At 33.8% G+C, this 144179-nt stretch overlaps 6 protein-coding genes and 1 pseudogene across 6 annotated transcripts; 2 read left to right on the forward strand and 5 right to left on the reverse strand.

Annotated features, from left to right (window-relative positions):
* Window positions 1–12155: 12155 nt before the first annotated feature.
* On the reverse strand, window positions 12156–14125 carry LOC129291178 (ribosomal RNA-processing protein 14-C-like; annotated as a pseudogene).
* Window positions 14126–15591: 1466 nt separating this feature from the next.
* LOC129291110 (ATPase 10, plasma membrane-type-like) lies at window positions 15592–24999 on the forward strand. The gene is made up of 22 exons (XM_054928280.1): window positions 15592–15815; window positions 16299–16371; window positions 16508–16627; window positions 16816–16914; window positions 17034–17171; window positions 17669–17807; window positions 17964–18139; window positions 18866–19072; window positions 19289–19408; window positions 19705–19824; window positions 19928–20050; window positions 20306–20410; window positions 20532–20676; window positions 21317–21478; window positions 21889–22127; window positions 22349–22381; window positions 22501–22582; window positions 23155–23315; window positions 23455–23628; window positions 23952–24134; window positions 24221–24384; window positions 24655–24999. Exons 2-22 carry the CDS (start codon window positions 16306–16308, stop codon window positions 24749–24751), a joined length of 2853 nt encoding a protein of 950 aa, XP_054784255.1. The 5' UTR covers window positions 15592–15815; window positions 16299–16305; the 3' UTR covers window positions 24752–24999.
* A 640-nt stretch (window positions 25000–25639) lies between these two features.
* Window positions 25640–77771, reverse strand: LOC129290926 (uncharacterized). Its single transcript, XM_054927990.1, is given in 50 exon segments — window positions 25640–26800; window positions 26959–27028; window positions 27300–27404; window positions 27495–27605; window positions 27696–27800; window positions 28786–28932; window positions 30210–30273; window positions 30353–30709; window positions 30814–30880; window positions 30883–31138; window positions 31221–31400; window positions 31486–31536; window positions 31741–31824; window positions 31894–32007; window positions 32258–32531; window positions 34673–34789; window positions 35831–36593; window positions 36684–36867; window positions 36997–37401; window positions 37502–37573; window positions 37675–38250; window positions 38408–38563; window positions 38651–38779; window positions 39498–40714; window positions 40833–42353; window positions 48150–48411; window positions 48515–48631; window positions 48712–48897; window positions 49478–49639; window positions 49931–50033; window positions 50131–50189; window positions 51363–51464; window positions 51603–51698; window positions 52397–52544; window positions 54236–54363; window positions 69120–69317; window positions 69472–69573; window positions 69832–69895; window positions 71348–71497; window positions 71802–71881; window positions 71977–72045; window positions 73538–73745; window positions 74244–74308; window positions 74451–74519; window positions 74812–74855; window positions 75845–75938; window positions 76186–76298; window positions 76467–76544; window positions 77082–77221; window positions 77583–77771. Coding segments are annotated over 49 exon segments (10623 nt in total). The 5' UTR covers window positions 77179–77221; window positions 77583–77771; the 3' UTR covers window positions 25640–26096.
* Window positions 77772–105208: 27437 nt separating this feature from the next.
* LOC129290759 (protein STRUBBELIG-RECEPTOR FAMILY 7-like) lies at window positions 105209–113677 on the forward strand. The gene is made up of 16 exons (XM_054927716.1): window positions 105209–105744; window positions 107512–107641; window positions 107731–107802; window positions 107884–107949; window positions 108044–108115; window positions 108220–108291; window positions 108714–108785; window positions 108879–108944; window positions 109045–109107; window positions 109207–109514; window positions 110014–110297; window positions 110681–110949; window positions 111356–111488; window positions 111967–112103; window positions 112585–112741; window positions 113306–113677. Exons 1-16 carry the CDS (start codon window positions 105645–105647, stop codon window positions 113453–113455), a joined length of 2151 nt encoding a protein of 716 aa, XP_054783691.1. The 5' UTR covers window positions 105209–105644; the 3' UTR covers window positions 113456–113677.
* A 1359-nt stretch (window positions 113678–115036) lies between these two features.
* Window positions 115037–119511, reverse strand: LOC129290763 (26S proteasome regulatory subunit 7). The gene is made up of 10 exons (XM_054927719.1): window positions 119316–119511; window positions 118353–118434; window positions 117535–117626; window positions 117374–117451; window positions 117102–117163; window positions 116854–116998; window positions 116548–116766; window positions 116285–116466; window positions 115582–115757; window positions 115037–115400 (listed from the first exon to the last, which is right to left on the reverse strand). Exons 1-10 carry the CDS (start codon window positions 119400–119402, stop codon window positions 115243–115245), a joined length of 1281 nt encoding a protein of 426 aa, XP_054783694.1. The 5' UTR covers window positions 119403–119511; the 3' UTR covers window positions 115037–115242.
* Window positions 119512–121499: 1988 nt separating this feature from the next.
* LOC129290762 (O-fucosyltransferase 36-like) lies at window positions 121500–124986 on the reverse strand. Its single transcript, XM_054927718.1, has 3 exons — window positions 123445–124986; window positions 122848–123097; window positions 121500–121990 (listed from the first exon to the last, which is right to left on the reverse strand). Exons 1-3 carry the CDS (start codon window positions 124728–124730, stop codon window positions 121814–121816), a joined length of 1713 nt encoding a protein of 570 aa, XP_054783693.1. The 5' UTR covers window positions 124731–124986; the 3' UTR covers window positions 121500–121813.
* Window positions 124987–126820: 1834 nt separating this feature from the next.
* LOC129290760 (uncharacterized) lies at window positions 126821–132464 on the reverse strand. Its single transcript, XM_054927717.1, has 7 exons — window positions 132181–132464; window positions 131432–131863; window positions 131284–131336; window positions 129928–129965; window positions 129059–129377; window positions 127762–128072; window positions 126821–127500 (listed from the first exon to the last, which is right to left on the reverse strand). Exons 1-7 carry the CDS (start codon window positions 132191–132193, stop codon window positions 126927–126929), a joined length of 1740 nt encoding a protein of 579 aa, XP_054783692.1. The 5' UTR covers window positions 132194–132464; the 3' UTR covers window positions 126821–126926.
* Between the last annotated feature and the right edge of the window lie 11715 nt (window positions 132465–144179).

The raw sequence follows: 144179 nt of genomic DNA on the forward strand, positions 1-144179 counted from the left end.
GTAGGTTTGCCACTGCATGTCTCTCAATATTAACTAATTGCATTATTTCAAATAAAATGATCATTAATTGCCATTTTTACACCAATAATATTTTAAAACTGAAAAAAATTTCGTAAAAATTATAAAAAATATTAATAAATTTAAAGATCGTGAACGAACATATTACAATATTCTTTCATCTAAAAGCTGTGACATTTCACCAAAATTATATTATAACTAAAAAATTGAAAATTATTATTATGGAAATTAATTTCCCTAAATATTTTATTTTATAAATAATCAATAATACTAATTAATACTTAAGAACATTCTACCATATTTTTTCAATAAATATCAAATAAGCTTCTGAATATAATTATTTAAAAGATTAGGATAGTTCTATGAATGTAAAGATATAATAATAAAATATAAAACAAACTTGTATCTTATCGTCATCATATCATCATCAAATCACATGAATGTTGATGGCGTTGACAAGTTAAATAAGCCAAGAAGCAACAAATTGGAAGTTTAAGGGTGTGATTAGGTTTTCAACATTTAGCATTTTAGATCCAATTTTTAACATTTCAGATATTAAATATTGTTTAAGTATTTTTTATGTGAACAAAATAATATTTTGAAAGTGAATTGAAATGTGGTTAAAATGTGAATTTGGAAACTCAATTTTTTTGTGAATTTGAAAGTACAATTGGGAGTTGGTTTGTACCTATTTTTATAAATAACCACGATACTTTTATTATATTTTAATTTTTTATAATATTAAACTATATATTTTTTAATCTTATTATTTAACATATTAAATTTTATATTATTTTAAATTTTTTTATATTTTTTAAACATTTCTAATATATTACATTTTTATAACAAAAATTATCAATTATCATGAATCAATGTCCTTTTTTATTATTACATATTTAAAAACATAAATAATCATTAATCTAAATAGATTTCAGTTTACCAAACTAAGTTTTAAAAAATTATATCAAAATACAAATTTTGTTACAACAAATAATTTCACTAAACTAACTTTTACTAAATAAACTTTCAACAAATAAATTTTTGACAAATTAAAAATCAAACTCACACTAAGTTATAGTACTATAACAAAGAAAAGGGAAGGTTGAATGTCAAGAGTAAAGTAAATGATTACCTCAAAATAAATTCTTATACAAACCAAGTACGCCACCTTATTTGTGATCGGTTTAATTAAAATACATTGAGTCATCTAAATAAAATCTTATATGACATTATCTTAATTGATTTTTTTTGGTGTAATTAATTGATTTTATTCTAATGCTAGAGTGCCTATTTAATTCATTAATATCAAAATTAATTTATATTTAATACTATCTGAACATCATGTTTTTATTGAACAAATCATAAATGCACCAATTTATTTAAGAAGTTCTCTTAACTTAAGCTCGTACAATTTAATCAAGGCCATGCACCTCCATTCCATTGCGCAGTCTTGAAGATGATAATACTCCATACCCGCAAGCTTCTCTTCTACCAAAAATTAAAAAAATCACCGGGCTTTGCCCGGTGACTCAAACAAGGAAGAAGATGATCAAAGTGGCACTTCAACAGTGCGGAAACCAAAAGCCAATGCCCTCAGGTTGATGGAGCTTAACTTCAAATATTGACACCATTGACACATAAGAAGAAAGTAAGATGATACGTGTGTGTAGGAAAAATTAATCATTTATTTTTTATAATTTTAACTCGATTGCAATTTAATTTTTATAATTATTATAATTCAATCTCTAAATTTAACTTGATGCAACTTATTAAAATTATAAAGATTGAGTTGCATTAAATTAAAATTTAAAAATTGAATTACAATCAAGTCAAAATTATAAAACAAATGATTAATTTTTTAAATAATATATATTATATTGTATCAGTCATCTCCTTGAATGTACCAACAGAGGAGGATGGTGGCACATCGGCGAAGGATGTAAAGACGAGCACGTTGTTGTTTGATGAGAGAAGCGCATTTGCTGCTGAAGCCACGTCCCTTGTTGGCCTTTGAGATTGAAACCACCTTATCGGCCATCGCTGCGCTCTGGTGGGCGTACGGTCAGATTCCAAATTAATTAAAGGGATAAAACCCTAAAAAAATGAAGAAGAAGAAGAAGAAGAAGAAGAGCTCGAACGACAGAGCTCGGAGAAAATGGGAGAGTTATATATATATATATATATATATATGAATATGATCAATGACTGTGTAAGAGTGAAAGGAAAGGAAACGTGGCTGAGATTTCAATGCAACCAGGGGGAATGAATCCTGCTGCACATGAGTGCAAAAGAAATCTATCTTAATGTTAGTTTAATTTACACTCATTCCTTCCATTCAATATTATAAGGTAATGAATCAAATTACATCTCATTGATTAGTTAATTGTATTTATGTCAAATTTAAACAACAATTTCGTCGTATGTGTTGAAGTTGAACAAGTTAATGAACTACTTGAAGTCTCTCAATTTTTTTAAAGAGAATTTGAACTCTTAACTTCAACCCATATATAGTTTACTGTATTTTTATCATCTGACTTCACAATATTCATTATGAATACAAAATTATCAGTATCAACCAAATGAAACAAAGAGTAAATAAACTTATGAGCTAAGTATGTGTATCTTTTTTGTGTCAATGTAGCCCACCCATCAAGTTAACCTTTGGTTCAATTTAAAGGAAAAAGGTACCACGACTTACTTGGCTTGAATATCGTTCATTATTTTTTTTTAAAAAATCAGTTACTTAAATTCTTTTATACATCAACCTTTTTTTTATTTTATATCAAGGGAAATGAACTTTTATCATTTTTTCCAATGCATGGCTTATAGTTGAATCAAGTTTTGGTTTTCTTCAAAAAATTTTGGAGGGAGCACAGTCATTGGTCCCTATGGCTTTATTGATGTAGCTTTTTTATAATGTTTAATTTTCAGTTCTAAAAGCAATAAAATTATAGGGATTTGAGTATCAAATATCATCAAATCTTTTTAAAACTATAAGGATTAAAAATATTAAAAAAAATTATAAAGACTAAAAGCAAAACTTATTGAAATTATAAGGACTAATGATTATGTTTTTTCAAAAATTTTAAATAAACTTTAATTTACTTTTATTTAGTTGCAAGGGGCATCCGAATTAAATTAGACTTATCACTAAGAAATTGTTGGAACATTTTGTCAAAAAAAAAAAAAATTGCTAGAACAACACAAAAAACACATTAAAAACAGGTTTGTTACAATAGATCAGGATTCCTAGAAAATCAGATTAAAAAATAAAAGAAAAGACAAATCTTTATTTAAAAAGTGATAAAACACGTACTCCCTTGGTACTATAATATAGAATATTTTTTAAAAGTTTTTTTGGTTTAAAATTTAAGGTATTAAATAACTTTTATAATTAATTTTTTTAACTATATCCTTATTTCATTTATTAATTTTTTTAAAAATGATGCATTTGAACTTTTAATTGTCATTATTAAATAAATTATATATAATATTTAATTAGGATATAATTAAAAATATGTCAAATTTTTTAAAGAAATTTATGTTTCAACTAACATATTTTAAAAATAGTAAATTAGTTATCAATGCTTTCTATTGTTATCTGGAGGGAGTGTGTTATAATAGATTGGGATTGTTAGAAAGGATGATTAATTTTAAAAATTTGCTGCGACAATTAATGCGTCTCCATTAACACAATAATCCTAATTGGCAGGTGAATGAATATTGATCCCCTGATAATAATAAATGAAATAATAAAAAAAGAAAGCACATTGCTTGTGGCAGCAAAGAAACAGAAAACGAGGAAGGGAGAAGAATTATAAAAGTGGGGAGTGCCGCAGTGAGGATAATACAACAGCAAACACAATGCACGTAAATTGCAGAAACATCCAGCTTGTTCTCTAGTCCTCTGTCTTCAACCAAATCCGAGGAAGATGTTATCTCCGCGCGTCCAATCTTTTTTTTTCCTTTTTTTTTGTTTAATTTTTTTTAAAAAAAGACCCCAACGATTTAAAGGAAAAGGAATAAAACTAAGGGGTCGATTTGTCCCCATCGTCCATGTCAAGGTCCGGCTTACGCGCACCCACGAGGCGCAAACCCGACCCTAGAACCCGCCAGATCGTACACGACCCGGAAACCTTGTTGCTGGATGTCCCAAAACACACCCAAGCATCTTTATATTTTTAAAGATATTTACAGAGTATTTTTTCTTATTTTATTTATAAATTATTTTATTAAATTTTTATTATAAATTTTTTCATTTTACTTTCATTGAATGTTGGAGAAAAAAAATATATGTTAAAATATATATATATATATATATATTTAATAAAGACAAATGTGAGAAATTATTAAATTTTTATATAAAATTAATAAATTTTAATATTTTTTGATTTTGAGAAAACATATTAGAAATGCTTTATAAATAAAATCAGAGGTATATATATAATCAAATTTGGACAGTTTACTTTTTTAAAAAAAAAAACTGTTAAGGAAGAATGACAATAAAATAAAAAATTAATAATAATTAAGTCTTTAACAAAGTTTTTTGAAAAAAATATTTATAAATATTAATTCAAACAATCATAAACGTAAATTTGAATTATAAATTAAGAGTTATGTTTGTAATTTAAATGTCTTATTTCTAATTAGAATTCCTAAATTTACAATTACTTGGATCAATATTTACAGACTATTTTTTTTTAAAAAATCATTCTAACTATCATTAATTTCTTTTTTAGCATTTAATTGTCATTCTCTCAAATGAATAAAAAAATAATAAAATTTAAATGATTTATACTTGATTTGAATACGTCATTTTTTTAAGGTAATATCAATCAATTTCTGGAAGACATATAAATTTTCTACAATTATTGAGTGGAGTTAATTAAACCATATAAGTGTAAAGTTCTTATATATATATAAATATATTATACATGACTCAAACATTTACACTCAATATCTTACTTAAAAAGAATAAGTGTCAAACCACTAGAATTAGTTGGAGGTTTTTATAGATATAGTTCATATTATATAATGAAACCAAATAAACTGTTCAATATTTATTATATTTTATATTATGGTTAGTTTATTGTATTTGTTAATAATGTATCATTATATATCAATGATAAATTTTATGTAAATTTTTAAGTTTTCAATAATAAATGTCTTGTATATTAATATGGACCAATTATACTTTTAAATTTTTAAAAATTTCAGCTAGTGAACCAATTTATCCAACTAATTATTGTTGTGTAAGAATTTCCTATATATACTGGCGGATTCGTTTGGCCTCCAAGCACACCCTCTCTTACTCTTACATTATTCCATGGGGTTTGTAGCCAGGTGTATTACTTTCCCAAATTTTATGATTGATAAATCTTTTTGGACTAGAGAAATGATAATTTGATTTCGCAAAATATGATAATGATAGCGAAGTTCCAAACAATTTCTTTGGATTAAATTTTTATATGAAATTATTTTAGTGCCTTTTTATAATTTGTAAATTGTTTTAGTTATTAGTTGAATCAAATTTGCGAATACTTATATTAAATCTATAAACAATATAAAATTTGCTGGACTTTGCCGATAGAAAGTTATGATTTCTTAAATTATTTTAGTTATTTGTGAAACTAAAGCTATGGATATTTATATAAAACTTGTGAACCATATAAAATTAATTGAACCTTTTTGATTGAAAAAAATTACTAATTGAAAATTGTGATTTCTTAAATCATTTTAGTTATTGATGGAACCAAACTTATAAATATTTATACTAAACTTGTGAAACATATGAAATTAGTTGTAGAGGAGTACTAAAGTAATTTTACATAGAAATTTAATCTCAAAAAAATCTTTTAAAACCTCGCTACAATCATTATCATATTTCACGAGACTAAATTGTCATTTTTTTAGAGAGATTTATTTATCAGTTTCTTTTTATCTTTTAGTCAATGTAATGAAATCAGTGTTATCTCTTAATGTGTACCTATTTTCTTCCAACTTCATTAATTTTTTTTAATAATTACTCAACTTTTAATTAACCTTATCCCCACAATACCCTCTCATTTTCTTTTACCCAATTAGCTGGAGGATGGAATATGGACCATGCATCATGGTTTTCTGCTGCTTCCTTCACCATATATTAAGTGGAGATTCATCAGCTGGCTGGCTTCAAGCTTTTGATGGCTTCCCAAAAGTTTGGAATCTAAGCATAATATTGAGTCGGACAATCTTTTAGGATACAAAGTTTTACTTTGAATACATATACTTTATCTGGTGCAAGGATCTAGATTATCTTTTTCGTGGTTCTGCTGTGTTGGTCAAATGTAGATCGCAGACAATCTTTGATCTGAAAGATATGAATCCCATGGTCAAAAAAGAAAGAGAGAAAGAAAGATATGAATCCATTTTACATGCATTCCAATGCAAAAACATATCTGTGTAAAATATATGTAATCTTCCCAAATTGGACCGATAGCATATGCAGTTTGTATTATTTACAGACAAGGAGCTGAAGTAAAGCCTAAACAAATAAAGGAATATCGAATTCCAAATCCGAATGGATGCCGAGTGAGTAAACATTTTGTCCTTTCTTTCTTCTTCTTATTTTTTTCCCTTTTAAATGATTCATAACATTTAAAATTTGTCATCAAATCACATCAAACATTTCAATCTGTGCAGGCGCTCTTTCTTGTTGACCCATAATTTTACTAATGGAATTTGATGTGTTAGGGACAATAAAGCCCCTAAATTTTAATTTTTATGCAAACAATCCCTCTAAATTTGAAGTCATGTGTAGCCAATTTCAACATAATATGTTTTATTAATGATATAAAAATATAATTAATAATAGAAGAATTAGAATGAAAGTAAATTATGTGAGAAATTAAAAGAATGTAACTTAAAATATCTAAAATAATTGTGCAACTTATTAGATAAATCCCACTATATTCTCTCTTCTCAAGAGTAGTATTGTGCTTGCCTCTGTGCTGGAGACGCTGGGGTGAGGTGTGGAACAGCCTCATCGCCTCTTATGTGAAGAGAGGCAATGAGTTCACTCAGGCACTGGCCGCGAGCATCTTTAGAGCTTGGTTGTAATTTCCTAGAGTATTTATTCATAATGCATAAAATGATTACTATTTTTGTCTCTGTCTTTTTTCATGTGATACAATCTTTCAAAATATTTATATGGAGATTAAGTAAATTTACATTTATTATTTTATTTATGATCCGTTGTCTATGCATTATATATTTTAATATGATAGTCCCTTACTTCACTCGAGTACGCACCTTTCTAATGTATTGGGTAAAAAATGTTTTACAAGCCTTGCGCTTTAAGTGCACCTTTAACAACATTGCCCAAGGGACCTTGATAATGGGGTAGGATTTATGTTGTAAAAAATATCTGACCCCAAAAATTTAGAGGAAGTTGATTGTTAAATTATAAAAGCAAACAAGTAATCTACATATGATGGTTATATGGTTTAACAATATTGTGCGCAATAGAAACAGAGCAGCTACCTTTGCATGTGAATACTTGCATAGGCTGGCCTACACCCCCCAAAAAAAAAAAAATCATCATAGGCAAACCTATTTGTTAGTGTTCTACTAGTGCAAGAATTACATGATAGATATGTAAATTTTGAACTTTTGACTTTGTTAACTTTAATATGTTGACCTCATTAGGCCAAAATTTAAATATATCTTAGTATTATTCCAATACTTGGAGTCTTAGATCTGTCACTAAATGTTTGTCTGCCTGCATACATGGATTAAAAGTCATTTTACATGAGAGAAACTGCGAAGTTATCCATAATTAGTGATTCCCTTCATATTAACATTTTATGGGTTTTGCAATCTTGTACTCCTCTTAACTGCTTATGCATAATGCACATTGGCCGGTGCCTACTAGTAAAATACATTTCTGACAGGGTTAATGGGGATTTGCTAATTTCATTGTTAACATTAAAAAACTTGAAAGAAGGGAAAAAAGAACTTGCATTTCCTTAGTAATTTCAAGGGCACGAAAAGAGAGGAAGAATGATCTGTTACCAAAGACTCTTTCTTCCCTAATCTCTGTAGTTGACAAAATCCTGAAGTTATGAAGCTCATTGTTCCTCCCCTTTCTCAATCTTCATGGGGTAGAGTACTAAATGTGTCCAAATTCAATGATACTACCAATCCTATAAAACAAGATGGTATCAAATTGATCATTTGTAGATTGGGTTAAGTGATTCCACTTTCCAACTTCCAAGACTTTAACAGCTGTCAGTGAGTGCAACGCGCCAAAAAAAAAAAAACCTAGTAAGATTAAAACGTAGTAATTAAAAAGAAATGAATACGAGCAAAAGATGTGGACTAACATACTTTTCGTGAATGAGAAGGTTCGATTTCATAATGTAATCTCATGTGCATTCATCTCCATACATTGTATTTCCAGGAGTGTGCCACAAGCTGCTTAGGTTTTCAACTGTCACAATCTCGTACTAAAGCCCCAGTTTTCAAAAGCAACGAGAGTTTTACTTTACTGTTCTAATATAGAATTAAGCACACTTCAAGTTTCCGAAACACACGCTCTTAGATTTTTAATGACAGATCCATCAGAAAATGAGAGAACGACCTGATGAGCTCAATTACTCAGTAAGAATTTTTTAAAAAAAAAGGGCACCGATCATCTTACATTGTTAATAGCAATCAGTTTAACCATCCAGGGCACATAACTTTAATTTTAATGGCAATTGTTACATTGCTAATAGCAATCAGTTTAACCATCCAGGGCACTTTAATTGTAATGGCAATTGTTAACAGCTGACTAAATTTAATATTTTGTGCTTAAATTATTACATATATTTGGCTTTAATCCTTAATAATTCACTTCCACTTTCTGAAAGATGACCAACCCATTAATCTTCTCACTTAACAGACGGATCATCATCAATGAATTTCTCATTTCTAGTAACTAGTTTGTTCTCTAATATCTAAAGACTAAATATAGATAGAATTAACATTCTAAAAAGTAAAATTGTGGCATTTTGGATAAAAAATTCCACGATAATATTGTATTCCCAAAGGCAGTGAACCTATATACAGGTTACAGAGATAACCATACAGGAAATAAAATCAAATAAAATAAAGTATTAATTTCCATAATCCTAGTTAATCATATTCCAATATTTAAGGAGTAAATCTCTCTAATTTAAATATATTAAATACATAAAATATCAGTTTGACTATTCTCACACTTCCTCTCAAGTTGTATCATAGATACTAATCATATTCAATTTGCTCATATAACTTTCGAAAGCGGGTTTGTGTAACCCCTTAGTCAACACATTTACTACTTGAAGATTTGTAGGTAGAAAGGTTAGACATATTATTTCATCTTCTAGCTTCTCTCTGGTGAAATGTTGATCTATTTTCATACGCTTAGATCTCTCATGTTGGATGGGATACAAGGCCACACTTATGGAAGCCTTATTATCACAATATAGTTTTAATGGTAGATCAAGTTGGACATGGATTTCTTCCAATATCCTCTTTAACCATAGTTCTTCCATTATGCCTTGAGCAAGTGTCCTTAATTCAGATTCAACACTGCTTTTGGAGACAACCCTTTAGTTTCTAACTCTTCCAAGTAACAAGCTTCTCCATACAAATGAGCAATAGCTTGAAGTCGATCTCCTATTTGAGTGATGTTCACCCCAATCTACATCTGTATAAACTTCTATAGGTCTTTGTTCATGTTTTTGAAACAATAGGCCTCTTCCAGGATTACGCTTTAGGTACCTTAAAATTCTGTTTGCTACTTCCATGTGTTTTTCCTTTAGTTCACACATATACTGACTAGATACACTCACAGCAAATATTATGTCAAGTCTTATGTGTGAGAGGTGAGAGGTAGATAAGTTTTTAAACCAATCTCTGGTATCTACCTTTATCAGCTAGTTTCTCTTTTTCCTTGTCTTCCTCTTCCTCTTCCTCAACAGTATTACCTTCTTCCTCAAACACACCTTCTTCTCTCTTAGAAGCCTTCCTCTTAGGAACAATAACAGGGGTTTCAACAAGTTTACACCTTAGCATACCCATTTTTTTTTAAGAGATTAGGTACATACTTTATTTGGGATACATTAATACCCCACTTAGATCTTGCAACTTCTATACCCAAGAAATTCTTCAGATGTCTGAGGTCTTTGACCTTGAATTCTCTCCCTAAAGTAGCTTTTACTCTTGTTATCTCTTCATTATGATCACCAAAGATAATTATATCATCAATATATATAATGAGAATACACTTTTTACCTCCCTCTTCTTTAACAGATACGGTATGATTTGGTAGTTCTTGTTTGCAGCTCTGTAACTTTTTAAGACCTTCGAGAGTCTATCAACCAAGCTCGTGTAGATTGCTTCAAACCATATAACGATTTCTTTAATTTGCATACTTGGTTTCCCCTTTCTTCACTAAAGCTAGGGCAGAGTCATATAGACATCTTTTAAGTCTTTATTTAGGAAGGCATTTTTGATATTCAATTAGTGAAATGGCCATTCAAGATTGGCTGTTGTAAATAACAACACTCCAGTGGTGTTTATTTTTACCATTGGTGTGAAAGTTTCCTAATAATTAACACCATAAGTCTGTGTGAATCCTCTTGCCACCAACCAGGACTTCAACTTATCAAGATTCCTATTAGCTTTATACTTTAGGGTAAAAACCCATTTATAGCATACTAGTTTCTTATTTCTCAGCTTCTCCACAATCTCCCAAGTCTCATTCTCTTCTAGTGCTTTCATTTCCTCCAGAATAGCCTCCCTCCATCTTTTAGTTTTGAGAGCCTCATAGATGTTATTAGGAATTCTAACATCATCTACATCAGCAATAAAAGCTCGATAACTAGGAAATAAAGCTTCATATGACAGATATTTCTAAATGGGATGTTGTGTACAAGTTCCAGGTTTCTTCCTGAGGGCAATAGGCAATTCCAAGCCATCTTCTGGTTCTTCTTAAGCCTTCCCTATATTAGGGCTTTCATTAATCCTCTCATATTCTTCTCTAGGACTTTCTCCCATAGAATCTTCCATTGGTTTTGATTCTAGTATTGCCTCAAGTGTGAGAACTTTTCATACCATGCTTCATCTTCCATGTGTAGACTTTGGTCTCTTTTCCTTTGGTACCTGTGTCCTTGTCTTCCCTTAAACTTGCATTTTCTTTTATTGCTAGCATAAGAGACAAACACAGGCTCGATGGAAGTAGGGTGGTCAAGAAAGTCAATTAGAGAATATACGTGGTCAAGGGTCGACTGAAGAAATGTGAAAGAGCATCAAATTTGTGGTGTCATAGCATTGACCAACCATGAAGCCATCAAGGAGTTTTCGATCTCCCACTTCGCCACAACCTTCGAGTCTGATGCATCTAGAGCCTTGGAGTGGCCAGTGATACAACCCAACTTGCCTCATCCTTCGATAGCAAGTCTAATCGCATGTACTCATTCACGATAATTGTTGCCATTGCATTTTTCTAATATAAGAATAAAGACCTTTCGATAGAACTTAACCCTTGGGGCGCTCCGCCATAATTAATTAATGAAGTTGAAAGTTGTGGTACATGTGAGGTCGACTTTGTACTTGGGTGTGAAAGACCATTGTTGATGTGCAACTTTAGAGTGAAGGATTGGTTGCTGTCGTGCTACTTTGTTTGTGTGTGTGGGACGCGTGATTGATTCTGAAGTAGTGGAGGAATCGCCGACCAAAGATGAAGAGAGGTTGTGCGACTGCGATTTTGTATTTTAGGCGTTGATAGCATTCTCTAGGCCAAATTTGACCTGCTCTAATGCCATATGGCATTTTAGATAAGAAGTTCCATAATAATATTGTATTCCCGAAGGCAATGAGCCTATGTACAAGTTATGGAGATAACTATATAGAAAATAAAATCAAATAAAATAAAGAATTGACTCCCATAATCCTATCTAATCATATCCCAATATCTAAAGAATAAATCTCTCTAATTTAAATATATTAAATACATAAAATATCAGTTTGACTACTCTCACAAAAATGTCAAGTAATCATGTTCATCTTCTTTCCCCCCATTTTTTTTAATCTCTTTTAAAACTAAATGCTTAACAGTTTCAAAGTGAACATGCACAAAAGAACAATGAAATTGATAACTCATGTATGGAAGTTTTATGAATTCATCTGCTCTAAGTCACATGAAGCCATGAAATAGCAAGCAACAAGTTTTAAAGATCATCCATATATCAACTGGGAGTGGCGCTGAAGAAGAATAGAGCCATGAAAACGGCAAAAATCAGCAAGCTTGCCTTTCATAAAGCTATGTTGTTAACCAGAACCTTCATTAATGAAACCTTCCTTGCGACCCTCAAAACCAGGCCGCATAAGCTTTTTCTCCCTCTTGCAATTCTACGCATTTTCTTCTGATGAATCCTTTCAGCTATATTTTCGGATCTTCTTTGTTGTTTTCTCTCTGCTTTCATTTTCTCCCTGGTATCAATTCTCTCCTTCCATTTATCTGAATTTTTACGTTGTCTCTTCTTCTCTTTCTTTATGCTTTTCTCTAACAGTTTGGGATCATCGTGAACCTTAATTCCCAAGGCCCTATCCATCGCTGCTTTCCATGATTGTTTTTTTGCAATAACCTCACCCTTCTCAGGATCTCTCTTTGCTTCTTCAAGTTTTTTGACCTTTTCAAGTTCCTTGTGTATTGACATTTTTCTCTTTTTTTTCTTCCCTTGCCTTTCCTCATTATCGAGTTTGACATAACCAAACATGAGGTCTTTTGAAGCCTCTGCAGCATCCTTCTTCCCTTTTTCTGTTGACTCATGGGGTTCAGGTTTACTAGCTTCATACCCATCGTCTCTCTTACGTTTCTTATTCTGAATTCCTCCTTCACATTTCTCTCAACCCTGTTCTTTTCTCTATTAGAATTTCCACAGTTACGACTTGCCCGAAACTCCTCAATTTTGTGATGAAGTCTTTGTCGAAGTTCTTCATATGTCACTGATCGATCATCACCTTCAAGACCTGATGTTAAAGGATTCATATCCATTTGCTCGTCATCGCTCTGGTTCAATTTTTCTTTGTCCAAGCTTTGCTTAAGCAGGTCAAGTGTTGTTGCACTGGGCTTCTCTGGGTCTAAACGTTCTCTTCGAGATTTCTTAATATTTTCCCTGGTCTCTTTCTTTGCTGCAGCTTTTTCAGCCTTGCTCAGACCCTGAAACCACGGTTTCTCATCATCAATTGGTAGATAGAATTTGGCTGGTATAAGCTCAATTAGCTTGTCAAAGAAGAGTCTATGCTTCTGAATGATAGACTCCAAATCTTGAGCCGCATTGGTCACCTCCAGAGACTTCTGCGTTTTTTTCCTCATCTGCATTAAAATACAAGGATGATTGATTGTAAATGTAAAAAGAAGAATGAGTATAAATTAGAATGTCGTTCAATTTGTTCAGGTCAACATTACTGTCATATTGTGCTGAAGACAATATACAAGCATCTTGAGCGGGAGTCTAAAGGGTGCAAGTAAGCTAGACATGATGGGTAGAACTCAATGAAGTACCACTTCCTTTAGATGACTTTAAGTGTCTTTTCTAGGACCCACAAAACTTGAAAACCAGAATTCTTTGAGGCTTGAATAGATTTCTTATCCCGCCAGTGGCTTCCAATGCCTAGAGACAATTAAAAACAAAATAAAAAGTCTTTATAAGTTCTTCATCGCTTTTTAATTCTAGTCTGGAGCATTCGTTGAGGCTAATTTATTTTTATAATCAACCAAGCCATTCACGAAAAAAGGGGGAAAACTAAATATCAAAACGTAATTACAAAACACGAAAGAACACGAAATGGGAAAAAGGATGACCTAAAATCATGTCCCATAACATCAGAAACTCAAGAAGGAGAGAGGGTTGACGAGGAGGAAGGAAAGAGAGAGAACCTCACCGGCGAGAGAAAACGGACTTCGCCGTCGACAGTAAGCTTCTTCCGCCGCCGCTAACGGAGAAGCGAAAGCGCGAATGTTAAAGAGTAGGAAAGGGCTGATTCATGGCTGAAGGCAAAAGATTGGGTTGGGCCAATAATAAATGCAGAGAACAGGTCGAGCCACTTAATTGGTCTGCACGGACCTAGAGGCTAGAGCTAGACGTCGGCCAAATTTCTCCCATTTTTTTATTCGTTTATATTTATTGCGTTATACGTTTATTTGAAAATTTAAGGGGGGAAAAACACACAACTCTCCCTATCTTATGCCGTTTTCAAGTTGGAACCTCAAAGCGTTAAATTAAGGTTAGTCTAAGGTAATTGACACTAATACTCTTGCAAATGAAACCTATTTTTCCTTACCATTTACATTATTATATATTTTTCATTATAATATACAAATATTTCAATGGATAATTGTGTTTTTTTATATAAAAATAGATATTTTTTGAATTTTTTAAAAGAAGAGAATTATATTAAAAAAATTATAAAAAATAATAAAAATCATAAGAAGTCATTTTACAAGTTATACTTTTTTAATTAGATTAGATTTTTAAGGAGCTCGAAAGATAAAATAACCTTATTCATAACTTTACTTACAAATTGAATAACTTATCAATATACGTAATACAAAATTTATAACGATTTATATTATTTATAAGACAATATGAGATATCTAAGATATTTTAAATAATTCGCGCCAGAGAGGTTAATTTTTAGTGAATACTCAAACAATGATGCCAATTTTCATGCTAAAGTAAGCCTTGATTTCATCCTTTTTACAAAGGATTTAATTTAATAACCAATAAAATATGTTGATTGGTAAGGTTAAAACGATCAAAGCTATTTTACATGCAAAATACATCTACTTAACCAAAAAAAAAGAGAGAGATAATATTGCTGAAATTTTTAAGGGAGAACTAAATACAAATTCTCATAACATAATTAAATATACAAGTTTTATTTGAACATAGCAAGACTAAAATATATTTAATTATAGATATAAATTAATTGCAATGAAAAAGAATTCGTATGGACACAGCCCAAGTTTGGGATGATAAATGTCATGTGGCATGTTTGAGTGTACACGTAGAATCAACTTTTGGTCTGAAATCATAATTTTAAAAAATTTTATTTAAATACCATTAATTTTCTCGAACTTTATTGATCTTATGAAATTCCATTTAGCATAAGCTATTTTTTTTTCTTTATTTGAGAATCAATTTTAAATATTAGAGTATTTTTTAATTATTTATAATTGATCCTGAAAAATTATCAAACATATTCTATTATTAAAATCAATTTTTAAAAAATATTATTCAAATATTATCATTGGCTTTGTTAATTTTTTCTTTAATCAATTTTTGCCCATAAACACACCCTTCATTCTGGTTTATTCATCAGATGACACCGAAATTCGAGTTGGGATTGGGACCAAGAGAAAGAAAGAAATCAAGAATGTTAGTTGAAGGGCAAAAAAAGTTTGAACGGTGGCTAAAACCAACGTTCTTTCCAACCTTGCTGTTGATCATTTTTTGTCAAACTGTATTAATAAAACGTTTGAAAAGTGTGTAGCAACTCGAATAAGAAAATGCAGATATGTTGCAATCGTCGAATCTCCTGAGACTGGTAGCAAACAAACAGTCAGCTAGTACCAACCTATTTTGATATGGAACTGACAGTGTCTCTTTTTATTCACGAGCTTCTGTGTCACTGCCACTACTTTCCTAACTTGTTGAAAAGGGGCTTGAAGCTCCTGACATTTCCTGCTTCTTGTGGTCACTTGGGTATTATCACTTTCCCTCAACGTAAGTACTTGATGACTTGAATTTACACTTCATTGCCATGTGGGTCTGCACTTTCTCTTTCGTCCAATGCTTAATCTGTCCTGACTGTCAGGTCACAGACATAGCCAACCCACACGAAATGAATGATTGTAGGGCATGCCACTTGGTTTTCCATTTGTAACGTTATAGATGTCAGGGCCCAACAAGGGCAGCATGTAAGAGATTCTTAGACAGACCGGGCTTATATATTATAAGTAGATCAACATAAACATATTAGTTCATTTTTCAAAGCGACTTTATTTAAGAAAGAATATGTATGGGTGACATAGGAAATTTTAACAAATTCAACTATACTGTGATTTTGAAGCAACTCAGTAGATCACATTACATAATATATGTACGACTGAAAAAGGCATTCTTACTGTAATAACTTAGTACTGATACCTATCTGCAATTTAATCTTGATAAGTGTTTACTTGTCCCTTATCATGGATTTATCTGCAGCTGTAACATGTCTGAGGAACTGGATAAACCGTTGCTTGATCCTGAAAATTTCAATCGAGAGGGTATTGATTTGGTACGTTCTCCCTTAAATGGTGGGATTACTTACCAAAAACATGCATGTCATTGCAATTCCAAATTGATGTTTTTTAATACACATTTCAAATGTAATTTGTACTGAAGAGCAGCCGTTCCTATTGAATTTTTGTCAGGAGCGTATGCCATTAGAAGAAGTGTTTGAACTGTTAAGAACATCGCCAAGAGGTCTTTCAACTGAGGATGCTGAAGCTAGGCTGCTTATATTTGGCCCCAACAAACTTGAAGAGAAGAAAGTAAAAACACTTTCTGAATATATTTAATGGTCATAGATTCATTGTATAGGAATAGGATTTGAAGCTAGAAGAAATTGATTATATAAGAAGTTAAAACACCTTGTTCATAGATGACAATGTTGAACTCCGTGTTAATTAAATAGTGGTTTAAAGTGCTTCATCTGTTCTATATTTGAATGTTTATGCAGGAGAATAAAATACTGAAATTTCTGAGTTTTATGTGGAATCCTCTGTCATGGGTCATGGAAGCAGCAGCAATTATGGCAATTGTTCTTGCCAATGGGGGAGTGAGTAGAGAACAAAATTTATGTTCTGCAGGGATAATTTCTCTCTTGCATTTCCGTTCACAATTGTCACCAGTCACCATGTTAGCCCTCACTTCTCTCATTGGGTGTTGCATTTTTAGGGGGAAGGTCCTGATTGGCAAGACTTTGTGGGAATTTTATGCTTGCTATTAATAAACTCAACAATCAGTTTCATAGAAGAAAATAATGCCGGGAATGCCGCAGCAGCACTGATGGCTCATTTAGCTCCCAAAACAAGGGTACGTCTCTTTGTTAATGATCTCTATCTCCTTAGAAATTTTTTACACGTCATGCTTATCAGCCGAATCTATGAACAAATTCCTAGTCTTTTTGGATGTTACTTTTTCTTTGGTGATTTCATTTTTCAGTTCCAAGTTTCAGAGTTCTTAAGAAATATATGGATGTTTATTATGCATAAGTTAGAGACGTTTCATATTTATTAACTTAACACTCAATTCAATTTTTTGAGTCCTACTCCATTGAAAGTGATTGAAGTGGAACGAGTGGTAATCTTGAAAGATGTTGGAAGTGGTAGCTTTTAAGTAATTAGTTTTATTTTCCCTATCTATTCATTTATTGTGGGTGATGGGCATTCTATAGTTCTTCATGCATTCTCAAATCATGTTATAACTCTTCCTTTTAAGACTATTATATTGGTACATTTTCATTCTGAAATATCTGACATTTCCCTGTATTCTACAAAAGGAATTGTTTAGTAATTTATCAAATTATCCAGGTTCTTAGAGATGGGCAATGGCAAGAGCAAGATGCATCTATTTTAGTACCTGGAGATATAATCAGCATAAAGCTGGGAGACATCATCCCAGCTGATGCTCGTCTGCTTGAAGGAGACCCTCTAAAAATTGACCAGGCAAGTATCTCGTAAATTATGAACGAAAATTTAGGTTTTTGCTATAGTCATCTGATGGCTTCACTAGATATATTCTCGTCACATAAACCATTTTTTAACTGGTCAAAATTAGATCTTATGGTGTCTTATTTTATGATTTAATATTGTTCTATACAGTCAGCTCTCACTGGAGAATCTCTGCCTGTCACCAAGAAGACAGGTGATGAAGTCTTTTCTGGTTCAACTTGTAAGCATGGTGAGATAGAAGCAGTAGTAATTGCCACTGGAGTTCATACATTTTTTGGAAAGGCAGCGCACCTGGTTGACAGTACCGAAGTTGTTGGGCATTTTCAGAAGGTGGATTCATAAAAACTTAAGCAAATTTCTTATATCGTTCACTTGATGAGGAACAAAACCAAACTGATATGTTAATAACAAGGTATAAGCTAAGTTGATTACATGAAAGACAGTGTTTCTAAGGATCTTAATTAGCACAAAACTGTGGTGCAGTTTTAGGTGTCTTCAATTAAGTACTCTACTTAAAAACATAATAAATGGGACATTTCACAGCTTGGCACCACATGATTTGATACTTAAAAATAGTTTCTCCACATGTTATGTTTTTATTGGAGAATCTAATGGCAAAATTTTTATGAATTTTACTTAAATTTTTCCCCTTTTATCATATCACTTCAAACGTAATAATGCAAACTATGGCTACTAATCCTACTGAGTCGGGTTTCTATTTCATGTGATCTCCTAATTTGTGATAATTTTGCGGTGCAATGTAACAATCTCATCTGCAAATTCTAATATCGCTGTGAAAATTGTTGGAGTTTTCTTATATTTGAAACATGCAAACTCTACTTTCTTATCATATCTTATGATATCCCTGAGTTGCTAGAGCTGAAACATAGCTTGATGATAATGAATAAATGAAAGCTTGAGCTAATGTAATGCTGTCCAAATTAAACTTGAACTGAATCTTTCAAACTGTTGCCCATTGTAAATTTGAAATTATTTGATCAATCATTCAAATTTCAAAACCAATGTTCCCTTAGTGTTATTGATTGATTTCTGCAGGTCCTAACTGCAATTGGGAACTTCTGCATTTGCTCTATAGCTGTAGGAATGGTTCTTGAAATCATTGTGATGTTCCCAATACAGCATCGCTCATATAGGGATGGAATCAACAACCTACTTGTTCTCTTAATTGGAGGAATACCCATAGCTATGCCAACAGTGTTATCGGTTACACTTGCAATTGGCTCTCATAGACTTTCACAGCAGGTGCAGCTTTAATGGATTTTAGCTAATAACATGGTATAATTAGGGTCAAATTCATCTCCACAAACTTGTTCGTCTGCAAATGAATTAGATTAAGCTTTTGTCAAACATGACTTAAAGCTACACTAGATGTCGTATGCTTCCTTTAAAATCTATTGCACTGTAGTTGATGTTTAAGTTAGTCATGTGCTCTTTATAATCACTTATTTTGCTGTGAAGGGAGCCATCACAAAACGAATGACAGCAATTGAAGAAATGGCAGGCATGGACGTCCTATGCAGTGACAAAACTGGAACTCTTACTCTGAATCGCCTCACTGTTGATAGAAGCCTCATTGAGGTACAGTGCAATAAATTTCCTTCTCATCAATAAATTTGTTTCATAAAAAAGTTAAAAATAACTAAGCTAACATGAACTAGTTTTGCAACACATGACATATGCTTCCATCCCTCTAAATAAATCCAGAGTTAGTCTGCTCATGCAAATAGGAAAGATATAGATCCAAAGGTGTCCTAAGGTCTGTGAATTCTTATTCATAACTGTCAAATCTGGGCTATGAACTGTTGGGAGCTTTTGTCCTTTGGTTGCCTGAATCACTCATAAAGTTTCCCATGTTTGTTTTACATATAAGACAGGTCTTTGACAGAAATATGGACAGAGATAAGGTTGTTCTACTAGCAGCCAGAGCAGCTAGATTGGAGAACCAGGATGCCATTGATGCTGCCATTGTTAATATGCTGTCTGATCCAAAGGAGGTAGAGTTTAAGGATTCCCTTTATATGTTTATTCTGAACATTTACTTCCCTTATTTTTATAGCAGGTACTTATAAAAGGAACCACTACATTTTCCCCTTGTAGGCACGTGCAAACATAACTGAAGTTCATTTTCTACCTTTCAATCCAGTGGATAAACGCACTGCAATAACATATATTGATTCTGAAGGCAACTGGTATAGAGTCAGCAAAGGAGCTCCTGAACAGGTATGCAAACTTGTGAAAGATATTGACTGCACAACACTTTTATTATTGCCTGATTTTTCCCCAGTTAACTTTTCATTTAATACCATCCGTATATATGGGAAGACCTTCATTATTTAATAAGAAAAAAAATATTCACAAGAAGCATCCTGATTAACAGAAGATAAGCTTGCAATTTCATCCATACAAGTTATTAGACTGACTTCTTGACTTTTGCAAATAACGTTTACGCTCTTGTTTATACATCCTAAATATCAGATTCTAAGCATGTGCCAAGAGAGAGATGAAATTGCTGGGAAAGTGCATGCTGTCATTGACAAGTTTGCTGAAAGGGGCCTGCGATCTCTTGCTGTTGCTTATCAGGTATAGCAGCTAGCATATCCTTCTCTTTCCTGAAATTGATAACGCAATGAATCAAAAACACATCACATTTTTAATCATAATCATTGGAGTTTCACACTAGGTTTTATAAAAACTTTTCCAGGAAATTCCTGAAAAATCTAAGGCTAGTCCTGGAGGTCCTTGGACCTTCTGTGGATTGTTGCCTTTATTCGATCCTCCAAGACATGATAGTGCTGAGACTATTCGTAGAGCACTCAATCTTGGCGTCTGTGTCAAGATGATTACAGGTAAATATGAACCATATCATTTTAGAACTATACATAGTTTGGTTGTGTTTCTGGTAGAATGTATTCCATTTCGATGCCTGAAGGTGACATTTTATTTATTTTTTCTTTTATTTACATGCTTAGTATATAAGATATTAATAAGCAAGTAGAGTGAAATTTAGGACTATTCAAGGCGCATGATATTTGAGGAACTGTGACAACTTAGTTTTCTCAACATTAAGAAACCACTCATCCAGTGGATGGCTATCTTAGTGATTCAGTTTTGTTCACCTTTATTTGATAAATCATATATAGTTTAATTTTTGTTATGCACCACATCTTTCTGGCATACCTCACTGATAAGCATGATACCTGTCTGCTTTGGATTCTTCCAATTCATCAACTTAAACGTTTAAAATAATAATTGTGTCATACCTAGGCTTAGATTAGATAACTTTGCTGATCATTTGTTAGGAATTATCTACTTATTTAATTCTTCTCAAAGTCAAGTGAAAATTCTGGGGGCTCATAATGCTTCTTCCCTCTTAAACATAAGCATCTGTTAATGTTTGTGGTTAAATATGTTAAGAAATTATGTTTGGTTTTCATTCTGGATAGTAGAAGGAGTTTGGAGGTAATATTAGTCACCATGTCATTGCAGGGGATCAGTTGGCAATTGCAAAAGAAACAGGCCGAAGACTAGGTATGGGGACCAACATGTACCCTTCTTCATCATTGTTGGGTCGTGACAAAGATGAAAATGAAGCTCTCCCTGTAGATGAGCTGATTGAAAAGGCAGACGGCTTTGCTGGTGTATTTCCTGGTATTTGGATCTGATATTTATATAAAATACTAGAAAGCCACAAATATAAAAGCAAGCTTTTGAGCGAACATCTCAGAGAACATAAATGGCATAAGTGGCATTACTGGAAAATTGGCCAATGTGATTGATATTTTCTGTGTATCTAACCATGAGCAATTGGCTTAGGTTTCTACCATCTTTTGAACTTCTATAAAACTGTACAATATGATATGATCAATTGACACAACTTCAATAAATTGAACAAACAAGTGAACATATTGAGCATTCAAATGAGTGATATGACCAGAAGGCCAGTATGTTTCCCGTTACATAAGTTTGGATGAATTCCTATGTGTAACTTGTCTTGTTCATACTTGCTAGAATATGGTCAGACTTTTCACTGATTATTTTTGTCATGGCTGCATTTTCAGAACACAAGTATGAAATTGTGAAAATATTACAAGAAAAGAAGCATATAGTTGGAATGACTGGAGATGGTGTAAATGATGCTCCGGCTTTAAAGAAAGCTGATATTGGAATTGCTGTGTCAGATGCTACAGATGCCGCAAGAAGTGCCGCTGATCTAGTCTTAACTGAGCCAGGCTTAAGTGTGATTGTCAGTGCTGTGTTAACCAGCCGAGCTATATTTCAAAGAATGAAAAATTATACAGTTGAGTTTGCAAGTTACCTTTTCCCTATATGAAGAAATTTCTTTTCTGCATCAATATAATATAACCTCAAGCTAGAAACCACGCAGCTTAGAAAACCTAATTTCTTCCTGCTAACAATGATTATAAATGGAATGACTTATGACTGAAGTAAAAGTTCTTGAATTGATCTTTGTTTTTTGACGTAATGATCATATGAAACTGATAGCTTGTATAAATGCAGATATATGCAGTTTCCATAACAATAAGGATAGTGGTAAGACAAGTTCATCATCCTATTTCAATATCTTTTTCTTATGGTTTTTTTCTTTGGAACTAAATTAAAAGTGATTTTTTTAAACTTCCATGTAACTTGCAAACAAAATACTTTTGCAGCTTGGTTTTGTGCTCCTGGCATTGATTTGGGAGTATGATTTTCCACCTTTCATGGTCCTGATCATAGCAATACTGAATGATGGTGAGTGGAAGCAATAAACAGGAACATATGCACGAACTATATTTTTCTTTGATTGTCCAAAATTTCATTGCATATGCTTAGCTAATTGATTGAAGGAGCATTTATTCACCGGTTCTTTGTAACTGATAGGGTAATGTAAGGACTATTATCACCAAATTTTAAGTAGAATCAAGATGCAAGAATGTTTTCCTTGGTTTTGCAGTCTCCCCTACGCTGTTTGCTCATTATTTATATATCAAACGTCAGACTGTCACCTGTTAACAGGGTGTACTTTTTTTAATATTGTTAATCATTGTTGGTATTAAAAATGTTTGTTCTTCTAAACTTCTGGAAATAAAAAAGATAGTGAGAAGGGGGATTGGCGTGGCCTATCTCCTGGAGAGTTATTTTTTTTCTTGGTATTGTATAGGTATTTTGTATTTTGGCCTCATCAAGATTTATATGAGCTTTGTAATACACGTGCCTTTTTATCTCGGCCCCCATCATTCTTAACTCCTGACCAGTAAGAGAGACCTTTTTGTTACCAGTTCTCTATTATGAACTATGAACTATGAATTTCAACTTTCAATTAGGAACTATAATGACCATATCCAAAGACCGAGTAAAACCATCTCCAACACCAGACAGTTGGAAGTTGCCTGAGATCTTTGCAACTGGAATTGTCATTGGCACTTATCTTGCTTTGATCACTGTCCTTTTCTACTGGGCCATAGTGCAGACCACTTTCTTTGAGGTATAAAACTTTATGCTTCTTTTTCTTTCTTCTTCCTTCAACCCTCAAAAGTCAAAATCATTTGGAATGTAAGGTGAAGATATATTTAGTTTGACTGTACTCAACAAACATCCTTAAGTTGATTAATTTGTTGCTGCAGACGCACTTTCATGTAACCTCCTTATCTAGCGATAGTGAGAAGGTTTCATCTGCTGTGTATCTTCAAGTTAGCATCATCAGCCAGGCTTTAATCTTTGTTACCCGTAGTCGGGGCTGCTCTTTTCTGGAGAGACCTGGAGTTCTTTTGATGTGTGCCTTTGTAATTGCTCAGTTGGTAATGTCACTCTAAAAGCTTTTCCTCCTTTAAGGTTGTTAATCATGTTGAATTTTTTCATTCCTATATTTGCTTGACTTTCAACATTGAGTTGACATATTTCAATACCTCCAATGGAGTAGGGGAATTAATAAAACCAATCATGGGATATGTCGTAATTTTTTCATAAAACAATTTAAAGTTTTTGATTCAAAGTTGAGTCAGGAGTTTGTTCCTTCCCAGTTCCCACTCCTCTTGACATCTTGCAATAATATGATAGGAAAATCAATCAAAGTTATTGTTTTTGAATAATTGTTTTGATTTCTGCAATATGTTATGCTCAGGTAGCAACCTTAATAGCTGTCTATGCACATATCAGCTTTGCTGATATCAGGGGAATTGGATGGGGTTGGGCTGGTGTGATATGGTTATACAGTTTAGTGTTCTATATACCCTTGGACATTATCAAGTTCATGGTGCGCTATGCCTTGAGTGGAGAAGCCTGGAATCTCTTATTTGAAAGAAAGGTTATTGCAGGCTTCACCTTTTGACCCTTAGTTTTTATCTTAACTGACCAAGACTTCGCCTACATTGACTCAATCTATTTCAACAGACTGCTTTTACTTCGAAGAAAGACTATGGGATGGAAGATAGGGCTGCAAAGTGGATCCTTTCTCAGACAAGCCTACAAGGATTGAATACCATAAACTTGCGGGTCAATGCAAGGCGATCTTCTTTAATGGCAGAACAGGCCAAGCGAAGGGCTGAAATAGCCAGGTACTTTTTAACTTCGTCTATATAAAATAGGCATATTAATATTAACTTGATCATGAAGAACCATGTATGCATGACGAAGGCAGATTCATATATTTTGGCCTGTGATTTGTTCGATCTATCTAACGAGTTTTAACCAAATCTGTGTCTCTTATAGGTTGTCACTATTTTTTACATCCACAGTACCTTCCATTAGTCTTTCTAGCTGCAACAAAGTTGTGTTGATGATTCATTTATCCTTTTGAGTTTTCATAGATTCATTACATTGTGCAGGCTGGGAGAATTACATACTCTGAGGGGATATGTGGAGTCTGTGTTGAGACTCAAAAATTTAGACCACAGTGTGATCCAATCAGCTTACACAGTTTAAAGGCAGCATACAAGTCCTAATGCACTATCTTCTTCTTCCTTCTTTTTTTGGCCATCTAATGCACAATCTTCAGTAAAGGCGAGATTGGAAACTTTGCCACTTGTTAGTGAAAATTTTCCTGTTCAAAATTTTGTAGGAATGTAAAGCCAAAGAAAGATGGTATTCCAATGATGAGCTTAGATAATAATAATATTTGGAATACAAATTACAAAATGATGACAAATAGATAGACTTGATCATTCTGCATATCACTAGATGAAAAATAAATACATTAATAAATAGAAAGGGAGTTTCAATGCTTTTTTATGTAAGAAACAACGTGAGGCGACAGACGAGAAACAACGGAGAGGAGAAAGGGTATGATTTTCGTCATGATCAAAATCTATAAAGCAGAGTTAACATTTTTTTTAAAGTTTTACTAAAGTTAAACACATTTTTCCATTTTAACAATTCAAAACTCTCTTTGAAATCAACTAGTAAATTGCACATACTTTTTATATTTGTTAAGAGTACCCGAAATTTCATCAATTACATATATTAAAAATAAAAGACCTATGCAATTTAAATAGAACTTTAGAGAACTATGTTAGTCTATAATCCATTGAATTTAAAATAAGTAAACACGTTTTTTTACATATTATATAAAATAAAAAATAATGATTCACACACGACAGATTTAATAATGGGATTTCCACGATGGTTTAAGACTCAAACAATGTGCTTTATTTCAGTATAATTATGAAAACTTAAAATTTATTGTAATAATTTAAACGTGACTGTAAATGAGCTTAGAATAATTAATGAAGATTCTTTAGGATAATGTGTTGATATTGTCATAGTTTATTTTGGGAAGTATCATTGATGTGTAAGAGAGTTTCAAAATCTGTGTTGGAGTTTCAAAATCATACTCTATTTTTTCATTATGATTGTGTGTGCTATAAAAAGTAATAAAAACACCCTATCGTAAGATTGTACAACTATGGGCAGTATTTACTTTCCCTAACAAACGGGAAGTGGCGAACTATGATACACAGCATAATTACAGAGGGGCGGAACTAAAGTTCGTTCGCGCCATGAATATCGTTGATGACAAGAAATCCAAAGCCTCCTTCACGTTTGCTTCATCGGGAGAAGTTTCAAAGAAATTAGTGGGTAATGCCGGCTGAAGAAAAAAGTTCCTCTCAAATGGAAATGAAGAGACTGAAGCGCTGTTCATTTTTCTAACTCCTTTTCAAAAGCTAAGACTTGATACACTCTTGCTGTTCAAATCTATAGGGCCTCTTTTGATTGAGAAGGCAAATTTGAGCAGTATTAGAGCAATTTGAGAGGCATATACACTGCAAACTTACTTGACATTGAACTTGTGCAGGAAATGACCACTGCCCCAACCCTTCTCTTTTCCCTTTTCTATTGTTGACAACAAAATTTGAAGAAAGTTCTCTGCATCATTCTCAGATGCAAGCTCCAAGTTTGTCTGAGAAAGTGGAAGATGGCTAGAAAAGTGGTTGAATCGAGCTGCTCTTCTACCACCACCGCTACCTCTCTTGGGAGAATGGTGTTGTTGCCTCAATAAGGTATCCGGTCTACTGCCAACAATGTGTACCACGCCTTGACTGGTGTTAGCGTGGATTACACTCTCCAATCCAATCTCCGAGTTGATTATCCACTCCAAGTCAGCCGGAATGCCGCAGAATTCAGGTGTACCCAATTTTACCAAATTGGGACAGAAAACAATCAATATGAATCTTTCTGTTAAGACCACAAAATTGCCCTCCTCTTTAAGTGCTTTGCAAACTACTAATACCTCATCTTTGTACTTCAAGCCATTATCGACCTCCATGATGATGGATGTTCCAACTGCTTCTTCCCAAGAGTACGGTCTTAATGGAAGTTCAACATTTAATGGCCTTGGAATACGGACCCTAAAGCGTTGTGATCGTACTTGGTTGGGTTTACTGCGGTTTCTAATACTGAGTGCAGTTTTTCCAGTAACTTCAAGAATACTAGCTGCTGGTTTGGCAACAAGTCCTGTTACCCCTAAAGCTATCCCTGGCCCCAAGAAAAAAATAGACGTCAGAAAAGCACTTTCAGTAGTTAACCAAAACGAATATCGTATGTACAAGTACAACAACAATCGTGGTGTCAATTTAAAAAGTTGCTGCAATTTACATCAGGAAAAGTTCTTAAGATCATCCTAGCTGATTTACCAGAGAGGACACCAGGAAGACCATGTCTCTCAGCTCCTTGTATGGGTGACTGGAGAAGACCAGTGAGTCCCTGGAATCCAAGAAGGCAAGGAGAATACATTTTAGCAGATACATAGGCTGGACATACATGCATCTTTAAGATTACGATGACTACTACTACTACTACTATTTCACGTTTTCCTCATAACTGCATAAATAGAACTGTAAATGACTAATTCAAGTGCTGCACAGAAACAGTCAAAATATTGTGTGAGAATGCAATCTAAGGAGAAAGAGCACAAGATCAATAACACAGTACAGAGTATTTCTTGAAAAGCTATCAAGTAGTTTCATTCACAAACCTCTAGTAGTTCACTAATTACTCCTTTACTGCCTGAAGTGACATTTAACTGTTGTTTTTCCATTCTTGAAACAGCTTGGTCATCATATGTAAATGCAACAATACCCTGAAAAATAAAAACTGTTAGTAATGGTTAAATTTTGTTTTTTTGTTCTTATTTGGGATGAAATCATTATGACATTGAACGAAGAAACACCTTGCGAGCAGCTTTACTGAACTGAGAAGTTGCATCACTAATAGCATAGACTGTATTGCTTAAAAGACTAGTGGTGCCTTGGGCCATGCCAGTAATAAGTCCAACAGGGCTCTGGCATATGAGTCAATGATTCTAAATAATCAGTTCATTGAGGTTTTACAAGGAGGGATAAAAAAGGGCCAGCAAAATTGTGATTCTTACCTTCATAATACTCTTGGCAGGAACAGACAAGAAATCTCTAATACCAAGGCTCATGCTCCTTGCAAAGCCCATGGGATTACCAATAACACCAGCAGAACCAAACAACTTCAATTTCAGAAAGTGGAACAAGATGTCAGATATGAAAGTGACATTAAGATGCTTACACACTTAGAGGAATGCTCTGTTGTAGCAGCAGTTTCCTAGACTATTCATTCAGAAAGCCAATGTCTAGACAGAAAGTTGATAGTTTTCAACATGGAAAATGGATGATGAGGTAAGAAAAGCAGAGTTTTCAGTAACTCCTAACGGTTGATGAAAACAATAAAATTCAGATATTTTAAAGTTCAGATGAGCCCACGATATAACCATGTAAATTTATTACTCAAGTTTTATCGCACTGCTATCAGACCGGCAATGTTATATAGTAGTGAATGCTGGGCTCTAACGGGACAGCAAGAGCATAAAGTTGGAGTAGCAGAGATGAGAATGTTACAATGGATGTGCGGACATACACGTGAAGATAAAATTCGAAATGAGCACGTACGCGAAAAAGTGAGGGTGGCACCTATTGAGGAAAAAATGGTAGAAAATCGGTTGAGATAGTTTGGGCATGTACAAAGAAGACCAAGGGAGGCACCAGTGAGAAGAGTGGAACATATAACTTTGAGTCCGATTAAGAGAGGTAGAGGAAGGCCTAAGAGAACACTCTTGAAAGTTGTTGAACGCGATCTCTTAATTAATAATATTCCTAAAAGCTTGATAAATGATAGAACACAATGGCGTCTTGCAATCCATGTAGCCGACCCCACCTAGTGGGATAAAGGCTTGTTGTTGGTATTGTTGTTGTTGTAACATTTGAAAGACAACCATATAAATATGTGCAAGTTAAAATCATTTCAATACAACAGACCCAACCCTAATCAAGTTATCCAGACATGTTCAATGTTTAGAATAATGATTCAGTAAAATTAGCCAACATATTCCAACACTTTAATACCGACAACTGATGAGGGAATGATTCTTGCACTATCATTTCAGCTTTGACATGTCTTTGCGTGAATAAAGAAACATTTGAAAGGTCACTTTTTACCTTGTAAGTCTCATGAAGCAGTTGCCGAGTGTAATGCTTGATTAGAACCTCCTGAATTGACTCCAGACTAGCCATATGATGAGCTATTGTTAACTCCTTCAGATAGATTTGTGCTCCTTCAACATCAGCAAGGGCCATCAAACCCCTCTGTAAGTAATTGTGACTTAATAAGAAAATCAAGCACAGAGATGAGTTGATTCATTAGAATATGTACATATCTCTGGAAAGCTGTATATTTTATTCTATTGCTTTTTTATTGTTCAAATGGATAAGATGCCTGGATTAATTATTCGAAATTTTGGGGTCAGCAATTGGTACTCCTTCTAATTTAGGGTACTTTTTTTGGCAGTGTGCCAGAGCTTTAGGAAAGAGTCCAAAACACCAAGGACATATTTGATGTCAAGGACAGGAAAAAGCTGCATGTGATTTAATTGGCCTTAGATAGACCAGTCACCAAACTGATAGAACCTCTTAGCTTTTCTGGTACTGTATTGAAATTTTGGCCACGTCATGTCACAGCTACTGGCAGAGTGAAGAAATATTATACGACATGATCTGGATAATAGACTTATTGCCCCTGAATCTTGACCTTTTGGTTTCTTTTTCCGCCTAGTGACATTCCCCATGTATTCCTCCACCCGAAAAAAAAAAAAAAAACTGCAAGCACTTTACTGGTGATTCACTGGCGGTGAGCAAATACCACATGCAAGGATGAAGAGATCAGGTGGATGGTGATGCGGAGGTAAGGAGAAGGTTGGCGATAGTGATGCTAACCAGAACAGATGTGGAGGAGGGGATCTGGTGAGGGGAAGGCTGGAAATGAGATTTACTGGATGCCAAAAAGGGATCTGGATGGAAGAGATGATAAGGGACAAGTGGACGCTGAGCAATAAAAGCAAAGGACAACGATGGCACGGAGAAAGAGAAGACATAATGGAGAAGAAAATATGCACATTTTGGTAATTCCATTTGATTCCAACATGAATGAATGTTGATTGATCTCATTTTTGGAAGAAATGCTGACTCATTAATTTGTGATAATGGGCATTCCTTGGGAATGATGATGCTAGGCTATGAATGACAACCAAATGCAACCCACCTAGGAATAGAAACCGGATTCCCATTCTTTGGCCCATCTAGAATTGAGCCAAACATGCCCATAGGATTGCTCCTCCATGTATGTGTATATGTCCACGTAATTTCTTCGATGGAAATCATAAAAGAATACTTTCAGAGCTCTCGTGTCCTTATTAAAATAAAGTTATTATATGATATTTTTTTTTCAATATATAAAAATTTAAATTATATCTATTTCATTATTATTGATTCAATTCTGGTTGAACAATTGAACCAGTGCTTTTACCTGTTCAACAACCTATTCAAAAAATATTTTCACGAATCCTTCACATAAAATCATTACTTACATGGATAATAGATTCTTCGGACATGAGGATTCGATTTTGAAGCATCCATGGGGCACTGGAAAAACTGCATCAAGTAGGGGATAAATCAAAAACAGGAATCTACAAACTGCAATTTCGATAGAACATAATGAAGAATAGATGACCTTAATGTCAATCTGATTGGTGCCAGCTCAAGCACTTCAATGTAAATTTTCTTCTGTGTTTTGGCTAAAAGATAAATATGCTGCCATGGGGCACCGATTGGAACTATGGAAGGCAATGACACATTGCGTTTGGAGCTTCCATTAAAGACAGGAGTAATCAATGCAGGATACTGATCATCCCTTGAAATCAAATTCTCAATAGACTGAACAGACAATGAGGAATTCTTTAGCGAATCCCCATCACAGAGATCAGAAGATGACATGTTTAGATACTGAAGCCTAGAAGAAACTTGTGTTAAGAACTCAAATAAGCTTAATATGACCTCTTGCTCAAGTTCCAGACGAAAGTCTGCAATGCTGCGAGCATTGAATATAATATTAAGAGTTAGATGAATATAAACACAAAGCAATGCAAGCAACTATATAAACTCAAGATGCACACAATTAAGAATAACAAGTACCTCAATTTTATGAATTCAAATGTAACGAATGAAATGTCTTTCTTTCTCCATTTTGATATTGCTAGGAAAACACAGGATCACAGGAGCTGTTGAAGCAATTCATTTGATTTATTTTTTCCACTCGTCTTGCAACATCATCCTTAGATTTCATATTGTCAGCCTCATAGGGTTTGTATTCTCTATCAAAGGACAGCATAACGGGATATGGAGTAGACCGCAATTGATTATCAACTTGTAAAAATGAGATCTCAAAGGAAAGAATCTGCCGATCCAAGCTTTGAAGCAGATAGGTTTTTAAGTCCTTCATACAGACAAAAAGCAACTCCTACAACAATGATAACTGTTTAAAAAAGGTTGAGGAGACCAAGAGTCAAGAAATATGTAAAAAAGATAAGTAGTTCAAATACCTGTGAATAACAATTAATCAAAGAGATACCAATATGTGGAATAACAATTGATATTTTCTCGCTGTACTCTGCAGGCCTGTCAAGATTATGATCACGCAACTTTTTCCCCACAGAGTGTGAGAGACTTGGCTTCTTTACGTTACTAGGAACATGGCAGTTTGAATCAAGAACACTAAGGACCTGCAGGAAATAAAAGTTAACAGAGGATAAGAATTGAGATTTTGGCATGTCATGTACAGATGGAACGAAGGCATTATGGATTCACCTTCGTTGCACCCTCCGCATGGACTGATAAAAAGAATGTCCTCTCCGGCTTCTGAAACCATCATCAGTGCAAACAATCATTAGTATCATGAAAGCTCAACTTACGTTCAAAGATTTAGCAATGATTAAATCAACAGATAATAAACCATTACTGAATTTTGGGAAAAAAAAATCATTCATAATTATTTCAATATTTACTAATGAAATGCATGTATAACTACGTCAAGCAAAGGCATGGTTGGAAGCTTAGGTTTACTTCTGCGGTGGGTGGCAGGTAGACAGGCATATATTCTTTCACATCGTCAAGGGCATATGATCCCAAAACTCGCTCTCCAGGCACCTTTAATGACAGCAAACCTTGTCAGGAGAAGTCATTGAAATTCAATTTTTAAATACAAAAATGGTTTACCTCCAAAATAAGACGATGAGGATAGCAGGGTTCATCCCAGGCATAAAGGCAAGACGTATAGGAGTGAACAACTGTCTCAAACATTTCACATCTCTGCTGATATATTCTCAATCTCTACAAAGCAGCAAGAACACGGAAGAAATTTCAATGAACATCGAACCTAAAAAAAGATATCAACTACAATCATACTGACATGAAAAGATAGAAAAAGCAGAGCACAGATATTGACTGACACAACAATTAATTGTTTGTAATCATATTATAGTATAGTAAATCAAGTCAAAGAGGAATGCTTAAAGGACGGCCCAACTTTATTTGGGTTACAAAAAGTTCTGCGTTGTAGCTAAAACAACAAGGGACAAACCTCCTTTGAGAAATTATCAATTCTGTATGGCATATAGCAAGTGTCATCATTTGACAAGAGGATCAGTACAGTCCCTGAGTTTCCTTTGATGCTTCCAACAATTTTTTCATCACCCATGGATATATCAGCATTTTGCACTTCAGCTCGAACCATATGTATGGTTCCCGAAACAAAATTCCTCATTTTTAATTGAGTATCACCTAGGTGATCTGGTAAGAAACTTCCAGACCACTCCCATCCAGGTTCATCATAAGATATTGAAACAAGCAGGTCCCTGTGCACATTAGAATTGTTACAAATGAAGTAAAGGAACAAGAAGGAAAAGGTACCTTGCAAAAATTAGTATTACAGCAATAGAGAATAACTGGGAGGATTCAACTAGTATAGGCATCCCATATTTCAAAATATAAAAATAGACTTTTAGAGAATATAATTTTCATCAATTCAATTACTACGTGATGAAAACATACTATATTTATCATACAAGCAAAACCTTGGTTAATTTATCATAAAAGTAGTTGGGGTCAACTACATGACATGCACGACGCCATCGTACTTTATTATTAACTAAGCTTTTAAGAACATTATTAATTAAGAGGTCTTACTCAACAATTACCATAAGTGTTTTCTTAGGTCGTCCTCTATCTCTTTTTATAGGGCTCAAGATTATCCGTTCTACTCTCCTCACTGATGCCTACCATTGCCTTCTCTGTACGAGTCCAAACCATTAAATTTTTGTACAATGAAACCTTGAATAAAATTGTATAGAATACATTGCTCTCCCACAACTTCATGATGAACAAGTGCCTTGCTGATCATGCATGCCAAATTTTAAATAAATTGCTCCACATTAGCAAGCTTGATTTAAATACCAGAAGGTTTATTTTGAACATCACAATGAACACACAACTCTTTTTCATATTTCTGTTTTCTTTGCATTAGACAAATAACAGGGTAAAAGAGCACAATTAAGTAGGGTATGGAAGGGAATTAGGAACGATTCTGGTGTAGGACAAGGAAGGAAGAGGTAAAGGGGATGATAACAAGTTGAAGATATAGAGAGAAAGAAGGGAGAAAAGAAAGAAGAGGGAGAAGCAGACAGATAGGGGATGAGAGCTGATGAAAAGTATCTAGTTTCAGTAGTAATAATTCATTAAAAGGTCCACAGTGAAAATAACCCTAGGCTATGTATTGAGCCCTAAATACAACAACAACTAACATAATATAAACTCAACTTGAAATAAAAATAAAAGAAAACCTCGCTTAAACTCCAAGTAAAATAAAGCATAAAAGAGGAAACAGCTTAAGAATGCCTGATACAAGACGAATAAAGTTGTAAGAATAATTTATTAATATATCAAATAAAGGTTTCCTAATTTCTCTTCTTGTCTCCTTCCATGAAAGAACTCTCCAATGGAGAGTAGCATTGCTGATACGACTCCAATAAAGCAAGATGAAAGAAAGGAACACCTCTAATTAGCATCTAAATAAGGGAAACCTTTTTAACAAACAAGACAATGGTGAAGCGAGTCATAAGGCGAACAAAAAATTTGATTAATCATAACCACAACAGCAGGTGGCACAACAGACTTCAACAAGTGGGATCTAAGTAGAGAAACTTCTCCTTAGTGATCCAAGTAGAATCCAAATCTTGAGAAACTTTCCAACAAGGTAATAATAGAGGGTGACATGAGGAGAGAGCAGGACATGCTCTTCCATAGCCACAACCCTAATACAAGAACAATAACAAACCTTATCCTACTAGGTGGAATCGGTTATATGGATCACATTTTGCTAAGTTATTCTATCAAAAATCATTCTTTAGATTATCCAAATTCCTAATACCCAATAAATTATATATTTACATTAATTGCAAAAGAAAAATCTCCTATTACCAACCCTAATTCACAGATAATGATTACATAAATTAATCCATAATTGATATTAACTGAATCACGTGAAAGGTATACTAATGGTGTGCATTAATCATACTGTACATAAACCTTACAAAGTACATGTCATTAATATATAGTTGAACGAAGATGCCCTGTTAGCCCTCTTAGATGTGACGATGGTATAATTTACTTCAATGCTAGACAGACGTCAACCAATCCTCATGTATATATATCCATATATTTGTAGCTATTTTATTATAACGAATGAATATGGAATAATTAAGCAGCTTAGACTGTACATGCTTCAAATTCAGCATCTCAAGGTGAATAACTGAAAGGGAAATTCACAATAAATTACATACAGAAATTAAAAATACCAGAATTCACAAGATGACTAATCATTTAGGAGAAGCACTACGTTACATATGTTCCATTCAGCAAATGCAAAACCAAGTATTTAATTTTTCCCCAGTAACTGGTCATGTCCAAGATAAACACGACACAAATTAAATAAAGTTACCTGGTTGTATCTGTCCAGTGAAGATGAGCATGTTCTCCTGTGCCCAAATGAAATACGATGTCAGTACCCTTTTGCTTATAACGTACATCCTTGCTGCATGCATTGCTGATAACATATCTGCAGAATTAGACCCTACTAATCAGACACTATGACACGTCACGATGAAATCAACTATGTGAAGAAACAGATCATCATAAAAGCTTTTTAGGAGGCCCAAGGAAGATTTTTATCTGCAATGCTCCATCATGTTAAAGATTTTAACACATGGGTTTTCTGATGTGACCGTGAGATATGGTCAGACTTATAAGAGGAGATCAAGGGGGCAGTTGGGTGTAGAAAGGAAATACCCATTGGGTTAGGATTAATATCCTGAGGGTCCAGAAAAGAAGGATTATGCCATGATGTTTTGGTAGGGTGGCTTAGATTTAGTCTCGATATTGAAGTCACCTTTTTGCTTGCTTTATTTGGCTGTATTATTTTTGTTGGCACTCAAGGATGTTTTAGAGAAGTTAGGCAGAAGTGAGGAGAGTGCTGGTCTCTCGAACACCAGTGAGAGACCTTTTCTTGTTGCTGTGTTCTTCCATTTAGTTTGTAATTTCAGTTGTTGGGAATAGGGTTTTGGCTAGAATCAGTGAGTTTCTCTTGTAACACTGATTCAGTTCATATGCATTAATATCAAAAACCTCAGAATTTCCCTCATTTATTTCTCTTTACATTGAAAGCTTGGTTCTATTAGTTACTTTAGAGCAGAGCTCTAACATTTTCCTATGCAGAAGATAATTCAAAATTTGTCAGAGTGTGATTGCTCAACCAGCTGGTCAAGTCTGGTTCTCAAACCACTAGCAAACTCTTGACAACTTAAAGATCTAATATCACTCCAAAAATTAAGTAATCACAAAAGCTAAAATTAATTCGAGGAAGCCAATAAAAGGATTTATTGGTAGTAATATATGGAATTACTGATGCGTGCACGTGCATATTGCTAGATTCAGAGAGTATATTGTCAATAACTTAGTCTGAGGGAGCTTAGTGCGTAATCTTTCTAGATCCTGGCCCACAAATAGTTGAGCTCATTGCATAGAAATTTCTTCAGAAAGATATACAAACGCATCAGAGCTCTTTCTTCCCCCCAAGTAAGCATGAAGACAAAAATGTTACCTTGGCTGGAATGTAATTGCATTTATCCTTCCGGTATATGATTCAGCAACTGAGGTAGATGTCATTGCTAGAATGAATGCAGAATTTGCAAATGACTGAGGAACAAGGATATTACTTGAACCACTTGGCGGTGAAAGAGAAAAAGGGCTTGACCATAATGAATATGGCGACTTTTCCATAACATGTGCAGGCCAACATCTAGCAACTTTAACCAGAACGTCATTTATAGAGGAAACTGGGTTTGGTGAATAAATGCATGGCCCAACCTTTTCATGACCATGATGACCAGAACCTGATGTTTTTGAAGTTGACTGAACCTTTGAGCTTAGTCCACTCTTTGAGCTGCTTACACAAGAATTTTGGAATTTTGAATTATTTATACTTGTTTTCTTCCCTTCATTTTCCTGGCAATTTTGAGGGAAAAGGGGGTTGCTTAGGAAACTCCTCAAAGGACTAACTCTCTCTCGAGTCGAGATAATACGATTCCCCAAAGAACTCCTTGGGCGAGGAGGAATATCAGCATCTGAATCATTGCTGGAACATAAGAGAGAAAAACCATCTCTTTTCCCCACAAGGGTTTCATTTTCACTAGGATCATAATAGGAAGGGACAAAAATTCCCTGTTCCTTAATTTCAGAAGTGGCTTCTGTTATGCACAGAGGGAAACCCGTGCAGTTATACAAAAGGAAGGGAACAAATATGATAACTTCCCGACTACCTGAATGTGCATCCATTGCCTTCTCCACAGTCACATACAAAGGGCCTACAAGTAATGATAAATATATCGGTTATACAACACTCTCAGAATTCAATTGAAACTACCACAAAAAAAAAGTGAAAGAATGTTGATTACCACGTAGATTACTTGATTCAAAGGTCAGTGTTTCAGATAATGAAAATTTGTTTTCGCTAAATTTAGCAGTCATGCAGAAAGTTTCCAACCGAGGAAATTTAAAATATGAAGGCTTGAATCCATCAATGCAGATTTCCAGTCCAAGATCATGTGAAGGATCAATGTGATAAACAGTAGTTTCTCCCTTGAAAAGAAAACATGATGTAAAATAATTAGAGGCTGTTGCTCTAGTATCAAAAAAATGTGAACGGAACTATAAATGCTGTATTGAGCATTCATAACAAACAGATAAAGCAAGAGGTCTATCACAAACCTCTGAAACTGCTATTGTATGATTTACCCCGCCACTATCAGTTGTCAAAACAATATCTTTAGGAATGTAGTTGTTCACTATCAAAGGAACATTTAAGACTACGTGATGAACAAAACGATTGTTCGCCTCATCCACAGGGACGTTCCTTTTCATCCAGCCAGATGACATCAAGGTGATGCTTGTGACTGATAGGCAACAACGAAATGCAGAACTACTAGGATTAGTTGGATAGCAAAGAAAGGACTTGAAGCTTCCCATTTTGTTATCTAATGAGAGAAGCTTTGAGAGGTTATGAGCTTCACTCCACAGGTAAGAGGTTCCAACTGGTCGCCACCTTAGAGAGCCAGCCTCTGCCAGATGTAATGGCAAAGGTAACTGTTGGCCAGGATATACAGGATCTAATATCTGAAATGGTGAAACCATGCATCACAGAAGTAATATCATTTGTGAAAATGTCCCGTGCCTAATGACCAAAATTTTGGAATACGAGGATAAGCTTATGTACCTTTGGTGACAACCCAAGAGGAATATCAAATCGTAGTTCCAAAGGTGTTGAAGTTGCATTTGAAAGTATAACCTGAATGTTCAAACTTAGATCATAATAAGGAAAGAAAGGGATGTATAAAGCAAAATGAAACTCAACAGCAACATAAAGAAAGACGCATCTTTGGTACATACAGTAGAGTATAGTCGTATTAACTTGCTATAGTGCAGTACTGAAACATCAAAGACAACAGGAACAACAAAGCAAGAAGCTGCATCAGTTTGACTGTCCTTGTCATTTTCATTGCAAGCCTCGGAGAAATTAACCTCAAAGCATGTAAGTCCTACTAAATCCATTGACATTGGGGCAGATGGCAGAGATGTTCCATCAAGCTGTATAGTAATATAATGATGAGAAAATCCACTTGACCTTTGTTCATTTAGACTATCCGAAGAACAAGAAGGCTTGTAACGAGCAAGTCGTTCTTCAGTATTTTCATCCATGTATATTGGAATCACAGAGCCTGGTTCTACACATATTCTGTTTTTCTCGTCCAAGTCATCAAGCTGATCAGGGTTGACAGGGTTGCTATATACATGACAGAACAGGGGCACAGAAGTCAAGTTTTGAAGAACATAAGGAGCAGCACACTTTCTAGCATGCATATATTCAGCTGAAGGTAGATGCCTCATTTTGTTGCTTTCAGATGGATCTTTGGACCCCATCAGATGCCAGGCATCCATAAGCATCTCAGTGATTCTAGAAATACACTGAAAAGAATGAAATTGGGGCATCAAAACAAATCAGATTACTAACATGTCAAGGACCACTTCAGTTTCATCTCAAAAGTTCAAGCTGTTCAACGAAAACCTATGAGCAGTTCTCATATTATCTTAGGTATAACCCAGAAAACGGAAAATGATATACCTCAATTAAGGGTTCTGAAATATTAATGTTAAGCTCAGCTGCTGAGTCAAGAATGATATCAGTTGTTATGGAGCTATTCAGCATGACACTCATTTCTTGTTTCCTAAATAAAGACAACCGAAATTGCCAAGGCTCAATAAAAGGCTCCCAAGAGACCTGAAGTTTTTGAAGCAGACAATATGGTTATCAGAAAATTATTCATATTAAACAAGGAACTCATGACAGTAATTTTACAACTTGCACCTTTTCAATGTTATTGTAATTAACTTGAAAATCACAAGTGACTGAGCATTCCATATCTTTTTCAGTAATGTTGACAAACAAGAGGATGTTCCTCAGTAGAATATCCAACTGGGGCCCACTGCAACTCCACTACAGAAAATGAAAAAGATTATATGATATAAAAACTGAAAATGCAAAGTAAGAATTTATGAAATTTGATGGAAGTACATATTTAAGTTAAGTAAAAATTCAGAGACAATCAAATCAAAACCATGTCAAATAAATGACCCAAGAATGCAGTATAAAGGAACTTTTTTCTTTGGCCAAAGGAAAAAAAAAATTACATCAAGAAGCAGGGAAGAGTGCAAGAAGTTGGGGGATAAGACATCCTCAATCAAAGAAAATAAGTCCAATATGAAAAATGAACAGCCTATGAAATGCCCTAAAAGAGATTATGCACAGCACACTAATAGGAATCCATGAATATCTTTCCCACAATTTTAAGGAAAACAAATGTCATTGAAGATACAGCCATTCCTCTTCAATAAGTCATTTTTTGTCCCTTGCATTGCCACTCACTAGACTGTATCCATCCACTTAGAGAAATGCAATTAATTTATGGTGTTAGATTCATCCTGTCATTATGGTTTTCTGTTCTTACTTTCTTCCTCTACTTCTCTTACCGTCAATCTTTCCTCTTGAGACAATCTTTTTTAGTCTAAAATAATAGCCTCCATAAATATTTAAGACAGAAAGGAGAACTTAGAATGAAATACCATTGGAAAAAAGGAATAAGAGACAAACAAACAAAAATTAGTAGAAAGAAAAATATGCTTCTAAGATTTACACAGCAAAGACAGCCACATACCCTTCCATCAGTTAGTAGAAGAGAGACCTTCCTCAACTGGAATTTAAAATCAACGTCAAACAATGAAAGTTGAGAAGACCCTTCCTCAGGAATATTGAATTTTATAGCACCCCAGAAATAGAAAACAGGATGTGAAAGCCACACATTTGAGTGATCACACAGAATCTCCAGTTTTAATAGCCTGGTGTCTGTCTGATTGGTATGGCGTACAGCCTCCAGGTAAACCTGAACCATCTCAAAAAGAGGCCAAGATATACGCTTTCTGTTCTCAGCTATCTTCATTATGCCACTGAATTTATCCACATTGGACTTTAACTGGACAACTGTGCTATTGATTAATAATTCAAACCGACTCATGCAGAAAGAGACAGAAAGAAGTTTCAAGTTTGTTTCTTCATCTGTTTCAAAAGATACACAAGAGGATGTCAGCTTGAGATCTTCACAAAACTGAAGATCAAGAGAAGATTCTTCAGTAACTGATATAGGAATGTGAAACGTCACTCCAACCATGTCTGATTTCAGAGTCAGAAAAACAGTATCCTTCATCTTTTCTGATGCAAAATGCGCCAAGGTGCTTTCAGAATGATGGAAACCAAAAGGATCTCTAACTGCTGTGTCATTTATAGAAGAAACAGCATTGTGTGGAAAACAACTCAACGATGCATCCAAGGGCACAGTTTTTGCAAAATGTTGCCAAAAATGATAGAGAAAGTTAACAATCTTAGTCCACCCAGGAAAATGTAGCCAGATACTAAGTGATGGAAGACAAACACAGAGTTCATTGTCACCCTCAATTGATTTAGAGAAAGTGATGTGAAGCACTAACGTAGATGAGCAAGTGGATGTGCATTTTGCCAACACCTGTGCATCTTGAAGAGAATGTAACACTAGCGAAGAGAAACCCAAGTCTAGCCTCACTAGAGAATCATTCATGAACGAGGCAGAGCAATTAAATTGCATATCAGTTTTGGATATCAACTCCACAGAATCTTCCTTTGTATAATAAAAGTTTATCAACATTGATTGAACACAACAGTTCATTTCTGTATATATAATGGATGAGGCCATAGGAGGAACTGCTCTGATCTCCTTTGAACTTCTCTTTGAATTGATAAACTGCAAAACATCTGATTTGAAATGATTGGATTGGTCACCAACTGAGGACAAATCATCAATGACATCTACCAAGGCTGCCAATCCCCCAAAGATGTAGCTATCTGTTAGCCCAGAGAGAGAGAGAGAGAGAGACAGAGACAGAGACAGAGAGTGAGTGAATCAGTATACAAAGATAGTGTGACAATATTCAAAATAGGGGAATGAGAATAAGAGTTCTACCTTCAGCAATAATTTGACAGCTTCTTATGCTTGTCATGAAGCATGTCACTGGATAAGAGTTTTGACAGTTGGATTCATTTCCAATTGAAATTCTGACCCAAACATCAGCACTGATGGGTGCGATTAAAGTGGCATCCACACATGCAGTATTTTGTTTGATTGTTGATGAACCTAATTTGTCATCCCTAAATAGTAGAAATGATAGGAACAAGTCTCTACCAAACATATTCAAACAGTGATTTTTCTGGGCAAGCTTATCATTTGGAACCATATAGTCCAGAGGAATACCCTTTATTTCATTATCTGAACAAGAATTATCAATAAAACTACAGTAAAGCTGTGGTATCTCAACCTTAAGAAATTGATGCTCCTTATTCTCCACAGGCAAAATGAGAGTAGAGTCCAAGATTTCAAACTTATAAGTAATGCTTTTGTCATTTTCTACATCTATATAACTCTGCTCTTTGTTGAGGAGCTGATCAGTTGAACGGCCACCCCAATCAGACAATGAGAAGTACCCAATAATGATGGATAAATATTCTGCCGGTAACATGCAAGAGACATGCTGAATACTGACACTTACTTCAAGCTTAGTTGTTGAAGGAATATTTTGACCATTTCTGACACGGACATTTAAAATAGGAGACAGTTTTGCTGAAGAGGGGCCCCATAGATAATCATGAAAATTTTTTGTCCACCAAGGGGAGGTAAGAACCAAACCTCCAGAGGAGCACAATATATCCATACTGTCTCCACAAAAGAATAGAGAAGACTTACATGTAGGCAACATAATCGTTCCAACTATGCATGATGAATCATGAAAATTTGCTGTCAGTCCACATAGATTCAACTCAAGAGAAAAAGGTATGTGGCAAAATTTGGACCTTCTCATGTTGATTTTTGGACTTCTGATTTTTTGATCCCTCAATATGAAATATTTTCTCCAGTCAGAGGCGGCATATAGTAGCACATTCTCTAAATTACCTAGAGAACCAGAATTGCAAATAGTAACAAATGGAAAGCGATCCAATGGAATGCATGCTGATTCAGAGGATCCAGGTTCAACATAATTTGAGAAGCCAAACTTTTGTAACCCAAAGCTTGCTATTGCTTTTGAAAGGTCAATATCATTTCCAGCAGACAAATTCTCAGAAGTGGTACCATATGCAGTCAATCTATCAAAAAATCTGACAAGCAATCCAACTACATGTGGATAGCAGTGGATACCAGCATTATTAACGTAAATAGTACACTTTTGACCAACTTTATTAGTTCTAGGAGATTCATAATGAATGACTAAACATGCATCAGCCAACATGGGTACACCAGAACATTGATCAGATTCATCGCATGTTTCAGAAACAGAAACTTCACTTGCAAGGCTGGGAGAAGAAAATTTCCCAGTTGAAAGCAATACAAAGCTATTCTCTTCATCTTGCAGTTTATAAGTAGAGATTCCAAAAGACTGCATACGGACAAAAACCTCCTCAAATTCCATAGAAGCATACCTGCAAATGATACAATAAGATAAAAACGGTTTTCTGTGAATATTTTGCATTCTTCATAAAACAAAACAAGAATAGAAAGAAAATAATGGGCAGAAAAATCTATAAACACGTGCTTCAGACAAAACAAAGATGACCTGAAAGTGAAATGAGGTATGCAAGCACTCAAACTTTGTGGTAGCTTGATGGTTAAAAAGTCCAACTGTTAGTATACACTATAAGGTTGAATTAATCAGCTTAGGCCAGCCCAGAAGCATTATAGAAGTGTTAAGTGTAGTCCAGAGTATCTAGTAGAACTCAGAACTATAAATAGTCATGGACAATACATCCAAGAACTAAAGAAAGCATTATTCTAGAAATACATTGACTCTGACACGTAACACCAACTTAGTGACAACATTCCACCTTGCTTTCATTAAAAAAATAAAAAATAAAAAATATTGATGGATCTAAAGATTTATTATATTATTGGAGGCAACATGGAAAGTAGAAAAAAAAAATTATACTCACAATCTACCAAGCATTTTACGTCACATCTCAAGGTTCCAATGACAATATTCCACCTTGATAGAACAGACAAGGATGCTGAAGACATATGAGAAGAGAAAGAGGAGGAAAGATAGTCAACAGGGGGACTACATTATCATTTGATGAGGTTGCCAGAGGAAAGAAAAAGGGAATAGAGTGCTGTAACTAACCATCACATGGGATGTGAGGGAGAATAGCTGGAGGAGAAAGAGATTGTAGTTGGGACGGTTTATCAAGGGGTCTGAAAGGAGGCATTAAATAATGAAGAATGAACTTTCAATGGAGAGTCTTTGGCCACTCAAAAGCCAGAGGTGTCATTCCTTTTTTCCTTGCATGGCCGCATCTACTTTTCATTCTATAAACCCCTTAATCCGTCTATTTAAATCTCTTTCAGAGTGTACTAGTCCTTAACTTACTCCAAAGAGATTAAACATTTAATTACTAGCCAAAACTCACCTCTAAGTCAGATCACTCAAAAAATATATGACTTCTTTTTTTTTGGATAAAAAACTATGAAAGTACTCTTCAGTCTTCAAGACTAGAGAAATACATGAAGGTCAAAAGGCCAAAATATCCTTAGCTTTCAATGCCTTTTACAGGAAAAATTGAGTCTCATAGAAAAGATGCCCAAAATATGGTAAAAACTGTGGAGATATTGTATTTATTGTAAACATTCTTATCTGATTATTAGGAGTTAATAGAATTTATTAGAATTATTAGCCATTTATTCGCTTGTCTCCTACCTTTGTGTATACATAGTCTCCTGTATCCTACTATTATGATCAATGGAAAATCATATTTATCCTCTCAAAAATTCCACATGGTATCAGAGCACATTAGATCAAAACCCTAGCTGATTTTTTGTTATGTCGCATAGCATAGTTTCAGACTGGTAGCTGACGGACAAAACCCTAATGGAGGACGAGAGGCTATTGGATCTCACCACCGGCTAAGGAAGGACCAAAGACCTCTGATTGGCGCAACCTCGAAGTTTGGTGTCAACTGACGGCGCGTGGCGGTCACACGTGCCACTCATCCATTCAGCGTCAAAGGGAGAGTCCGAACGCGTGGCAGCATGTGGAGAGTTCTTTCGACGACGACGACCTATTCCAACAACAATGGACTATTTCCAACCTAGTCTCAGCATTTTCCGGCTATAGGTCTTCCAAGCCTTCACCCTGTTCGTTGTATGTGTGTACTATCATAACAAAATAGACCTAAAAAACACATACCTAGAAATTCCTAAGGGAAATGGGCTTCTAATCTTAGAAGTAGTATGTCTCGGTCTTCTTGATCTGATTCGTACCCGTTTTCTCATAAGCTTTCGACAATGGATGATAAAGCTTGCAAAATTGCCATCAAAAGTTGTTGAATCTGATGCAGTATGTGTCAGTCAGATTTCACAATCAGTCTTTGTAATCTTGGCACAAAACGGTAATTTTCTTCAAGCCTTAAAAACGTCGAGGGCTGAAACATTGTGGATTGTTGACTCTGGAGCATCAGATCACATGACTGATAACCACCAATTATTTTCCTCATATACTCCATGTGCTGGAAATTTGAAAGTCAAAATTGCATATGGGTTTTTTGCTCCTATTGCGGGGAAAGAGTATTCGTATCTCTGAATCTATCACCCTAGAATCTGTTCTTCATGTACCAAAATTAGCATGCAATTTGCTGTCTATTAGCCAACTAACAAAACAATCTAAATGTTGTGCTAATTTTTTTCCAACCCATTATGTCTTTCAGGATTTATCATTAGATATGACGATTGGACATGCTAAAGAGTGTGAGGAACTCCTACTTCCTTGAGAATGCTAGAGTGAGTCATCATCAAGCCACTAATGTATGTAACTCTATATCGACCTCTAAAGATACAAATATTCTGTTATGGCACAAGAGGATGAGGCATCCTAATTTCCATTATTTATTTCGCTTGTTCCCAAACCTTTGCCCTACCAACCATAATGTCAAATGGGAAGTGTGTGAACTGGCAAAGTACCAACGAACATCATTTCCTAGAACATCGTATACACTCACCAAACCATTTGTTACCATACATAGCCATCTATAAGGTCTATCCCGTATCCCAAACCGCACCAAATCAAAATGGTTAATTACCTTCATCGATGATTATACTCGTGTTTGTTGGATGTATCTCCTAAAAGACAAGTCTGAGACTGCATCCATATTTATCAATTTCTTTACCATGATAAAAACCCAATTCAACACAAATATCCAAGTTCTACATACCGACAATGGTACTAAATATTTTAACCAGGTCTTGAGTACCTTCCTTTACAAGCATGGCATTATCCATCGAAGCACTTATGCCCATACACCCCAACAAAACGGAATTGCAAAAAGGAAAAACAGACATATTCTTGAAGTGGCTAGGGCTCTCATGTTCACCCATAATGTCCCAAAGTTTTATTAAGGGCATGCCATCTTAACTGCAACCTATCTCATCAATCAAATGCCCAGTTGCATTTTGTCTTTTGGTACTCCTCTTCAAAAATTGCAAAGTGTTTTCTCCACATCTCATATTGAAACCAACATCCCTTTTCGTGTCTTTGGGTGTACAGCCTTTGTTCACATCTATCAATCTAATAAACTTGGACCTCATGCTACAAAATGCATATTCCTTAGTTATTCCACTACTCAAAAGGGATACAAATGTTTTAATCCTATTTCCAAACACATGTTTATAAGCCTTGATGTTACTTTTCATGAAGATATGCCCTTTTACCCCAATTCTTCAATTCAAGGGGAGAGTATAAGTGAATCTCAAACTTGGGAACAAGAGATTAACAAAGAACAATTGCTTCCTTATTTTTTGTCCATACCAGCAAAGTCATTACCACCTCAATTACTAGAACCATCACTCTCATCCGAACCCTTACCACCATCACCATCTCTTGTGCCAGTCACAAAAGATGATTCAACATTTGGGGGAGAAATAGAGAGGCAAAAAGACAAAGAGTTGTTGGTTTATTCTCAAAAGCATAAATCCAAGGAAGGAGAGCAACTTATATCTAAAGCACCAAAGGAGTTAGAACCAGTGGTAGCTCCTAAATCACCTCAGCAAAGTCTTGAATAGGTGAGTGATCAATCTGATCTTGATTTACCTATTGCTCTTAGAAAACAACCTCGCTCTTATGCTTTACACCCAATACAGAAGCACATATCCAACAAGCCTCTTTCTCCAAGTTATCATGCTTTTGTCACTAATTTAGATAAAGTTGTAGTTCCCAACAATATCAAAGAGGCATTGGAAATACCAGAATGGAGAAATGCAGTTATGGAGGAAATGAAAGCCCTAAAGAAGAATGGAACATGGGAGATTGTTCAGAGGCCAAGTAGCAAGAAGCTTGTAAGCTGCAAGTAAATTTTCACCCCAAAGTACAAGGCCGATGGTACTCTTCACAAGTTAAAAGCACGCTTGGTAGCAAGAGGGTTTGCCCAGACGTACAGTATTGACTACAAAGAGACTTTTGCACCAGTGGCAAAATTAAACACTGTTAGAGTTCTCTTATCCGTGGCAGCTAATCTAGAATGGCCACTTCATCAGCTTAACATCAAAAATGCTTTCCTAAATAGAGAACTAAAAGAAGAAGTTTACATGACTCTACCACCAGGATTTGATAGAAGCAGAGCTGATCAAGTATGCAGGTTGAAGAAACCTCTATATGGCCTAAAGCAGTCTCTTAGGGCATGGATTGACAGATTCTCAAAAGTTCTCAAGCGAGAAGGCTATAAGCAGGGATTGTCAGACCATACAATGTTTGTTAAAGTTAAGGGAGGTAAGAGGTGTATCTTTATTGTATATGTTGATCACATTATTCTTACCGGAGATTATCTTGAGTAAATCACAAGAGTAAAGGTTGTTCTGGGCAAAGAATTCGAGGTAAAAGACCTTGGTGCCTTGAAATACTTCCTTGGGATGGAAGTTGTGAGGTCAAGGAAAGGTATTTATATATCTCAGAGGAAGTATATACTTGATCTTCTAAAGGAAACAGGTATGTTAGGTTGTAGGCCAGCTAAAACCCCTATTGTGGTTCTGAAGAAAAAGAAGCCTAAGAAGAATAAGGAAGAGTCAAAAGAAGAAGATGATTCTCATGATGAAGTTGAAGAAAACAATAAGAATGAAGAGGCCACTAATAAAAAAAAGATATTAGAGGCTTGTTGGGAAGTTGATTTACCTTTCCCATGCAAGACCGGATATTGCTTTTGCAATAAGTATGGCTAGCCAATACATGTCTAAACCAAAGAAGCATATGGAAGCAGTCTACAGGATCTTGAGATATTTAAAGGGTACTCCTGATAGAGGGTTATTCTTCCATAAACAAGAACAGAGAACCATAGAGGTCTACACAAATGCAGATTGGGGAGGAACTCATCCTGATAGGAGATCAACTTCTAGTTATTGTTCCTTTGTTTGGGGGAACATGGTTACCTGGAAGAGTCGAAAGCAAAGGGTTGTTTCTAAGAGCAATGCTGAGTCTGACTTAAGAGCCTTGGCTCAAGGAATAATAGAAGAGTTATGGTTGAAACGAATCCTAGAAGAGATACATGACGAAGTGGACTCACCATTAATACTTAATTCATTGTGACAATAAGGCAACTATAAGCATAGCTTTAAATCCTGTTTAACATGAAAAATCAAAACATGTGGAAGTGGATAGACATTTCATCAAACAAAAAGTGGAAGATGGAATCATATGTTTGATTTATTTACCTACAAACCTTCAAGCTACAAATATTCTAACTAAGGGATTACATAAGCCCACATTTGAAAGTTGCATAAGCAAGTTGGACATGATTAATATCTATGATCCAACTTGAAGGGCGAGTGTAGAGATATTGTATTTATCGTAAATATTCTTATTTGATTATTAGGAGTTAATAGGATATATTAGAATTATTAGTATTTATTAGCTATTTATTCACTTGTTTCCTAGCTTTGTGTATATATAGTCTCCTGTATCCTACTATTATGATCAATGGAAAATCATATTTCTCCTCTCAAAAATCCCACACAAACACATAATATGAGAAACATAAGAATTGTATATAAAAGAGTAAAACCAGAATCACGCATCAAAAGCTTTTACACATCAGGTTTCAAACTCTGGCCAGTTCACTTGGGCAACATTATCAGTAAGCATCAAACTTATGACAACATTATAAAGGCAAGGATTCTATGAAATTTAGTGCTTCAAAGTTTGCATATTTGGTTCCCAAAGGATAGAAAGAACAGTAGCATACATACCAGATTTTCATCTCTTAAGGGAAAACATGAGTGCAGAGCTATCATCCCCATCATTTTCCAAGTTAACTCTCAGAACAAAAGAGCGTATATTTGAGTTAATAGAGACACCAAATATAGAAGGTACACCAGAAACCATGTTACACAGGTAAGGGGCCTCCAAAATTTCACATTGATTCTTTGAATGCAATGAGCCCAAATGAGTAACCAATTCTCTGACTGCACCGTGCATTGATGGAGAGAGGTATGCTTTTAGTAATTCAATGATTATAAAAACCTAAAAAAAAAAAATTGGAAATTAATAGAGAAAAAGAAAAAAGTAAGAAAAACTAAAGCTATTCCACTAGCAGAATTGAGTTCATTTGAAACACATTCATCACCTCCAACTGTTTCAAAATGGATTCATCAGGGATCATACAAGATGATAAGAAAACAGAAACATTAAATTGCTCGAGCAAAGAAACCTTCTGTGACTGATCAGAATTCATCATTGTAACCTGCAGCACAGCAGATTGTTGATTGAATACCAAACACACAGAGAAAATATAAAAAATATTACTGGTATTAAGAGCCTGACCTCAAAGTCATTTAGTTTGACCTCAAAGTACTCATATAGGTCTTCAACCTGTATTCCCAGACATTTACTCGATGTAAATACTGAATTTAACAAGCTCTTCGATGAGCAGTTATCTTCCCCAACTTTTGAGGAGAAAGACTCGAGATTATTCATGGACATAAAACATATAGATCTTGATTTCATTACCTGCAAATATATTTACAGGAATATGAAGCTAACCAGGAAAAAATATATTCATAACTGCCAAATTCTACAGATAATAATGACAAATCTAGCATTACAAAATGCTTTGTACAAAGTGCCATTTTCAAGTACTCCTGAGCTTCTTCAAATGACAAGACTGCCACCATGGATGGCTTGGCCAGCTGAAGACACATCACCGGCTTTTTTTTTTTTTTTCACATGCTTGCTAAGATTCAAGGCTCAAAGAAAGAGAGCAAGGCCCTGATGGCACGTAATAAATTAAAATAGGAAATACTACCTTATTTATAGAGTGCAGAGAGAGAAGTACTTCTTGCTAACACTAGAAGAACGTAAAAAAAGCCCAACCCTAAAAGTCCATATGTTTTTAAAAAATTGTATAAGAAAAAAACTGCAATCATAAACATCATAACACAAAAAACAAGGTCAATTTACCCCAATCTCCAATTATATAGCATATCTGCATCATGTCACTATTATTGGCTGTTTCGAGCACCTCGAATCACACAAATGAAATCTCTAGAGGGCTATTTGATTTCCGAATTGGTTTCTCAATAAATGATACCTCTGAAGAATGAATAGAAGTTTTTCCACAAAGAAGGAAATAAAAGTAGGAGATGGAAGAATTCTGCCAGAAGAATTCGGATGAGTGAAGAGGAATAAAGAGACCATAACACATAACATAACTCAACTCCTTGAACAACAACAACAACAAGCCTTTATCCCACTAGGTGGGGTCGGCTACATGGATTGCAAGACGCCATTGTGCTCTATCAACTCAACTCCTTGAACAAATAAACCAAAATCCAGCCTGCCAGGTCCTTAACCATGAAAAACATCACTAAGAAATCCCACACCATTCAGACAAGAGCTGCTTAGGCAATGTCATCATCTAGAAGTTCTTTGTGGAGAATGACACAACAACTTAAGTTCTCGACAATATAATAAATACGATAGTCATCAAACAATGATTCATACATAATATTCAGTCAATACTCTGGAGAAATTAACCAGTTACCAAGTTGCAATAATCAGATGCTGAATTTCTCCAAGGAAAATTAATCACTACATCTGAAACAGAAATATCCCACACAACTTTCTTATGGCTTGCCAAAATAGATCTGCAAGGAAAACGAAAGCCAAAATAATCAAAAAAACAAAAAAACCAGAGGGTTGTCAAATGAAAAGAGGCATCTTGAGTTGCAAAGTGCAGCTTACTTTGCTTTTAATAACAGCCTAGTGTTCTGATCTTGAATTCCATTCAGTGACAAGAGAATCTGCAATTAGAAAGAAAAAATAAACACAAAACACCTTCTATGAAGGTAGTGGTGGTGGTGATATAGATTAAGTTAACTTCCTTCTTAGGTGAGATCGATTGATTGACATGTGGTCAACCATCTCCAATTCCTATATAGGTTAACTTGCACTACATTTGAATAAAATACAAGCTTTCACAGCTTACATAGCCTCCAAAATTTAAAGTCTCTTTCAATCATCTATGTCACAAATAAGAGACAAACAAAAGAAGCATTTCCACCAGAGAATTGAGCTAATGAAACAACTTTCACAATCTGCAACCCTCAATCAAGGACAAATCTCCAACTTGGGAAGAACAAAGACAAAAGCCCAAATCTCTTGCATCTCGACAATCATCATTTCCAGGTAACATTATTACAATAAATATAGTGACTTTTCACTATAAGCTTAACAAATCCATAATCCCATAGTCCATCACTGGCAATATAAAACTGCAAAAAAACCACCGTATTTGATCTTTAAACAGTGGTGAAACTGTAAAGCAATGTCAATTTGAAACATAGTATTGAATAAACTTTTTCCAACAAACATTAGAGGGAAAATTCCACTCTGGGTCCTTATACTTCAATCATTTTTTGTTTTTAGTCCTTGTAATTTATTTTCGGTGTACCTCATCACTTCTATTACATCTATTTGCAACATTAGTCCTTCTAGTTTGGAAAATGCCCATAAGGACCATAAGCTGGCCCAAACAATGTTTGTTTTGCTGACATGGACTTAACATAGTTCACAATTCGAAGTTCATATTTCAACTGGCCCAAATTGCTTTTTCCAAATCATAACATAATTTAACAGTGTTAAGTCCATGTTAGCAAAATAAATATCTTTTAGGCCAGCCCATGGTCCTTATGAGCATTTTTAAAACTAAAAAGACAAACATTGCAGACAGATCAAATAGAAGGAAAGGGGAACAACAAAAATAAACTATAGGATTAAAAACAAAACACAATCAAAGTATAGGGACCTGGGTCGGTAAATTTTTCCAGCACTAAAATATAAGAATTTGAAACAATAATGGCCAAAAAGGGAATGAATTATAGAACAACCTTTCATCTAAGCATTTAAAATCTCAAACAAAAAGCAATCATGCAGTGCTAGAAAGGGGAAAAGATGTGAATACAATAGAAGCATACCCTTTCATTCTGAAATTCGAATGTTGTACAGACATCATAAAACTCCATCAGAGTAGATAAAATTTGTGTATCAAATGTCACTTCAAGCTGTTGGAGCTTTCCCTGTAGCATATTTCACATTTTATGATATATGGTATAAAATTAACATGGTGTCTCAGTATTTAAAATGCACACCAACTCATCAAGGCAACTCACTAATTTGCATTTACTAGTTACAAAGGAGGAACACAATGACAATACCTTTACTAATAGTGCAACATCATGGTTAGATGTGAAATTAACTTGAATGATACATGAATGATCCACAATATCCAGTTTATTGTTTTCAACAATGGGCTGCAAATCAAGGAACATAGATCACCATCAGCAACCACAAAATGAAATTAAATGGTAAGAATAATAACAAAAATAACTAAATTCCATTCAGAGATTCCATTTTAAATCCATTCCTCATACAATACTTCTTTATAAAAAAATTCATTTAGTAGTGTCAAGGAGTTCCGCTAAAACAACAATAATAGAAAGGGAGTAGAAACAGAAAACAGAAGCATTAGCTAAGTAGAGTTCTCCAAACCATCGGCATATGGCATATTTTCCCATCCCTCACATAAGAATTCTTATGTCTATACCAACATGCATTAGTTCTAGTGGAAGGTGTTATAGCCACCAAAGCATAAGATCTCAGGTTCAACTTTGAAGTGTGTATAAATGCAAAAGATGCCTTTTGCAGAACTACCTTCATTTAGAACCAGCAATACGCAAACCTGACCTGTTGGGACTTGATATCAGATTCCATAAGGAAAAAAAGAATTTTTATTTCTGTAAGTGGGTAACTAAACTATTTGAACTGAAACAACGACCCAACATAAGAGCCAAAAAGGGTAGCACTGACATTGAGATAAGAAACTGTGTCAAATGACGAGATTTAGTTTCCTAGGTTAGAATCCAATTCAACGTCAAGAATATGCAAATTTAAATTGTCAAGAGTTTAGGTGTTATCTATGCAAATAGTCACATGTTTCAAAAATACAAACCTGTCTAGTTCGTAGAATAACTTTCTTCCTGTGCAGAAGAATCATCTCTGCTGACTTCAATTTAAAAATGATAGTTGCATGCTCTTTGTGAAGCTTAGTCTCAATGATACTGCCTTCCAGAATTACCCCAGTTGTTCCTTCACCATACCTCCAACAACAATGTCGGAAAATTAAGTAAATAACAAATTTAGCTATGAAGACAGCAAGAGTGTATTATTTCCCTCATTTTGAAAATATAAGCATAACTAGATTAAATAAAGGGAAAAAGGAGTTTAATGGCTTCTTACATGAAATGAGAATATACCCTCTCTATTGCTATGAGGATCATTATACTGCATGGGCATCTACAGGCAACAGTCTATATAGGAAGTGTCTTTCAATAATAGAACCACTGAATTAGAAGTATTGCTATGTTGATCGTGTAAACCAAATTTAAGAAAATCTAGATAGCAATAGCTAGGTAATCTAATAGTTACTAGCCTCTTTGTATGTGAAGCTTTGGTTGTACATTAATTTCATTTTATAGTAATATATAAGGAAGCAAACAATGTTGATTAACATGAATAGAATGGACTAATCATGGTGTTTATGGCATCTGCACTAGGCGCCCACCTCCGTTAACGGATGACTAAATGGAAGGGAATTTTTGCTCTTCCAAAAAAATAGTTTAGGGGGAAAAATGCCCCATTTATTAGTATAAAGTGCCCAATACTCCTACAAGAAAAGTATAGAAGTAAAAATGCACTTTAACCAATTAAAAATGAACTTTATTATAGAAAAACATCTAATCCATTAGGATTTTCTTTTTTTGGAAATAAACAGAAAGAGGCCAAAGCCCGAATGAAGACCATCAAGGTCTAAAGAAAGTAAGTGTCCACAATTATGAGGAGGCTCCGTCAAAACTATAGAATCCATGTCTATGTTATGAGCAAAATGAGCAATGCAATCAGCAAATCATGTATTAGCTTTTCTATATAAATGCTCATAAGTAACCCCTCAATCTTGCATCAAAGGATTCTTAATGTCTAGAACAATGTTGTAGCTCAAATGGTTGATGTCATGAATGGTCATGACTCATGATTCCTTGAATAACGTCCATAGAATATGTGCATAAATTAATCTTCCTAAAATCATGGTGAAATCCATTAGGATTTTGATGGAGATCTAAGCAAACATGAACCAACAAGGGTAAAGAACTATGCCACTCTGTGGTGCTCACTGTAAATCCATCTTGCAGCCTTCAAGGAAATACGCAATCCCTCTGTCTATTAATTTTATAGATCTAGCCTTATGTGTACTGGCATTGGATAATAGTGGTATCACAATATTTCCCCAGCTTTGACTTATTCTAGAAACTTTGGAAACCTCGAAAGAATCCGTTTGTCATTTGCTCAGCATTTCTACCTACAACACATATTTTGAGCTGGTGTTTTCTCTTTATCAAAAGTTAAAGCCCCATAAACCAAGAAGTTCATGTACGTGTCTAACTTTCTCAATGCTACACTTTCACCTTCTCTCTGAAACTTTTCCATCTATTCCGATTTTCACCTTTTTAATTGATAAGAGTTCAGCTCAATCTAAGCTTAGATCTGCACCCAAATGATGGACATCATGCTAAGCCAAAACTACGCTCAACCAAAGCAATAACTAAGCACATTACATCATTAACATAGGCATGAATGTCAGAATTTGCAAAATGAAAATGAGATATCTATAAAAAATCCCGTTTAGTTTATGATGCAGGTATCAAGATCAAAACAAAAATTAGTGTGCCTTAGAAACATCATGCAGAATCAAACATCTATCAGCTAGAAGTGAACAGAGAAATAGGCATAGTACTTGCTGCATAGAGTCACTGAAATTCGATGAATCGCAAACTTCATTTCACAGAGGCATAATTCAGTTTTTGCATTGACATCTCCATTGGATGAAACCAAAGGATGAAATTCAGTTGCCTCGTATATATCCTGCAAAGTGACAGAAGCAAGTGTCTTTAAATAATGCCATTGCCAATACAAAGAGCAAATTAACATGAACATCCATAAGATTTAACCAAAAAAAAATGAGTAATATCATTTTCATCGCTAGAGGATTGCCATAATAAAGGTTTCACTAACACTTGTTAAAGCTCTAAAAGGACTAGATGCAATGATCCATATCAAACAACTTGAAAACATAATAACCCAAGCAAACCAATCAACAAATGTTAGGAGCCAGGGCACACTAATTAATTGCTCGAGGCAAAAGAATTTAGTATCCGTTTGTTCAATGAATCAAGAATGATACATATTAGCATCGAGTTTCATTGTACTAATTTTTGTTCTACCCACTGTACTACTCTTTATTTATCCTTTTTAAATAAGGTAAAATGCAAAATGAAAGGAAGCACACGCACTTTACACCTTCCATCCAAACAGCCACATCCTCTGAAAATTACTAGTCTAGCATTTTGTCCTCTTCTCTTACTGGTTCTTGTGGTAACATTATTGTAATTAAAGTAAATATTCTTAACTGGAAGTAGTCGAAGGGATAAAATATTTATTAGGATCAGGTATTAGGCTGATTCTGCAGCAGACTTTAGGAATCCAATTGCTTCAATCTACAATAGCCGTATATATATTAGTATCTTGTACATACCATTAAGAAAAATAAGAATCGGCATCCTCTAACCCCAGTTCTCCATGCTTCTTTGCAAATCATTGTTTTGTTCTATCGCCACATCAACGCATTTACCTAGTTATCTACATTGGATGACAATATCATTATGGGCAATGATCATGAATGTATTATTCAACTTGAAAAACATCAATTCAATTATTTTCAGACTATGAATCAGAGAAATCATAATATTTACTAGGTATTGAGGTGGCCTCTAGCACCAAGTTTCCTCTATTACAAAAGAAATATACTTCGGACACATTATATGAAAAGGTATGGTGGATTGCAAACAAGCCATTACTCCAATTGATCAAATGTCAAACTCTTGTCAGGGCAAGGAGAGCCCCTTACCAATCCTAGTAAAAACCAGGACTTGTTGGATAACTTATTGTGGTTCAAACGCTGTATATTATTCACCAAGTCGAGAAAATATATATACAGACCTAGGAATTAATAGAATCCGACATAAAAAACAATAATCCCAATATCTTTGACTATTCTACCCAATATTCTTTGATAAATGATACTAAATATTTACAATAATTACAATTCTATCCACACTCCCCCTCAAGTTGGATCATAGATGTTAGTCATATCCAACTTACTTATGCAGTTCTTAAAGGCTGGCCCATGAAGTCCTTTTGTCAAAACATCTGCAACCTAAAGGGTGGTTGGCAAATATATGAGGCAGACGGTTCCCTCTTCCATTTTTTCTCTTATAAAGTGTCTATCTATCTCCATATGCTTGGATCTTTCATGCTGTACCAGATTCAAAGCCATATTGATGGCAGCTTTGTTGTCACAATAAAGCTTTAGTAAGGCTTCCTGATAGAAAATATGGCAAATGTTATTTTAGAAAGAAATAATTGTTTTTGCATTATTTAGTATTTTGTAAGTTTCCTTCTAAAGGAAGGAAACCTGACCTGCTTTTGTTTGTTCTACTCTTTATTTAAATCTGCAAGTTGAGCTTTCCTTATAGGGAAGGAAACCTCAAACTTATATTTTATTTCATTTTATGTTTCCTTCATAAGAAGGAAACCTTAATTGTGGCTTCTATAAAAAGCCACCATGCAGCACATGTAAGAGGTGCTAAGAGTTGGAATGAATTGCTGTTCTATTCCCCTATCTATCAGTTCTGCGTCCCTCTCCACTTCCCCTGCTTTCTCTGTTTTCTGTCATCTCTCCCCTCTGTTTTTCCCTCCCCCTTCACCTCTCACTCTCTGATTCTGTTTCTTTTCCTCATCCTATTCTGTTCAAATCAATGTGAGTGTGTGTGTTTTACATCAACTTGGTACCAGAGCCTGGTTCTGAACGTTCCTAGGCTGTTTCCGCGGCCGGAGATCGAAGGAAAACTCTCAGGGGAGCTCAGCATACTCTGTTCACGCTGCCAGCACCCAGAATCACATTTCCCGACGTCAGATCCAAAAACGGACGCTACCATCGTGCTCAGAAGGGAAAATCCGATCAGAACCAAAAAGACCACCTCCGCCGAAGTCACACGCGCCGTCACGCGCCGGTGGAGCTTCTGCGCGTGGTCTTCACTCTCCTCACGCGCCGCCACACGCGCCGTCCGTACAGTCGCCGCCAAAACGTGATTTCAGTGTTTTCTGTGTGTTTTCGCGGAATTTGTTCAACTTTGAAGGAGCTGAGGGGCGCAAGTCATCATCTAAAACTTATTTGGGGGTAAAACTTTGTTTTGAGCTCCTAAAGCAACGCTGGTAAGGCCGACGACCCTTTCATTTAACTGGCTTACTTGGTTCTTAAAGGGAGGTGTTTCATTCATAGCTAGTTCTGAAATCTTTGTTGTGTGGTACTTTGGTTTCTTTGAGCATTGCAATTTTTATTTTATTTTTATTTTTTTTAATCATGTTTTAATATTTTGAAAATATATAAATATATATAAAAAAAAAGGAAAATTTACATTGATCATTATGTTGTTAATTTGTGACTTTTGATAGCAGTGTTCATATAACCTAAGACACCTACCTCACACACAATCCTGCCCTATACTCGTGTCCAAAAATTACCCTAGATTAATTGAAGTTTCTAACGGTTTTCCTGAAAGGTTTTTGAACCTTCGGAAATTTCTGTGAAGACTTCACTCGAGTTGTTACCTATTTAGCATACGATCCCTGTGGAATTTTTGAATTCTCAGAGGGTTAGTGTTGTTAAAGAAGGGACTTCACCTATTTAGGTAAGGGCAACTTGGGGGCCTTTCTTCCTTAGGTTATTAAATCCACACCAAACTTGCACTTTACCATACCATCTTTGTCATTGTATGACCATTCGTGATTTATACGATAAGCAAGCTTTATTAGACCAAGAAATTACTGCCCTAAAATCTGTCATGGCTAATAACTCCCAAATCACCCAAAATCATCTTGAGGAATCTGAAAGGACTCAAAGGGCATATGTGGACCAGCGGCTAGATGAAATTAAAGAATTCATGGACAATAAATTTAAAGAGATAATGGGTGCAATTCAGTTGACATACAGACAAGATACAGGGAAAACAACTGAAGGGATACTCGAAAGACCTATCATTAGAGGAGAGTCAAGTCTTAAAAATGAACAAATCCCAGTCCACAATCAACTTAGAGGTAATTCCCTTAGGATTGGTCATTCCTCTAGAGCTATGGGTGAAAGACACAGTAGAACATTTCCTCATGAGTTTACCAATCATCATTCTGATGACATAGATGATACTTGGGATGGGCAAGGGCCTGAAGAACAACATCATAGACCATACCAGTTAGTCCATAGGAATGGTAGAGAAGGCTTTAGAAGGACACATATTGATGACATCACCAAAAAGGTTAAAGTTGAAGCTCCTGAGTTTGATGGACGATTGAATCCTAGTGCATTCCTGGATTGGTTAGCTAGCATGGAAGACTATTTTGAATGGTATGACATGAGAGATATTCAGCGAGTTCGGTTTACGAAGATGAAGCTCATGGGATCTGCTAGGAAATATTGGCAAAATGTCCAAAGGAACATTGAGCGACAAGGTTATCCACCGATTGAGACATGGGATGAAATGAAGGCCAAGCTGAAAGAAAAATATGTGCCGACTCATTATAAGAGTCAACTGTATGACAAATACCTTAATTTGAGGCAAATCTCCACAGCTTCCGAGTATATTTCTCAATTTGATGACCTTATGATTAGATGTGACGTGGATGAAGAGGAATGGCGCATCATTACCAAGTTTGTTAATGGTCTCAAGCCATATCTACAGAAGGAGCTCAAGTTAAACTTTCCAGAGTCTCTTGAAGAAGCTTATCATAAGACTTTAGAAGTAGAGTCTCTGTCACAGTACTCGTCTGCAAAGCGTATCGACATGCAGAGCAATCTGTTTAGACAAGCACGAACTTCCAGTATGTCTGAACGACCAACAGGAACACTTACATCTAGGCCTAGCTCGTCTTTTACACCTACTCAAGCAATTGGGTTAAGGGGTAATACTTCTAAGCAGCCTAGTGAGGCTATAGTTCCTGCTTCCCGCCATAACAATTCCTTTGTCGAGTGTTTTCGCTGTCACTCAAAGGGTCATATTGCGTCAAAATGCCCACAGCGTACTCTAGTTATTGACTCACAATATGAAGGTGAGGAAGACAATGCAAATGCTGACGTTGTCGTAGATCCAGTTGAGTGTCCTTCAGATGTCGATGAGGACATCATCATTGATGAACATGGGTGTGAGACACGTCGAGTTGGAGTTATGCGATGCATTCTATCTGTCCCTCTGCCTAGTGATTCGTGGAAGCGAACAAGTATTTTCCATACTTTTGTGAAGTGTGGAGATAAAGCTTGCAAATTGGTGATTGATGGAGGGAGTTCTAGAAACGTTATTTCTAGTCAAGGAGTAGCCCGACTCAATCTCAAGACAGAACCTCACCCAGAACCTTTTCGTGTTGCATGGGTCGACAAAACTTCTTTACCAGTCACGCAACAATGTCGCGTTCCTCTTCACTTAGGTGACTATAAAGAAGAGATTATTTGTGATGTTCTTCCAATGGATGTTGCTCACATTTTACTTGGCCGACCGTGGCTTTATGACCACAATGTTATCAATCATGGTCGTGAGAATACCTATACATTTAAGCATGGAGGCAAGACGATCCTGTTACGTCCTGCTAAGCCTGACAACGAAGGCAAAGGCTCAAGTAAATCAAAGGGCACAAAACCCAAAACCCACAATTTGCATCTTCTGACAGAAAAACAATTTGTACAAGAAAGCAGAGAGAGTACGATCGTGTTTATTTTGGTATCCAAGATCTCGCAACGAATTGCTACTACTTCAAAAATGCCAGAGGAAGTGCAACAGCTCTTACAACAATTTCGGGATATCACTCCCGATGAGCTTCCATCTGAATTACCACCAATGAGAGAGATCCAACATGCAATTGATTTCATTCCAGGTTCACAACTCCCCAATCTACCGCACTACAGGATGAACCCTAAAGATAGAGCAGAGCTTAACCGACAAGTCAGTGGATTGTTGGAAAAGGGTTATATCCAGCATAGTATGAGTCCTTGTGCAGTACCTGCTCTTTTAACCCCAAAGAAAGACGGCTCTTGGAGAATGTGTGTAGACAGCAGAGCCATCAACAAGATCACCATCAAGTATAGGTTTCCCATTCCTAGACTTGATGACATGCTTGATTTAGTGTCTGGATCTAGCTGGTTTTCAAAGATTGACCTCAGAAGTGGTTATCATCAGATCAGGATTAGGCCTGGAGATGAGTGGAAGACTGCTTTTAAAACGCAAGATGGGTTGTTTGAATGGCTTGTCATGCCTTTTGGGTTATCAAATGCACCAAGTACATTTATGAGAGTAATGACTCACCTCCTTCGCTCTTACTTGGGAAAGTTTTTGGTGGTATACTTTGATGACATACTAGTTTTTAGCAAGTCAAGAGAAGAACACTTGGGACATCTCGAGTTAATTTTTCTCACCTTGCGTCAAGAACAGTTTTATGTTAACTTGCCTAAGTGTTCATTTCTTCAAAATCAAGTCATCTTCTTAGGTTTCATAGTTTCTGAAAGGGGTTTAGCAGCTGACCCTGAGAAAGTCCAAGCCATTCAAGAATGGCCTGAGCCACAATCTCTTCATGAAGTACGGAGTTTTCATGGCCTTGCTTCTTTCTATAGACGCTTCATTAGAAACTTCAGTACCATTATGGCTCCTATCACTGATTGCTTAAAACAAGACAAGTTTCAGTGGACATCTACAGCTTCCATGGCTTTTCAAGATATTAAGAAGAAGCTTTCTCAAGCTCCAGTCTTGTCTTTACCTGATTTTACAAAGTGTTTCGAAGTTGCTTGTGATGCGTCTGGGACAGGAATCGGAGGTGTACTAAGCCAAGAAGGTCACCCTGTGGCTTTCTTCAGCGAAAAGCTCAATGATGCCAAACAAAAGTACTCCACTTATGATAAGGAATTTTATGCGATTGTGAGATCCCTTGAGCATTGGAAGTACTACCTTCTTCCGCAACAATTTGTTCTATACTCTGATCATCAGGCGCTTAGGTTTATCAACTCTCAGCGGCACTTAAATGCTAAACATGCTAAATGGGTTGAGTATATTCAGGGATTCACTTTTGTGGTCAAGCATCGTTCAGGAACAAAAAACATAGTGGCTGATGCCTTGAGCCGTCGGATCAACTTGTTGCACACTATGAGCGTTAGTGTTGTTGGTTTTGAAAACTTGAAGGACGACTATGCTTCATGTCCAGATTTTGGGATAATATACCAAGAAGTTCGCAGTGATAATCGTCATGAGCATGTTGATTTCATCATTAAAGACGGTCATCTCTTTCGTGGGAGCAAACTGTGCATCCCACGTACTTCTATGCGAGATTTTCTTATATGGGAATTACACGCTGGAGGTTTAGCTGGTCATTTCGGGGTTAATAAGACGATGGCATTAGTCGAAGATAGGTTCTACTGGCCTTCACTCAAGCGTGATGTGGCTCGCATAGTGTCTCAATGTCGAAATTGTCAAACTTCTAAAGCCAGGCGACAGAATACCGGTTGGTATACTCCTTTGCCGATTCCCGAGGCACCTTGGAAAGACTTGAGTATGGATTTTGTCTTAGGATTGCCTCGCACAGCTAGAGGTCATGACTCTGTATTAGTTGTTGTAGACAGGTTTTCAAAGATGGCTCACTTTATTCCTTGTAGCAAAACTACAGATGCTTCACATCTGGCAAAGTTGTTCTTCAAGGAGATTGTACGTCTACATGGGTTACCTACCACTATCGTATCTGATAGAGATGTCAAGTTTGTTAGTTACTTTTGGAAGACCCTATGGAAACTTTTTGGTACCCAATTGAAGTTCTCTTCTGCTTTTCACCCTCAAACTGATGGGCAAACTGAAGTCACTAATCGCAGTTTGGGTAATTTGCTTCGGAGTTTAGTTGGAGACAGGCCGAAGAACTGGGATTTGGTTCTACCCACTGCAGAGTTTGCATATAATAATTCAGTGAATAGGTCTACAGGCATGAGTCCCTTCCAAATTGTTCAAGGTTTTAATCCTAAACAGCCTATTGACCTCCTGCCAATCCCGTTGACATTTCGCATTTCTGAATCTGCGGAATCCTTTGCCAATCGCCTTCATGACTTACATGCTGAAATTAGGCGCAAATTAGCGACAAGTAATGATCAATATAAATTATCTGCTAATACTCATCGTCGATTTCAAAGCTTCGAAATAGGTGATTATGTTATGGCTCGCATTCGTCCAGAACGTTACCCTAAACAAGCTTTTAAAAAGTTGCATGCTCGAGCTGCGGGACCTTTTCGCATAATAAAGAAATTAGGACCTAATGCTTATCTTTTAGAACTACCTTCTGATATGGCCATTAGTCCAGTTTTTAATGTAGAGGATCTTATGCCTTACCGGGGAACTTTTGAGCCTTCCCCTTTGCTTTCTGATGATTTTGCAGGTACTCAACCTTCACAAGTGCCAATTCCATCATTGCCTGCTGTCTCACCATCAGTTGATGAAATCGAGACCATTATGGATGATCAAATGGTCTTTACCTCTGAGGGGCCCATCCGTCGTTATTTGGTTCGTTGGAGAGGTCGATCTGATGAAGATGCCACCTGGATTTCAGAAGATGAATTCCAACAACTTAATCCTGCCTTGCTAGAAGCCTATCAACTCTCTACCTCTCCGGAGGAGAGTTCTTTGCAGCAGGGGAGAATTGATAGAAAATATGGCAAATGTTATTTTAGAAAGAAATAATTGTTTTTGCATTATTTAGTATTTTGTAAGTTTCCTTCTAAAGGAAGGAAACCTGACCTGCTTTTGTTTGTTCTACTCTTTATTTAAATCTGCAAGTTGAGCTTTCCTTATAGGGAAGGAAACCTCAAACTTATATTTTATTTCATTTTATGTTTCCTTCATAAGAAGGAAACCTTAATTGTGGCTTCTATAAAAAGCCACCATGCAGCACATGTAAGGGGTGCTAAGAGTTGGAATGAATTGCTGTTCTATTCCCCTATCTATCAGTTCTGCGTCCCTCTCCACTTCCCCTGCTTTCTCTGTTTTCTGTCATCTCTCCCCTCTGTTTTTCCCTCCCCCTTCACCTCTCACTCTCTGATTCTGTTTCTTTTCCTCATCCTATTCTGTTCAAATCAATGTGAGTGTGTGTGTTTTACATCACTTCCACTCTAACTTTTATTTCATCTATTACAAGTTTTAACCACAATTCTTCCATTATTCCTTGAGCCAAAGCTCACAATTCAGATTCAGCACTGCTCTTAGCTACCACCCTTTGTTTTTTACTTTTCGAGGTTACAAGATTTCCCCGAGCATGCGAGCAATAACCAAATGTAGATCTTCTATTTGCATGAGTTCCTCCCTAGTCTGCATCTGTATAGATTTCTATAGTTCTTTGTCTTGTCTTTTTAAAGAACAATTGTCAGAACTAAATGTTTAATAGAAATAAAATTCAATCTTTGCCTAAACTGAATAAGAATCTCATACAATTTAGATAAGACCAAGGGGAGAATCTCCAACAAGTAGAAAATGAAATATTCATGTATCCTCATAAAAGAGTTTTACAAAGATTATATAGCATGCAACTGCAATCTACAGTTAAGTGAGTGAAAAATAAACTAATCTCCTAATTAATTAACAACTCAGTATATTAGGATAGGAATCTTAAACTACAACTATATGAAGTGGACACATAGAGAATAGAAGTTATTCAACATGTATAACTTCCTTATCAGTAGAATCCATCTTTGAATTTGGGCTTGTGTGTTTCTTGCGCCTTTTATATACTAATAAGGGCTTACTATCAATACCCCTGCCTTCAAAAGAAGCCTTGTCCTCAAGGCAGAAGTGAGGAAACTAATCGTGAATAATGTCATATTCTTCCCAAGTAGCCTCATCTTAAGGTCGACCTTGCCAAGAAACCAGAATCTTAAGTGTTGGAATACCGCCTAACCTGATCCAATGATGTGTCAGAATGTGATATGGCTGCAATAGAAGTTCCCAAGAATCAGATAACGGAAGAGGAGGAGGTTGAGATGGAGAAACAGCACCATAGGCAGGACGAAGCAGTGAGACATGAAACACTAGGTGAATTTTGGCATCTGGTAGAAGCTGTAATTCATATGCAACAAGTCCAACTTTTCTAATTATCTGATAAGGCTCGAAGAAACATGGAGACAATTTTTCAAATCGTTTCTTAGTTTAACTAAACTGTCGGTAAGGTTGAACGCAAAGGTATACAAAGTCACCCATACTAAAGGTAAGATCCTGGCAATGGGCATCAGCTTACGATTTCATATAAGATTGAGCTTTGAGCAAATTGTCGCGGATTAATTGTAACATGGCATCACAATCTAGAAGTCGTAATTCCAAATCTACCATCTTAGTTTCACCAGAGACATAAGGAGAAAGAGATTGGGGTGGTCAACCATATACAATTTCAAAAGGTATGTAACCAATAGTAGTGTGAAAACTATTGTTGAAAGAGTGCTTAGCCCACGAAAGGTACTTGCTCTATAATCTAGGTTGTTCATGAGTAAAACAGCGCAGGTAAGTCTCAATGCATCTGTTAACAACTTCTGTTTGACCATCATATTGTGGGTGATAAGCAAAACTCCTACGAAGCTGTGTATGACATAACTGAAAGAGTTCTTGCCAAAATGTATTGAGAAAGAGTGGGTCTTTGTTAGAATGTACGACATATGAATGATGTGATCATTGCCAATTTGTACCCCAAAGGAAGTGATTGGCTTTGAAAGAATTTGTAGATCCTTCGCCAAGGCAGATGAAAGGAAATTATGGGAAGAACCACTATCAATTAAAATGAGTACCTTCCTTTGCTTCAACAATCCTTCCACTTTCATAGTCACACTCACTGGGTGTCCTAGAATAGCATGAAGAGATATTTCAGCATGAAAATCCTGGCCATCCTCTGAACTTCTCGCCTCTCAATTTTCAGTCACCACATTGGGGTTCTTCTGTGATTTCTATTAAAGTCAGAGTTCCATTTTTACAGCAATGGCCTGGGGCAAATTTATCTCCACAGCGAAAACAGAGACCTTTTTCATGTCGTTGCTGTTTCTTCACATCCAAAAAGAGTTCGTGTATTGTGTGCTGGGAAATGGAAGGGGCGATGTGTTGGAAGGAGTTGTAACTGCTCCTTTAAAGTCTCTAGTCTGCCACATAGAAGATGCAACAATCCGGTTTGAAGAAGAGGCTACACATGTCCTAAGTCCTCTAGAATATTGAAGTTTGGACTCATACTCTAAAGCTAAGCTTAATGCTTTGTAAACAGTCCTGGGCTTTTGTCTTCTTACATCAACCCTTAATTCTTCTCTAAGCCCATTCAAAAAAATCCCTAATAAGCAATGTTCAAGCCAATTGCTTACTCTCGCCAATCTCTTTACAAATTTGAGGCAATATTCTTGCACCATTCCCACCTGTTTGATTCCACATAAATATTCGTCAGGATTTTGAAATTCAGCTGGCCAAAATTCTCTTATAGTGTGCAAACCAAATCTTCCCAATAGATGATCGTCCTTTTAGCATTTGCCCGGGCGAAGAGGTCAAGTATGTCTCCTAAATACATGGCAGCAACATCAACTTTCATGGCTTCAAGTGTTTGATAATATCTGAAATATGTTTCTGCTTTAAGTATCCAGCCCCTTGGGTCTCCTCCCTCAAATTTAGGAAAATCCATCTACGTATGAGGTCTTTTTGAAGAATTTCGAAGCCACCAAGGTACATCACATTCATCTTCATCACCTGGCGTCTCTAGACGAATGTTTTTATTTCTGGAATTTTGACCAATATCCTCTAAAAGATACTGTAGCTGTGCTTTCAAAGCTACTAAGTCGGCAAAGATATCATCCATAGCATTTATTCGAGTAGAGAGTAGATTTAACTGTTGTACTATAGATTCTAAGAAATTTGGAGTTGTAGAAAAAGAGTCATTGGAGTTGTAGATCCTTTAGATAACCAGGCTCAAATACCAATTGGTTGGAACTAAATGTTTAATAGAAATAAAATTCAATCTATGCCTAAACTAAATGAGAATCTCATACAATTTAGATAAGACCAAGGAGGAGAATCTCCAATTAGTAGAAAATGAAATCTTCATATATCCTCATAAAAGAGTTTTACAAAAATTATATAGCATGCAACTGCAATCTATGGTTAAGTGAGATCAAAATAAACTAATCTCCTAATTAATTGACAACTCAGTATGTTAGGATAGGAATCTTAAACTACAACTATATGAAGTGGACACATAGAGAATAAAAGTTATTCAACATGTACAACTTCCTTATCAACAGAATCCATCTTTGGATTTGGGCTTGTGTGTTTCTTGCACCTTTTATATACTGATAAGGGCCTGCTATCAACAACCTGCTACCAAGGGTCCCTTTCAGATACTTGAGAATTCTATGTGCTGCTTCCATGTGTTTCTTCCTTGAATCACACATATATTGACTAGCTACACTCACCACAAAGGCTATATCAAGTCCAGTATGAGAAAGGTATAGTAGTCTTCCTACAAGTCTTTGGTACCTATCTATCAGCTGGTTCATCATTTCCTTCTTCAACTTCATTATCCGAAAGATCTTTCCCTTCATCTAGTTCATCCTTCTTAGGTGTCCTCTTTTTCTTCTTTACAACAATTGGTGTGTCTGTTGGCTTACAACCCAACATTCCAGTCTCTGTTAAAAGATCCTAGATGTGCTTCCTTTGGGACACATAGATCCCCTTCTTGGATCTAGCAACTTCCATTCCAAGGAAATATTTTAGTTTTCCAAGATCTTTAACTTCAAATTCTCTTTCAAGAGCTACTTTAATTCTAGTAGTTTCTTCTACATGGTCTCCTATAATGATTATATCATTGACATATATTTCTTACCCTCCTTATTTTTAACAAATATTGTGTGATCAAAGAGACATTGCATGTAGCCTTCAATCTTCAAAAGTCTAGAGAATCTATCAAACCATGTTCTTGGAGATTGCTTCAGGCCATAAAGTGACTTCTTCAGTCTGCAAACCTGTCCAACTCTCTATTCTTCAAATCCCAAGCGTAGTGATATATATACTTTCTCTTTCAATTCTTCATTCAAGAAAGCATTTTTAATGTCTAATTGATCGAGCTGCCAGTAAAGATTTGCTGTAACAGATAATAACACTCTAATGTTGTTTAGTTTTGCTATAAGAGCAAACGTTCTTTATAACCTAAACAATAAGTTTGAGTAAATCCCCTTGCAACCAATCTAGCTTTAAGTTTGTCAAGATTACCATTTTTATCATACTTAGGGGTAAACACCCACTTGCATCCAACCACCTTCTTCCCCTTAGGAAGATCCACAGCTTCCCACATGCCATTCTCCTATAAGGCTTTCATTTCTTCCATGACTGCACTTTTCCATTCAAGTATCTTTAGTGCTTCATGTACATTACTGGGAACCTTCACCCCGTCAAGGTTAGTAATAAATGTGTAATACCGTGGAGAAAGGGCATCATAACACACATACTTTATAGGATGTTGGGTGCAAGATCTAGGTTGCTTTCTCATAGCAATTGCAAATCTAGATCATTCATGTGTGTCTCTTCCTCAACAGCCTCCTCATCAAGTTCCACATGGTTAGGTTCAGGAACTTCCACTAGGTTGGACTCTGGAAGTGCTATGGGCATGATAGTACTATTATCATATTTCCTCTTCCATTCATAAACCAGTATAAAGTCTTTGCTTCTACCTACTAAGACAAGAGGTGTTTTGGTTTCAGGTAGCACAACAAGTTCAAGAAATCTCCCCTCACTTTCCAAAAACTGATATTCACCACGTCACTCCCCCTGAATTGAAGATTTTGGAAAGAACGGCTCATGGTCAACAAACGTGACATCATGGCTGGTGTAGATTCATTTAGTAGTGGGGTCATAACACCGATACCCCTTTTGTGAGGGAGAATAGCCCAAGAAGACACACTTGACCGCACGGGGTTCAAGTTTGGAGGGATGTGAAGTATGAACAAAAGATGTGTAGCCAACAACTTTAAGAGGAATTGAAGATGTGAAGTGCATTAGGTTAAGAGATTCTTTGAGTTTGTCAAGTGGAGTGGAGAAAGAGAGAACACGACTTGATCTCAAGAATCATAGCATTGATAAGCCAAGAAGAGACTAGTAAATTATCCTTGTGCCACTGTGCGAAGGCCTACAACTCTATCTCGCCAGGTACTTTTGCAACTTCAGTGAGGAAATTCATCTTGCCTCTACCACCAATTGCTAACTTGATAGCTTGTGTCCATTCTCGATAGTTTGACCCATTTCATTTGTCAGTGACGATCAGTACCAAAGACCCTTTGAAGCCAATAATCAACCTGTGGGGACCGTCGGCTTTACTCAAGTCTCTCAATGAGGAGCCCACGGCCTTAGACATCGGGTTTGTTGATGTACCCAAAGACTGCGGAGAACTCAACTCCTCTAAAGTACCTTCCTTGTCAAAGTCGCCGCCGAAGATATGAAAGGTATCCGGCTCTAATACCATGTGGTTTAGAACGCTGTATATTATTCACTAAGTCGAGAAAATATATAACTTAGGAATTGATAGAATCCCACAATAAGGCCGAGGATATCAGAGGAAACATAAAAAACAATAATCCTAATATCTTTGACTATTCTACCTGATATTCTCTCGTAAATGATACTAAATATTTACAATGATTAAAATTCTATCCACACTTAACTATCATGTCATTACTTGTCAAGACATCTCACTTTCTTCTAGTGCGGTTAGTCAATTATTAAAATCTCTATGCAACAGTTCTTGGGATATCATAATTCCCATCCTTAAATGCATCAAAGGAGCTTTAAGAATCAAAAGTTGGAAGCATAAATCGAATGAAATTGGTTTATAATAATCAAGCAACAATGAAAATTTCTACCAATCCCAGAATTCAACGAGGACCAAAAAAATCGAAGTCAATTATCACTTTATAAGAGAGATGATTCAATTTGGGAGTATTGCTGCCAAGTTTCTCAATTCTAATGACTAACTCGAAGACATATTAATTAAGCCTCTCAAGGGTCATTGAATCAACTATATATAGACAAGTTTTCTGCACATGATTTACATGCCCAAGCTTTACAATAATGTACATAACAAAATCTGAATTCTTAATCTACATACTAGCATCTAGATTCGTTGTAAAATTTTTGTATTGCATTGCACTACCTATTGTTCCAATTTTTATTCTTTGCAAATAAAACAACAGTAAGAGTACATATGCCTTTACATATTCGACCATCTATTTTCTCTCCAGTTTTAAGTTATACTTTCTATATTATCTGATTATTCCATCATCATTTCATCAAGCTTAAAATCATTGCTTTGTATTCAATAAAAAAATATGAATGGTACAATGTGCCTCCAGGAGTCATAGAAAAGGAGAGGGGGCAGCAGTTTTCCCACAGAAATAGAATAGAAAGGAATTTCCTCATAAAATAAGTATTGTAAATATACCAAACCTCAAAGGACATAAATATGTACTTTACTTCATAAATGGGCACCAATACCTTAATAACATCATCAGAAACAATCCCAGAAAACTGACTGGAATCATCAGTTCCTCCAGCACCAAGCATACCACGGGATAGCCAGTTCAACCACCCCTGTGATCTGCCCGAGTTGCGTTCATCATTGGATGACTTTTCTGCAGGAATATCAATGCCACTTGCGCCTACGTCAGGTTTAGAACGCCTTGAAAAGAATTCCTGTGAGCAAACATGCATGACAAACTTTAAGAACCAGAGTTTACCATGCTCAAAAGCAGCACTGTAATAGAGTAAAATTTACCCACATAAGCCAGTCAAATGAAGAGCATATATGCTGATAAAATGTCCCATAAGATGATCATTAACCAAGTACCTGCATCTCATATTCTGCACCAGCCCGATAATTCAAAATGTCATCTACATCTGATTCTTTCTCCATTTGCTCCAGCTCTTGAAGAACCCCATCATCAACTGGCTAGTAAAAACAAATTTAAAAAATACAACCTTTGTAATTAAAAAAATAAGAAGAAATTATCACTCTCAATAATAAAAATAAAACATCAGCACAATCAAATTTCTTATAGAATCACGTTTCAAATAATAAACAAGATTATATGAAATTACAATCCAAAACACACAAACCCTAAAAGATCCTTAATGAAACAACAACTCGAGAGAATTTTATGATACATAGATAGAAATGCATAAATGCATATGTCTGTTGAACAATCACCTGTTCTTGTTGAAGAAAATCCAACTTGGTCTTGTACAAGTCAATGTACCTCCGACGGTAATTTCTATATTATGAAACAAGAATACTATTAAACAATAGAAGGTTCATGAATGTAAAATAAGACTTCACAAGGCACAAAAGAGGTCATATTTAGTAAAGGTTTTACATTCACTACAGCAAGGGTGCATCTTATTTTAGCTTTTAATTTCCTTCCAACAACAAACATGCTTTAATCTTTAATTTCCCCAGGGTATTAGAGCTAAACTATTACCTACCTTGAATACCAAAAGTATCTTCTAAAGAAAGTTGGATTTTTTAAAACCCACTAACAAATTTGTGGCCTAAAATCATCAACACCATCAAGAGAAAAGCTATTGGAGCTACAAAGGTTGGCATTTCAGAATTACAATGGCTATGGTGCGGGGCACCACATGCTGCAATAGTGAGTTTGACAGTTAGGTTAAATCAAGTGTTAAAGACTAATGAGCTTGATCGTGTGCCATATGTACTACCTTTCAGAGGTTAATTGAAATTCCTGGGAAAGGATTTGTACACTTTTAAACAACCTAAGGATAAAGCAGGTAAGATTTTGTTAGAAAGGGAGATTGTTAGTATTTGCGATCTAAGTTAACAGTGCGTAGGAAGGAGGCTGTTCCAGGGCACAAGACAGGACTGAAAATTTAATAAGATATCGTTATCTCATTCAGTGTTGCTGATATAGAGTTCTGATGAGGTAAAAATGGTAGACTAAACCTACAGTTAGTTTTTGGTTTTCTTGTCAAGGAAGTTTCAATCAAAGCTCGTGTACAAACTAAGAAAAGACAAGGAGTTGAGATTTAAAAAGTTGGATATTTAAGACTTCATCACAAAAGTTGTGTTGTTGCGTGACATGGTGATCAACCCAAGTATTGAAGACTGTTACACTAGAGAAAATTCCTTCAATTATAGTAGGTATTGTAATCATATGTCACTTGATTATGGTGTAAGCATAATCACAGTGATTAGGTCATTAATGAGTCATTATGATGAAGCCTCATACTCAGTGTCTAAATTGCCTTGCTGAGATAAATACAATCAAGCATTTCAATCACTCCTCTCAACATTGTATGAACTATGAACTAAGAGAAACCAAAGGAAACTCGAGACAAATAGAATGAAGACCACGGGAGCCATCTCATTGAACCGATGATGAGCACAAAAACAGCAGCTCACAAAAGGTAGGTGGTGCTGCCCAATGAAGCTAGGTCATTAAAATTCAAGAAGATTTTAGTCAACAGAAGACAATGACAAGCGGTGTAATGTCAAAGTCTTGGGTCGCAGTTGAGTGTGGGACCTGTGAATCATGTCAAAGTTTGGATATATCTTGATTTTCAGAAGCAATTCAGTCTAGAAAATAATGCGGCAGCATCATAAATTGTTCATGTGTAACTCGGATTGAAATTTATGGAAAGACCAAAACCTCAATTTTCAGCATCATACATCATTTATAAAAAGAATGAACTTTCCAAGGACTTACAATCGCTCCCCAAGGTATCTCCATGAAGTTTTCTTTAATTTCTTGCGAACATCTGAGAGGACAGATTCCTGTGCATAGCGCCACCATAATAATGGCCAGCCCTGAAGTTTCTTTGACAAAGGGCTGTGCCATGGCCGATAACTACCATACCTACATGTAATATAAAGTACGTTTTATGGGAAAAATTGCATTAGAAGAGAACAAAATATTAGATAAGTCAAGATACAATAATAATAGAAATTACTGTGCTTATCATGATCAAAAATAATATAACATATTCCCACACAAACAAGATATGGAAACATCAGTTTACATTACTCCGCTTGTTAAGGCAGATGTACCCATTTCCTTGTAGTAAAATGCAATTTATAACTTATCAGACTGCTATCTATTCGATAGTAGTGTGCATATAAAGACATCAGTCACAATGCAACAGTTACAGCACTAGACATACCTTTCTCTTAATCGACAAGTGCATACATAATCCCACACAAGAAACATCTGTTGCAGCTGAGCCTCATCCAAAGAGACAACCTGATAAGTATAAATATATTATCAGGATATAAATCAATGTAGGAGAGCAAAGCACACAATCAGAATTGACAAATGCCATCAGAAAGTGTACAAACCAAACCAGTCAATTCAGCAGTAACAGAATACTGAGGAGCACTGTCATCAAGCTTTTCAGATCTGTTAGCCTAGAGGGGGAAAAAATCAATTAAGATGAAAAAACTATCAGTTTCAATTGCAATTAGTTATCAGGTATTTATCCAGTAAAATGATAACTCATACTCAAAATTAGTAAAGCTAAAACAGTAAGGGCAACCGAATGAACCTATACAGCTAAAAGGTCTACAAATTTCCATTTCTTTTTTCACAAAAGGGAAAAAATAAAGAAGATTGTAAGTAAATGAAAATTGAACAGCGCAAAAGGACAAAAAATCCTGAAGCGAGAAAAGCAAAAAAAAAAATTACCTCCAATGAGCCAATGCTTTTAGTAATAAATTTTGGTTTTAAAAAAAAAAAGTTTATTGAGAAGAGATAACATTGTAAAAAACAGAGGACAGAACATCCGCCTAACTCAAAAGAAAGTAAGAGGAAAGACTTTTTAGAACAAAAGAGCTTCCAATTCCTTTGAAAATAAAAAATGGACACACCCCTGAAAAACAATTCACATCAATCCACAAGAAAGTCATCAAAGTAAGCCTTCCCCAAAGTACATGAGTAGGTAGAAACTAGCCCAAAACAACTATATTCAAATACCATCAATGAATTAAATATATAATTTAGATCACTTTCCAAGGAATTTGGGACATGCTTGTCATTATAATTGACTGTCCAAGAGAATTGATTAAAATACTTGAATTATCCACTCATGCGGTTCTGTATGGTAAAGCACAATTACTCCATTTTCTTCATTCACAATTTCAATATACCTTAATTGTCATACCCTCTTCATTTACAAGCCTCACACCTTACATAGCTGTTGGCTTATTAACGTTCATAACTGCCTCGGCTTCCTATCTAATCCATTCAGCCACCTAACACAATGCCCCTAACCACTGCCAGGAAGAAGCCAGACTTACTGCCACGTACTCAAATTCCATGATCCCATTACAAAACTACTTAAGACCTTCTAAATCCTTTAATGACCACCATTCCTGAAAGGTTTTGGTAGACCCTTTGCTCACATTGATAATAGGGGAAAATTAGATCTTGGTGCAATGAAGTGTTATTTTCTTGGGTGTTCCCTGATTCAATGGGTATTGTTGCTACTCATCTGCCCTGAGATTTTTTTTTTTTTTTTTGTCACAATGAAGGCAATAATTTACGAGAACCAGAGGTACATCCCAAAATACCCATCCAAGGGGAGAGTATGGACAATGAACGGATATTTCTCGGGAAAGCAGAATGACTAACAGCTCTCATGCACTTGTAAACCGGCACATCTAATCACTACCACTGAACCTACCCAAACAGCTTTGAATCTAACCATGTCAACTCACAGTACTGCAACCAGCCCAGAAATGTGTGAAAAGAATCCAGAACAGTGCCTAAGAATAAGAATGTTTGCAAGATACAACTACAGACCAGTCTAGTCTACAAGATATAGAAGTTACAAGTAAGACCGAGGACAAAAGATATAATGACTGATATGGAAAACATGATTTTCAATAAAGATGTTTATACCGAAAACATGAAGGTTACATCACACGGTGCCAATATGGACTTGTAACTTTGGCCTTCAGATCTAATATTGCTTTGTGACATGGAATTCCCCACATTGCCCAAAGCCACCAAGTCCACTGTCTCATGAAATATACTGGAATAAAACTCTAGTCCTCTGATTTCTATAGTTTTATTCACTTGGCCAACTCTGCCCCTTCCACTTGACAACCTGCAAGGTTGAAGAATGACCAAATCAAATTACAGCTGACACATGCACGAACATCTCAGACATATTGTGCTCTACGTTCAAACAAATTTTAGTCAAACCACGGTTATAGTCTACATTCATTCATTCATTCATATTCTTTCACATGGTAGAGATAAAACTTGAACTAGGAAAAGAACCATTCTAACAAAATACATTAAAAATATTTGCATTTCAAACTCCAAAGGAGATGAAGTGCTTCATAATAGAGCTTTGACCTACCTAAGTGTCTGTTTGGCTCTATCTTCTCTATTTATTTTCAGCCTACCAGCCAACTTCTTTTGCAAAATATACAATATTCTCTTATCAATGCAGAAAAAAACTAGCATATTTTCAGGTTGTCTAAGTAACTTCAGCAAAGATAATACTACCACCAGCAACCATCATCCTCTCTAAGATTCTTCTAAAATACAAGTTGATATTCAATTACAATTACAACCAAGATGTAAGCGAGAACACTACCCAGTGAGGAGGTGTTGCTTCGTTATGGTCAAACTGGAAAACTTTAAACCCATCAAAATATTGCCCTGTAAGATTGTAGTAAGGGTAGGCAAACATTCAGGATAAATTCTTGACATGAAAATCCTTAGTAATAGTAGATTTTAATGCATCATAGAGAACCCAAGGTAAGTTGAAGGAAAAAAATGATGACAGAAAAGATAAACTTACTTGATCATTCTGCATATCACTATGTAAAACATGGAAGTTTCTTATGGCCACTTGGATGCTGTCAAGGATCTAGAAGAAAAATAAAATAGTACACATAATGCTGTATTATAATTTGCAGAACAAGATAAGGCACAAACAAATGATGGATGAAGGAAAGTAAACTAAGTTTGTAATATAGTGATTGTCTTCGGGTGTATAAAGAACCCATATTTACTGTATATCACAAGCAAAACAAAACAACAATCTTATCCAAAGCTAAACAAGTTCATTTTTACTATTAATGAGGAACAAAATTAGATTGAGACCAAAAAGTATCATCCTCAGCAGCGATGACATTGATATAAGGACAAGGAAATCATACCTTTGCAGTGATGTAAGAAATAAATGATTGACCAGCATGACTACCTGCAATTGTGGAACCACCATTCCCTCAGAATCATTGAAAAGACCTTTAATTAATCCCCTATTGTTTTAAAGGAGTATCCATTTTAAATATTCTGGGTGAATTGACAGCGTTATTGCAATTTTAAGGCTCTTTTGCTCTATGTTTCTCTTATTCTGTATAATTTGTATAATACTGTATCCCTTTAAATGTCTGTTTACTCATCAACAAAAGGTGACATATTTGAAATACAGTTTCAAACTTTTTGAAGTTTCAAGCTAAAAACAATTCAGTCAGAGAAAAGCCTACGTTAGCCAATGAAATATCATACTTTTTCTATACAAAACAAAAGTTGAGGAATAGCATTACTAAGACTATGTCTTGTAAGAGGGTTTTAGGACTTAAGGCCCTGACAATTGCTTCCAGAACAAATTGCAAAATGACCAATTAAAGAACAGAAGTAAAACTTAATATATTGCTTCTAGTTATGAGCACAACTCCGTAATACATCTAGGTGCATAATAATACAAAAGACTATGGAAACTAAAAGCGTTTGAGTTCCAGTGCAAAATCTTATTTTCATTGATAGAAAATGCCAATACATATAGCCTTGGGAGGATTAATTCTCGAAAAAGACAATAACCTAATTTCCTCCTAAAATCATAATAGACAAGATATGATGAGATATCAAAATAAATCTAAAAGATACATCAAAGATAATAAAAATAAAGAAGAAACTAGGTTAATGGGGTGATGGGCTTATAAGAGCTAAGCCCATTTCCAATGCTCCCCTTCAAGCTGGAAATAGATATTGACCATACCCAACTTGCCAGTGAGCCCTTCAAACTTACTCAGAGGTACAGAATCAGCTGCTTTTCAGCATTTCAAAATAGTACTTTGTTCAATGACTCTCATGTTTCTTCTGCAGGATGTCTTCTCTTATTTTCTAATTTCATTATTCCTTAATAAATTTTCTCTTCCTATCGAGACAAGAAAAAAAAAATTGACTTACTGCATACACGCCTGGACAGTTTTCCCAACTCAGCCGCTGCAAGTTTGGCCTTTTTTGCCGCAAACTCTCTCTTTTCAACAGCATACTCATTCCACTAAAACAGAGGAAACTCAAATTGCAAATAAAAAGTATAGCAATGTACTTGATAAAAAGAGCTGTCTCAAATGGTATGCCTGAGTAAGTGGGCTTTCTTTTTAAATTCTCTCAAAAGGTTAAAAGTTTTTAACACGAGAATCATACAAGAAAAAATCCCAGATGAGGAAAAGCATGTGGAGAAAATAGAACATAAATCCAGGAGAATCAAGGTTAGAGACTCAGGTAGCAGTAGATCCAAGAAGTACCTCTTGATCACCTCGTTGGGATGCAGAAATGAAGACATCCTCTAAAACTATTATAATGGGATCCCAACCAAGCTTTTTCCATGGAATTTTTATGCTTAACCTCCCAACTCGACCTAGAAATAATTTTCAATTTTTATTAGAAAAGAGAAAATACGAGCTCCCATGCACAGGCTGCCAGCATGCATCTATTGGAGAACCATTCATTAGAAAAGAATGATCCAGTATTATTGAGAATGGAAGAATTTACTTTAGTCACACGTTTAAGGACACAGTCGCAGTACCTTGCTTCAGAGCAAATGGCAGTTGGAGATAATCAAACGCTTCTAGTATCAGCTCCACGTTCTCCAGTAATACTTCCTCTTTGTGACAATACATAATTAACTCCAGCATCAGTTCAAACCACCCTCCATTAAAAGTGCTAATATTCACACACACACACAGAGGAAGAAGCCATCATGCTTAAGATTACTGGACCATATGTTTAGAAGCTGAAAGACACAGAATATGGCAAACTCTATAGATTAAATGTGGAATTAAACCCTCCCACGCGCTAGGAAACACGAGTCTGCTGGGTACAGAAGAAACTGCGGACCTCTTAAGAAATCAAAAAGTGAACTGAGCATCAAACGAATATCTGTGAACGTGCCAAAAACCACAGTCGTGTTTAAAACTATCAAAGTCGTAAGGGAGTACCACTGCAACAAAATTATCCCCAACACCAATAATTGCCAGCTCAGTGCATCCAAATAGTGCGTTCTCATATGGGTGCAACTTCACACTCAGACATCAATAAAGATTCGGTGCTTAGTTATACGACAAATCAGCTTCAAGAAGATTATTAACAGCTCAAGGAAAAGAAAATAACAACCAAAGGAGCACTACAAAATCTAACGTACCATTCCAAAGTGTGATCTTAAGCTGCTCTTTCTGGATATCTTTGACATATCGGCCTAGGTAACCGAGCAGCACCTGACGAACCAATCCTTCAAACATTACTGGACTATTGTCTTCACAACATCAGAACTTCTTAGTATGACTGAAATAAACCGTAGCCATGTCAGCAAAAATTAAGGTAACTAAACACTATAACATACAAATATATATAAAAAAACCAGTCTCTCTCTCCAATGAATAAAACACAAGTCAAAGAGTCTTCATTTCCCCTGCAAAATTTACAGTAACTAAACCCAACAATATTCAGCGAAGGCACAGATACCCGTAATAGGGTAAAAAATTACGCTTTAACATCTCCCACTGAGTGCTCGAGGATTCATAGGACACTGGGGTTGTCCAATTCGTGCCTCCCCAATCACCCGGAAGGTTTCATGCCGTTCAGCCAGTGGTCATACTACAACGGAGAAGGGAACAGACAAGACTGTAGCGTGTACAAGACATACCTCGACATTTGGATGGCTGGCTTCTCCCTGTCTTGCGACTCTGCGCGCTGCAACTACAACTACGCTGCAAATGCCAGAAGGCGTCACAGACTTTTTTTTTTTTTTTCCCGGTCGTAAGGAAGGCGTGCAGAGTTGTTTGCGCAAGAAATGCCAATTCACTTAACCCCTTTATTGATCAAATTGCAAATTGGTTTCAACCAGCCCGGTTTGCGGAGAACCCGCCATATTTTTACTGTACTTTCATGCTTTAAGATTTATTGGGTTTTGATTTTTGACCCAATAGAGATGGCGAAAATGGAAAAGAAAGAAGGAGCCTAGAAGTCAAAGCAAGCAAGCAACCGCCAGCCATGACATGTTTTATTATTTATTCAAAAAAGTCCTGTGAATCACCAATAATATCAATTATCGATCAAATATATATATATATATATATATAAATAGTAGGCTGTGGTATTTGTAAATTATAAATATAAATTGCAAATGGCACAAACATGTTTGGTAAAAAAATAAGTACACTTTTTTTTAAGTTGTGTATAAGTGTCCTCTTGTTGGATTCATGTGAAATATAAAAATTGTGGGGAAAAAAAACAAGCATACATATACATGGGAGGATTCATGTCAAACCATTTAAGTTTTTTTTTTCATATATATATATATATATATAAAGAAGCCAATTAAGTTTTAAACAATAGGCGTGTGGAATGAAAAAAATTACTATAAGACTACCTAACTCTAAACAAATAAAACAATGAAAGTTCTAACCAAAAAAACATGTACTGTGAAATTTTCCCAACCTATTAGAAGGCAAGTTGGTTCAACCCACAACCGGCCAACTCATAATTGACAAATTAGCCCATATTCTCAACTATTAAAAGTAGAGACTTTCCAACCAAATTGGGACATGCATTCAAATTGAGATTTAAAATTCTAACTATTTCATTAAGTACATAGAATATAATTTAGTATTTTAGTGCAAGAGTCATCTAGGTAAACATTTCCTCTGTGATTCTCCATCTTCTATCAAATTTGAAAGATCATTTACATCTCCATCCAATCATTCTTTTACAAAATCATGTTTATCTTGCAAATTAGCATAGAGAATTCAAGCGTTTCCTTTAGTGGTGTCTTAGAGCCAGAAGATTGATCCCATTCCTCTATCTCAAATGTTCGTCCAGGGCTTTTACTTCTGCATCTTGTAGCACAGTAAAACCAAACTGTACTTAAAGTACAGCCACACATGAGAGAAAAGCAGAGGAACTGCAATGCTGATGAAAATCCAGTAGATGACCTCAGATAATAATAATAATAATCTGGATTGAGCAGCCTGTAGGATGCTTAATGAACTATTGTCACAGCCTTAGAGCTCCTTTATTCTTAAACCGCGCCGGCCTTAGTGTGATTGACTCTTGCAAAATGTGTGATAACTCCAAGCTCCGACTATGACTGTTTTTTTTTTATAACCTCCAGCTACAACTTTAAATAATATAATATATTTATATTAAATAATAAATACTCCCTTTGTTTAAAAATATAATGTATTTTTTAAGGAGTTAGATGTTAAAAAATATAAGGCATTTTTAGTCTTTCAAAATATAATCATTGTCTTTTTTTCAAAAGTGCTTCTATTAATAAATAACTTTATATTTATTGTATGATGTTTAATAGAGGTAAATATATAACAATAAAATTAGTTTGAAAGTATGTAACTACTTTATTAAAGAATAAAATTTAATTAAAAATGCCTTACATTTTTTAACGAAAAGAGTATTAAATAAATAGTGTGTGTATTTATTTTTTACATGCATTAAATTATTAATATTAATATAATTTAAATTGACAAAATTAATCAGGTATAAGTTAAATAGTGTATTTTACTTTTTAAATAACATAGAAAAAATTTAATAATATATACAACTTCAACAATATTTTAATTTTCAAAAACAATATCTTCTATGATAATTTATACATATAAAATTCTAATTAAATTATTCAAACATCTTTAATTCTTCAAAATCAATTTAAAAAACAATATTCAAATACAATCACATTATAATATAATCAATTATAATTGAAATTAATCATATTAAAAAAAATTTATAATCAACTTAACTCAACTGAAAACCAAACAGGTTGTAGTATGAGTAGACGTGGAAAATTGATATAGATTGACCACAAATACATAATCCTTAAGCTTGACCCAATTTTAAAGCAGCACGCAAATAAATTGAAACAACCTCCAATTCTTTAGGTGGGGAAAAACACTCTCGATCTCAAATTAACTGTTGTTATAACAAATTTAATTACATCCAAGTGACATTGCTCAATTAACTCAGTTACAACAAAATTAACAAATCTAACAGTTTTGAACTAAAAAAAAATAATAGCAATAACTAGCTACTGACTACTTTTTTCCCGTAAATGAAATGAACCATGAGCAGGTATTCATGCAGGATGTTTAAAATTCCTTATGGAAACAGGGCAATCTCTTGTAGTAACAAACCTACCACAAGGGAGAGAAAGGCCCTAGAAAGAGGACATCTAAATGGAGCTCTCCTTTTCAAGTCTTATGGAGTTGACATAATTTGTGGGACAATGTGCAAAAATACCAGGAAGTGACAATCCTAGTACTCTTGCAAATACGCTGAACCACCTTTCCTTTTAGTCCGGTCCATAAATATAGCCCATTGCTAAGCTTCTTATTAACTCCCACACATCATTCAAATGTCTTGGCATGAAATATCTCATTCTAAAGAAATTTTTGTTTGGTTCCTCATTCACTCTCTTCAGAATTAGGTGCACCATCATAATTAAAAAAAGAGAGAGAAATAAATCAGTAAATTAAAGACTACAATAAAACATAAAATTTTGAAAGTACATTCTGTCTAAAAAAATAAATCAACTAAATAAATCATAGGTTAATGTCTAAACTTGTCAAAGGTGGGTTAATAAAATTTTTAGGTAGATCCAATGTACAAAAATTGCCAAATAATCCAATCTTAATAGAAATATGTAGACGTAGGTCCTATTGAAAATTGTATCTAACTTTTAAGCATACCAATGTATAATTAGTATGGTCAACAAACTCTTTGGAATGCAATTCTATATCCAAGAATCTATATAATATATAAAAACCCTATCTAGTCACATTATTCTGGAGTCATGAATATTGCAGCTTATTTCTTAAATTTCATGCAATACATAGGATTACACTAGTTCATCTCTTAAAATATAGATCTCAAATACATCTATTTATAACAAATCCAGTCAATATATCTTTTGCATACCAAGTTTATCTTAGAATATTTCATGAAACATGAATGAAATCAAGTCAACTGAACTACTGGTGAAGTTATTTCAAAAATCAACAAAATTAAGACTTAAACTAGGTAGCTTTCACTTCAAATAAAGTGAGAAAAAAAAGTATTCTAGGACTTTAGCATCATGGTAACTATTGAAAACCAAGGCAAAGATTATAAATGTGTGTTAAGAAAAGAAGAATGACATACAACAAACAACAAACTAAATTAGGAAATGGAGATAGATAGCAAATACCTATTTGTTCATTATACAAGCTATTGTAGTAAAGGCATGCTTCAAAATATTTGTACGAGAAGGTTTTATCATCATAAGGCAACCCGGGCACAAGATCATTACGGTAGACTACCCTAAAGTACTTTTGAATAGGATGTTGCAAATGAGTTTATGAAGCCTGGTCAGTGTGCCATGACCAACTGAGTTTATGAAGCAAAATAAATCTCAATTCTTTCAAGTAACACTATGATTAAAATCTTGCATGCATGAAGTCGAATTTATGAAGCCTGGTCAGTGTGCCATGACTAGTCGAGTTTGAGAATCTCTGAATGACTAAATATGATATTAAATAGTCTTCCAACAAAGAAGAAATGAGTTCCCCAAAATCATGATCGTCCCTTGGCTTTCTATCCATAGCACTGTGAGAAACTTCATCGTCAACGGTGTGATCATTCTCCCCAGGCTAGCCACGACTGCAAGATTATGCGGATTGGTTTCAATAAAGCAAAATAAATCTAGTTGTTAATGGCCTAACACAACCTTCCTCCTTTATTTAAGTTCGGGGCCGACTCTATAACATAGACAAAGTTCCTGTATAATGTATAATTGCAAAAAAATAAAAAATAATTTATAAATTTTTTTAATAATAGTATATAACTATAGTTGAAATTTTAACTGTTTAAATTTTTTTATATGATAAATTTGTTGGTAAAAGATAATCAAATCTAAACTATTTATTTTATTATTTAATGTACATGAGATGAGATGAGATGAGGAGAAGAAAAGGATCAGACCAATACTTGAGAGAGCCCTCGCTAGGGGGGTTATCAACGACAGTTTGACGATAATAGTGAGTGTCATAATTTCCCCTTATTTTCCCCGATCCTCACTCAAAAGCATACATTGCATTTACTATGTCTCCACATAGCCTCAAGTGATAATTACTTTCAAACTACTTTCAAAATAAATCTCACCCCCCAATAAAGTAATTACCTACTTTCAAACTAACCCTATCTTTACATATTTACCCCATTAAATACTCTACAATATAAAGTCATTATCAATAGGGGTACTTTTAAAAAAGGGCAATGATTACACCTTGAGAGACTGAAAATGCCTTACATTTTTTGACATTTAACTTCTAAAAAATACCTTACATTTTTTAATAGATGGAGTATTTGGCATGTGGAATAAGTTAAGTATGCAATTATAGATATAGGAATTCATATTATGTGATTGATGGTTGAGTTACATGAATATGTGGTATACATGCATCACATGATCATTGGTGAGAGTTCGCCTAGGGAAAGAAGTAGTTGATTAAACCCACATAGTATCAGCAATAATCATTAGAATTGAGAATTAGCCTTGGCATTGATCGTGAAAATTAGGAGATAGCCCTTGTCCTATGGTTGATTTGAGACTGCCCCACTTGTTCTATAAGAGACTCGAACCTAACTAGTTTTCACAAGTTCATGAAGAGGCTAGATTATAGATACGATACCCCATGGTTATTAGTATTAGGGAAAACCAAATTATACAATTGAGTAAGTTGACCTTAGCCAAGTAGCTCCTTACAAATAAAAGGCTGGGTTAGTCCGTGAAGGACATAGCCACATGATAGCTGAGAACCTATTGAAATTAATGCCAATTCAGTGCATTTTCCTACACTTTATGTGCTAAATTAGATCAATTGTGAATATTTTGGGTTAAATATAGGAAAATAAGCGTCATTTCAAATTGACATGGAAAATAGAGTTTATTGAGAATTTTACAAAGATGCTGACTTTGATTTTAAACTTTAAAAAATCTCATAACCTTATTTATTATTTCAGGTGATTTTTGTTAGATATTTTTAAAGAAATAGAGCCAAACAATGATTGAAGATACACATGGAAGCAGAATAGCAGAAAAATAGAAGTCAAAACAAAAGATTAGAGACTCTATGTCATATGCCGCGACGCATGGATAGTGCGCCGCGACATGTGGCACAGAGACCGAAGTCCTAAATATACATGGGCACCGCAACGTACTGTCAACACACTGCGGCGCATGGCCTTAATTCTACTATACGTTTTGAGCTTCATAACGAAAAAAATTAGGGTAGAAAAAGCATAAACACGCCTGCAGAAAGAGAGCACGACTGGGAGAGACTCTTGGAGGTTTGCTCTGCTAAGGTTTGGAGTTCTTGAAGGAGATTTGGGTAAGGATTGAAGATTTAAAGAGATTCAAGTGGATTTCTTTCGGTTTTTCTTCTTCTCTTTCCTTTTCTCTCTTTGTTTCTGATATGGATGCTATATATTGTAATATTTATAACTCTTTTCTAAACATGAGTAGCTAGTTCCCTTGTTCTAGGATTATTTCAACCCTTTATATGGATTAATATTTGAATATTCCTCTCTTTTGGTAGTTAATGATATATATGTGTTTATTTTATCCTATGCTTAATGCTTTTAAATGCTTGATCACCATTTATATTGCTTTGTTCACTTTAGTTGTGCTTGAGAGAGCTAATTTAGGTGTAGAACTCGGATAAAATAGTTTTGGACTTGAAATTTTACATAGATAAATGGATGGTTATATTGGTAAAATAGAGATATTTTATTAACCCTTTATAGTCTCATTAAGATTGGTGTTTAAAATTTGTTTGCACTAATTATTTTTAAGGGATTGTAAAATTTTAGTGTTTTCAAATATACTTGATTTTGAGAGAAAGCTTCTTCAAGTGAATTAGAATCTTAAGACTAACACTTGTTTTATTAAAAATATATTAGAGAGGAATTAATTTAAGTGTTATGAAATACAAAGGAAAGGGATAATCCTAGTTCCTCATCTCCAAAAGTTAAAGTTTTAACAAGTTTTAATTGTTTTAAAATTATTTTAATCATATTTTTATTACTTTCACATAAAAAGAAATACTTTCAAGTTGGCTCAACCTATCTCAAAACTTAATAGTAAACTTCAAATCTCATTTACCTAAAATCCTAGTGGGAACGGTAACTTTGGAATATTCTACACTTGTGATAACCCGTATGCTTGCGATAACGCTTAACGGAGAACAATAGCTATCAGTTTCATGTTAGAGATAACATGAGAGTATAAGATTAGCATGTGATCATACATTAAATCTGGCCATATGGTTGTTAGGGAAAACCAAATTACACAATTGAGTGAGTTAACCCTGGCCAGGTAGCTCCTTACAAATAGAAGGCTGGGTTAGTCCGTGAAGGATATAGCTACATGATAGCCACTAGTTTCATATCAGAGGTAACATGAGAGTATAAGATTGGCGTGTGATAATGCATTAAATCTGGCTATATGGTTGTTATTGTTGTTGTTCGGTATGTGTTAGAGGTGCATGGTTGGTATTATTGTGACCCCGTGTTATGCATTGTCATTTAATATGAATATATATACTTTTGAAACATGGTCACATAGTTGTTAATATTGTAAATCATGGCTAAGTTTATCATATGTTTGTAAATGTGTGTTCTTGCCTATTTGCATCCATTTTTAATTGACATGCTACTATATAGATTAAGTAAAATATAGTTACTGAATAGTTATACTCATCCTCAATTCTTAATATTTTCAAGGCTTAACTAATCAGAGCAAAGTTAAGGAAAACATTTAAAGGTATAGGATTTATAGAGTAATCCTCTTGCATGCCTCTCCTTATTGTTTTATGTGTATAAATGTTGATCCAATTGCCAACTGGGAATCTCATGATATTTTTGTACTACTTATATTATTATCGCATATAATTTGTGAATTTTGTATCATAAGTTATTGAGTTTTAATTGTAAACCCTTAGATAGGGCCAAAATACTCATGCAAGTAGAAATATATGTATTTGAATGATTTGAAATGAAAATATTTGTTTTACGCAAAGTTCTCCTCCCCTTGAGTTTTATGATTTTGGAGTTGAGTGTTAAAAATTTGATATGCATGTTTTTGGTTGAGTGTAGTGTATTGCACATGTCTTTTAAAGTCTATTGAGTGTAATGTATTACATTTGTATGTGTTGGGACACCTCTCTTGTGAATTTTATGTGAAAAGTGATAAAAATGAGTTTTGATATCCAGTTTCTTGTAAAAAATGAATTTGAGTGTGAAACTTATGCCATTAACTAAAGTTGGGAGAAAGCTCTATGTTGACACCAAAACTACTTAATCAGACGTCGGACAGAGATTTAGGATTCGCTCCCTATATTGTCAAATTGATAGCTAATTACTATCATATTCATGCAAAGCACCGTGGCGCATGGTGCCTCAAGCCATGGGGTATAGCATAAAGACGAATGAGTATAACGCATGTGCGCTTAGCCACAGCACATGTCACATTTTCTACACAAAACACAGCTTTAAGTTTTGAACTCAATATTTTGGGTCCTAACCGCTTTTCAAGCTTCCACATTATTTTAAAACTTTGATCTGAGTATAATAAATATTTGATAAAAATTTAAAATGTTGAATTTTTGGGATCCCATTGTTAATAAATTGGGAATTATTCTCACTTCTGTAATTTTACAAACTTGATGGTTTATTTAGGTTAGACCCCTAATTACCTCGATTAAGGAGTTAATTATAGTTTAGTAAGGAACGCCTTACAATTCTACCATATCCAATTATTCTGCAAAGAACTTACCTACTTCAAATGCTGCCAACTTAAAGGAGTTATCTGGTTTGAAGTTTTCTCCTGAACTGGACAAGTCTTGCACGTTGACACCAGGCGATAATGGTTGTCAAAACCTGAATAGTTTTGTCCAGAATTTTGCTATTTCTAGCATTAGCGAAGAGATTAGAGAGTGTGAAACTTCTACAAAGGCCGAATGCTATGGTGTACTATTCCAACCGGTAATACACTCAGACTTCTGCAATTTCCATCAATTTTAGAGAAGGGTCTTGCAAAAGTGCCTTTGAAAAATAAATTTCGGTAGTTTGCTTAATCAGGCATACTTTCTTTCTTAGCTTTAAAGTGAAGAGGCTCACTGTTTTAAATAACATTATCTATATTACTTCATATAATTTTCTTATGTCTTGCATGAGATTCAGTCTTCTATTATTTATTCAAATGTTATATAAGGAAGTTGATCGGTACGAACTTTTTTGAATGTACCTTTGATTTTAGACTTGGAAAAATTACATATAGATTTCATGAAATAAACTTATTTATAAATAAGTCTCATAAAATTTAAAAATCACAACTAGATCCCTTGAGACCCAAGTGCAATTTGAAATTGGGATAAAAAAATAATAATATCCCTATTAAACATATATACATTACATTAGTTAAATAATTTACAACTACTTCATCAATATTTTACAACTATAACTTCAACTTCTAAAAAGTGTAACTTCGTATATCCACTAATTAAATTGATCAATTTAATTATTGAATATGTGAAGTTACAATTATAAAAAGATAAAGATATAGTTTTAAATTACTGATAAAATAGTTGTTAACAATTAATATTAAAATTTATTAATAAAATATAATTATCTAATTATTGGATATGTGAAATTACAGTTGTAAAAAATTAAAATTAAAATTATAAATTGCTGATAAAGTGATTGTAAATTAATTATTTAATTAATATAATATATGTTTAATACGGATATTATTGTCTTTACAATCTAATTTCTCAAGAGATTTGGTTATGATTTCCGAACTTCGTGAGACTTGTTGATAAACAAGTCTGCTCTATGAGACTTAAACATAATTTTTCTTTAAGACTTTAAGTATTTTTCAATTTATTTAATTGCATATATTCTATCTCACAATTTACAATTATTTTGTGGCGAACTCAATAACGCTTATTAATCTTTCCAATCAATCTTTTTGTTTACAGTCTTCGCCCATTAAACGCGCCATAATTATATTATGGCTGTCAAGGACTTTACTTGATACTGCTCTTTAAGTTCCACCACTATTATGCATTTAATATTAGATGATGATATTTCGGGAGAAAAGTATTAGAAGAAAATATAAATTCATTTATTTTTTTCAAATGTGGGAGTAGATACATTTAATCATGCATTTAAATATTATTAAGAAAATATAAATTCATTTGATTATTATTTAATATTATATTAATTTTATATTTTATAATATACCAATTCTCAACCGTTAAATTGAGATCAAAAGTTGGAGAAGCTAGGGGGAGAGTCAGATGAGGGATTGGCAAGAGGGGGGCGTGAATCGCTGTAATTTTATATTTGAATTTTTTTCATAGTTCATTGTCATTTGTATGCTTGTTTAATGATTTACAAATTTTGAGTGAAGGTACATTTTGAATTATGAGCTTCAGTAATTAACTACATACAGTGCTCCTTTAAGTATATTTATTAATCTAGGGATTTTAAATTTGTTATCATCTATTTTTTAAAAAACAAAAACAGGTTTATAGCTACCCAACAATGTTTTTTTTTTTTTTTAGTATACCACTTCTATAAATTGATAGTTCCCATTAAATGAAAAAAATGAAATTTGCCGAAGTTAAACCAGCCAACTTTAAATATGGCCCCATTGATAGTTCCTATGCATGATTTTCACTAAAGTTACTCCCACCCTCTGATTCAGAATTTAAGACATTTTTTCAAGACAATCTTCAGCTCTCTAACTATGGATTAGCACCGAGAGTCATTTTCAATCCTTCATAAGTTCAACAAATACATGAAATGTATTACTCCCTCCATCTCAAATTATAGGGTACTTTTGAAAAAGTTTTTTCATTTTAAAATATAACATATTTTGAGTAAATTAAGGTTTCATTAAATGAACAAATTTTATATTATCCTTTATCTCTTTATACTTTTTTATCTCTTCTTTTTTTAATATATTAAATGATAGATATTTTTAAAAATTTATATTTTTGTTTGAGAAAGATAAAGTTGTTAAATGTATTTAATAAAATTTATTAGTATGTAAGATTTTATCTAAAAGTATTTTATAATTTAAGACAGAGGAGTACCTTCCTTTTATTAGATATTGTTAAGTCATCCAATGCAAACGTTGTTAAGTCATGTCCTATCCTCATGTGCCATTCAAGATTGCCTCTTTCATAGGCTGAAACTGTGTTAATTCTTATTCTATAGTTATTCAAATGATTACATGGTAACTTTCACCTATATAGATAAAATGATTTCAACTTCCAATGTGAAACAAATGAACTTGACCTCTTCCCATTTTACAGCAGCAATTGAATTCTGCTCTAATTGGAAAATTCATTGTATTATTATTAATAATGATATGAGTGCAGAGCTGTACAATTAATTTGGATAACAGTATTCTAATTGGAAAATCCATCCAGTCCTGTATTTATTGTACTGCTTATACTTCTTCTTGGTACTCAATTTTGGATAACACACTTTAATTTGCTCCAATCAAAACCCATGCAGCGCACTAGATCTTGTCTAGTTTTCTTAATTTAATGTAAATATTAATAACTGTTTATCACTATTAAGACACATTTGTTTCAGCTTATTTCATAGAAAAATTACTTTTTTTAAAAAAAAAAATCTATTCTATGAGTTTTTATTATGTTCATTTAAACTCTTAAAAATATTTAGAATTCAGAAGAAAAAAATTCTGATTATTTTAAAAAATTGTTTTGAATAACTTTTAAAAATAATTTAATGTAATAGATGAAAGAGTATGTTTTAAGGCCCATTTGTTTAAGATTAAAAAATAAGTATTTTTTTTGTAATTTAGATATTATATAAAAAGTGTTTTTTTTCCAGAGAATTTGGAATAATAAAAAAATTTTATGTGTTTGGTTACCATTATAAAAAATCACTTTTAACTTGTTTAGATAAAAGAATATAAAAATATTTTCTTTACCAAATTACAATAATGGACATGAAAAAACACTTTCTAAAAATCTTTCCAGCAATCTAAGAAGCACTCAAAGAGAAAGGTTATGGTGAAGATTTCTAAGGCATGTCAGTTCATCTGCCTTTAATGAAATCATAGACGCGTGCAACATTTGTTACAAATGAATATGAAAGAAATTGAGATGGACAATGGTGGGTTTTTCACCTATTAGATTTTAGTGACTATTAGAAAAAAGGAAAAATAATAAAAAAATTTATTTAAATTATGTAAATGATAAATTGATCTTATGAAATGACATAATTTTCCTGAAGTCCTAAGGGATGTTTCTGTCGTTAGAAAATTATAGGAAATAAAATTTTTGTCCTTTATTCATATTAAAAAATTTACAACTTTTCATTCACAATTTTTGTTCATATATTAACAATTTTTGTTTCTAAATTTGCAATAATTTAATAGCTATTTACAAGTCCTGATATGTATCAGGTGTTAAAAATTTACAAATTTTTATTCACAACATCTGTTTCTATATTAACAACTTTCATTTTTAAATTCGCACTAATTCAATAGTCATTCATAACTCTAAAAATTTTTGTTTTATTTGAAGGTAATTTGGTTATTTTTTTAAATTTCCTAATAAAAAAATTTCATGCAACTCCAAGAAAATTATGTGATTTCATAAAATTAATTCATCATTTACATAATTTAAATGAATTTTTCTATCATTTTTCCTAAAAAAAACGAAGCCTTAGCCATCAATGATTACATGGAAAATGGGGATTTTCAAAGGCAAACTCATTTTTTGGTTCTATCTCTTTCTATAATGTCCAAAATATAGATTTATGCAAAGTAAAATGCTGGGGCAAAGATGAACGTACTCAACCAACTCTATTATGATCATGGATTGGACAGTGAAATACAGAGGTTTGGAGAGAAGAGATTGAAAGCCCATATTTAATGGTTCACAACAGAAGAGATTGAAAAAAAGAGAAGAGGGGTGGAAGGTGAGTCTCAAAGGTGGTGGAGGGTGGCGGTGTTTGTTCCTAGTGTCAAAATTAATGAAGGATGATGAGTTCTTGACAGGGTGTGAGAGAGAGAGAATGAGAAAGCATGACAGATAAGGTGAAAAATAAGCTGGGCAATTTTGTCCAAAATATTTTTATAGCATCATCTTTCATGTTTTCATCCTTTTTTCTCTCTCATCTACTGCCTGGATTATTTGGAGAAGCTAATGAAAGTAGTTTAGAAAAATAATTTGAAAATAGCTTTTTTTTTTCAAATTTTTCTTTTTTAAAAAAGTTTAAACAAACAACTAACAAATTTTGAAAAGTGAATTTTTTATGAAAAAATCAATTTTTCCCAAAATAATCCTAAACAAACGTCCCTTAAAGAGGCAAAATATGTAAAAATATGATAAAATTTAAAAATAATTAATTAATAATTATTTTTTATTGTTATAACCAAATATAAAATAATACTCCCTTTGTCCTAAATTATAAGATACTTTTGAAAGAGTTTCTCCATTTCAAAATATAAGATACTTTGAGTAGATTAAGATTTTATTAAATGTATCAATTCTCATATTATTCTTTCTCTTTTTATAATTAATTTTTGTCTCTTCTCTTTTCAATATATTAAATGATGAAAATTTTTTAAAGTTTATATTTTTATTTGAGAAAGATAAAGTTATTAAATATATTTAATAAAATTTATTAATATGTAAAATTTTATTTAAAAATATTTTATAATTTAAGATAGAGGGAGTATCTATTTTTTATAAAAATTCTAAATTACTTTAAAATATCTATTGATTCAAATGAATGGCCCTAGAGTAGTCCATCGTTTGCGTGTTACAGGTTTGCTGCTTGTTTTGTGCGCGCGCGCATCCATAGGGACCAAAAATTAAAAATTAAAAATAATTTTAAAAAAAATTAAAACCGTGCGGGTCACTAGCATGAGAACAATTATCCCATAAAATTTATATAAGTGCGCACAAAGTATTGGTTGAACATTTAGATATGCCGAAGAAGCTTACAAAATCTTGAGTTGGACAATATTGATTTAGGGATAAAAAAAATACTCTTTTTTTACGTATAATTTTAACTCAATTATAATTTAATTTTAAATTTTAATTTATTGAAACTCAAATTTTATAGTTTTAACTCAATTATAACTTAATTTTTAAACTTTAATTTAATACAATTAAATTTATATAATTTTAATAATTTAGAATATCAGTCACTTATTTTAAAAAATATGTTTATAAAACTAAAATTATTTAAAAAATTTATTCTTTATAAAGATTAAAAGTTGTGATAATTTAAAATAATAATCCCTAATTTCAAAATAATTTTAATATTTATAATTTTATTTTCAAAAATAGGGGGACCAATGTTTTAAATAATTAAAACTATAAGGATCAAATTGTAGTAAGTTAAAATTTAGGGATTGAATTATAATGTAGTCCAAATTATAACGATTGATTTATAATAAATTAAAATTTAAAAATTAATTTATAATTGAGTTAAAAATATGAGGATCAAAAATTTAATTTTTATAAATCAAAATAAAAGTGTGATTGCACGTATCCTCGCTAAAACATGACAAGCAAAAGTTACAAGTGTGATTTTATACGTGACTTCTGAGCAATTTAAGTTTTCATATTATTTCAAAGTTTAATTTAAATGTTTATCTCACACCATTTTATCATAGTATTTTTGGATTAATCAAGGTAAAATTTGATTTTGTTCAAAACCTCTGTTTAAATATATAAAAATTTATGAATTTAAATTTAATTCAAATCACTTATAATTTCAACTTCCTTCTATATTTTAATTATTTAAAATTCTAATCATTTTAAATGTCATGATCTTTTAATATTTTTACTATTGATGCTTTCATAACCTTTGTATATTTTCTCATCTCTCATCTTCTTCTCTTATTGATTAAAAAATAAAAATAAATTTGTTATCCTTAATTTTTCACTTTTGTTTTGAATATAAATTCATCTATCTTCTTTATTTGAAATTTTTTAAACTTTCCAAACAAACAATTTTAAACATATAAATTTTAAATGTGAGATTTAAAATTTAAAATTTAAATCCAAATCTATCAATATAAATGTTACATTAAATTATTTACATTTTTCAGACACTTATTCCGTGATCATATTCATAAATCACTTCTAGTATGTTTCAGTGGAACAAAGGAAACCTTAGATTTCATTAATTTTGTCTTAAAATTTATTAAGTTTCTACCTTTATCTCTAATAAATATTTTTAAATCTCATTATTGGCATTTTGATTCAAAACATTTAATAAGGACAAAAATATAAAAGGAGGCATTGAAAATTAACAAATACCATATAAATAAGATCAAATTTTTTCTTCTTTCTATTCTATAAATAGAATTAGAGGGGTAACTTATAATAATACTTCATGCTCATGGGTATGCATCATTCTCATAAGAACAATATTGCCCTTAAACTATTTGTTGTACCAATGTTATTCTTAAACTAATTAAATCAGGGCAATGTTGCCCCTGTCGTTAAAACGTCCATTACTGTAATTAGTGGAACCTACTTTTCATGAATTAAGGTGTAATTTTATCTCTAAACTATTTTCAAATCAGCAATATTGTTCTCACCGTTTAAAAATTATAAAATTAAATAAAAATAATATTATAATAATATTAAATAAAATAATATTAAATGTATATATAAAAATAAAATTATAATAATATTAAATAACAATAATATTAAATGTATTTATAAAATAAATATAAGAAAAACTATAAATTATAATTTTATAACTTGATAAATATAAGTGAATCTTGATTAAATTAGAGATGAGTAGACTCAAAAGTATGTACATTTACATTTATAATTATCGACATCTTTATAAAAAAACTAGTCTCAAATCATATTTGTTCAAAAATAAAGTTAACTTTTAGTATGATCTAAGTTTTTAATTTTTAAAAAATTTTAAGCCTTTTTTAATATTATATTTAAAACCATCCAGTTTTTTTAAAACTATTTCAATTTTCAATTCAACTTCAATTTTTAGTTTAATAGCAGCTTAACTCTTGTCCAATCTAACTCAATCATAAAAATAATTTTTTAATCTAAATCGAGTTATTAATAATGGCTTCAGTCCATATAGGTGCAGATGCAAATACTTTTAAATCTACTCATATTTAATTTAATCAAAATTTACTTATATTTAACAAATTATAAAATTATAATTTATGATATTTTATTAATATACTATAAATTTTTTCCTTATGTTTATTTTATATAATATTATTATAATTTTATATTTATATATACATGTTAATATTATTTTATTTAATATTATTATAATCTTATTTTTGTTTAATTTTTTAATTTTTAAACGGTGAAAGCAACATTGCTCCTTTAAAAATAGTCTAAGGGCGATATTACACTTTAAATTATAAAAAGTGGGTCTCGCTAGCTGCATTAATAGACGTTTTAATGGCAGGAATAACATTATTCTGATTTAATTAGTTTAAGGGTAACATTGCTATGACGAATAATTTAAGGCTAATATTATTCCTCTGATAATAACTTAAAGAAAAAATTACATATCAATTCTTGATTAATTCATAGTGTGACTTGTTAAGAACTTAAGATGTTTCTATTATATTATTTTCTTAGTAAACATTTAAAATAAACAGCATGAGGATAAGTTACGGACTTACGGGGCTACCCAGGGATCACGTGAACATGTTCAGAATTTTAAACGAACTTTCACATGTTGCCTTAGATCCTTATTATCGCTTTTATTGGTGAGACTGAGATGCGATCTCAATATCCGTGATCTGGCCTTTATCCCAATCCTATATCCACAGGTTTCCCATGCTAATCAAATTTTGAGTTCATATATATTATTCAAATTAATCTCACATGATATGTCAGAAATATGTCAATATTGAAAATCTCCGTTGTTACCCATATCAACCCCCCCATTGAGATAATAATTGACAATTGATATGCTAATTATCTCAAATTTATATTTAAAGTATTCAGATTAAATTTGTAGGTAAATTCAACACATATTTAAATTTGTAGTTTTGTTCTCACCTTTTTATGCCAAATGACGGATCAATAAAAGAGAGAGAGAAGAAAGAAGAAGATCTCCAATTTTAAATTGTTAATATTTAATCTTTTTTTATTTTAAATAGGGCATTTAATCATTTTCATTGTCCAAAGTTTGGGAGGAGTAAATATGATATGTCATTAATACATCATTATTTTTTTCAAAATATTATATGTTACGAAAAAAATATTTCAAAAAAAATTCATAAAATGAGATGGAGGAAGTAAAATAATAAAAGAATGTGGTCATATTCATAATCATGCCTTGGTGTATCAGAAACCAGTGAGGCAATGGTGTCTGAAGATACTTGATTACAACCGTTTGGTTCTAGATTTCACACCTTTGTTTCCATTCTCAACCACGGAACACACACATAACGTTAGAATGTTGTATGCAAACATTATTATAAAAATGAGATTTAGTAACATGTATTTTATAATAATAAAAGATGAAACGCTACTAACATTAAAATCAAAATAGAGAGGTGATGTTTTTTATTTCAAATGTCACCATTTATAAATTATTTTTCTACTTATACTTTTAGTAAATAATTAGAGGTGACTTTTTAAGAAGGGCAAAACACTACCTTTCTTGTTTTTTATTAAATTAATATTTTTTTTATAATCAAAAGCAGAAAGGTGGTGTTTCTAATTGATAACACCACCTCTCCACTCTATTATTGATTTTAACATTTTATTTTATGATATTAAATAATTATTTAATTATAATTTATTTAATTAGTAATTTTAATAAGTATATCTATGATTTAATAAGGAAATAAAGCGAGGTGGCAACATTTTATTATAAAATAAAATATTATTTTATTATAATTTATTTAATTAAAATTAATTATTAATATGTATTATTATTTAATAATTATAAAGTAGAGAGGTGACATTTTTTCAACTTGAAAACGCCACCTCTCTGTCCTATTATTAATTTAATATTTTATTAATTCAGATTAAATAATTATATATTATAATTTATTAAAGAAATAATTTTAAATTGAATATTACATCCTTTGATAAATAAAATAAGAAAGGCTATGTTTACTATGCTTGAAAATGCCATTCTCTATACTTTCTTACTGTTTTAAAAATTCAATCTATCATATTAAAAATTATTACATTATAATTTACTTATTAAGTATTTATAATTAATATATAAAAATATTTTAAAAATAATTGAAGAGAGGTGACGCTTCCAAACTTGGAAAGGCCACCTCTCTTCCTTTTTTATATTTTATTATACAATAAAATATTATTTTATTATAATTTATTTAATTAATATTAATTATTAATATGTATTGTTATATCATAATTATAAAGCAAAGAGGTGGTGTTTTTCTAATTGATTTAATATTTTATTTTATCATATTAAATAATTATTTATTATAATTTGTTAAAGAAATAATTTTAAATGGAATGTCTCATCATTTAATAAATAAAATAAGAGAGGCCATATTTGCTTTGCTTGAAAATGTCATACTCTATACTCCCTTATTGATTTAAAAATTTATTTTATCATATTAAAAATTATTACATTATAATTTACTTATTAAGTATTTATAACTAATATATAAGAATATTTAAAAAATAATTGAAGAGAGATAGCATTTTGAAACTTAAAAATTCCACCTCTCCTCCTTTTTCACTATTTTATTCTAAGATAAAATATTATTTTGTTATAATTTATTTAATTAATATTAATTATTAATATGTATTATTATCTAATAATTTAAAAGTAGAGAGGTGGCGTTTCTTCAGCTTGAAAATGCCACCTCTCTGTCCTGTTATTAATTTATTATTTTATTAATTAAATAATTATTTATTATAATTTTTTAAATAAATAATTTTAAATAATATATCATATCATTTAATAAATAAAATAAAAAAGATTACATTTTCTGTGCCTGAAAATGTCATTCTTGATACTCTCTTATTGATTTAAAATTTTTTTATCATATTAAATAATTATTTCATTATAATTTACTTATTATGTATTTATAATTAATATATAATTAATAAATAATTGAAGAGAGGTGGCATTTTCAAACTTGAAAACGCCACCTCTCTTCCTTTTTCATTATTTTATTTTTAAAATATATAAGTGTTAAATATTATTTATTTAATTTTAAATATTAAAAAATTATTTAAGTGAGAGAGGTGGCGTTTCCATTACTCTTCAAAATTATTTTTTTATTAATAAGTTTAATTTTTTTAAAAATTAAAGAGGTGATGTTTCTTCATGAAGAAACATCATCGTTGTGAGTTTTAATTATTTTTAAAAATTATAGATAATTTTTTAAAAAGGAAATAGTTGACGTTTCTTATGTAGGAAATGCCACATTTCTTCCTTTTTATTTTTCAAAAAATAAGTAGGGAGGTAACGTTTCCTGCAAGAAATGCCACATGTTTTCCCTTTTATTTTTTAATAATAAGTAAAAAGGTGGCATTTCCTTTTGAAAACGCTACCACTGTTATTTACTTCTTATGGCATTTTATTAATTAATAAAATACCACCTAAGATTAAAGATATTATTGAATTGTATAGCATTTTATAAATGTCATGAAATTAAAATTTTAAACGTCATTAAAGCCCATTTTTATAGTAGTGAAAGTTAACAAGATCACTAATTTAAGTAAACTCATGATGAGAATGTAAATTCGAATTGCAAGAGTTTATATATATTAATAAATAACCATTAAAAGTATGTAATTAAATAATTAAAATAAAAAATATGATCATAATTTAATCTAAATATATTTTAAATATAAATTATTAAAATTAAATCCATCTATGTTAGTAGATTATCATACTTAATATAAAAAATTTAAAATATGGCAACTTATTTTTAGTATTTTTTTATTTTTATTAATATTAGTTTTTGCTTTTTGGCTTTTTTTTTAAGTAGATCATATTGTTTCTATGATCGAATTCTACATACCATATACTTAACATGCTCAACTCACTAGAAAATTAATAGGTTTAGCTAGTTTTATCAAGTTTGCATTTAATTTGAGTTTATGAATGAATTAACATGATTTTGCAAGCTAAAAAAAATGTAAAATTGATAAACTCAGAGAGTGAACTTGTGAGATAATCAATTTTTCATCTAGTCCAAGTTTATGAGGAAATTGATATAATTTTATAAGCTAAAAATTTAAAATCGATAAACTTCGAGAGTCAACTTAAAAATTTGATAACAATGTGGTAAGAGATTTTTTTTGGGCCAACATTAAGAAATACTCTTTCCATTAAAAAATATAAAGTATTTTAAATTTAATTTTATTTTAATAAAATAATTAATTGTCTTCAAACTAATTCTATATTTTCATATTTACTACTATTTAAAAGGGTATTTCATCTTAAAATAAATATAAAGTGATTTACTCAATAGGTTCTTGTGAAAAAAATTGTAATAATTAAACTTTAAAAGATTAAAAATATTTTATATTTTTTAACGGAGGGAGTGTGCTCCTTTGCCACTGCTTTTTGGACCACTCTTCTTCTCCTTCTTTTCAACTTTTCATGGAAGGCAAGTTGTGCTTTTTAATTATAAGGTCAGGTCTCAAACATGTATTATTTTGGAGACATAAATGGCATATATAGGTTCTCATTAGTTTCTTGTGATATTATTTCAATATTATTAGTATTATTATTAATATCAAATATAAAATTTATAACAAATCTTATAATTCTTCCATAAAAAACAAATCTTATAGTAATGCAAAAACCTTGAGATTAGATCGTGTGAGATCTTGGAATAAAATCAAAATATGCATTATTTTTCATTTTTTATCTCTGATGTACTTGTCACATTAAATTTAAAGGGTTATAGCTATCCACATATATCATCATCAATATCAACGTAAAATTTATAAAATTTCAAAATATTTATGAATGATAAACAATATGCTCGTTTATTAGGCTCCATACTATACGGTTCACCGATAGCTTAGGTGAATATTAAATCCAGAAGGGATAGCTTCGGTAAATGTCAACTGAACTAGAAGCCAAAACACGGCTATGGCTTGACATCAATTCCTTTAATCATTTTCTCAATTAATTTAGTGGCTTCCCGTTTAACGATATGCCTTCTCTTAAATATTAGAAAAATAATATGCTGCCAAAATAAAAATAATCATGAGAAATTTCACGCAATAAAAAAAAATATAAGAGTAAAATAGGTCGGCCTTTACTTTATCTCTGTGAGTGCATGAGCTCCCTGTGTTAAATATTTTTCAAACACCAAGTCCCTATTTTAAAAATAGCCCAACTTTTCAATTTTTAAATGGCATTGCATATACAAGTCCTTATTATAGTTAAGGCCAGACCCATTCAAGGACTCAAACATGCAAAGAATAACGGGCTTATAAGTCTCACATGAAACCTTGCTTTAATATTACTTGTTAGGAATGAAGTTGCCAAGGAACAAGTAGAGAAGAGAAATAAGTAAGAGTAATAAAATAACACCACACTTTAACTCAAGATCTCAAGGATCTTTCTCCTTTATTTTAAATGTGTTATTAGGCCCAGCTTTATCTGATGTGAGACTTCCCACATTAGCTCAAGTTCATTTACACTTGAACAACCTAACAATCTCTCCCTCAAGTGTGAGTTTACAAACTTGTTATATCAAAGACTCCCCAAACATTAAGTCTCTACTTTTTAGGCAAGCTAATTTTTACAGTCTTCAAATGGTGTTGTGGACACAAGTTCTTGCTATAGTTAGGGCTAGTCTTGTTTTTTGAACTTTAAATGTGTGTGCAATAACAGGGCTACAAGTTTCGAGCAAAACCCGACTCTAATATTACCGGGGAGCGATCGCCTAGGAATAGGCAAATATGATAACTGGGTAAGAGTAATAGAATTATATCATATCTTAACTCAAAACTTTTAAACAAAATTCTTTTATTTTATATTTGTTATTAAGCCCAAATTTATATGATGACTCAAGTCTGCTCACATTTTAACAATCTAACAATTCCACCTTCAAATATGAGTCAACAAGCTTCCCATGACAGAGACTCTCTAGACACGAAGTCTCTACTTTTTAGGGCTACTCTAATTTTTACAAGCTTCAAATGGTGTGGTGCATATAAGTCATTGCTATAGTTAGGGCCAGCCCTATTTTTTAAGCTTCGAACATGTACGTGATAATAGGCTTACAAGTGTCATGCGAAATCTAACTCTAATATCAATGAAGAGCAACCTCAAGAATGGGTGAAGAGTAAAACCGAGTGAGAGTAGTGAAATGATATTACATTTTAACTCAAAACCTCTAAGCTCTCTTTTTCTCTTTTATTTTATACTAGTTATTAAGCTTCACTTTATTTAACATGGGACTTCGTATATTGATTTAAATCCACTTCAGTTGGACAGTCTAACAATATTCACATGTGAGTCCAAAAGCCTCCTGTCTTGAGTTTGTTATGGAATAAATAATATATAAAAATATGCGTGCCTTGATTTCATTAAAAAAACAAACATATTAAGTATTTAATGATGAGTATATAAGTCTAACCTTTTTTAAAATATAATTTCCATCCATTATTCAATTGAAGAAATGTCAATAATATAATTTATTTTTTATCAAATTATTTTATTTTAACATAAATATTTACATTGGCATGGAAAAACATACATATAAATCGTAGAGACTAGTCCATGAACAATGTGTTAATATCTGACCCTAAGAAATTCAGGGAAAGTGACAATTATGAATCTCACAACAACATTCATAATAATTACTGAGTTATTGAAATTTTAATAATAAATTATAATCATTACTTATAATAAATTATTTTTTATTGATTAGTTTAAGATTTACAATAATTTTTTTAAAATTTCTAATTAATACTATAAAGATTCGTAATTATCTTTTGTTAATTTCTCAAATAATATCAAAAAATTACAAGCAATTGACTTTCAATACACAATTAACTAACATAAATTCCTAATTAATGTTATAAATAATAAAAAATGACAATTAAGAATTTTGTAAAAATATTAACAACAAGTTACAAACCTAAATTATTGAAATCACAATAACAGACCACAGTCGTTACTTGTGATATGAATAATCAATTGAAAAATTAACAAAATATACTTAAACTTATTTAAGAAAATCATAACTTTAGGTTTCTATACTTTGTTTGAGTTTTGTTATAGGTCCCCATACTTCTTTTTAATGTTTTAGATCCCTATACTCTTATTTTTTTAGTGTTTTAGGTCATTTTATGAGCAATGTTGTGAAGATTTAGAATATTAAAAATAAAAATATAGGGATCTATAGACAAAAAAATATAAAGATCCATAACAAAATTAGAATAAAGTGTAAGGATTTAAAATTATATTTTTAATTATTTATAATATTAGTTTAAGAGAATCAATTATAAATCTTGAGACACGCATTACCAACAACATATGCATATATTCCTTCCATTTAAAAATATAAGGTATTTTTAAAGGAGTTGAATGTTAAAAAATGTAAGATATTTTTAGTCTTTTGAAGTGTAATTATTGCTTTTATTTTAAAAGTGCCCTTATTAATAATAACTTTATATTTATTATAAAATATTTAATAAAGATAAATATAAAAAAATTAATTAAAAATTAAATAATTATTTGATTGAAAATAAAATTTAATTAAAAATATTTTATATTATTTAATGGAGGAAGTATTGGTTCCTTGTTAAAAAATATATGTTCTTATTTAATCCACCGACACACCTGACGCGTTATACCGCCATTTGATTTTGTTGTTCTTTTCTTTTCTCAACTTTGAAACGTGGAAGCTCGTCGTAAACCGCCTATTAAAATAAGCCACATGGCGTGTCACCCACCATTCCCACTGCTGCGCCACTTTGAAACGTTCTCTCTCTTGATCTTTTCCCCACCCTCATTTCTTTCTTTCTTTCTTTCTTTCATTCTTTCTTTTTCTCCTCTTTTATGCTGAGTCTTGGGACCGCTCCAATTTTCAAATTAAGGACGTTAGATGGTTGAAGAATTCATCATTATTCTAAAAATTTAAAATACAGATACTTAATCAATAAAAAAATATTGACAGGGACTATTTTCTTTTAAGTAGCATCGATTTAATTAGGTTCCAAATATAAAAGATGGTTAAATAATTTACAGGGATTAAGAAAATTGATTAAGTTGGTTATTTATTAATATTGTGGAAAAAATGTGTTATTTTCCTTAAAATACCCATATTTTAACGAGGATATTAAACATCAAAAACAAAGAGAGGGGGTGAAAAACAATAGTAATACTGATAAGGGTAATTTAAAAAATATTAAATGAGGAAGATGAAGAATATTAAGATCATATATACACACACACACACACTCATATACACTATCTAGCTCTCGTATCAATGGATATGGAATAAAATTTTTAAGGTCTAGTTTTAGATAGGACTCTTTAATCTTTAATTAGATTTATCAAGTAAATCAACTTGGCTTGGGTCCTGTCGCAGGTCAATCACCAGGTGTCATGTGAATTAGTTGTTCATTTTGATTATTAACTAACCAATTCGAGCTATAATTAATCGTTCACTTAGGGCATGATTATTAGACTACTGCACATATAAATATTAAAAATTAAGGCTAATTTTCTTGAAAGCATAAATAAATCAATAAAAACTATAAAAATGTCGAACTTTTCATATACAGCCATGCAGCGTGTTAATGCCTTTTAATTAATTAATCCTGTGTAGTTTTGTTTTATTTCTTCAATGCCTTTTAAAATATTTTAATAAGATTAATTATAAATCTAGCAAAACAAGTATAATTAAAGAAATATGTTACTCTCATTTTTTCCCCATAAGCCGGAAAGATAACTCACGTTATCATTTCCCTCGTGTCTTACATGGAAAAATAAAATACACAGTTTGTATTATACTATTTTCTAAAACATTTACCAATTGATGAATAGAAGTGTGGTATGCTTGCACAGACTTGTTTAATTAGCTGCTGATTTATATGATGATTCAGCACCATCTCTATTAGTATAAGAACATTGAAACAAAGTTAGGTTCCATTCTCACCAATTGCCTACTAATTAATTTTCCGGTGGAAGATGCCCTTCTTATATACAAAAAAATAAAAAAAATTCCTTTCTTTCCTAAACTTGTTTGATTGTTAGAAAATATGAAAATATAATAGATTAAAAACATTAAAAAATAGCTGAATTACCCCTTTTTTATAGTAAGTATAATAAAATTTAATATGATGTACATATAACAAGGATGTATGTTGGTAAAAGTGTATGTATTTAATATCTAACCATATTTTGAATAAATTATTTTCAATAAAAGAATACTCACAAGTAATAAAAAAATGTGGGAATAATCACCACACCCTCTACAAACTTTGTAAACTATAACTCTTATTTTCATAAACTAAATTATCCTCATCTTTCATAAACATGATTGCCCTATTTACAATTGATCACATTTTAATAGGTTAATTTTTGTCTTAAATTTTTAATCCATTCCATTCCCATATTTTCTAGCAACCAAACGTGAAGTTATTATTCATTTAAGAAAACGTGTCACTATAGATAGGCGTAGAATAATATCATAATTGAAGTTTAATTTGTCAAAGGGACGTTCAAGAAGGAACTAAAAAATGTTTATTAATGTGTCCACATCAATGCAACAAATATTGAGCATTATTTCCAAAGGAAGCAAGTTAAATCCTTTGACTATAAGAAAGCACAATTAATCAACACAATATTTGTCCTTTTTTGTGATTTTTGTGTGCAAACCAAGACTGAATTGTTGTCACACATATTTCAGCTGACGCCCATTAAATCTCCAGTGGCTTTAACTCAAAGGGATTATTTTGAAGCATGTTTCTTCCTTATTGATTCATTGGTTCCATATATGGGATGAAATCAGACTGAAAAATATAATAAAGTTGATGATTCAGGGGAGAATTACAATAAAATCTAAAAAAATAAATTGTGATAATTAGGTCTCCACAATTTTTTTAATATGAGTTGCAAATATGATTCAGATAGTTGCAAAAAAAAAAAAAAATCCCACACACAAACTAGGAGTTACATTTAGACCTTAAATATCTTATTTATAACTAAAACTCTTGAATTTACAATTATTTAAATGTTGCTTGCAACTTTTATTTTTTAAAATTTTTTTATTGAAAACCAAATTGACATTAATTTGTAGGTGTGAAAAATTATATTGAGGGAGATATATACATTCAATTGAACCTGATTATACTTCAACATAATTTACTGGTATTGGCCATTAAATAATTGCATGGAAAATGTGTTAAAAATATTAAAATTTGAATTATGCATAGATAATCTACAAAAATTTTAAAATCTCCGAACCTCGCAATTTTTTTAAAAAGCTTGAATCTATCACGTGAAGTTTTAAAATATAAAAAAGTCAGTTACACATAACTTTAAAAACTTTGAAAAGATGTGAAGAACTTGGCTGTGAAATGAACCATTTATTTAAAATCTAAAATATTTTAATTTTCCAAAATAGGGAACACCCAAATCTCACAGAAAAAAAACAAGCATACGCACAGTTTGATGTGAACACGACTAAGAGAAAAACACAGCTAAGAGGGCATGGCAGAATACATGATTTCCTTGGATTTATTATGTGATGAAAATGAAAGGACAAAAGCAAGAATCCCCATAATCTTTATCTTTATTATAATTAATTGCATATAAATTTATTTTGTTAGTTAAATCGTAAAAATTACTTTACACGTATCTCATCAACTATTGCATTATATGGAAATTTTGGGAAAGTAGGAGTGTTAGCTGACACGTTTTTCTTGCATAATAAAAAATAATCATATTATTAGACTTATGAACAGTCAGACTAATTTTGAAATTTATATTTATATTGACATATCAAAAGCTCGTCATATATATATATATATATATGTAACACATGCTATATATTCTCAAAGGTCATTAATTTTTTTGAATAAACCATACGGGTATCTCTCTCTCTCTCTCTCTCGCGGAAAAAATAACTGTATAATTTATTTTTAAAAGAAAAACGTATAATTTAATAAAAGTTAATTGATTTTTTATTTATTCTGAGGTTAATTTTGATTTAAAATGATGGTTTGAGAGACACATGCACGTAGGTTATGTTGAAGCATAATCTCGACAATATCGTTTCCTTCGTTTTCCTTTTAGTACTGTCCTATAAGACCAAACATCAGCATCCCCGTCTCCATTATTGTCCTTCCAGAATCCAAAAGCTCAACTCTACAAATTATTACTCGGCGGCCTAAAACTCTCCAAATTATAAAAAAGTGACATTAGTTGAAAGGTCTTTTCCGTGATTTTGCTTAAGTAAACGATTAATTCCATTGTTTAAATTTAAAAATTTTAAACTTGTGCCTTAAGGGGGAGTGTGTGTGTGTGTAAACTTAGGTGTCATTATATATTTTATGTTTAAAACCGTCTTCGAAACTGCTAGCACTGACTGGATTAGGTAAAAGAGATTTAATATATTTTAAGTGAGATACTGAATTCAATTTTTGTGACCGGAAAGCCAACGACACTGATTAAGTTGGCTGAACGATATTTAATATTTTTTAGCAATATCTAAAATTTGAAAAAAAAATCATGAAAAAAAAATCGTTAGGTATGTGATTATCCCCACACAAAAAATCTAATTATAATTATTTCAGTATCAGTATTATGATAGAATTTTACTAGAGAATAAGAAAAATAATAATACCAAATTATAAAAAAATTATTAAGATTATTCAAGAGTATACTTTCCCTAAAATTTTAAAAATATATTTTAAATAATAAATATTATTAAACTTTTAACCTTCAAGGATAAATTATATTTTAAAATTATTTTAATTTAATATTTGAGTTTTAAATGTTGTTTTCAATTATTTTTGGTAAGTTTACTTTTTCCTATTTGTATCGACTTTAATCACAAGCAATGACTTTTTTTTTGCGATACAATTACCCTTTTAGAAAAGATTTCACGATTCAGAAATCGTTGGCTGTCTAGCCGTTGCCATGAAAGCCACGTATACCTATTTTTCCTTATCAACGGATATAAATATAATTTAGATTTAGACTTAATAAATAAACACGCCAAAGCGCGTCTTTCATTCTTGAGAGCGGTGGGAGGCACAAAATTTGGCGTATTTTCAATCAAGTCAAGAGATGCGAACAGATTTGCTGAATATTGTCGACATCGGGAGGAATTCTCATAAATATTCTATATTCATTTATATCTATATTCTATACGAGTTATATTATTATATATATATTTTGTGTGTGTGTGTGTGTGTGTGTGTGTGTGTGTTTTAGTTTAATAACGCGATAATGTGATAAAGTCATCAAAACCTCTGTGGTTTTGGATCTTACTGTGCTTGCCAGCTTTGCTTGGGAACATGGCTACATATTTACATAAACAAGCATGGACCCCAAAAATCGCCAATAAAAAAATAGAAGTTGAGAGAAGGGTCTGACTGCATCTTCTCAGCTTTCCTGGTAAAGGAGGAATTTCTTGGCAGAGATTGATTAGAGAAGAGGAGAGGGAGGGAGGGAGATGATGGAGGATCGGGGAGTTTTGGCGGTGGTGTTCACCAGCACCTGCATTCTGGGTTGGTTGCTCATTGCCGTCAATGGAGACACAGATCAAACTGATGGTCAGTATTTTATTAGACTTGATTTCCTAGTCTGCTCATTTTATGAGTTCCAGGGTATTCCTTGTACTTCGATAAATTTGCATGGTGCTAGAGTTCGGCTGAAGAGTGAAGTTAATATTCACCTTTCTTGCTCTTTGCTTGGCTCTGTAAGTTTAAAATTATCTGCTTCGATCAGCTTTATCAAATTGTTGATAGGTTACTTCGTCACATTGCGACACAAGTTTAAGTGTCTCGGTTTTGGATTTAGTGAGAAATTTTCCAGCTGATCTTCTCGAGTGGCATCCGTTAATTCCGTTACAGATTATTACTGTTTATCACATGGCTGGATCTTTTACTAGAGTGACGCATTACTTTGCGTGGCTACGATTGCAGCAAATAAAATTTTGTTTTCTTTTGTTGTTGAGCAGTATGTTCTGTTTACAGTTCTGTCGGTGAATGGTTTCTGGGGATTTGTCATATGCCTTACCTGAGAACGTCGCTTTGATTGGAAATTTGAAGTTCTATGTGTCACTCATCGCTGACATTTTTCGGGTTCGATGATTAATTTCCTGTTGATCATTCATTTGAGTTATCCCCACGATACCTTTATAGATGGGTTCGCCTTTTGGGCTCTCCCAATTTCTTTACTCATCCAAGGATGGACTCATGTTGTCTTCTTTCTGCGGTTTAGGGTTTTTCCAATGGATTGAAGGAAGCCAAAGTTTTAATCCCGCATTTTTTGGCTAGGTACTGGCATTGTGTCATAGGTCTATATCTAGCTGTGGGAGCGTGGAAGTTAATTTCTGGAGCATTGTATCCAGTAAAAATGGGGAAAAGAAGAGACGGCTTTATCAACAAATAATCCATCTAGTACTTGATGTAATATTACATTTTTCATTGGGTCAAGTTTACTTCTTAATGTGTTGAACACACATTCAGAGTTCAAAGAAATGAGATACCTGTGATGGTGCCAAGATGCAGTGAAAAGTTCTTGGATAATGCACCTCATTTTTGTTGCCATCCATGATATTGCTGGGTTTGCAGATTGATGTCCATATTGATCTTTTCTGTATTATGTTGATATTTATGGATTCATGTGCCATGTTGACTGATGATGCGTAAAGGAACTTCAGAGTTCTGTATGATTAACCCCAAAAATGCACTTTAATAGTGAATACTTGCTTGTGCCATCGAAAGTGGCCTAAAGACAAACAAAATGAGGTACTTAATCATACATGTACCGACATAGTTGCTACTATGAGGTGTTACAAGCCACCATATTGCTGCTGCCCTCCTTGAAAATGGCGTTATTCCTCTTAGTAGGCATCAGTGAGCTCTTGTATCATGAGGCCGAATGATTTAATAATCATTAGTAGCATAATACCAGTGAAGTTAACCTCAAGATTTGGTAGTCCCACTTTCAATTTCAATCTCAAACTTTTAAATGGTTCTTAGGCTTATATAGTGATCCTGATATGGGATTTCATGTATCACATGGAATACGATTTTAACCATTTAACTAAGTCATGCTGTAAGATTTTTTTTGTTGGTTGGATCGTCAGTCAGTAACATTCTGTAACATAATAACGTATAGGAAAGCTTGTAGGGCTTTAGATGAGCTTATTTCACTTATTTGATTCATATGATTCTTATCTGAAATAATACTGTATTTGTTTTTCTTTTGTTCAAATTTATCTCTCCACATTTGTCCAACAGCATCCTGTTTGACACTTTAAAGATGTGTCATTTTCACTAACTAGCTATCGCATTTCTAAATTTTTGGTGCAGCTTCTGCTTTACGGGCTATGTTTATTGGTATGAACTCACCATCCCAACTAGGTTGGTCAGCAAACGGTGGTGATCCATGTGGACAATCTTGGAAAGGCATTACTTGCTCTGGCAACAGAGTTACCGAGATGTAATGTCTCACCCTTCCTTTGACTTTATGTCACTGACTGTTAATTATTTTTGTGCCAATTTGTGATGGAAATTCATTTTTCTTATCAGTAAGTTGCCTAGTCTTGGACTGTCTGGATCATTCGGTTTCCAGTTACAAACCATGACATTTGTGACCACCCTGTAAGATTCATCGTCTCATTTGACGTATATATGATTTTTTGTCTATTAGTATTTTGTTTAATGAGTTTGTAACTTTTGCAGTGATATGAGTTACAATAATTTTGGAGGCAACATACCATACCAACTTCCACAAAATTTGCAGAGATTGTATGTTTCTGTATACATGTGGCTCATGCTTATTTATTTCTTCTTTTTTATTCTGAAGTTGTAATTTTTAACATTCTTGTTTCTTTCCATGTAGAGATCTTTCCAATAACCAGTTCACTGGGAGTTTACCATATTCAATTTCTGATATGACTTCTCTTACATACCTGTGTGTAATATCTTATTGTTCATTCTCATGATTATACTTTATCATCTCCCTTTACAAGCAACTGGAGTCAATTTTTTATTTTTCATTCTTTTTGGGAAATGCAGAAATATTGCTCACAATCAACTACAGAATGGACTGGGTGACATGTTTCAAAAGCTTTCTAAGCTAGCCACATTGTGAGATTTCCTCTTGGCCTACAACGACATAAATTGGAATAGTCTCTATGAATGTCATGCTGAGCTTCAGATATTGACTATTTTCAGCCTCAATATAATTTTATATTACTTGTTGTGAATTCAACTACCATTTGTACTGGAAATGTAAAGTATCATAATATTGCTTCTGATTACATGCTTGAATCATTTTTCATTTTTATATCCCTGTCAATAATGACCTGTACACTCAGTCTAGTTCACTACCTCTTCTGGCTTGTGCTACGTGTGGTTTCAAGGAATTTCAATAGCACCTACTTCCGTTTTCATAGCTGAGGCTTCTTTGGAAGGCTAATGAATGCTACAACTTGATTTTATTGAAAAGAAAAGGATGCTAGGACTTTGATTAAAGAACAAGTGACTGAAAAATTAGTTGCATGTTGCAGGGATCTCTCTTTCAATTCTCTGTCAGGTAGCCTCCCTCAGAGTTTTAGCTCGCTTTCAAGTGTGAGCAGCATGTAAATGTCTTAACTTATTTTTTTTAATTATTCTTGTTAATGTTTTGCATGTTGTTAATTAGATTTTGGATTGTCTCCTCTACCTTTGCTCAGGTATCTGCAAAACAACCAGTTTACAGGGGCTATTGATGTCCTCGCCAATCTGCCTCTTGATAGTCTGTACGTTATGTATTAATATAAAATATTAGAGTTTTACATCCTCTGTTTTCCTAGAAGTGCCTTTAAAAAATGAATATCTATCATCTATGATGCTTCCTAGGAATGTGCAAAACAACCATTTTACAGGCTGGATACCAGAACAGCTGAAAAGCATTAACCTCCAGTAAGCATTGTTGCTATCATTGACAAAGTTACTATAGATCTGTTTCTTTACATACAAGGTTCTTCAAAATTTAAAAATTTTGTTCAAACTTAATGGCAGGACATCAGGAAATGCATGGAACTCAGGTCCTGCCCCCCCTCCACCTCCTGGGACGCCTCCTGCAAGTGGAAGGAACCGTCATCACAAATCTGATGGAAGTAATAGCTCTTCAGATGGTGGCACCAGTGATGGGGAGAAAAAATCTGGTATAGGAGCTGGTGGTATTGCTGGAATAGTGATCTCCATCCTTCTTGTTGGGGCAGTAGTTGCTTTCTTTTTGGTGAAAAGAAAATCCAGAAAGTCATCTTCTGATATAGAAAAGCTTGACAATGAGCCTTTTGCTCCTCTTAATTCAAACGAAGTGCATGGTAATTTGTACCTCCTGCCTCTTGTACACTGTTGACAAATTATTTTCTCTTTTATCTTGAGTTGGTCATTATTTTATGCTTTGTGTGCTAACATATTAGTAACACATTTGCTTTCTATTTTTAATATTCACCCTCCATAGTAGTTATATCTGCAGCAAGCACCTGCTTCCTTGTCTTCATGCTCTTCATGATAAATTAACTTTACAATGTTGATGCATAGCTTGTTCTTTAATATAGTAGAAATTACTTCAGCTCTTTTCTAGGGGAAGGATGCTTTCTTAATTTCCAACAATCCATGTAGCATGTGACTTGGAAGAGTTTCAAGTATTTTTAATCAAGCTAGTTTGATAAACTTTTATTAGTTTAGTGCAAAAACATTATCGGTCAATCTTTAGTAACCAGGTTCTCTCCAAAATACTGTAAACAGTTTAATATTACTCCTCCAGTTCTTGTGCTCCTGCAACTTAGTTCTTGAGATTACATATCCGTTGTAATGCAGAAGTGAAGTCTGTGCAAGCTCCCTCTGTAGTTGACATGAAGACATTTGATACTTCTGCTTCAATAAATATTAAACCCCCACCTATTGAACGTCACAAATCATTTGATGAAGACGAATTTTCCAAGAAGCCAATTATTGTCAAGAAAACTGTAAAAGCTCCTGTGAATGTGAAATCATATTCTATAGCAGACCTACAGATTGCCACTGGGAGCTTCAGTATGGATCACCTTCTTGGGGAGGGATCTTTTGGACGTGTTTATCGTGCTCACTCTGATGATGGGAAGGTATTCTCGTTTATTATTTCATTGACATTGCATTTGTGTCAAATTTTGGTTGGAAAGGCAGTGTTTCCTTAGTTGTGCCATTATCTTGTATTTTGCGTGGAAGCTGACTGATTCAAAAGCTATACATGCATGTGTCTGGCGTCAGATGCCTTAGAAAAGCATTATTTATCTCCACTCATCCATTGCCCCTTAAACCCCCCCCCCCCGGGCAGAAAAAAAAAAGCTTAAACCAACTGAAGTCTTGGAAGTCTGTGTGCATGTGGGACCCACTGTATAGCTAAGTTCCCTATGTATACCATGTATTCTTTAATAATTGACCAATTCTTGTGTCTATGCATGTGACTTAGACATTAATGATTTTGACTCTGTTGAAATTTTTGTAGGTTCTTGCTGTGAAGAAAATTGATTCATCGATCCTGCCCCATGATTCCGAAGATTTTATAGAATTAGTCTCAAAAATCTCCAACTTACACCATCCAAATGTGACAGAGCTTGTTGGTTATTGTTCAGAGCATGGACAACACCTCCTAGTCTATGAGTTTCATAAAAGTGGATCATTGCATGACTTCCTTCACTTATCAGATGAATATAGCAAACCATTAATATGGAATTCCCGTGTCAAGATTGCTTTGGGGACTGCACGTGCTTTAGAGTAAGTTCATATGGGTTGATGGGTTTGAAGATCCTGATGTTTGCTTTTTCTAAAGAAGTTTTCCATTGTTTCATGATATTTTCCTGACCATACAAGTCCAGTTTTCCTATGACCTACTAGATTTTGGCTTGCCCTTGCTATCCCCTGTTCCTACTATTGTTAATGTTTTATGTATCCTACTTGATTTAGAATGTATTTTTCTAAGTCTCTCTGCATAACTTTATTGTGCAAGAGCAAGGCATATAACCAATGTTATCCTGTACCAATCTCTTAATTGTTGGTTAATTCAGTGTTTAAATCCCAAGGTTGTAAAAGTAAGAAGATAGTTTGGATTTTCGAGTTTTGATCTTTACATAATCAATGATACATAAAATAAGATGAATGTACTCACTAATTTTTTTTCTAGGTACCTGCATGAAGTTTGTTCACCGTCAGTTGTTCATAAGAATATTAAGTCAGCCAACATATTGCTTGATGCGGAGCTCAATCCTCATGTCTCGGACTCAGGATTGGCAAGCTATATTCCAAATGCGGACCAGGTGAGTTTAGTATTTTTGGAACTTTAAGGAGTCAATGCTTTTTTAATTGGATTTAAGAGAAGTTTTGTTTGGTTGCGATAGTTTTTTGTTTAAATTAATATTATTTATTTTAGGCCTTGTTGCTTATTCATTCAATTTTGTATAGCCATTCTCCTTTCTATGAACCTCTTTTCTTCATGGATGTTGTCATACATCTGATGTCTTTTATGTGTAACCTTTGCTGCTAGTCACCACTTGCCAACTCGTGTGAATAGGTGTTAAGGGTCTTCCTGGCAGTATGAATGCTACTATGCAATTATTTCATCTTACGAAAGCAGCGACTGTTTAATTTAGGAAGGAAAACTTGCACAGATAATGTTTTCTTGTTAGAATTTAGAGGAAATATCATAAAGCTCTTGATAAATAAGCGTTTTCCTCTTGCAGTGACATTTGGCTTAGACAAATTATTAAAAATTCTTAATTTTCATCTAATATTCAGGTCTTGAACCGTAATGCTGGATTTGGGTATGATGCACCTGAAGTTGCTTTGTCTGGTCAATATACTTTGAAGAGTGATGTTTACAGCTTTGGAGTTGTTATGTTGGAGCTTCTTAGTGGACGGAAACCATTTGATAGGTAAATGATGGACGTGCGTTAGCATGACATTTTTCTCCCCTTGCACGTGTGCTGACAGAACATGCTGGATCATGAATATATAAATATATCAATATTTAAAAAAAAAAAATTGAAGTATGCCTTGACTTAACCTGCCTGGCTTCAAGCCTTCTACAGGCAACCTTGTTCGGAGACTCTACTTCAGTCATGACAATGCTAACTAGTCTCCTGGTTTTTCCAATCTGTGTATTGCTATGAAAAGAAACAAGTAAAATGAAAAAGGTTTATTTCCAGAGGATTCAATTCTATTTTTTTCTTTTCTTTTTGAAAATTTAACTTTCTTTCTCTGTTGCTATCGATTATGCCTTGATTCATATTGTTGTATTTGTTGTTTCTGGAATTGTGGGGAAATCTACGGTTGTTCGTGTTATTCTTTAAGTAATGGAAGAAATCACAACTTACCATTTTTTGGGTTCTAAACACAATTCTTAATTCTAAACAGCTCAAGACCAAGATCTGAGCAATCTTTGGTACGATGGGCAACACCTCAACTCCATGACATTGATGCGTTGGCTAAAATGGTTGATCCTGCTCTGGAGGGGCTGTACCCCGTTAAGTCCCTTTCTAGGTTTGCTGATGTCATTGCTCTCTGTGTTCAGGTAATGTCAGTTATATTGCACTTGCCATTCTTGTTCTTTTTAAGAAGGGAAATATGCCGCAAAATTTCCTGACAAAAAATGTTACACCTAGAAGGACTTTTGATGCTGAGCTATAAAAAAAAAAAATGCTCATTTGTTATCTTTTAATTGAAAAACTTGTGGAACTTATAAAATGCTGTATCTAAGTTTTTTTTTTTTTGGTGAAAACATAACTTCAGGTTCCTATACTTTGTTCACGTGTTTTGCTATTGGTCTTTCTATTTTTTTTTTTTATGTTTTTGGTCCTTGTACTTTTGTTTTTCATTGTTTTATGTCCCTCCAAAATCCCTATACTTTATTTATGGAGGGACCTAAAATAATGAAAAATAAAAGTATGAGGACAAAAAAACACCGAAAAAAAGTACAAGGACTAATAATAAAATACAAGCAAAATAAAGAAATCTAAAGTTTTGTTTCTCCTCTTTTTTCATAATTGAAAAAAAAACACTGAAGGCAGGAAAACAGCTGAATTTCTTGAATGGTTGTGAATTGTGATGCCTGGTCTAACATTTCATTTTTGAGCAGCCGGAGCCTGAATTCCGACCACCTATGTCAGAGGTGGTTCAAGCATTGGTTCGGTTAATGCAGCGAGCTAACATGAGCAAGAGGACATTTGGAACTGATCAAGGAGGATCCAATCGAGGAGGCGATGATCAAGACACACAAGATATGTAAATTGGAACGGAATCTGTATTTGTACAATGTCCAATAATAGTATTTATTTATTTTTATTTCTTTTTAACCCCTCAGCGGTACCTCTTTCCGGGTTTGGTTGATTTCTGTTTTGATTAACAAGGTTGGACAATTGGTGCTGTATTTTGTTTGAGCTATGTTCTTTCATTGTTGATATTAATTTTCAATAATAATTAGACTGGTCTGTTTAGATCGGTGTTTGTCTGCCCTCTATACCCTAATTATTTTTGTCAACTACAGTTATTTGTAATTTGGTTGGATCAGATTTTTAATTAAAAAAATGTGAAAATCAGATTTAGAAGAAGTTTTTGGCCATCATGTTTTTAAGTTTGTGTTTGAGGGGAGGGGAGTGTTTTTATGTTGCTTTGGTTGGTTTTAGCATGGAGAGAAGCTTTTAATGATTCTTTATTTAATTCAAGCCGGGAGGGGTTGGGGGGGTAATTAACTGTTATTTTACCCTTGTATGGAAAGAATTTTTTTTTTCCAACTCCCATAAATCTATTTTATATCTAAACATAAATGGCATCATTTCTAAAAGAATTACTCTAATCTTAATATATATTTTTATTATGTATTAAAAAATTGAAACTTATTTTTATTCAAAAAATTGTCACCTCTAGCATGTTTTGGCTACCGGCAATCACCACCGTGCCATTCATGTCTGATGGCTTTGAACCCACCTCAATTTTCACTTGCCACAAGTCCTGCATCATTGTATTAAAGCAATATATAACTGGTGGGCATTTTAAAATCCTGCAAGTGAAGCGTAAGATGTAATGATAGAGAAACTTAAGAGTGAGGGCATGGCTTAGTGTTGGAGAAGGAGACATGGAAGGAGGGAACAATGGGGAAAGGAGAGATCAAAGAATGATGGAGGAGACATGGAAGGAGGAAACAGTGGAGAAAGGAGAGATCAAAGAATGACATTGGCAATGAACTTTTTAATTATGGGTAGCCATGGAATATAGCAAAATTTAATGAGGGTAAATTAATTAATAAATTTGACTTCCCTCCGAAATCCTTCAATTTGGAGGGGACTAATATAAGGAGAGAAATTTTTCAACTGAATGAGGGAAGGGAAGCATTTTTCCTGTCCCCTCCAAAATCTCCTAACCAAATAAAACAGGCATGACATGCATGACATGGAGAAATTTGCTCAAAGGCAACGGTTGAGTTATGCTGAAAAATGTGTCTGCCTATATCATTGACAAATTAATAAAATAGAATAAAAATTGCATGTAAGTTTCAGCAATCTCCATGCTTTTGCATGGTTCACAAAGACAGTTGGGCGGAATCGAACATGAGTTAGAAACAATTGCAAATGTTTGCTAGATAGAAAAATACATTCTAGAAAAGAAATGACCAGGCATCTACCCTATTTTATTCCTAGATATATTCTCATTTTCCTTCCTAGAAAATATTTTTGCGTGCACCAAACATGCATAAACCCCCTCTCCTTACCAGAGTGTGTGTGTGTTTGTGTATTGATTGCATTCTTACTGGAGCATATAATACGCAATGGCACTCACAATGCAGCTGATATTTCTGTTACGCGCATATATCTGACGATTGCAATGATTCAAATCAATTGAAGAATAACATTTGTTACATGGATGTTTCAACAGAATCAACCTCGCAAGTACAGGTTCACACGGACGAATCTAACAATCTCCTCGTGAAAGAATCATGTGCTATGATAGTTTTCTCTGGGGAAAATATTGCACGTGCTGATAAGGTTTAACCAAAAGCAGGGAGGGGGAAGAACAAACTCAGTTGTAGACCATGTACTTGGGAGTTGCACTGAACTTTTGGTACCCTTTAATGACTTTATTCACTGCATCCAGGAAATCTTTCTCTGTTACAGTCTTCCTTCGGGCACGGATGGCATACATACCAGCTTCAGTGCATACACTCCTTATATCAGCTCCTGGAGACAAAAAAGTTTACCCGAGTCAACAAACTTATATCGAGAAGGTCACAGATCTAAAATAAGAAAAGGAAAGGAAGCTGCAGAAACACCTCGAAACCTGAACACTCACTTCAATGTTTGATAGTTGAAAAGCAAATGCAAAAGCACAAACAGTCAAATCCTTTCAGGGGGTTCTTACCTGTGGAATTTGGACAAAGGCGAGCAAGAAGTTCAAATCGGATATCCCTCTCACAGTTCATGGTTCTTGTGTGTATCTTGAATATCTGGGTCCTGCTCTCTAAATCAGGGAGACCAAACTCGACCTTACGATCCAAACGCCCAGGTCGAAGTAGGGCAGGATCTAGAGTATCAGGCCTATATAATTTGTGTAAAAATCCATTACCATTACATAATTGGCCGCACTCATTTATTCAAAGAATGTATTGCACAAAATGCATTGAAAGTGCAATTCTGATCTGTGCAGTATTTCTCGTGAAGCTGTCCGGAAACCAAGATTCAAGAAAATAATGACATATTTCAACTAAAGATACATCAAGCTTCAATCTAAAAAAAAAAAAGGATTAAAATATCCACAATTTAACAGGGTGAGGCTTTTCCCCCCCTTTCTTTCTTCCTATTTTATAACTCTAGCAGTCATTTAGGGTTCAACCAGAAGAAGAAGAATAATAATAAATAAAAAAAAATGTAGCCGAAAAAGCACTGCAAAAGAAACATTTGACAGCAATTATAAAGCTAATTTTGGTTATTAAAATATTCATCCTCCAAAGATTACACAAATTTACCCACATTAAATGAATGTCATTAAAGGAAATCTTCAGAAAAATGTAAAATTGATTTAAAAAAATAAAAGCATGACAAGTTGTATTAACCATGCATCCTACCTGTTTGTTGCCATCAAAACTTTGATGTTTCCACGAGCATCAAAGCCATCAAGCTGATTCACGATTTCAAGCATCGTGCGCTGAACCTCATTGTCCCCACCAACACCATCATCAAAACGGGCACCTCCAATTGCATCGACTTCATCAAAAAATACAATACATGCCTTCTTTGATCGGGCCATCTACAAGAAACAAAATTTTGGTCAGACTATCATGACATAAAAATAATTATTAAAGCAAGATCATAGATCTTAGATGTTGACCTGAAATAGTTCACGAACCATCCGAGCCCCCTCACCAACATATTTCTGAACTAGCTCACTTCCAATAACCCTAATGAAACAAGCATCAGTTCTATTAGCCACGGCCCTGGCCAAAAGTGTTTTTCCAGTTCCTGGTGGACCATAACAGAGAACACCCTTTGGAGGATCAATTCCAAGCTTAACAAATTTCTCTGGATGAAGCATGGGAAGTTCAACAACCTAGAAGGGGAAATTTTAAAATTAGTGCTACATCCTGTTTTCTCTAGGTAATTAATACTTATAGATGAAAACTTTTCTATCATTTACTTCTCGCATCTTTTCAATCTGCTCCTTACAGCCACCAACATCATTATATGTCACATCTGGCTTCTCTTCCACTGTCATCATGGTAACGCTTGGATCAATTTTTGGAGGCAAAGGAATCTGAATCTGGTATTTATTTCTATCAACCCTGCAATGATAGAATGATAGTCAATAAAATACAAAGATCAAATTGAAGTGCCCCCATCTCTTTGTAATATTTTGACATGTAAAGTAACCAACGTGGAACATACCCAACGCGCATTCCTTCCTCTATGTCAGTAGGGGAAACTTTGTCACCCAGCCCAACAACAAACTGTCATCCACAAAAAGATCACATCAGGCCCATCTTGTGAAATAAAGAAAGAAAGGTGAGGCCTCACTGGCATTTTAAAAAGCACACACCAAAACTTATCACCAAGTGATATCTTAAACAATGTTAAGTGAAGCAGGACTTATGTTTTACAAAAATCCAGCAGACACGAACATGATAAAGATAACAAAAAGTTACTACAAATACAGGCACCTTTGCAATCTGCTTAACATTGATAACATATTTAGCATCTTCAGAATTTGGATTTATTATCTTTGTGCACCTGGCCACCTATTCAATCAACAGTCAAATTTAGCAGCTCCCACAAATATAAAAAAACATTTTGAGCGAAAATAATAGTAATAAGATACCACCTGAAGAGGCTGCTCCTCCTGCATCATTTGCTTATCAGAAACAAGATCCCACTGACTTGGTGCAGCTAGACCAGTATCAGACTCCTTAATACCTATACATAACAAAAAAAGCACGTTAAGTCAAAGTATGCAGATGCAATCAGCCAGCAGTACATGTAACCAAGACAATCAGCAGAAATTACAGTACAAACAGCACAGTAACAAGATTTCAAATAGAAATGGAATACATCACCTGATTAAGGGACTACTTCAACTTTTATTATAAAAAAATATAAATATATAAGAATGGTCACACACTAGATAAGCACATAACAAAGATACTAACAACAGATAAATAATATCCAAAATTTAAACAACTACAACAATCTAACGAGCAACATGGAAATACATTGGCAAGATAAGAATTAATAAAGTGTGGTTCCTTCCAAACTAGCATGTAATGTACACGTCCGGTTCAGTCTTCATGAATTTATCAACTAGAACCCAGCTAGCTCTCTAATATTGTGGGTAATGGACTAATGGTCGAGTAAATGTTATGATCAACATGATATAGAAATGATAAACAAAGAAAAAGTATATGAATATGAAGTATAATTCATCTCTGACTATAAAATAATGATTATTAAACATACTGAATCAGCAGCGAGGTCAAAAACACACACACATCCTTGTGCAGTAATATACAATTAGATTAGAGTATACTTTTCTGGCCTGAAGATAATTAGAGTACACATCCCAAATCCATAACGAGTTTTTTCAAATACTGAATACACAGGTTTGCATCTTAGTGAGATAAAGAAAGGAACTGGTGAAAATACCGCATAAATCATTGACTTTCTTTGCCATCTCTTTGATCTCCTTCTCCACCTTTTTTATACCTGTGGAATAAGGTCCCAGACCCTGCACAAACCAATATTTACTTCTAAAACAATTCCTTTAAACTAAGTCACTGTGGGTGAGGTAACACCAATAACAGAATATAAGAGGAGGTACATTACGTACAAACGTTTAAACATAAGATTAGCCATAGAACAGCTTTAATCAGAAGGTAGGCTCTTGGCAATGAACTACCAATAGACTTGCCTTACATATTAAGAGGAAAAGCTGAAAAACACCCATCGTGATCACTACTTTATATAATTATCTGTGTACAAGAACGGAATCTCAGTCACTCTTCATAAAAAATAACAGAAGCTGAATAATTTTCTCATCTGACTGGAGAAGTTCGGGATTCACATAATATGCAAGCGACTGAGGCATCCCAAGTACAAAGATTTATCTGTTCCAAAACCTAATGCATCTACAGCATGAATATGTAGCATAATTTTATCTGGGTTAGCAAATGATAAATAAACCTAACTTAACATATTCTTGACACCCAACAAGTCTAACTAGTTCCGGAAGCGTGCCAAGAGGTATGAAAACCCTTAGACTTTCATAAACGTTGTTTCTACAGCCAGGGAGATCTTCAAATTAATCGCATTAAACTGACACCCGCACAGTATCAAGATTAAGGCAATAACACCAAGCTAATTAAAGTACACAGTAGATGAATAGTAAATTGGCCAAATGCCAGGCGGCCAAAAAACAATATAAACTTATTGATGAGACCCATCATCAGCAGAATGAACAAAGCTTGAACTGCGATTCAGCTGAGGTAACATTGAAAATAATACCCAAGGAAAATCAACAAAGTGAATACTCAAACAAATACGTAGATCTACAGAACCTCGACAGGTAGAGGGGAACGCCAAAAGGTAGGGATTTCGTAAACAACTTACATAGGTTTTGAGCAGGGCAATGTCATCCTCGTCGAGGGGACGGGGGTTCTTCTCGTCCTTGATGTCCTCTTCGTGATCGGGTGCCATTGATGTGATCCTTCCGAATTTGTTTTACTTCCTCAGAATTTCGTAAGAGGTAAGTGTGACTATGAAACTACGATTCTATTTGGGCTTAGCGGGGCTTTTATGCAGGAAGGGTACAGTAGTGTGCAAATCCGAGAAAGAAAAGCAAATAACAAGGTGACTTTCATAAAAGGCAAAAAAAAAAAAAAAAAATTATATATATATATATATATATTCTCCTACTGTTGTATCCATAATTTAAAATGGTTGGCAAAAAAATAATAATTTATAACGTTTTAAAGAAACAAGCAACATCAATTTATAAAATGAGACTTAACCTTTTTATCATTAAACACACTAAAACTATCAATATAATTTAAAACATTCTATGTAAATAAATGAGTGCAAAAGTTTGCTTCTATAAATAAAATTCAAGGAAACAAAATTAGAATGATGCAACTTGACTCTAGCATATTCAATGATATTTCTAAACGAGTGATAACTCAATCATTCTTTGTAGCTTTTGTGACCAATAATCTCAGTAATTATGAGAACAAAGTGACCAACATTAGAATGAAAGGCAACAATCTATTTAGCATGGCTATTCCGTAGCACACCTCCACATTTGGAAATGTCATTACTGTAAGAACAATCAATGTCTAAGCGAAAGTTAATACCATCAGGCCAGTACCACTAGTAATAAGTACGCTCAGATGAAGCACTCTTTGTAGTAGAGGAATTCAGTACACTCCAATCAGACTCAACTTGATGCAAAATTTCCTCTTTCGAGCACAATCTCTTAGTATCCTCATTCGAGAATATACATATGCATCTAGCATACCAGACATCCTAGTACACGGATCCAAAAGGAACATCCCATGTTACCTATTTAGTGAACTCCTTTCCAGCATGATGTCTCAAAGTTCTAAAGTATCCAGTGTTCGTTGATCAAATTTTTGAAGCTGCTCCAGAGTTCAAGCATGATGAACTCTCTCCACCGATCCTCTGCAAAGGGACAATCCTTAAGCACGTGCATGACAGTCTCCTTCTATGAACAGCCTAAAGAGCGAAGGTGACATGTTGGAACCCTCCAGATGCACGAAGATCCGCTGCGTGCGGTTTATTTTTTGCAGCCAACAGCAGAGGGGCAATCTTCTAGTAGGTGCATTACCGTCTTCTACTACCAATTTAAGTTAATGATATTTTCATATTTTTAACAACATTCTTTCATTTACTGCATCTCCTCATTTTAAAAAAATTGTTTAATTAAGCATTGACTAAATTTCATACCATAGTAATATCAAAATAGTATATATATTTTACTGCTTTGCTGGCGGTAACTTTTCAACCTTTACAAGCTCCAGTCCTCTTGGTATCATTTGTCATGATCAGAAGCTTTTGAATAGTCTTCAATAAAGATCACTGTGGAGGCTCTTAATTAGAATATTAACTTCTTAACTTCCTAATTTGTCTCGTTCATTTTATATTTTTAAGTTTAGGTGTTTTAATTTTGGTATTATTTTTAGACCAATTCTATTGTAGAACTGTTTTTTATCCGCAAAAAAAAAAAAAAAGCAAAATGCATGAGTTTCTTAAGAGCTTGAACCTTTCTTATGACAAGTTTCAAGCTCCAAAGAACTGCTATTGAAGAAAAATCACATTAAGAAACAACACACAAAAATTATTGGAAAAGTATATTATTAATCCTTTAACTTTATATAAAACTTTCATTTGATCTCTTTACTTTTTAAAGCATTTTTTTCTATTCTCTAATTCTAATAATGTTAGTCTCAAATGACAATTCTTTATACTAATTATTGTTATTTAAAAAAAATAAACAACATATATTAACATTTGAAAATGTTTTGCCAATGTAATATCTCAACTCCTAGAAATGCTAATATGGATGTTTTGTTAATATAATATCTCAATTTTTTGAAAATGTTCGTTAATGTTTCATTTATGCAATATCTCAATTTTTTGTACTAGCGTAAAGTTAAAGGAACAGAAATAGACTTTTATTGAAAATTATATATGACTTCTTGAAATGCCTTTTGGCTTGTCCTTTACAACAAGGTAAGATGTACTTGAAATTGAGCATAGGTTATAACAAGTAAAAAGTTTTAAAATTAAACTTCATTTACCAAAAGTCCAAGAGAAAATCCACAGATAGCAACAGTTTTCATTTCCATAGAAGACATGTTGAAGAGCCAGTAATTGCACTAGGGCCAAATTGAGGACCAGGTTTTCATTGTACAAACAATCTCTTTGATGAAAGAGTAGATCAATAAGGAATAACGCTTATGAGACAAAATCGCCAATGTTATTATCATACATAAAAATCAATACACAATAAATTTCAAACAAACCTATTATAGGACAGAAGTGGCGCAGTAATAAATGGCAGGGGTACATGAATAAGTTTTGTAGTATCTTCATTCATTTTCCGCAACAATATTTGGTTCCTCGCCTTGGCACAGGTACTGATCACACACTGATGCTGATCCCCAGTCCTTTCTAAGCCTCAAGATGTCTTCAGTGAAAGTGGAACCCGGGGCTCCAATGAACACACTAGACATGGCACATATAGTCTTATCCAACATAGCTTCCACCTTAATTATAAAATATTCATAATGCATGTCAGTAGAAGAATTTGATGCCTGGCAATACCGACAATTCAGTAGGCTTTTCTGTTAGCGAAGTTACTAGCACACATAACATGTCAAAATGTTTTTTCATTTAATTTTATTGCCTTATCCCAAAAGAAGCATGACGGAAAGTGCAGATAGAATTAAAATAAATAAATAAAGTACGGTCAGCCTAAACTTTGAATCTACACTCTGAATCAACTATAACGTGGCCCAGTACTCTCTGAAACCTTATTTCAGGAAGTGCTGCTCAATGCAAGCGAAAGATCATCAACAGGAAAACTGAAAGCAATAATTTGAGTATCAAATGGCCTAAAGTTCATTAAACTTCCATTTTCCTTTCCTGAAAGCAACAGGTTTAGGTGGGCTAACGAGACTTATAATTAAACAGCAAGATTTTTGGATCTGGCTTCTCTGCAGATTACACTTCACCTATCATTTGCAGGTCAAGCTAAAGGATCCTATTTTTGGCCATAGATTTCAAACTTGAATACCAATCCCTCTCCCTATCTATAAATAGGAAGAGAAGAGAATAAAAGACACACATACTGATGCAGATGATCTGTTTTGTATAGAAGTCATATTTGAGATTTTGAGTCTCAATAACCGGAAAATAAATCAGCACATCACTCTGCATGCAGTGATACACATTATTGTAATGAAAGATAACGTTCCACTCTAATTAGGGTCAGACAACCTGGGTCACTGAAAGAAAAACAGAAGATTGATCCAGCAGATACAGCACACAACAATAACAAAAAGAAAGCCCAGCGAACAGATATATGTTGCCTTAACTGCAAGAAACAGCACTATCATCTCACCTGAGAATCGCCCTCAATACCATGTCTGTATAATAGAGCATCCCATTTTTCTGCTGAATTACGAGCTGGGCGTTTTACTAGTGGAACAGGCTTGTTATTCAGCACAACGAGTGACTGCAGCAAATCGGTTTCACTTTCTGCTGCATCTGTGGAAAGATAAATGACAGGTGCATTGGCACTTTCAACCACTCGCAAAATGCAATCTGCTGCTTGAGGGATGGGGTAAAAGCAACTTGGTTTTTTAACATTACTGTAAATATGACCAATGGATCATTAGTGATAATACAACTAGGAATAATATAAAATACAAGAGGGAAAATTGCAGGAAGATTTCTCATGAGGCAGAAGCCCAAAAATTGCCAAAGTATTGGCATAGACATAGTTCCACAAGATTGTATATAAATCAGAAAGAAAACATTATAATAGCTATGTGCTGAAGATTAAAAAGCTGTTAGCAGTTCACAAGTTAGAACTTGGAAATCGGGAAGCTGCAGGCAAAATGTACAGGGTAAAGAAAAGCATCACGCTAAAAGCATCATAAAATTAATCCTTCCTTTCTAGAAACATGTGCATACAAATCGTTTCAAAAGGACGCACCAGAATTTCAAAAAGCCGTGTCTTCGAAAATGTAAAGCAATGAAGCTCTTTCCCAAGAATGTTTGAATAAAACGCTGAGCAGTAAGCATGATAAGACGGCTAGGTTCAATCAGAGTCTTGCATTTGTGAGCAAGCGGGCCGCCTGGTTGCGTTACCCATTCTTGCTCCACGTCAGCAAAGAAGACATCCCCAATTGCCATGACATCATCATCATGTGTAAACTTAGATAAAACATCTTGAGCTGTCCTCTTTTTAGGCTTCTTGATATCCTCAACCCAAACAGGCTCAGGTTTACTCATTGACAAACCCAACGACTTCAATTTCTTTATATGGTCCTCATCCAGATAACAAGGTTGGGGCAGAGAAAAGTAACATAGAAACTTATCTATCTTCATATGATCCTTCTTGATATTAGCAAATTCATCAAAGGAGATGACAACCTTTTTTCCCAAGCATTTATTAATGTGAACGATATCCAACACTCTGTCATACTGATAATCCACGTTCGAACTCGGAATAACCAATACCCGATTAAGAAGAGCCGCGAAAAACATATGCTTCTCCAAGCAAATTAGATGGTTGGACATCTGGCCTGAAACACATATGGCAAGCAAAAATTTATCAGTTTTTGGCTTCCATTCAAATGTTCTTCTTTGTGACAAATTCTGATCCACTGTTCTACACCTATCATAACTGACATAACCCAAACTAGCATTTCCAAGACCAAATTCGGGTTCGGCCAAATTCCCAGTCTTATGGGGAGACAACAAAACCTGTTGAATCTCTTTATTCAAAGAAATCTGCTTAAACAAAACAGATTTAAGATCTTCCAACAATGCCGAAGATGAGAACGAGCGTAAGTGATTCGGATCCTGCATTGGCGAACTTGAATTCAAATCATTCGTTAAATTCACAGCAGAATTCAGTTGAAACGTGTGATTCCAAATAGTCAAAAGCTCAGACTGTTGCTGCTGCAAGAGATGAAGAGCGCGCAATTCGGACTCCTTCATTTGTTCACGTAGCGGATCGAACTTTAGAGAAGGGAAATTGGTGGGAAAGAGCGTATGGGCATCGGTGGTGAAGTATAGGAGAACAATTAAAATACCGAGAATGACAAACGAATACCTCTTTCGGAACTTGAAATTCAATCGGGGCATTCGAGAACTGAAATCTTCTATGTGGAACACAGCAGAGGCAGAAGAGGGTGGAGAAGGAGGCTTTCTCACATTCTGTTCGATCAAATTGTGGCGGTCATCTTCTTCGTCCGAAGACAAATCTCTCTGCATTGCTACCCTTGGCAACGGTAACAAACAACCGGAGATCGAGTCCGAGGCTGAGTACTCAGTGGAAGCAACAGTCAGTAGTGGCAGCAATTGAGAAAAGCTAAAGAGTCGCCCACAATGTGAATCGCCGAGTCAGCGACTCGGTGAGTGTGAATGAGTGAGTGACAATAACGGAGGAGATGAAATGAACAAATGAGTATATCCCCCGATGGAGAAGAGAAGGAGCGGAAACGTAAGCAGCGAGCGAAAGTGAACCATTCGGTTGATGGCCAGGAAAAATGAAAAAAAAAAAAAAAAAAAATCAGTCGGCAGAAATTTTTTTTGGCATCAAATCAGCGAGTGAATCCCTCCAACTGCTACTATTAACAACATTAAAGATTTTATTATAAAAAATTAGATGGTCATCACGTTTCTCCAAGCAAACAAATGCGCAGATTTACTGAGACATCAAGCTCATATAATCAATTTAATATTCACATTTTTCATATTTCACCGCTTGGATGAAAAAAAAATTTTATATGCTAACATGACATGACATATCATCTCTATGATGTATTTATGAAATTTTATTCAAAAAAAAAAGAAAGAAAAAAACAGCGGGGGAATGAAAGTGACGATTTAACGGTCCATCTCAATATTATGGGCCTGTGGCTGTTACAGGCCCAACTACTGGTTATGATAATCAAGTTTTAACGTTGCTTAGCTTCTAAAACGCATTTCGTTATAAAAAAAAAAAAGACGGTTCATTTTTAGAAAAGGAACATTTATTTTTAATAAAATCCTTTGAAAATCTTAGTTATCTAAGTTCGATAATATAGAGATCTTAAAAATTTTAATTACTGCAAAACATTAAGAGTTAAGAATTTTTGACACTTGTTTTAAAGTTCCAATAAAATTATCAATGTCATTGAAATTATTTAAACTGTAATTTCGTTAAACATGACAATAACTATAATTTTTAAGATATTTTAAGTCCTTCAAATGCATTCCTCACTAAGAAATGTTAACGACCCCATTTTTGTGTGATTTGGTAAGCATTAAGTAATTCACGATGACCCCAACTAAGCATCAAGCTTGAATAATGGATCTATAATTCTTTTCGAAAGCTTCAATTAATCTTGACTTGAGAAAATCATTGGCTTGCTGAGATCGTTGCTATTATTTATAAAAGTACAGACATCTATTGAGAAGTACAGTGGCAGTGAGAAATCGTTTAGATGGTTCAAGAACCAATAGTGATCTTTTAACAATTCTGGAAGTTTTTGGTGCTAAAACCCACCATAGCTCAGAGCACCCAGACACGTAACTATGGTTATTTGATGCCACGTAATGCATTGATATGAAGTGGAAGCCTCGAGAGCATGCCATATTTCATCATGCCATAAACTCTTTAAAAAGTGAAGAGGGAAATCATGAACATGAAATGCATGTAATTGAGTTTGAAGTTAAAGCAGTGTAATTTTTTGCCGCTGAATTGATTAGTATGGAGTGGACGAGAAATGCTCTCCTACCTTGCAGGAAATGGATGAGCACTGGTCAGTGGAAGCTGATGACCTCCAAGGCTGCTAACAGGGCTGCAGTTCATGGGGTCAAGTTGCCTGTACCTGATATTATCAATGTAAACAGATTGATATAATACTGATTTCTACGTAAACTTCATCATTGGTTTATTTATCTGAGCCAGCCGTTTTATGATTTATCAAATATTTGTGCTCTCTTTTTTTGTGGGGCCGAAAACTCTGGTCTGTGTGGTTCTGCAGAAGAATGAAGTGGAAAGAGAGATTCAAAAAGCAAAAGAAGAGAAAGAAGCCAAGAGGAAACAGATTGAGAAGGCAGTGGAATCCCACGTGAACTCTTCCTCCAATTCTGATCATTCTTCTTCTGATGGTTAGATTTTGTTGTAGCTGGTCTGATAGTGCTTCCCAATTTGTCTGTGTTTCTTTTTCACCCATCTAAAACAAACCAGCATCTTGCAGTTAAAATTGCTGTGATAATTGTTGTCGTCTGTTATTTTAAGACCTTCCTGTCTCAATTTATGGTTTGTAAAAAATCAGAAACCTTGAGAAGCCATGGGAAACTACACGCACAGGGAAAGAGAGAAAGAAAATGAGTGAGAAAACAATGATGACAATGAAAATTAACAAATTGTGGTATCTATGATAGCGTTTGAAACTGAACTAATCTTGTTCTATATCAATTCTAATGAGTTTCTTCAATTACTTCAACCAGTCTCCCACGAACCCACTTTTTAGTCACAGCAAGCGATTTAGAGGGTGTTTCATCTTTAACGGATTGAATTCCCATTACTTTTGGAGAAGAGTCTGCCTTGTGCTCCTTGCCCTGGTCTTGTAGGTTTTCCTTTGGTTCACTTGTTGAATCCGATTCACTTTCAAAACCCAAAGGAGAGGATGCAATACCGTTGGTAGCTGAAAGGTGAAGCTTTAGATCACCATTAAGCAACTCGTGCAGGGAAAATTTACCATCAGCTAACTTGTAATCACTTGATGGAAATGCTCTGTGTCCGTTTACTGGAACAATATCAGATTGGTTTAAAACTTCCAGTGTTGCACCTTTTTCCTGATCAGTCTCGCTCAGGGAAACAGAAGAAGAAACAGCACTCTCAGTTATATGTTGTGTTTCAATGGATTCGAGTGATTGAATAGCTTCATTTATAAGCTTCCTGGTTTCCATGAGGGAAGCTTGTGCAATAGGACTCTTGGTTGCAGCAGCCTCAAGCGCATTGGCAGCCTTCTCAGCCTCAGCAATTAATAGTCTGCACAGTTGCATATCATGTCAGGGATATACGAAATTAAACACATTCGACAAAGCTTTCAGAGTAGATGAGTCAATTTGATTACAGTAAATTTATTCATCGTTAAGCCAAAGTCTAAAGTCCTTTAAAAGAAAAGAGAAGTTCAATGAAGGCATAAAATTTGGACTCTGGGTCTACACAGAAGCGCAAAAGTAAAAATTCAACTGAGAAGTAAAGGAATAATATCCTGCCACGAGTCCATGTAAGTAAAGATGAATTTACCTTGCTCGCTCAATGGCCTCAGTCTGTTTGGTTTCTGCATCGGCTCTCTGTGCTCTGATGTTCATTATCATGTCAAACTTAAAACTCGCCAAAGGATCCTTGTAAACAGGAGATGATCTTCTTCTCAGCTGCTTTTGAGTAATTCTCCCATTACTGTTGGCAAAACTTCTAGTTTCAGTAGACTTTTTCCTTAGAGGGTTCCTCCTTGTGGATTCTGTACCATCACTTGGCTTTCTCCTTGGTTTCCTTTCAGTTTTATCAGCAGTACCATGATACTTGGCCAATGCAGAGCAAACTCTTTGGCGGTATTCCTATTTAAAAATTAAAACAAAAAAGAGAAGTAGGTCAGGAACAAATTAACAACTCCAACTAGTGATGACAAAGTTAAAGCTCAATTTAAAAATTAACAGATGGATTGTGTTAGGAGACCAAAAAATACACGAGGCCGTCAGAAGAGACGAGTATACTTGACCGATGCCAAATATATTTCCTCCTAGATTATTTTGATGCTGGATAGGAATGCTTCGAACAAAGAACATACAAAACCATTTCAGCAAACAGGACAATTAAACAAGTTCAAGTGAAACTCACGTGGATAAGCCAAGGAGAAGCTGACTATAGACAACAGGAGAATGTGCCCGGAGTTTAAGCAATTTTTGGCACAAGACAATAGTAAACCATAAAAAGTGCCATCAGGTAATAAAATCTCCAACCAAAACGCAACTTGCGGTTCTGACCTTTTAACTCTCCTGACTGCACTTGTTCCCAGCCAAAAAAAAAAAAAAGGGTCGCATAATCAGAGTGACCATGACATTTACCGGAAGACAACTTGTGAAATAGGTCAATGTAGAAGCCTTTTGACACAACAAAGATCAATAGGTAACAGAATAGTGAAACACCTCAACTACTACTCAGCCTCAGATCCCAATCTTTTAGGTTGCATATGAAATAAAAGAAATATGTTTCAAAGGAAATCTTAAGGAGCATGATCATAAAAAATTGGTAATGTTATAATCACTCACGCGCACTCACACAGAGTATTGAACATGTGGATCAGGACTTAGATTAGAAGTATCATCATAAATATCATGCACAAATATAGTAGGTGTAAGAACCAAATATAACTAATGCCAAGGTGTTGCTAGACTGGTAGGCTTATGGTCATTACTACCCACTTTTATTTTGTGACTTTACTAGCATGCAAGGCCAGCAGTCAGTAAGCCGATTGCAATATCTACCAGAGTTTGGTGAGCAAAACAATAAAGTATGCAACTTCAAGGTGTTGACATATGCTTACAGGATCAGCCCATTTTGCAGAGATGGCTTCAGCAATCTTCCTCCTCTGCTCAGGAGATTTGGGTGCTCTTTTACTATGAGGCGCCCTTTGCATCTTTTTCCTTTGTTCAACACTCTCAAGCCACTCCTGCTGCAGCTGTTCATTCAAAGTTCCGTAGGAATCCCATTGCATCTCTTCCTCACCAACAAAGCCTTGTCTAGAAGCTTCTGCAATTAAATTCTGCCACTCAAAGATGCAAGCTTCCTGCACCATCCTTTTTGCAATCCTCCTTTCCCAACCCTTTCTCACCCCAATGCCAATCTTCTGTCTTGTTTCCATGCTGAAAACCAATAAGAAGGCTGAGTCCAGCATAATGCATGGGGAGAACAAGTAATCACCTAAGGAGCAGTATTTCTATCGAAATAAATAGGTGATGGGAATCAAAGACCTTCATTGGCCTACTATAAATTTAGGAGCTCTATGGCACACCACAATCCTTATCGCATCTTGGATGTCAAGAGGCATACCAGATTTTCATGTGCTTTTAATGATATCTAAAATGTCTGGTGGCATTATAGCACTACGGAAGAGACAAGCACCATTTTAGTGGTATTTCATAACACCCAAAAACTATGGGGATCTCTCATCCCTAAAGTTTCAAGCCTCGAGTCCATGGAGTACAGACCTTTTATATGATACCACATGCATCATTTCTTTCACAACTTCAATTGTCATACCAAGCAAGACAACCTTAAATACTATGGTATCCATTCACCAAAAAAGGGAAAAGAAAATATTATGGCATCCATGATACCGAGAATGTAAGAGACCAGTGGACCAAATGGCTCCCTAATAGTAACCATGTGCAAGTGGAATAACATATTACTCACGTTTGTGCATGTCCAAGATCAACCAGCTTCATTCTGACCTGCATCACAGAATTTTGTTAAGAAAATTAATTATCAGCCTAACGTTAGCCAAATTCGAAAATCTAATCATCAATCCATCTTGAATGCATTATCCAGACTTAATTAGTCCAGTAATGTCAACACTAACTAATCCCCGTCAATAATTACCATTAAAGTTACAACTCAACTAAGAAATTGTTAAAAAAAAAAAAAACCAAAGTCAAATAACAAGCAAACTTTGAATATTAGATACTACATTCTCATATATACTCAGTTTGGCTAGCCAAGTTAAGAAAAAGCTAAGAATTAAATAGACTCGTTGAAAAGTACTTCTATAAGTACATTGCTCAAAATTTGAAAACAGCCAATACTATAGAATTCGTCAACAATGAGCTTTTTCTCTGGGTGGGGTTAAGGGAGAATGTAGTGAAGGACATAATACTTCTTCTGTTTCACAAAAGATTTCACTTTGGAGCTTTTGTGATTTTTCAAATTATTTGTTGCTTTAGACTTTCAATGAAGTACTCCCTCCGTTCAAACATATTTTGAAGAGTTGGATATTAAAAAATATAAGACATTTTTAGTCTTTTGAGATGTAATCATTGCCTTTTTTCTAAAAGTGCCCCTATTGATTAATGACTTTATATTTATTGTAGTGTATTTAATAGAAGTAAATATAAAAAGATAGGATTAATTTGAAAGTAGATAACTATTTCATTGGGAGTAAGATACGGTTAAAAATGCCTTACCTTTTTAAACGGAAGGAGTATTTATTATTTTTTATTATTTTACCCTTCATAAAAAAATACATCGGTAGGTAGAGTATTTGCTTTAATAAAACAAATACTCAAATAGTCAATTTAAAAGAGTATTTAAGACAAAGGTGTTTTAATAAAATAACATCAAATTTTACTGTAATCCAAGTTATTTAATGATTTTCTTGGTTTGTATAAAAAAATCCCAGCGTGATAATTTTTGTGAATAGGAGGGAGCAACATAAATATGGAAACTATTAGCAAGCATCAAAATTGCAGCTGCGGAATTGTAGTTGTCATTATTTCAGAAGTGCATTGCATTTATATATGTGCTTTGAGTAGGACAAGCTTAACCAAAAAAAAAAAACCAAAGAAAGAAGAAGAAAGAATTGCTTTCCTGTTAACAAAAAAAGGAAAAAAAGAAAGAAAGAAAGAAAGAAGTACAATCAGTATGTAGTCTACCTGAAGAATCTAAATCGGTCGCAGGTAAGTAATCATGCATTATAGAATTTTTTAACAAAAAATAAAAAGGATGTTGTGTTACTTAATATCAAAATTTAAAGACAATCTTACATGACATCACCTTAGGGTTCTGCATAGCAAGCCTGGTTCTTTCCCTGATTTTCTGTAAAGTTTCTGCGCAAGAATTTAACATTTGAAATGATTTCAGAACTTGGGAAAGGACAAGAGTGAATGGAAAGTGAAACAAGGGGCAATAAGGATTAATTTACCAGGACTATGCTTCCTGCCTTTGTTCCATGGCGTGTTTCCTGAATTTGCTTTTGAAATTCTCATTCTTCTCATCTTCTCCCTCTCATCAAGCTCTTCTGGTTCATCATTGAAAGAGTCACGCCGAACTATAGGCCGACTATAATTTGCACCTGTCTCTGAATCCTTGAAACTCAAGCATTTATCTTCATCTGCAGCCAATCTCTTCGGTTCAAGAGTAGCAACTGACTTAATCAAGAGTCTGCCCCTTGGTAACTTAACACGTCCCTCATTGAAGCTCACCTTTTTAAGCTTTTCCAGAGATTTCCAAGCACAAGGAAGTCTCAGCTCATTACCAAATGTAAACGAAATTGATGTTATTTTACCATAAAAAGGCTTTTGAGCTCCGAGTGAATACGAAGAACAGTGGAAGTAGCGCTGCGCATTTGTAATCTCTGGTCGCAAAATTCAAAGGGGGAAAAAATATCAACAATAAATAGTATTATCATCAGCTAGAACTAATAAAACACCCAAATAATAATAACTCCGAAATTAGAGGAAGTCATGTTCAAGGATGGTGGAAGTCTCCATTACCAAACGAAAAATGCAAATGCCTTTAATAAACAGTAAAGCCATATTAAAATCATCGACAGTTGGTCACAGAACACCTCAACAGTAGTACAAAAAGAAATGCAAGACAGTGACAAAGAAGGAAAAAAGAATAAGCCAGAATTACACAAATGAGACAGAGAAAAGGGAGAGAAGAGCGTACCCAACAAAGGCATGGGAACTCATTCAGCAATCTACACAGACATAAAGAGTGCATGACTTGGAGGAGACTGCATTTAAGTTATGCACCTTTCGGAATTGTTTTTGGAGAGTTTAACTAGAGTGACTGAGAATTGAGTCACTCCAGAGGAAGTTGATGCAGTGAAAGCGATAATGAATCGACCCCAGAAGAGAAAACTAGCCAGTTAATCGAAGAAAGGCACACGAAGGAGGAGCCACACCCATCCATAAGTGGCGAAGGACGAGCCAGAATTGGATAACGAGCAGACAGCAGAGCAGTTGCTGGAAAAGAGCCCACAAATTCCCAGGGCCGAGAGATGTTTCTTATTTTCTATGATCTTCTATTATTGGGCTTTCAGTGGTATGGGCCAAACTTGGATTATTTAGCAGTGGGCTCTTGTGAATGCTCTATGAAGACAACTACGTAGGCCTTTTACGTTATGAAGATGAAACTAGGAGAAAAACTTCTGTTTTTATTTGTATAAAAAAATTCTGTTATTTACGTTTTGTGAATAGTATATTTCGCTTTAAATCGTATGGGAGAGATCCCTTGTTCCACTGTAACTCAAACAAAATTATTTTTAATAGGTTGGGAGCAACTAAAAAAAATATTATCAACAATAGCCTTACAAGTATTTTAAAAATATCTTTATTATATTTATTTATTGTGACTGTATATTTTCAGACTTTAATTGAAAATTTTAAAATAAATTAATTCAATTTTCTCGGGTAAGTATACCAAGCACTTCTTTGTTATATATTTTTTATTTAATAATTTATTCAATTTGTTCGTTTTGCTTTAAGCATCAGGAAAGCCAGTGGATGTGCAGAATCATAGCGTGCCATAATGGGTCTTAACACTGGAGATTATTAAACTATGATAAGTGCCTACATAGCTCTGCCTATGGACACTTTCTTTTTGTTTTGGTAGAATCACAGTTAAATTTTAAGTGGATTAATTAACTCAGATTAAATTATAATAATATTTACAATAATAACAAATTCTTTTAATTCTTTGATAATAAAATATTAAGTTTAATGATTGTAGAGATTTACAAGTTCAACTCTGAAATTACGATTCTATTATGATGTATTTAAAATTTATTTTTTAAAATTTAAAAAAAAACAAAAATGTTAATATTTAATGTTGAGAAATATTAAGTCTTAACAGTTCAAGAGATTTATAAATCCAACTCTCAAATTTATAATTTTATTGTAATACATTTATAATTTATTTTTTAAATTTTAACAGATAACATAAATGTTCGTATTTAATATTAACAATAAAAAACTTAATAAATATTGTTTATTCTTTAACTTATTAAAATTTAAAAAATAAATTATGAATTCACCACAATAAAATTGAAACATTGATAGCTAAACTTATAAATCCATTTAGTCATTAGACTTGATATGTTATTATTAAAAGACCATAAAAGTTTGTTGGCACTCTAGAATTAATTGAAACTTAACTTTAATTAATTAATTTTTTTAAATATATATTTTTTCCTTTTTTTCTTTTTGCATGGAGAAGCATGTCCTAATTCTTCTTAGTGTCTTCCTCGCCAATAACAATACAAGAATATTTGATTTCTCTCCCATTTTCATTTCGTTTATTTTAAATTTAAGTTTTTAGTTGTTTGAAAATAACAATATTTTTTTAATAAAAATAAAATTACTCTGTACATCATCACAATATAGAAGAATATATTCACTCATCACTTACATTTTAAAAATTAAGGGAGCTTAATCATCCCCTGTAATTTTAAATTAATTAATATTTAATCTCTAAATTTTGACCCATTCAACTTAATCTGAAATTTTAGCTATTTAATAAACTAGTTACCAAAAATATTTCTCTATCAACTTTTAAGAAATCAAGTCATAAAATGTAGAGATAAAGTGTTTATGTAGCTACAAATTTAAATAATTAAATTACAGCGAGCTAAACTTTATAATTGAATTATTATCGAGTCAAAATAACATGAACTTAAATGAGTAATTTTTTAAAAATTAAAGGTCAACCACTTCAAATTTACATGCCAAGCCAAAAGAAACGAAAAAGCTTTGATAAATCAATCCAGGAAATATCTTCCATCTTATTCAAGTTTCAACCTTTTAATTGCAACAAAAGTAGGAAATTTGTGTCAGAAATGTCAAGAAAAAAGACAAAGAAGGGAGGGAATATTTTGACCTATCTAATTTCCGACTCAGCTTTTCTTGCCACCGCCAATAGACTAGACCTGTCACTTTATAAAAAGCATACAAATTTCAACCTAATTCATAGACTACCCATATTATCATTATAACTTTAGCACATTTGTTTGATCTATGTATTGTTGCAAAAACATTTAAGATTAATGATTATTTGCACCCTTCATTTGTTTTCATATAGAGTCTACGGATGTCATGAACTCAATTTTTAAATTACTTTTATCTTTAAACTCTTTAAATTCAACGACTTATTACCCTTAACTATTATTTGCTTAGTTTAACACATTTTGTTAACTATTGTTTGCTTAGTTTAACACATTTTGCTAACTTTTTTTTGGCCAAGTAGTGTCCATGTGGATGGCTTGCGCTAAAGGAAAGAGTAAATAATATGTTGATAATAATTCATGAAAAAGCTTCTTGCAAAAACAATGAAGGAAGATGCAGCTTTACAGAAAGAAAAAGAGTTATGGAGATAAATCTTAATTCATATTAAAGCTATTGAAATATTAAAAAAGTTGAAATAATTTTGTTTTGTGGTGGACAAACATCCTACTTGATATTGTGTAAAAGCTTTGAATTGCAATAAAACAAAGATAATTCAAGGCAAATTCGTCTAATCTTATACTTTATCATTCTAACATTCCAAATCAAAGAATTTGGTGTTTCAACGTCTCATTTTAGAGAGTAGAATGAGTAGTTTTTTTTTTTTAATAATATTTCAGTTTCAGTCTCTTGAAAATCAAAATAATAAATAATAAATTTATAAAGTGTAATAGGAGCAGCCGCAAGTCACATGTGCTTCCCTTGCCATAATCGCAACTTTATCAAAAGCCTAGTTTTGAGGCTGATATTGAGAATGAGTATTCACTTTAATTTATTCACATAACAAATACAGTTTCAATAAATAAATTATACCTGAGCCTTGATTCTTCGTTGGTATTCAATTTCAAATTAAAAACAGCGAAAAACAAACAACAAGAATCCACGCATGCCACTAAATGAACTAAAAGTTCAACTTTACAACATTAAACTCTTGTATATGATTCAAAACTGTTCCCTTGCAACTTTTGATCATGTTCCGTGATAGCGTGATACTGATGGAGAAGGATTTGTTAGGTCGACATTATAGTTATTTAAGTTTTTTTTTTTACATCTAAAATATTTAAACTTTTGATTTTAAATTAGCCCCAAATGACATTATTTAATTAGTTTAGAACAGAATGAGTGAATAACAATAATAATTCAGTTCCTTGACTGTTCTAAGTAAAACGATGCAATTTTAAAAATACATTAAATTCATAAAAGTATGACACATATAGACTCAAATTACACACATAAATCTTCTATATAACTTACAAATCACTCGTAAATTATATTTATTTGGAAGCTTGTTTACATCAATCTTGTAATCAATGTGCAAAATTTTTTTCTCAAAAGATATAAATAATTTTGGCCGAAAATTAAAAATGATAGAAAAAGTTAAAATGACATGAATGGCTATAATGAGGAACGAGATCAAATAATGATTTTGTCGAAGACTCGAAGCGAAGATTTTGACTTTTAGGGATCTGTGAGCCGGTTTAAACCCCAAATCAAGGCAATAAGTGCGTTTAAATTTTAAAATTAAAAGTAATTAATGATGACTACTCAGCCCCTCCATTTAAACTATAAACTTTTAAGCGAACTAATTAAAATTTTTTATTTCATATAAGTATCATTTTATTAGAGATAATTTTATTTAAAAGCATAATCACACAGTCAAGTTTTAAATCCAAACATTTCCTTTACAAGAATTTAAACATTTATTCACTATATTATAGGCACCAATTCAATTTTTCTGTACTCGACTTCTATTGATAATGAAAAATTTATTTCATTACAAATGTTATATACAACCAAGAAAATGACAAAAGAAAACAATACACCCTTCAGTTCAATGTAAAATATTTTATCAAACTGAATTTATATAAATAAAAGATGTTATGTGATGGAGTAGAGTGACGTGGAGTGTGAGTCATCGCGAACATTAGCTCTTAAAAGATGGGCTATGTCATGAGTCTCACATTGGGAGACCATATTGGTGGACTGTAATTTATAAGTTAACTCGGCACTCTCCCTTTATGAGGTGTCTTTTAAAAGTGAGTTCTACTTATATGACTTGTGGCTGTGACATACATTTAATAAAATTCTTCAAACAGAGAAAAATTAATTTAATTATATATACTACTACAAATTAACTAGATGCAGGCTTGTGCATCATACAAATTCTTGAAAATAAGAAAAATCATATTCAATGACTCGTGTGAAAAAAGTTATTCATGGACAAAAACTAATAACAAGTTACCATCCAAAAATAATCAATTACTTCCTCCGTTAAAAAATGTAAGATATGTTTAATCGAATCTCACTCTAATAAAATAGTTACTTACTTTCAAACTAATCTTATCTTTTTATATTTACCCTTATTAAATATCCTATAATAAATATAAAGCCATTCATCAATTAGGATACTTTTAAAAAAAGATAATGAGTATACCTCAAAAGACTAAACATGCCTTACATTTTTAAATATCGAATTCCTTAAAAAATATCTTATATTTTTAAACGAAGAGAGTATATATTAATCATTGTTTGTGAATACTTTTTTTCATAGGTCCTTGGATGCGATTATTTTTTTTAAAAAATCTCATAGTAAAAATTAGAAAGAAAAGATTTGAATGTTCTTGTTATCCATAAGTGGCCCTGTAAAGATGAGGGAACATAATAGATGAATGCATGTGAGATGTGGAAATATCAGACAGAATTAATACACGTCTAAGAACTTATGGGATGGAATAGTTTAACCCCTCTAACCTTTTAAAATTTCCCTCGTTATCATCATTTTCCTCTTTTTTTAATGATAATTTATTACCTAGGAATCATAGCATTTCAAGATCAGAATCATTAAACAAATTCATGAAAAAGCCAAAGTTATCATGCACACGGTGCAGGCATATGTGGTGGATCTTACCCTTTCTAAAACATGATTCACTTCTAGTATATAGTATATACATGCTACAATTTAAATAATTAATTTTATTTATTATTCACAAACATAAAATATGTCTGATTATATTTAGAATAAATGTTAACTTTTCCTATATAGTATTAGATACTGTTAATGATATCACAGGATCGGATTTTAATATTGTTGAGCCTTAAACGAGGGGTTGCTCTTGCAAAATTTTAATTCTCTTCATTCTGCGCAATTTTTCTTAAAACTAAGTCACCTCTTTTTTTTTTTTTTTGGTTACAACCCTTGACTTTTTTTTAATAGATTAGCTCAATGGCCTAAAAAAAATAGTTTTTATAAATTATAGATGAAATTTTTAAATATGACTCGTTCGTAAAACTAATTAAATGTGATTTTTCTTTTTAATCCTTAGAATAAATATATTATTAAAACATAATATATTTTTTGTAACTAATTTTTAATTGATTGAATTGTACATTCACAATCATTTTTTCATCCTAGATGAGAGAAGTCTCATATGCTGATGCTTTTCTTCTCTCTTCCTCTCTGTTTTTTCCAGATATATTACAAAGTTGAGATGAAATTATAGATGAAATTTATAATGAAATTATAGATGAAATTTTTAAATATGACTCATTCGTAAAACTAATTAAATGTGATTTTTCTTTTTAATCATTAGAATAAATATATTATTAAAACATAATATATCTTTTGTAACTAATTTTTAATTGATTGAATTATACATTCACAATCATTTTTTCATCCTAGATGAGAGAAGTCTTGTATGCTGATGCTTTTCTTCTCTCTTCCTCTCTCTTTTTTCCAGGTATATTACAAAGTTGAGATTTGACATTGAAAAGTAAACTTCATCATCAGATTTCGCATTATGCACTGCGTAGTTCAAGATTCAAGTTGAAATTGTCTTATATTATGTTTTATGAAAGTTGAAGAGTATTATCTATCATTGAATTTTTGTCATTTTCATTTATCTAAGTAATATCTTTATTTAATCAATAAATTATTTGTTTATGATCTATTATTTATTGTCATTGATCATGAAATTTGTTTGAATTACTAGCAAAAAACACATATTATTCTCTCATTATTCATGAATTTTTTATTTTTTTATTTTAGGTATTTGATTTTTTTATAATAAGTTAAAGTGTCTATTATTTTTTCGAACCTAGTTTGATACATTTTAGGTGAATGATTATGTTGTTTTTATGTTTTTGATTTACGATAGTATTATAGTATATAATTGATATACTCTTGGATATTAATATAACTAGATAGTTATACATAAACATGTTTATCATTAATATACAGTTGTGTATTAATGATGTAATATTGCATATCATTAACAAGAAAACACATAATTATTTATCCAAAACAAATCAAATCAAATACATTCTACAAAACAATCTATAGCTTTGTTTCCTGCCGATGTGCTTCGTTTCATCGAGTATTATGATGTCTCTTGTCTTCTACTTGTAACAGCCCTCCTGGGTCACCACTGCCTCTCCAGGGTCTTTTCCCAGGCGCTGGACAACACACATGTCACCACATGATTGCCGGCTTTCCCACTGGTGGTACAGTGGTTATTCCTCACCCCACCCTCACGGGGGTCTTTTGGAACCTCCCCAGACTCGAACCTCCAACCTCTACCACCTTAACGAAGTTGAGGCGAAGTCTGGTACCATTGAGTCACTGACTCAATGGTACCAGACTTCGCCTCAACTTCGTTAAGGTGGTAGAGGTTGGAGGTTCGAGTCTGGGGAGGTTCCAAAAGACCCCCGTGAGGGTGGGGTGAGGAATAACCACTGTACCACCAGTGGGAAAGCCGGCAATCATGTGGTGACATGTGTGTTGTCCAGCGCCTGGGAAAAGACCCTGGAGAGGCAGTGGTGACCCAGGAGGGCTGTTACAATCTCACCACTTCTCTTATGTAGATTTCAGTTAATTTTTCGAGAGAATACTTGATATTAATAGCCAGAAAATAAGCTGATTTGGTGAGTCGATCTACGATTACCCATATAGTGTCATGACCAGAAGATGTTCTAGGCAATCCTGTAATGAAGTCCATAGAAATGCTGTCTCATTTCCACTCTGGAATATCAAGAGACTGTAGCATTCCGCTGGTTTTTGATGCTCAATTTTGACTTTCTGGCAAGTCAAACAACGAGTTACATGTTCAGTTACATCTCTCTTCATCCTTGGCCACCACCAACCACGTCTTAAGTCATGATACATCTTAGTTGCTCCTGGGTGAATGGTATATTTACTCTGATGAGCCTCCTCAAGTAAGATATTTTTCAATCGAGTATCATTAGGCACACACACTCTACCTTTATATCTTACGACATTATCATCAGTCACATCAAAATGTTCAGCCTTTCCAGCCCCAATCTCTACCCTAATCTTATTCAAATAATTATCCTTCTGTTGCGCAATTCTAATTTCTTCCCAAAAATTATTCTCAAATTCAGTAATGTGTAGAGCAGCCAAATGATTCTCGACTACTTCTACATTTACTGCATGTAAACTACTCCATAATTCATGTTCTCTAACCATCATGTGAGCAGTATGTACAAGCTTCCTGCTCAGAGCGTCGGCGACTACGTTAGCTTTCCCTGGATGATACTTCAACTCAAAGTCATAATCCTTCAAAAACTCAATCCATCTGCGCTGTCTCATGTTGAGCTCCTTTTGATCAAACAAATATTTTAAACTTTTATGATCACTGAAGACTTCAAAAGAAGAACCATAAAGATAATGCCTCCAAATCTTCAAGGCAAATACCACAGCAGCAAGCTCCAAGTCATGAGTAGGGTAATTTTCCTCATGAGGTCTCAACTGTCGAGAGGCATAAGCCACTACTCGATCCTCCTGCATCAATACACAACCTAAACCTTTCTTAGAAGCATCAGTATACAAGGTATAAGGAGCAGTTGGAACAGGTAAGGTAAGCACCGGTGTGGTGGTCAACCTCTTTTTCAGCTCCTGGAATGCAATTTCACACTCGTTCGTCCAAATAAATGGAGCATCTTTCCTGGTCAACTTAGTCAAGGGCATTGCAATTTGTGAAAAACCCTTAATGAAACGACGATAGTAGCCTGCAAGACCCAAGAAACTCCTAATTTCTGTCACACTTCGAGGTTGCTCCCATTTCATCACTGCATCTATCTTACTAGGGTCCACCGCTACCCCTTCTTCTGAAACAACATGGCTTAAGAATTTAACTTCTTTAAGCCAAAAATCACATTTGCTCAACTTGGCATAGAGCTTGTGCTCTCTTAATATCTCCAAAACAATTTTAAGATGTCTAGCATGGTCTACCTCATCTCGAGAATAAATAAGTATGTCATCAATAAAGACTACAACAAATTCATCGAGATAAGGCCTGAAGATTCGATTCATATAATCCATGAAGACAGCTGGGGCATTTGTTAACCCAAACGGCATCACTAGAAACTCATAGTGCCCATATCTAGTCCTAAAAGCAGTTTTAGGGATATCCTCTGCTCTAACCCTCAATTGATGATACCCTGATCTTAGATCAATCTTAGAAAACACCGCTGAATTGACTAATTGGTCTAACAAATCATCAATTCGAGGTAAGGGGTACTTGTTCTTGATGGTTACCTTATTCAATTGTCTATAATCAATACACAATCTAAGGCTTCCATCTTTCTTTTTCACAAACAGTACCGGTGACCCCCATGGCGATACACTCGGTCTGATAAACCCCTTCTCTAACAACTCTTCAATTTGTCTCTTCAATTCAGCTAACTCCAATGGAGACATCCTATAGGGTGCCTTAGAAATAGGCCCCGTACCAGGTACGAGTTCAATCGAGAACTCAACCTCTCGTTCTGGAGGCAAATCGATCACTTCAGTAGGAAAGACGTCAGGGAATTCTCTCACTACTGGAATCTGATCTACACCTTCTTCAATCTCTGCCTTGATTGAGAAGAAAATCATAAAAGCTTGACAGCCCTTTCTTATACACTGTTCTACTTGAGCTGCAGACAACAACATAGGACTTTAGGACTCTACAGGGGTTACAGTAAGAGCTGAGAGTGACACACTCTTTTTCTGACAATTAAGTACAGCTCCATTTGCAGACAACCAATCCATCCCCATAATAACATCAATTCCAGACAAAGACAAACAAATGAGGTCTATGGTGGTCTTTCGACCCTCATACTCAACCTCTACATTTAGACATGCCTTAGCAGTCCTTACAGTCAAACCAGCAGGAGTAGAAATCTTCACATCAAAAGGTAAGGTACACACAAGCAATTTACATCTTTTCACACATTCATCAGACACAAAAGAGTGTGTAGCACCCGAATCAAATAAAGCACAAACATCATTATCAAGGATTCGGATTATACCTCTGATAGCATTAGGGTTGTTAGCAGCCTCTGGCCCAGAAGGGCATACACTCGTGCTGGTATTGTAGGTCTCTGATCATTACCCCTATTTTGGTTCTGATAGCAGAATCGAGCAATATGACCAGGCTTCTGACAGATGTAACAAACCCAACAATCACCAGAATGAAACTTCCCACACTTACTGCATGCTTGATTACTAGCAGCACCAGGAGTAGGATTAAAGGTAGCTGAGCTCCTGTAAGACCCTTGACTCCCACTCTGATTCCCTCTGTAGCTTTGGCCCTTATGATAGTAGCCCTTCTTCTTCTGATTTCTAAAGCCTCCAAAGATTTGACTGCTCCTCTTCTCTACTCCACCAATGGGTCTGGTGTGGATAGGGGGCTTCCCATGAGGTTCTTTCCTCCTCTCTCTATCAGCTTCTAATCTAGCCTCTCTCTTCCTCCGAGAAACTATTCGAAGCTTATTGCACATCTCACTGAAGGTCTTGATCTCAAAAGGGGCTAACTGTTCCCTTAGATCAGGCCTCGCCTTCTCTAGTAATCGTTCAGCCATCCACTCTGTATCTTCATGTTTCTGGAGGTAAGTAGAGTATTTAGATAATTCTGAGAATTGTTCAATAAATTCATCCTCATCTAGATCACCCTGACGAAATGCATGAAACTCAGCCTCCTTTTCTGCTCTCAGTGCAGTAGGAAAATAATTCTCGAACAATATGGCTTTAAAATCTTCCCAAGTAAGAGAGGAATCATCCTTCGGTCCTGATGTTTCCCACCATTTCTTAGCACTCTTCTGTAGTAAGAATATTGCCAGCTGCACCTTTTGATTAGAAGTACACACAACCATACGAAAAATACTCTCCAATTGATCTATCCATTCTTCAACTACCGCCGGCTTAAGATTTCCATCGAAAGTAGAAGGATTAAACTTACGAAAAGTACTCCAGATCTTTGTGATCGTGGATGTCTGTTGCTCAGAGTGGAGACTCACATTCTTCGGACTAGTCTCATGGTGAGAATAAGAAGGTGAGCCTTCATCAGCAAATTGGCTCGCATTTAATACTTTGGTATGGCTTCCTTCTTGTTGGCCATTTCCTTCTCGGTTGGAATTCTCCTTATATTGTTTTAAAGCGGCCAACTCTTCTTCTTGTCTCTTCATGCGGTCACTAAGATTATATAGTAAATCCATCATTTGCCTCATAGTTGGCTCATCCTGTCTTAGTTATGACTGTATAGGCTCGCCCTGCCCGATTTGTTGCTGTGTGGGCTCTGGTTGTGGCAGTGAAGGTATGTCATTTCCTATTGGCTCTATAGAATCACCGACAATTTCACCACCTCTCCTAGTTTTAGACACCATCTCTCCCCTCCTAAAGGATGGAAGTCACATAATTAAGTTAACACTAATCTCAAGACAAGAAAAATAATGGAGAAGTATTATGATTTAATAATGTATATTGCCAATAAACTAGGTTAATGTATAATAATTTCATAATTTATAAGAATTTGAAACATGTAGCTCTGATACCAAAATTTGTAACACACCAAATTTTTTTTTTAAATAATTTAACTCAACCATAGTTGGGTTACAGCCACCCAACACATTTTTATATCAATAATTTCAATATAAAATATTTTATAATTAACATTTCAGATAAATTTTTACCTCCCACATGCCATTAGGCTAAATCACATTTGTCCATCCTTATACTCCCAACAAGTAAACTAAATCACATTTGTCCATCCTTATACTCCCAACAAGTAAAATAAGCAATTTAATAAATTTTCAACACAAACCAGTTATTTGGCCTTATAATCATGCCATTTTAACCAATCCAAAGTAAACCAAATATTAAAATTACAGTCATCCAAATTGTACTAAAAATAGAAATAGTTTGAAAGGCATGATTACATTTATATATTCATATAATTGACAATAAACAAAAAGCCCTAATATTGGCAATATAACACATTATAAATCATAAATTAAATACCCAAAAGAGACAGTGGATCTATACCACTAAGCCTCTGGGACTCCTCCACGTGTCACTCGTGGCTCTTCTCCTGAAAATTGTTAACCACATAATGAGACTCAAAAGTCCCAGTAACCAAAGCCAATTTATGATAGTGTATACAAACAGTTAAGTGTGTGTTTACTAAGTGAGAATTAAAAATAATATAATTCCAATAAATATAAGAAATATTGCAATACACACAAACAACCATCCTTATATCCCTCCATTAACCTCGAGCCGTAGCCCTCACTCGGTGCTAAATTACCCGGCCAAAGGTAGATTAGCCCGAGCCCTTACAAACCACCTATTGAGCTCCAATAGGGGCATACCACGTGGCACATAAATACAAC

This window comes from Prosopis cineraria, unplaced genomic scaffold, assembly GCF_029017545.1.
Source record: "Prosopis cineraria cultivar Desert tree isolate PC_DT_omini unplaced genomic scaffold, ASM2901754v1 PC13, whole genome shotgun sequence".
NCBI classification, from domain to species: Eukaryota; Viridiplantae; Streptophyta; class Magnoliopsida; order Fabales; family Fabaceae; genus Prosopis; species Prosopis cineraria.

Coding starts and splice junctions, on each gene's coding strand:
- LOC129290759 (XM_054927716.1), top strand. CDS start 105,645: ATGATGGAGGATCGGGGAGTTTTGGCGGTGGTGTTCACCAGCACCTGC. Junction 110,298..110,680: donor CTCACTCTGATGATGGGAAG/GTATTCTCGTTT, acceptor AAATTTTTGTAG/GTTCTTGCTGTGAAGAAAAT. Junction 110,950..111,355: donor GGGACTGCACGTGCTTTAGA/GTAAGTTCATAT, acceptor TTTTTTTTCTAG/GTACCTGCATGAAGTTTGTT.
- LOC129290762 (XM_054927718.1), bottom strand. CDS start 124,730: ATGCAGAGAGATTTGTCTTCGGACGAAGAAGATGACCGCCACAATTTG. Junction 123,098..123,444: donor CACGGCTTTTTGAAATTCTG/GTGCGTCCTTTT, acceptor TCATATTTACAG/TAATGTTAAAAAACCAAGTT. Junction 121,991..122,847: donor GTATTGAGGGCGATTCTCAG/GTGAGATGATAG, acceptor TTTATAATTAAG/GTGGAAGCTATGTTGGATAA.
- LOC129290763 (XM_054927719.1), bottom strand. CDS start 119,402: ATGGCACCCGATCACGAAGAGGACATCAAGGACGAGAAGAACCCCCGT. Junction 117,452..117,534: donor AGGAGGAGCAGCCTCTTCAG/GTGGTATCTTAT, acceptor TTGATTGAATAG/GTGGCCAGGTGCACAAAGAT. Junction 116,767..116,853: donor AGATTGAAAAGATGCGAGAA/GTAAATGATAGA, acceptor TTCCCCTTCTAG/GTTGTTGAACTTCCCATGCT.
- LOC129291110 (XM_054928280.1), top strand. CDS start 16,306: ATGTCTGAGGAACTGGATAAACCGTTGCTTGATCCTGAAAATTTCAAT. Junction 17,808..17,963: donor TCTAAAAATTGACCAGGCAA/GTATCTCGTAAA, acceptor CTATACAGTCAG/CTCTCACTGGAGAATCTCTG. Junction 19,825..19,927: donor TGCTGTCTGATCCAAAGGAG/GTAGAGTTTAAG, acceptor TTCCCCTTGTAG/GCACGTGCAAACATAACTGA.
- LOC129290760 (XM_054927717.1), bottom strand. Junction 131,337..131,431: donor AGGCAGGAAGCATAGTCCTG/GTAAATTAATCC, acceptor ATTCTTGCGCAG/AAACTTTACAGAAAATCAGG. Junction 128,073..129,058: donor CTGCAAAATGGGCTGATCCT/GTAAGCATATGT, acceptor ATTTTTAAATAG/GAATACCGCCAAAGAGTTTG.